General features: G+C 48.5%; 3 protein-coding genes across 6 annotated transcripts in view; 1 reads left to right on the top strand and 2 right to left on the bottom strand.

The window, feature by feature from the left end:
* The first annotated feature begins 25,742 nt into the window (after window positions 1-25,742).
* Window positions 25,743-138,359, top strand: arfgef3 (ARFGEF family member 3). 4 transcript variants are annotated; one of them, XR_013499612.1, is made up of 36 exons: window positions 25,743-26,183; window positions 40,655-40,706; window positions 46,121-46,202; window positions 65,293-65,424; window positions 66,690-66,758; window positions 67,671-67,793; window positions 70,712-70,754; window positions 72,107-72,191; window positions 75,498-75,602; window positions 79,387-79,711; window positions 81,027-81,139; window positions 83,264-84,195; window positions 88,109-88,275; window positions 89,199-89,364; window positions 92,996-93,103; window positions 97,687-97,902; window positions 99,388-99,498; window positions 106,661-106,811; window positions 108,918-109,220; window positions 109,440-109,573; window positions 110,627-110,772; window positions 111,207-111,386; window positions 112,741-112,882; window positions 114,789-114,911; window positions 117,626-117,729; window positions 119,854-119,998; window positions 120,677-120,805; window positions 122,149-122,325; window positions 124,047-124,161; window positions 125,429-125,531; window positions 126,732-126,863; window positions 127,914-128,044; window positions 132,009-133,221; window positions 135,145-136,443; window positions 136,581-136,625; window positions 136,767-138,359. XR_013499612.1 is itself a non-coding variant. In XM_078229437.1 (34 exons), exons 1-34 carry the CDS (start codon window positions 26,099-26,101, stop codon window positions 135,334-135,336), a joined length of 6,534 nt encoding a protein of 2,177 aa, XP_078085563.1. In that variant the 5' UTR covers window positions 25,743-26,098; the 3' UTR covers window positions 135,337-136,564. The 4 variants fall into 4 exon arrangements, 1 of the variants encoding a protein (XP_078085563.1); XR_013499613.1 differs by having other exon boundaries at window positions 117,665-117,729; window positions 136,581-138,359; XR_013499611.1 differs by having other exon boundaries at window positions 136,581-138,359.
* Window positions 51,319-61,315, bottom strand: LOC144504865 (endonuclease domain-containing 1 protein-like). The gene is made up of 2 exons (XM_078230622.1): window positions 60,961-61,315; window positions 51,319-51,954 (listed from the first exon to the last, which is right to left on the bottom strand). The coding sequence occupies exons 1-2, from the start codon at window positions 61,258-61,260 to the stop codon at window positions 51,319-51,321; spliced, it is 936 nt and encodes a 311-aa protein (XP_078086748.1). The 5' UTR covers window positions 61,261-61,315.
* A 4,398-nt stretch (window positions 138,360-142,757) lies between the features above and the next one.
* Window positions 142,758-144,179, bottom strand: part of LOC144504890 (NHS-like protein 1) — a 259,032-nt gene continuing 257,610 nt past the window's right edge. Inside the window, exon 12 of the mRNA XM_078230638.1 lies at window positions 142,758-144,179. This exon is cut by the window's right edge and continues 356 nt beyond it. Within this exon, the coding sequence (XP_078086764.1) occupies window positions 143,761-144,179 (419 nt within the window). The 3' untranslated portion in view covers window positions 142,758-143,760.

Genomic DNA, 144,179 nt, shown 5'->3' with positions numbered 1-144,179 from the left:
CGGAGTCCGTATCCTTCCATTCCCGTCCTATTCATGTATTCGTCCAGATGCCCCTTAAATGCCGCTATTGTACCTGCTCCAACCACCTCCCCGGGCAGTGCATTCCCTCTGTGTAAAACACTTGCCTCGCACATCTCCTCTAAACTTTTCCCCACGCACCTTAAACCGATGTCCCCGAGTAATTGACTATTCTACCCTAGGAAAGAGCAAGTGACGATCCACTCTGTCCATGCCACTCATAATCTTGTAAACCTCTATCAGGTCGCCCCTCAACCTCCGTCGTTCCAGTGAGAACAAACCGAGTTTATCCAACCTTCCCTCGTAGCTAATTCCCTCCAGACCAAGCAACATCCTGGCAAACCTCTTCTGTGCCCTCTCCAAAGCATCTTTTGGATTTTATATTATTTTGCTTTTATATTAGGCCAAATCTTTCCTTTTATTTCAGAGCAGTGTCTGACCGGTACCTGCTGACAGCCAAGAATTCATAAACACACAGGAGGAGCCCAGGCTGGCAGCATTGAAGTGGGAGTTAAAGAATCGGGGCCTCTGGAAGATTTGATAGAGGTGTTCAGCAACACGAGGGGTCGGGACAGCGTCGATACGGAGAAACTGTTCCCGCTGTGTTGAGAACCAGGGAACTCCAAGTTAAGGTGATTGGTAAAAGGGCCAAAGGAGGAAAATCCTTTCATAGAAACATAGAAGATAGGAGCAGGAGGGCGTCTGGTCGAACAGCCAACAACTCCCTCACCTTCAGCTGAAGCCACATTACTCTTAAACTAGCATAACGCAAACTTTAACATGAAAGAGATCTGGCGCTCAACGAAAGAAAAATGACAGTTTTCAGGTACAAGACATCTGACCTGACCAGCCAGTCTGCGTGTTGTAAGACATCCGCCTAATGTGTCGTAAGGGAGTTTGAGGGAAGGTTTTGAAAGTTTACTGAAACAGGGTTGCACATCAAGTTAACTAGAAAGCTCATGAAAACCTCACTGGAGGTCAGCTTGAGTGTACATTAGTTTTCACAGACAAAGTTCTCCATCAAATGTGTCCTGTCACCTTCCTTAGAGAGCCATTTCTATTAATATTAGGAAAGGATGGGAGAGAGGGTTTGTATCCCCAGCTGTGTATAGCGGGGGAGCAGGCATGTGGCACAGTGGTTAGCACTGCTGCCTCACAGCTCCAGGGACCTGGATTCGAGTCCCGGCTTGGGTCACTGTCTGTGCGGAGTCTGCAGGTTCTCCCCGTGTCTGCGTGGGTTTCCTCCGGGTGCTCCGGTTTCCTCCCACAGTCCAAAGATATGTGGGTCAGGTTGATAGGCCATGCTAAATTGTCCCTTAGTGATCTAGGATGTGTAAGTTAAAGGGATTAGCGGGGTAAACTTGTGGGGAAAGGGCCTGGGGTGGGATTGTTGTCGGTGCAGGCCCAATGGACCGAATGGCCTCCTTCTGCACTGTAGGGTTGCTACGGTTTCTATGATGTGATACATCAAGATAACAACATTATCCAACTATACTTTTGATGTAATGTTAAAAGGGTCACGTGTGACAGTTAAATATTTAACTAGATATTTAACGATGTGTGCATGTTTGATCCAGGTGGTTCACTCACACACACCACCCAACCCCCCACCCCAACACCCCCCAGCCAGAAAACCTTTTGATGTGGTCAAGCAACCCCGTTTATTAAACTATTCCCAAAACCCTTTTCCATCGGCAATTAATTGCGTCTCCCTTCTCTTTCTTTCCTTCCTTCCCCCCCTCTCCCTCTTCCTTCCCTCTCTATCTCACTCTTTATTTTTTGATGCGTTTCCTGTTTGATCTTTGCCTTGTCACTGGCAGAGTTCAGCATATGTTTGGTAACAGCTGTGACCGTGATATTTCAAGCTTCATTACTGGCTCTTTGAGGATGCTGGGATTAAAAATTGGCACCTACGTAACCATTTATTTTATCAGCGCTCACAGTGCAAACAGTGTTCACTCAGTGTGGGCTGTGATTGGAGACTGTTTAAAACCAGTCAAAGATGGATGAACAACATCCAAAGTGATTTTTATTCCTGTGTGTCACTCTATTTCTCAGGGGAGTTTTATTCAGTGGATATTTTAACCATTTGCAAAAGTGATAAAGAATCTAATGACCTAATTGGGAAATGCTTAATTCATATGAAAAAAATTAAACTCTATAACTCATCTACATATCCTAACAGAGTTAGACAGACTCGATTCACAAAGAATGTTCCCAATGGTGGGGGAATCCAGAACTGGGGGTCTGATGCGCGTTATCACACACGAGGCTTGAGAAGCTCAGGAAATAAAGGCTTTTATTTGCTGTAACAAGGCAGCTACTAATTATATACTCGATCCCAGACTGAGGGGTCCCAGACAGAGCAGAGACCTTTATACCTCTCCCAGGAGGCGGAGCCCGACTGGGATGTACCACAATAACTATAATACAAGGTGTAACAGCCCAACCCTAACCCCAACAGCAACAAGTAGAACAACCCATCCCTAACCCCAACAGCAACATATATACATACTTGTAGTACTGGCCAGACCCTGGCTCAGTACTATCTAGTGGGAACCAACGATGGTTCACCACAGGGTCATAGTTTGAGGATAAGGGCTAAACCTTTTAGAACTGAGGTGAGGAGAAATTTCTTCACCCAGAGAGTGGTGAATCTGCGGAATTCACACCCACAGAATGTAGTTGAGGCCAAAATATTATGATTTCAAGAAGAAACTGGATATAGATCTTGGGGTTAAAGGGATCAAGGGATATAACAGGAAGGTGGGATCAGGATATTGAATTTGATGATCAGCCATGATCAAAATGATTGGTGACGCAGGCTTGAAGGGCCGAATGGCCTCCTGTTTCTGGTTTCTATGTTCCTATGTGGCCACTTGTGGGTCAGCCATGGTTCAGTAGTTATCACTCAATAAAAACAGAATACCCTCCACTTGCCCAGATTAGTGTAGCTGCCATCATGTACCATCCAGGGGAAAGCAGTTTGCCAGATTGGCACCCCATCCACCACCTTTAACATTCATTTTCACCACCACTGAATCACAGGGGCAGCAGTGTGTGCCATTTATAAGATGCACTGCAGCAACTTGCCAAGGCTCCTTCGACAGCATCTTCCAAACCTGCCACCTCTACCATCTAGAAGGACAAGGGCAGCAGATACCTGGGAACCCCAGCACCTGCAAGTTCCCCTCTAAGCCACTCCCCATCCTGACTTGGAAAGATATCGGCCGTTCCTTCGCAGTCACTGGGTCAAAATCCTGGAACTCCCTCCCTAACAGCAATGTGGGTGCACCTACACTACATGGACTGCAGTGGTTCAAGAAAGCAGCTTACCACCACCTTCTCAAGGGGCAATTAGGGATAGACAATGTGGTCTTGCCTATCCATCTCCTGAGCAATGAATTAATAAAATGTTTTTATTAGAGAAATTTATTCATGAGATTAGCCGGCATCCTAATTGTGCAGCTGAGGTGGGGCATGAAGATTGATGAGCAGTTGTCCATACTATGGGTATCCTCTCCATCACATTGAAATGTACTAGAAGACATCTTGCTGCCCTCTTCATTGGGATGACGGGTATAGGTGGAGAGAGGCAGAGCGGGTGTACTGGTATCTGAAGCAATGGGCTGGGCGCTGCTTCAATGAGCAAAGCAAATACATGGACTGGGTGAAAGGATTAAGCTTCAAAGATACCTGGTATCACCGCCCGAGTTCTGAACTTTCACAGACTTTCCCATACATCATTGATGGGTGAGCGAGAGTTTTGGGCAAACGCTACTGACCAAACACTTTGTACACACCCAGAAAGGCTTTGAAGTTAAAGGGACATAGTGAGATGCTGGAAGGCTAAATTCCCTCGCCATTCTTCTGCTAACATCTTTTTGATTTGATTTGATTTATTATTGTCACATGTATTAGTATGCAGTGAAAAGTATTGTTTCTTGCGTGCTGTACAGACAAAGCATACCGTTCATAGAGAAGGGAAGGAGAGAGGGCAGAATGTAGTGTTACAGTTATAACTAGCTAAAGTTAAAGATATCGTTCACGGTGAGAAACTTCAACCACGGACATTAGGTTAATTTATTCGATTCTGCTCATTCCCAGAGGGGGGAGTTGCGTTTGAAGCAAGTTTGGAAAAAGAAAGACTTGTATTTCATACAATGCTTGGAATGTCACAAAGCGTTTTACAATTGATGAAATACTTTTCCAGGAAACACAGCAGTCAGTTAGTGCACAGCAAGATCCCTCAAACAGCCCTGTGATTTTTAAAAATTCCTTCATGGGACGTGGGTGTCGCTGGCTGGTCAACATTTATTGCCCATCCCTAGTTGCCCTTGAGAAGGTGGTGATGAGCTGCCTTCTTGAATCGCTGCAGTCCGTGTGCTGTGGGTTGACCCCAACAATGACATTCGGGAGGGAATTCCAGGATTTTGACCCAGCGACTGCAAAGGAACGACGATATATTTCCAAGTCAGGATGGTGAGTGGCTTGGAGGGGAACTTGCAGGTGGCGGTGTTCCCCATGTATCTGCTGCCCTTGTCCTTCTAGATGGAAGTGGTCGTGGGTTTGGAAGGTGCTGTCAATATTAATGACAATATCAGCTATTTTAATGATGCCGGTTGAGGGGATAAACATTGACCAGAATGGCAGGGAGAATTTCCCCCTACTCTTCTTCAAGATGCTGCCATGGGATCTTTTCTATCCATCTGTGAGGGTGGATGGAGCTTGGTCATCTCATCTAAAGATGGTCCCTTCCTCCCCTCAGGGGTACACTGATGCATAAGCCTATTTGCAAAAACCCAGGTAGACAGACAGTGAAGAATAGAACTGGATAGTCTCTACAAGCTTTTATTTATAGGGACACACATTGGATATCATGCACCTCCAACCCAATGACCAGGGGTTCAGTCTGTTGCTGTATATAGGATGGAATAAACTCCAGATACTCCTCCCCCCCTCCCCCTTTGGGGTTGAAATAGGAGCCGGAACAGACCATAAAGCCTGCCGAGGCTGCTCAACTATTCAGTAAGACCGAGGCGGCACGGTGGCACAGTGGTTAGCACTGCTGCCTCACAGCTCCAGGGAGCCGGGTTCGATTCCTGACTTGGGTCACATTTTGTACGGAGTCTGCACGTTCTCCGTGTGTCTGTGTGGGCTCCCTCCGGGTGCTCCGGATTCCTTCCACAACCCAGTGATGTGCTGGTTAGGTGCATTGGCCATGCTAAATTCTCCCTCCGTGCATCTGAACAGGCACCGGAGTGTGGCTACTAGGCGATTTTCACAGTAACTTCATTGCGGTGTTAATGTAAGCCTACTTGTGACACTAATAAATAAACTCTAAACTTCATTTTAAATCAAAGTCGGCGACTGGCAATGCAGAGTTTGGAAACTACAGTTCCCAGCAGGCTTTGGGCCTTCTGCACATGCACCGACTGGGAAATGGCTGCACTGTTGCAGTTAGTCTTTCTTTTAAGTTCTTTAGGTTGGACATTGGCTTTGCTTACTGTGCAGAAGAAAAGTGAAACAGTGTGAAGCTTCAGGTCAGGTGGCCTGAAGAGGATCATCAATGCAGAGAAGGAATGACAGAGAGCAGGACACAGGGCGAGGGGAGATGGGGCAGACAGGGGGAAGGGGAGGGGGACAGGGGGAGGTCTTGAAGCGAGAAGGAGGTACCAAACAAAGGAGTGGGACAGAAAGAGGTCCCAGAAGACAGCCCCATGTAAGGGACAAAGGCATATATCAGAAACAGATCCTGTTAAAATTGAGAGAAAGAAACAGAGGAAAAGGCTCCAGCTCCACAACCCTGAAGATCAAAGATGTCAGCTAAAGGGTGGGCCGTATGGGCAATGGTAACCTTTTGGAGCAGTGGTGTTCTGCTCCGCAAGGCTGAAGATCTATAAGTGTACTTGGAAGGTGAAGCATGAGTGTATCTGGATATCTGGGGAAAGGAATCTCAGAAGGCAAGATTAAGCCCCTGGAAGTGGATCCTTGTTGAAGCCGTTCAAGTGGGGGCATCTTTTGGTGAGAATTCCAAAGCGAGTTCTTTGAATGTGGAAACTGGAAACCTTGTGAGAAAGATGGAGTTTCAGTGAGACCAATTGGCTCACAGTTTGGGTGGGTTCTTGAGAAATCCATGGAATCTGCTTTGGCCACACCTGTCATTTACTTTGAAGTGTGTGGTGTGTCTGTCCACGGTTCACCAGTTGGTTTACATGTGCACATGCATACCCTGAATAGAGTATAAGATAGATATAATAAATTGTTTTATCTTTTCAAATTTGTATGTGTCTGTAAAGATATAGCTGGAGTGAAGGAAGAGTGAATATCTGAAACATTTTCTTCTGTTTGTATTGAGGTCCTTCCAATCTTTTTGACTGGTGTAATATAATTCATTTTGTTGTTTAATAAATGTTTTATTCATTTTGATAAAAGTTTATCAGCAGACTCCTGTGAATTTGTTCAGTTACTTCCCTCCACAGTTTCTAAAAATAAAGTTAGGATCGATAAAACCAGGTTTCACTCTGGGATCTGATTTGTTCCGGACTAATGTCAGCTGGGATGGAAACAAGGAGCACTGATCCTACCAGCTGGACACAATTTAATGGCAGTCCTTCCGAGTGGAGAATGATTTGCTTCCATTCTGGTTCAATGGGTTCTGTGATGGTTGGTAAGTCCAATGTGTGAACTACAGACTCTGCCACATGTGGGACAGGTATGGGGTTGGGTAGGATGGAGGTTTGTGAGGTCCCTCATCTTCACCTCTGCACACTCCCGACAAAGTCTCACAATGGTGTTTGGCGCCTTCCCAAATAAGCCTTCCCCATTTTGGTTGGTCACAAGCCAACACCTCCCATAAGTTGGCCGGGATGTTTGACCCCTTTAGGGATATTTTGAAGACATCCCCAAAGCCTTTTCGATGTCCTCCTCGGAGTTTCCTACAGCAACTTTCTCAGGAGACTAAGGAAATTTGGCATGTCCGCTACGACACTCACCAATTTTTACAGATGCACCATAGAAAGCATTCTTTCTGGTTGTATCACAGCTTGGTATGGCTCCTGCTCTGCCCAAGGTCGCAAGAAACTACAAAGGGTCGTGAATGAAGCCCAGTCCATCACGCAAACCAGTCTCCCATCCATTGACTTTGTCTATACTTCCCGCTGCCTCGGAAAAGCAGTCAGCATAATTAAGGACCCCATGCACCCTGGACATTCCCTCTTCCACCTTCTTCCATCGGGAAAAAGATACAAAAGTCTGAGGTCACGTATCAATTGACTCAAGAACAGATTCTCCCCTGCTGCCATCAGACTTTTGAATGGACTTACCTCACACTAAGTTGATCTTTCTCTACACCCTAGCTATTACTGTAACACTACATTCTGCACTCTCTCCTTTCCTTCTCTATGAACGGTATGTTTTGTCTGTATAGCGCGCAAGAAACAATACTTTTCACTGTATGTTAATACATGTGACAATAATAAATCAAATCAAATCAAATAAACTGAGCTCTGGATGGAACAGTTGCTTTGGGATTCTGGTGTCAAGCATACGAATAACCTGTATCGCCCAGCGGAGTGGGTTCTGAGTGGTTAGCTCCTCGGTGCTGGTCGATATATATTTTATTCAGCTCCCCCTGCCATAGGAAGATTGACCATCGATCATGGTGGGATTCGAGCTTTGAACCCAGAGCATTGCCCCCGGATTGTGGTTTAACAGTTCAGGGACCTATACCGCGAGGTTACAAGAGGAAGCCCAACTTGGCTTGGGAGAGGATACTGCTGGGGTGTCACAGTGGGTTAGCACTGCTGCCTCACAGCACCAGGGACCCAGGTTCGATTCCCAGCTTGGGTCACTGTCTGTATGGAGTTTGCACATTCTCCCCGTGTCTGCGTGGGTTTCTCCGGGTGCTCCGGTTTCCTCCCACAGTCTGAAAGACGTGCTGGTTAGGGGCATTGACCTGAAGAGGCGCCGGAGTGTGGTGACTCGGGGAATTTCAGAGTAACTTAATTGCAGTGTTAATGTAAGCCTTACTTGTGACAAATAAATAAACTTTAACTTTCCTTTAACTGAACAGATTTAGTGCTCAGACTCCATTGTTGGACCTGAACACATTGACCTTTGACACACAGGTGAGATTGCTGCTGACACCTGGAAAGCCGGCTAAGACACAGAGTTACAATACAGCAACACTCCCTCTCCAACTCACTCCGGCCTTGACTATTGCCCCCCAGGAGAGTGTGGAATTCATTCCTTTACTGACTGGTATCGCCAGTCTGTACAGGATGGAGAGTGGACACTGAGTGGGGAGAAGTGGGAAGGAAGGGAGTTAGGGAGATTGTGGATGGGGCTGGGGGCGGGGGGGGGGGGGTGGGGGGAGGGGGGAGGATGTGGGTGGGGGTGTGAAAGAGGCGTAGGAGGGCTGGAGATGGCAATGTGAAAATCTTAAGCTGCGGTGGGGAGGGTGTGGGTTGGGGGTTGTGCCTGGGAGAGGGGGTGAGGGTTCTGTGGGTGGGGGTTGGGTGGGTTTGGGTAGGGGATGTGGGTGGGGGTTGGGTGGGTTTGGGTAGGGGATGTGGGTGGGGTTTGGGTGGGTTTGGGTAGGGGATGTGTGTGGGGGTTGGGTGGGTTTGGGTTGGGGATGTGAGTGCGTTTTGGTGAGTGGGGTTGAGGGGTCTGTAATCTCAGAAACATGGGAACTAAATTACACACAGCAGGTCTCAAAGGATCCCAGAGAAAGATAAGTCTGGGGCCTTGGGTGGCAAGGGGTGAAGGATTAGTGGGAGTTGGTTGGTTTTAGAGAGCAGGATAATAGGAAGAAAGGTGGGGTATTATCTTGGGGGGTCTTTGCTTAATGCACAAAGGGCACCTTCTGAAGATAGCCCCTCCCATTCCTTCTCACCTTTTGGATGTGTTCGGGGGTGAGCAGGAAGGTAGTGGGGTTGTCCTCTGTCCTGTTTTACAATGCCCACCCCCCCTCCCCCCCCCCCCCCCCCCCCCACACACACACCAGCCAAAAACATACCTGGCAGAGGCACATAAAATTCAGCCCCAAATGTCATGGTAACAAGCTCCTGCCCACGTCTGGTGCCGCCATTTTGCATTGATTGTCCGCTAGAGTTTCCTAATTGTCATGATTGACGTTGAGGGCTTGAATGTTTTTTTTTCAACGGAATCCTGAATTGTATTTTGGGTGCCCTACTGATCTCCTAGAATGGGCTACCTCCCTGCATTACATTTCCTCAGGAATGTGGCCATCTTCACCCTGTACGCATTTTTTGTTTTGCATTTTTTATTCCAATTCAATCAAATCAAGTCCAATTCAGAGTCTCAACAAGTTGAGACATTCACGATCCAAGCTGACAAGACAGGACTCTCACCTCCTGTCTTGGGCTTGATCTACATGATCCAAGCTGATTGGATAAAACACGGGTGATTGAGAGCACCCCGGTGGAAGTGCCCCTACTTGACGCTTCTCAGCCTTTTGGCTAAGATCAAGTGTAGTATGGATCGCCTGCGCTTGGTTGAGGTCATTGGGTTGCGCTGGGGCTTCATATGTTTCATATGAAGCAATTTTTTAAAAGCGGCATCTCGGCCTTTTGGCTAAGATGCAAATGAGCTCAAGTCTTGGAGGAGGATCCTCCCCCTTCTCCAATCAGCTTGACTCATGTAGATCAGGCCCAGGACAGGGTGGTTTTGGTCTCCCGTCCTATCTTGTCAGCCTGGATCTGAAATGTCTCAACTTGTTGAGACTCTGAATTGGATTTGATTTGATTGAATTGGAAAAGTATATAAAAAAAAACAAGTACTCCTGTCTGACTACTGTTGGGGGGGACAGCCCATCTGGGGGAAGCAGCAGTGGCCGTGTCTCCGGGGTGGAGTCCGGCCCTGTAACTCAGAGGGCTAAGGAAAGGAGGAGGAAGGCGGTATTAATCGGGGACTAGACAGTCAGGGGGACGGACAGGCGTTTCTGCGGAGGCAGGCGGGAGTCTCGCATGGTGGTCTGCCTCCCTGGGGCTTGGATCCAGGATGTTGCTGGGCGAGTCCCAGAAATCCTGAGGTGGGAGGGAGAGGAGCCGGAGGTAGCGGTACATATTGGTACCGCTGATGTGGGTAAGAAGGGGGAAGGGAACATGAAAAAAGAGTATAGGGAATTAGGGAGACAGCTGAGAAGGAGGAAAGCAAAGGTAGTAATCTCGGGATTGCTGCCTGTGCCACAGGAAGGTGAGGAAAGGAATGGAGTGAGGTGGAGGATGAATGTGTGGCTGAGGGAATGGTGCAGGGGGCAGGGATTCAGGTTCCTGGACCATTGGGACCTCTTTAGGGGCAGGTGTGACCTGTATACTAAAAACGGGTGGCACTTGAATCCCAGGGGGACCAATATCCTGGCAGGAAGGTTGGCTAAGGCTACTGGGGAGAGTTTAAACTAGATAGGTTGGGGCGAGGGGATCAAAGCGACGTGACTGAGAGTGAGGAAGGTAGCTCGCAAACAGAGAAGGGTTATAGGCAGTGCAAGAGGGCAGGTGGACTGGGAACAGAGAAGGGGAGAGGTCAGACCATCGGATTGAGAGGTGTCTACTCTAATGCCAGGAGTATAGTGAATAAACAACTAGCTAAAGGAGGAGAGGGCTTGGGAGATGTTAGTAGCGCTTCAACAAACCGGGTCCAGATAAAGGCTGGCATAAAGACACTTTGCCTGAATGCACGAAGCATTCGAAACAAAGTAAATGAGTTGATGGCACAAATCCATACAAATGAATATGATCTAGTGTCCATCACAGAAACGTGGTTGCAGGGTGACCGGGACTGGGAACTGAATATACAGGGTTATCAGGCATTTAGGAAGGATAGACAGGTAGAAAAAGGAGGTGGGGTAGCTTTGTTAATAAAGGATAATATCAGGACGGTAGTGAGAGACGACATAGGCTCTAAGGAGCAAAACGTGGAATCGTTGTGGGTGGAGATAAGGAATAGTAGGGGGAGAAAGACACTGGTAGGCGTGGTCTATAGGCCCCCAAATAATAACTTAGAGGTGGGGAGGGCTATAAACAAGCAAATAATGGATGCGTGCAAAAGTGGAACGGCAATAATCATGGGGGATTTTAACCTACATATTGATTGGTCGACTCAAATTGGACGTGGCGGGCTTGAGGAAGAGTTCTTGGAATGCTGTCGGGATTGTTTCATTGAACAGTATGTTACAGAACCTACGAGAGAGCGAGCTATCTTGGATCTGGTTCTGTGCAATGAGACAGGTAGGATTAAGGATCTTCTTGTGAAGGATCCTCTTGGGATGAGTGATCATAATATGGTGGAATTTCTGATACAGATGGAGGGTGAGAAAGTAGGGTCCCAAACCAGTGTCCTCTGCTTGAACAGAGGGGAGTACGATAGGATGAGGGTGGAATTGGCTAATGTAGACTGGGCGAGCAGACTGGTAGGTAGGACAGCTGAGGAACAGTGGAGGATTTTTAAGGAGATTTTTTTAAGTACTCAGCAAAAATATATTCCGGTGATAAAGAAGGACTGTAAGAAAAAGGATAACCGGACGTGGATAACGAAGGAAATAAAAGAGAGTATTAAAATAAAATCAGATGCGTACAGAGTGGCCAAAAATAGTGGAGAATTAGTGGATTGGGAAAGCTTTAAAGAAAAACAAAGAACGACTAAGAAAGCGATTAAGAAAGGAAAGATAGATTATGAAACTAAACTAGCTCAAAATATAAAAAATGATAGTAAAAGTTTTTACAAGTATATAAAAAGGAATAGAGTGGCTAGAGTGAATGTTGGACCCTTGGAAGATGAGAGGGGGGATTTAATAGTGGAAAACGAGGAAATGGCTAAGACTTTAAATAAGTTCTTTGCGTCGGTCTTCACGGTGGAAGACACAAATAGTTTGCCGAATATTAGAGATCGAGAGTTGGTGGGAGGGGAGGTCCTTAATACAATTACTGTCACTAAGGAGGTGGTGCTTGGTAGACTAATAGGACTGAAGGTAGACAAGTCCCCGGGCCCGGATGGAATGCATCCTAGGGTACTGAAAGAAATGGCTGAGGTAATAGCAGATGCGTTAGTAGTAATTTATCAAAATTCGCTGGACTCTGGGGTAGTGCTGGCTGACTGGAAAACAGCTACTGTTACGCCGCTGTTTAAAAAAGGAAGTAGACAAAAGGCGGGTAACTACAGGCCGGTTAGCTTAACGTCCGTAGTTGGGAAGATGCTAGAGTCCATTATTAAAGAGGAAATAACAGAGCACCTGAATAAGAATGGTTCGATCAAGCAGACGCAGCATGGATTCATGAAGGGAATGTCATGTTCGACGAATCTACTGGACTTTTATGAAGATGTCACTAGTGCGGTTGACAGAGGGGAACCGGTGGATGTGGTGTTTTTAGATTTCCAGAAGGCGTTCGATAAGGTGCCTCACAAAAGGTTGCTGCAGACGATTGGGGTACACAGAGTTAGGGGTAAGGTGTGGGCGTGGATTGGGGATTGGCTATCTAACAGGAAGCAGAGAGTTGGGATAAATGGGTGCTTTTCTGGTTGGCAGTTGGTGACCAGTGGCGTGCCGCAGGGATCGGTGCTGGGGCCTCAATTGTTTACCATTTACATAGATGATCTGGAGGAGGGGACTGAATGTAGGGTATTCAAGTTTGCTGATGACACGAAGGTGAGTGGGAAAGCGAATTGCGTGGAGGACGCGGAAAGTCTGCAGAGAGATTTGGATAGGCTGAGCGAGTGGGCGAGGATCTGGCAGATGGAATATAACGTTAGCAAATGTGAGGTTATCCACTTTGGAAGAAATAATAGTAAATTGGAATATTATTTAAATGGAGAAAAATTACATCGTGCGACTGTGCAGAGGGACCTGGGGGTCCTTGTGCACAAATCGCAAAAACTCAGTCTGCAGATGCAGCAGGTGATCAAGAAGGCGAATGGAATGTTGGCCTTTATCGCGAGGGGGATAGAATATAAAAGCAGGGAGGTCTTGCTGCAACTGTACAAGGCACTGGTGAGGCCGCAACTGGAGTACTGTGTGCAGTTTTGGTCCCCTTATTTGCGAAAGGATATATTGGCCTTGGAGGGAGTGCAGAGAAGGTTCACCAGGTTGATACCGGAGATGAGGGGTGTAGCTTATGAGGAGAGATTAAACAGATTGGGTCTGTACTCGTTGGAGTTTAGAAAGATGAGGGGTGATTTTATAGAGACATATAAGATAATGAAGGGGCTGGATAGGGTAGAGGTGGAGAGATTCTTTCCACTTAGAAGGGAAACCAGAACTAGAGGGTACAGCCTCAAAATAAGGGGGGGCCGGTTCAGAACAGAGTTGAGGGGGAACTTCTTCTCTCAGAGGGTAGTGAATCTCTGGAATTCTCTGCCCATTGAAGTGGTGGAGGCTTCCTCGTTGAATATGTTTAAATCACGGGTAGATAGTTTTCTGATCGATAAGGGAATTAGGGGATATGGGGAGCAGGCGGGTAAGTGGAACTGATTCGCTTCAGATCAGCCATGATCTTGTTGAATGGCGGGGCAGGCTCGAAGGACCAGATGGCCTACTCCTGCTCCTATTTCTTATGTTCTTATGTTCTTATTGGAGTAGGCATAGCTCCTCTTCCAAGGCTTGATCTCATTTGCATCTTAGCCAAAAGGCCGAGATGCCGCTTTTAAAAATTGCTTCAAATGAAGCTAAAATGTAACCTAATGACTTCAACCAAGCACAGCATGTCAATACTACACTTGATCTTAGCCAAAAGGCCTGTACACATGCCCAAGCCAATGAAACGTCCCTTGCTTAATCAGCACAAGAATGGTTGACTGGAAAAGGAGTGCTTCACTGGTGACGTTGTCTTTCTAGGTGATACCAAGTTGCGTTGTAGAGATGGAGGCTAATGAACCTTTTTTTTTGGTGTGTGTAAATTGTTCACACATGATCAGATGGGAAACTCCTCAACCTGTCAGAATGAAAGCCCAGGTGTAAGTGTGGCATGTCCAGATCAGAGAACTTTATGGTGATGAGTTGCCCAGACAGAAGACCAGCTTTAAAGGTTCATAGGTCGTCTGTTCCATGCCTGTGTTTTGTTCCCCCTCATCAGTAGGATGGAGAAAATTGTAATTATGGGACATTATTAGGGTTGTCTCTCTCTCTGTGATCAGACGCAGCAACCCATGTTACGACATGGAGGTGATGTTTCCCTCTGCGTAATTTTGAAACCACCCAAAGGGATATACTTCGCCTCATAATCTTAAGTAAGTGTGCGTGAGGAAGTAGGAGTTATTAGTTTAGGTAAATTAAAGCAAATTAAAGTAAATTAAAGGTCTGAAAATTGATAAATCTCCGGGCCCAGATGGGCTACATCCTAGAGTTCTAAAGGAGATAGCTGAAGAAATAGTGGAGGCGTTAGTTATGATCTTTCAAAAGTCACTGGAGTCAGGGAAAGTCCCAGAGGATTGGAAAATCGCTGTTGTAACCCCACTGTTCAAGAAGGGAACAAGAAAAAAGATGGAAAATTATAGGCCAATTAGCCTAACCTCAGTTGTTGGCAAAATTCTAGAATCCATCGTTAAGGATGAGATTTCTAAATTCTTGGAAGTGCAGGGTCGGATTAAGACAAGTCAGCATGGATTTAGTAAGGGGAGGTCGTGCCTGACAAACCTGTTAGAGTTCTTTGAAGAGATAACAAATAGGTTAGACCAAGGAGAGCCAATGGATGTTATCTATCTTGACTTCCAAAAGGCCTTTGACAAGGTGCCTCACGGGAGACTGCTGAGTAAAATAAGGGCCCATGGTATTCGAGGCAAGGTACTAACATGGATTGACGATTGGCTGTCAGACAGAAGGCAGAGAGTTGGGATAAAAGGTTCTTTCTCAGAATGGCAACCGGTGACAAGTGGTGTCCCGCAGGGTTCAGTGTTGGGGCCACAGCTGTTCTCTTTATATATTAACGATCTAGATGACGGGACTGGGAGCATTCTGGCCAAGTTTGCCGATGATACAAAGATAGGTGGAGGGGCAGGTAGTATTGAGGAGGTGGGGAGGCTGCAGAAAGATTTAGACAGTTTAGGAGAGTGGTCCAAGAAGTGGCTGATGAAATTCAACGTGGGCAAGTGCGAGGTCGTACACTTTGGAAAAAAGAATAGAGGCATGGACTATTTTCTAAACGGTGACAAAATTCATAATGCTAAAGTGCAAAGGGACTTGGGAGTCCTAGTCCAGGATTCTCTAAAGGTAAACTTGCAGGTTGAGTCCGTAATTAAGAAAGCAAATGTAATGTTGTCATTTATCTCAAGAGGCTTGGAATACAAAAGCAGGGATGTACTTCTGAGGCTTTATAAAGCACTGGTTAGGCCCCATTTGGAGTACTGTGAGCAATTTTGGGCCCCACACCTCAGGAAGGACATACTGGCACTGGAGCGGGTCCAGCGGAGATTCACACGGATGATCCCAGGAATGGTAGGCCTGACATACGATGAACGTCTGAGGATCGTGGGATTATATTCATTGGAGTTTAGGAGGTTGAGGGGAGATCTGATAGAAACTTACAAGATAATGAACGGCTTAGATAGGATGGACGTAGGGAAGTTGTTTCCATTAACAGGGGAGACTAGGACGCGGGGGCACAGCCTTAGAATAAAAGGGAGTCACTTTAGAACAGAGATGAGGAGAAATTTCTTCAGCCAGAGAGTGGTGGGTCTGTGGAATTCATTGCCACAGAGGGCTGTGGAGGCCGAGACGTTGAGCGTCTTCAAGACAGAAATTGATAAATTCTTGATTTCTCGAGGAATTAAGGGCTATGGGGAGAGAGCGGGTAAATGGAGTTGAAATCAACCATGATTGAATGGTGGAGTGGACTCGATGGGCCGAATGGCCTTACTTCCGCTCCTATGTCTTATGGTCTTATGGTCTAAAGCAGGATCGGACACTCTCTAACATGACCAATTAACTTGTCTTTATTTGAAAACTGGTTCTTATCTGCTTCATGAAGACAACCATCATCCCGGTATCTAAAAAAAGCCAAGCAGCGTGCCTTAATGACTACTGGCCGGTGGCTCTGACATCCATCATTATGAAGTGCTTTGAAAGGCTAGTCATGGCATTAATCAATTCCAGCCTCCCAGACTACCTGGATCCACTACAGTTTACCTATCGCCGCAACAGGTCCACAGCAGATGCCATTTCCCTAGCCCTGCACTCAACCCTGGAACACCTAGATAACAAAGACACCTATGACAGACTCCTATTTATTGACTACAGCTCAGCCATCAACACCATTATTCCCACGAAGCTCATCTCCAAACTCCATGACCTGGGGCTCAGCTCCTCCCTCTGCAACTGGATCCTAAACTTTGTAACCCACAGACCACAATCAGTAAGGAAAGGCAACAACACCTCCTCCACGATCATCCTCAATACCGGTGCCCCACAAGGCTGTGTTCTCAGCCGCCTACTATACTCCTTATATACTTCTGACTGTGTGGCCAAATTCACCTCCAACTTAATGTTCAGGTTTGCTGACGACACCACCGTAGTGGGTCAGATCTCAAACAATGATGAAACAGAGTACAGGAATGAGATAGAGAATCTGGTGAACTGGTGCGGCAACAATAATCTCTCCCTCAATGTCAACAAAATGAAGGAGATTGTCATCGACTTCAAGAAGCATAGAGGAGAACATGCCCCTGTCTACATCAACTGAGATGAAGTAGAAAGGGTCGGAGAGCTTCAAGCTTTTCAGTGCCCAGATCACCAACAACCTGTTCTGGTCCCCCCAAGCTGACACTAGAGTTAAGAAAACCCACCAACGCCTCTACGTTTTCAGAAGACTAAGGAAATTTGGCATGTCAGCTACGACTCTCACCAACTTTTACAGATGCACCAAAGAAAGCATTCTTTTTGGTTGTATCACAGCTTGGTATGGCTCCTGCTCTGCCCAAGACCACAAGAAACTACAAAAAGTTGTGAATGTAGCCCAATCCATCATGCAAACCAGCTTCCCATCTATTGACTCTGTCTACATTTCCCACTGCCTCGACAAAGCAGCCAGCATGATTAAGGACCCCACGCACCCTGGACATTCTCTTTTCCACCTTCTTCCTTTGGGAAAAAGATACAAAAGTCTGAGGTCACGTACCAACCGACTCAAGAACAGCTTCTTCCCTGCTGCCGTCAGACTTTTGAATGGACCTACATTGCATTAAGTTGATCTTTCTCTACACCCTAGCTATGACTGTAACACTACATTCTGCAGTCTCTCATTTCTTGCTCTATGAACGGTATGCTCTGTCTGTATAGCGCACAAGAAACAATACTTTTCACTGTATACTAATACATGTGACAATAATAAATCAAATCAAATCGAGTCAAATGGTGACAACCTTATTAAAACAATTAGCAAACTGAATAAACTCCCCAATAGAATGCTGTCTGAATAATACAAGACCCATGAATGAAACAAAAGCCTATAAATTCCAGTCATTCACTAAAGGATATATATACAACCAGGCACTTGTTAGAAGTCTGAAGGTCTTTGCTGTTCAGGTCTGACACATTTTCCGAGTTGATCCATTTTTCGACCGTAGATGGTAAGTTTTATGAAGACATGTATTAAACTGCAGGATTTTATATGAGAGACTCGCCTCTCCCTCCTTCTAACTAAAGAGGTGGCAAGATTACTCTAACTGTTATATCCCCTTGTCCAAGTTTAAATACCTCGAATTGCCTCAGAGTATTCCTGAAATTTGAGTGGCTTGAGGCTGTCAACAACACTCAAATTTGAATTCAATTGGTTCTGTGTCTTTGAGTGCTTGCTTTAAACTCATTGGTCCAATTCAAAAGCCTGTTTTGCAATGTTGGAACTCTGGCTGAGAGGCTTTTGACACAATGTTGCTAGATTGGCTTCTGCATCCTGCTTTCTTCAATTTAAAAATCCAGGCACTAAAACACATGCTTTTTAAAGAGACAATGCGATATGATCTCTTCTTTTGGTTTCAGCATTTCTTTTCAATATTTATATTTGTCAAACACCACATTTTTAAGCTTACATTTCATAACACCCTCAACTGGAAGCACTCAGCATATGTTGCTAACTTGGATTTATGTTAATGGATGATGGGGAGACAGTGGAGGTTGTGGTAATCTCACTGGACTAGTAATTCAAAGGACCAAGATAACGCTCTGGGGATATGAGTTCACATCTTACTAGCTTGCAGTTTTAATGCAATTATATATCTGGAATATAAACTAATAATATCAAACCACTGTCATAACAGGTATCATCGATTGTTGTAAAAACCCATCTGGTTCGCTAATGTCTTTAGCCTCCATGTAACTCCAGATCCGCAACAATATGGTTGACTCTAAACAGCCTTCTGCAATGGCCTAGCAAGCCATTCCATTCAAGGGTAATAAATGTTGGCCTTGCCAGTGACCCCCACATCCCATGAAAGAATTTAAAAAAAGGCAACCTCTCTCTTGACAAGAGCTGAGCACACACATCGGAAAAGCAGCCACCAACATGAGCTGACTAACGGAAAGGGGAAAGAGAGAAAAAGAAATGACAAGTTGATTGCAGGACAAAAGTGCGGATCTCTGAGACTTGTTTTCCTGATTGAGATGTACAAAATTATGAGAGACATAGATAGGGCAGATAGGAAGAAACTTTTGCCATTGGCAGAGAGGTCAATAACCAGGGGGCATAGATTTAAGGTAAGGGGCAGGAGATTTAGAGAGGATTTGAGGATAAGCTTTTTCACCCAGAGGATGGTGTGAATTTGGAACTCACTGCCTGAGAGGGTGGTAGAGGCGGGAACCCTCACAACACTTAAGAAGCATTTAGATGAGCACTTGGAATGTCAGAGCACACAAGGTGATGGACCCAGAGCTGGAAAATGGGCTTAGAAGAGATACATGCTTGATGCCGGCACAGACTCAATGTGTCGACGGGTCTCTTGCTGTGCTGTAAAACTCTATGACTATGACCTCCAGGAGTGTGAACCAAGTGCTGGAAAATAGGGTTAGGTGCAGACACATTGGGCAGAGTGGCCTCATTTGTGCCATAAATTTTCTAAATATCTGAAAAAAGTGTACAGGGCAATGGGGAGAGGACGGGGGAGTGACTGGGGGAGTGACAGTACGTGAATTGCTCCTTAGAAGAGCTAGCAAGGACACAACAGGCCGAATGGCCTTCTTCTGCACTGTAACGCTTCCATGCTTTATTATTTCAGGGATGAGCAAGGGCATTTTCCTTGCTGTCCTGGTCCAGTTACCCCTCAACCAACATCACCAATTACTGGCATCACTGGGCCAGTGGGCTGACGAATGGCAGATGGAGTTTAATTTAGACAAATACGAGGTGATGCATTTTGGTAGATTGAACCAGGGCAGGACTTACTCAGTTAATGGTAGGGCGTTGGGGAGAGTTACAGAATGAAGAGATCTAGGGGTACATGTTCATAGCTCCCTGAAAGTGGAGCCACAGGTGGACAGAGTGGTGAAGAAGGCATTCGGCATGCTTGGTTTCATCAGTCAGAACATTGAATACAGGAGTTGGAATGTCTTGTTGAAGTTGTATAAGACATTGGTAAGGCCACACTTGGAATACTGTGTGCAGTTCTGGTCACCCTATTATAGAAAGGATATTATTAAACTAGAAAGAGTGCAGAATAGATTTACTAGGATGCTACCGGGACTTGATGGGTTGAGTTATAAGGAGAGACTGGATAGACTGGGACTTTTTTCTCTGGAGCGTAGGGGGCTGAGGGGTGATCTTATAGAGGTCTATAAAATAATGAGGGGCACAGATCAGCTAGATAGTCAATATCTTTTCCCAAAGGTAGGGGAGTCTAAAACTAGAGGGCATAGGTTTAAGGTGGGGGGGTAGAGATACAAAAGGGTCCAGAGGGGCAATTCTTTCACACAAAGGGTGGTGAGTGTCCGGAACAAGCTGCCAGAGGCAGTAGCAGAGGCGGGTACAATTTTGTCTTTTAAAAAGCATTTAGATAGTTACATGGACAAGATGGGTATAGAGGGATATGGGCTAAATGCGGGCAATTGGGATTAGTTTAGGAGTTTGAAAAAAAGGGCGGCATGGACAAGTTGGGCCGAAGGGCCTGTTTCCATGCTGTAAACTTCTATGACTCTATGACTAGGCACGGGGCACAGTGGCAAGCACTGCTGCCTCACAGCGTCAGGGACCTGGGTTCGATTCCAGCCCCAGGTGACAGTGTGGAGTTTGCACATTCTTCCCGTGTCTACGTGGGTTTCCTCCGGGTGCTCCAGTTTCCTCCCACAGTCCAAAGATGTGCAGGTTAGGTGGATTGGCCGTGCTAAATAGCACCTTAGTGTCGGGGGAGTTAGCAGGGTAAGTACGTGGGGTAACGGTGATAGGGCTTGGGTGGGATTGTTGTCGGTGCCGGCTCAATGGGCCAAATGGCCTCCTTCTGCACTGTAGGGATTCTATGAAAACAAATGATCCGGCCATTGTAACATCACGGTTGGTGGGAGGGCGCCATGGATAAATTGGCTGCTGGTGTTTCCTATATTAAACAGTGACTGCATTTCAAAAATACCTCATTGGCTGTAGGTTTGGTTCTGAGCAACTCGATATAAATGCAAATGATTTACTCTTTAAACGGTAAGCATTTTCCACCATGAACTATTGCTAAAAGGTCCATGGGTTTGCAAATGTATTCGGACTGAATGCAATCCTCTGAGTGGAAGGGGCTCCGCTGCTCAGGCGCTGTTTAATTCATCGAGACAAGTGTAACCCTGGGCACCCTGTCAGTTCACTAAGATTGTGCAGTTTCCCAGTTTACACACACAGGGCTGACGTTTCTGATTCCTGACGACCAGCAAATGACGGTGCAAAAAACCAGGAAGCATTGACTGCCTTTGCAAAGTGAGACCAAAAACCAGACTGGGATCACAGGGACCGGATTCCACCCATAGCCAGGCAAGAGAGCCAGGGGGTGGGAACTTCGCATCAACTGAGTTACCCTTGATGCTGTCAGTCAAATGACCTCCTGCAAAAATCTGATCATGTAATTGTCACGCTAACTTTAGTTAGCACCAAGTCTACAGCATTACATGTATATTTTTAAAAAAAATGAACTTTAATTCTCACTGTAAGAAAGGTTTTGTAGGTTTAATTTAGCAATCGTTATCTACCCATTTTAGACTTAGAGACATAGAATCCCTACAGTGCAGAAGTAGGCCATTCGGCCCATCAAGTCTGCACCGACTCATCTTACCCAGACCCTATCTCCGTAACCCCATGTATTTACCCCACTGATCCCCCTAACCTACACATCTTGGAACACTAAAGAGCAATTTAGCATGGCCAAGCCACCTAATCTGCACATCTTTGGACTGTGGGAGGAAACCGGAGCACCAAGTTTTTTTACACAGAGGGTGGGGTGGGTGCCTGGAACTCGCTGCCGGGGGAGGTAGCGGAAGCAGATACGGCAGTGACGTTTAAGGGGTGTCTGGACAAATACATGAATAGGATGGGAATAGAGGGATACGGTCCCCGGAAGGGGCTTTTAGTTGAGATGGACAGCATGGTCAGTGCAGGCTTGGAGGGCCGAAGGGCCTGTTCCTGTGCTGTAATTTCCTTTGTTCTTTGTTCAATATTAAATGCTCAGAACTACATGAACTAGGTGATAGCACTGTACCACTAACCCACAGCAAAATGCATACACGCGAATAGCTGTAACTCCCCAAAAAAGCAAAATATTGCAGATGCTGGAAATCTGAAATAAAAACAGAAAGTGCTGGAAAAACTCAACAGGTCTGGCAGCATCTGTGGAGAGAGAAACACAGTTAACATTTCAAATCTGTCTGATTCTTCATATCGAATTCGAGGTGTTAATTCTGTTTCTGACTCCCAAAAAGGCGTAACTTTTTTATTTCAATTGACATTGATTAAATAGAGACATTTATGCAAATTTATTAAACATTTGTCTGTTGATGTCAGAACACAAGAAGACAAAAGTAGAAGCAAGAGTAGTCACCAGGCCCTTCAAGCCTGCCCCACCATTCAATACGATCATGGCTGATCTGTGTCGGCCTCAGCTCCTTTTCTGTGCCATTTCCCCATAGCCCTCTATTCCTCGATCTATCAAATATTTATCTACCGCCCCTTTAAATACTTCTAATGATCCAGCCTCCACCACCCATTGGGGCAGAGAATTCCAGAGATTCGCCACTCTCTGCGAGAAGAGATTTCTACGCACCTCAGTTATAAATGACCGGCCCTCTTTCTTGTAGCTATGTCCCCTTGTTCGAGACTCTCCCACGAGTGAAAACATCTCACCGACTAAAGAAAGCCTGAGTTGTTAAGTTGAAGGCCCCGCCTGGCCCTCAGAGGTAGATGTGAAGAGTCCCAGGGCACTGTTTTCGAAGAGGAGCAAGGGAATTATCCCATGTCCTGGCCAATATTTATCCCTGAAGCAAAATTGTTCATTTTTAATTATCTGGCCATGTTATTGTTGGTGGGATCTTGCTGTGCAAGGATTGGCTGCTGCGTTTCCTGCATTACGCCAATGACAACACTTCACAAAGTACTTATTGGCTGTAAAGAGTTTTAGGGAGTTCCTTGAGGTTGTGAAAGGTACCAACTGCAATCTGAAATAAAAACAGAAAGTGTCGGCAGGTCTGGCAGCATCTGTGGTGAGAGAAACATAAAGAAGTCTCACAACACCAGGTTAAAGTCCGACAGGTTTATTTGGAAACACGAGCTTTCGGGGTGCTGCTCCTTCATCACCTGACTTTAACCTGGTGTTGTGAGAATTCTTACTGTGCCCACCCCAGTCCAACGCCGGCATCTCCACATCAGAGAGAAACAGAGTCAATATTTCGAATCTGTCTGATTTGTCACACTGAATTCAAGGTGTTTACTCTGTTTCTCTTGTTGAAAAAATATCTTTTTCGTTCTCGTGGTTTGGGGAGGGCAAGCTTTGAGTCATTTCCATCGTGGTTCTAGTCACCAGGAGGCATAGTGGGTTACGACAGAACTTATGACATCACAGCGTCGACTTGTAAACAATATTTTTCATACTAAAGACATTGTCCATTTAATAACATTGGGAGTCAAAAGACCAGATGTGACTGTTATTTAAAGGAGATGTTCAAATTATTTCACCCTCTGTTAAGGGTATTCCTTGCAATACTGACTTTGATTGTCAATCCCTATTTATCTGGAGATAGTTTGTCCTACTCCTGCTAATCATTTGATACACTGACTATCTGGCTAAGCCTTTCAGAGAGCAGTTAGGAGCTAACACCTTGGTGTCGGAGTGGAATAACATACAGACACAGATCAGGTGGGGGTGTCCCTCCCCAAGTAATGTCAGTGAACCATGTTGGGGGTCCTAAGAATAATCTGACAGCTTTTTATGGTCACTTTTATTTCCAATTTTTAAAAAGAAACTGAATTCAGATTTCCACACAAGGATTTGAACACATGTTTTCTGGACCATGATGTGTTAGAGCTTTATTCCGAGAATCAGGGAATTGACATCCTCCCAACTGATGGATGTCCAGAGATGTGGAGGAGAAACAACATTCACATGAGCTCCCTGGGGTGGAGGCTGGGTATTTTCCTTTTAGTTAATTGGGAAAGGTGTAAGTGAATTCGGAAAAGACACAAGAATATTTAAGTTGAAGTTTATTCATCAGTGTCACAAGTAGGCTTACATTAAGTACAAGTAGGCTTACATTACATGGGTGGCATGGTGGCACAGTTAGCACTGCTGCCTCACAGCGCCAGGGACCTGGGTTCGATTCCCGGCTCGAGTCACTGTCTGTGCGGAGTCTGCACGTTCTCCCTGTGTCTGCGTGGGTTTCCTCCGGGTGCTCCGGTTTCCTCCCAGAGTCTGAAAGACGTGCTGGTTAGGGGCATCGACCCGAACAGGCACCAGAGTGTGGCGACTAGGGGAATTTCACAGTAACTTCATTGCAATGTTAATGTAAGCCTTACTTGTAACTTTAACACTGCAATGAAGTTACTGTGAAAATCCCCTAATCGCCACACTCCGACGCCTGCTTGGGTACACTGAGGGAGAATTGTTAGAATGGCCAATCCACCCAACCAGCACAGAGGATTCGGGGTCAGGTGTCTCTAGAGAGGGAGCAGGTGGTGTCTACCGACACTGTCAAGGCTTTCCATGCTGGGTATGCACGACAGGGATTGGGTGCCTTATTGGACCTCTTAATCACATTTTGGTTCAATATTTTAAGTTTCACAGTTGTGATTCGCTTGTTTTTGAGGCAGTATCCCTTTAAGGGGCTGTCCCTTTAATTTGTCCCTCCGTGTATTTGATTTAATTTATTTGTTTTATTCAATATGGAGGAGGGAAGATTCTGTTAGGAGCTGGGCATGGGAAAGGTGTGCAGATAAGTTACATTTTGTTCGTAGAATTAAATCAAAGTTGGGGTTTGAAAATAGGAAGTTAATAGGGTGGCGGTCGGGGGCGTAACTGTTGCTCTTTGAGTGGTTGAAGCAGAAACATTACATCACTGACTGGAAAAAATGGATCAAAAGTGGAAGCAGATGGAAGTCCAGATCTATGGGGAGGGGCTGGAGAATGGGTCAAATTAGTTAGCTCTTTCAAAGAGCCAACACTGTGTGATGGGCTGAATGGTCTCTTCCTATGCTATAAACTCTGTTAAAGTACCAAGATAAACTTCCACTTTGAGAAACCCCATTTAAAAAAAATTAAGTGTATCGTAGTCATTGCTGTAATAAACACCCACTCATTGTCCACATTGTCCACAGATGTCTTGCTCTTGCTGCAGCTGCTTTGACTCTCCCTGCTCCAGATGTTTGAATTCCCCTCTGATGCAGATGATTTATTCTTGACTCTTTCTCCAGATGCTTCGCCTCTGACCCTACAGCGAGTCATATTATCCTTGACTCACTGCTCCAGATGTTTGAACTCTGTCACCACCATAGACGTTTTATCCTTGATACTCTGCTCCAGCTGTTCACGCTTGACTCTCTGCTCCAGATGTTTGAACTTTGGCAGGACTGTCAATGTTTTATTCTTGACTCTTTCTCCAGCTGTTTGAACTCCAACCCTACTGCAGATGTTCTATCCTTGACTTGGTGCTCCAGATGTTTACTCTTGACTCTCTGCTCCAGCCGTTTGAACTTTGGCACGACCTTCAATGCTTTATTCTTGACTCTTTCTCCAGGTGTTTGAACTCTGGCTCTACTTGCAGATGTTTTATCCTTGACTCGCTGTTCCAGGTGTTTTATCTTTGATACTCTGCTCCAGATGTTGTAACTTTGCTGCTACAGTTTTTTTTAACCCTTGACTCTGCTCAAGTTGTTTACCCTTGACTCTGCTCCAGATGTTTGAACTCTGGCACTTCTGCAGTTGTTTTACCCTTGACTCTACTCCAGATGTTTTATGTCCAGACTCTATGTGTCTCTGTATGCCTTGTTTGAGAGCATTCCATCTGATGAAGGAGCAGCGCTCCAAAAGCTAATGGCATTTGCTACCAAATAAACCTGTTGGACTTTAACCTGGTGTTGTTAAAACTCTTACTTTCTTTTCTGCGGCAGAGATGATATTATTTTTTTGCTCTGACTCTGACTGCAAACCACCCCCCACCCCCACCCGCCCTCCACACACACACACACACACACCTTGCTATTTAGCGCCTGCTTGTGCTCCGGTTCCAGGCTTTCCAGCAGGCGGATGTCAGGGATGAGAATGCTGTGAGCTTCCCACTCGCCCCTGGAATGATAGGGAGCCGGGCAGCCGCTGCTGCGCTGGGTTAGCAGCCGGGCACTGGGAGGATGAGTTACCCAGCGCTTGAGGACAGCGCAGCAGTGCAGTAACATCTCTGCAGGAACTGTGTTCCAGACATCGCCTTCACCCGCCTCTCCTCCTCCTATTTATTTAATACAGAGATCATTTTCCCTTCCCCAAACAGGGAGACGTGTCTGTGGCCTGTTTATACACTTCTCAATGACTGTCCATTTCCAGGTAACGCCGTACCCTGATTTATCACCGCTTTGCAAATAAATCTATTCATTCAGCCCGGCCTCCCTCCCTCTCCGGGCTCGGTGGCTCAATAATGGATGAAATTTTGAAGAGGATTTCGAAGGAAGCTTCGGGGAATAAGTACAAGGCTATAAGGGATGCCTGCACCTTGGCATGTGGTAAGAACCAGTCTCTCCACCTCTCAGACATATTTGTTATAACTTAGAGTGTGTGCTTGTATATTCGCAAGGTGTCTTCAGATAAAAGAGAGGGATATAAAGATGGTTTGGTATTTGCAGAATGAAGTGTCTTGGCAGCCACTTTGTCTGTACACAGGGGAGCCCAGAGGTGATGCGACTGCCTGTCTAGTTTTATTTCTGAGTGGGGTTTAGTCACAGAATCAGACAGCACAGAAGGAGGCCACTCAGCCCCTCATCGCCTGTGCCAGCTCCTTAAAAGATGTCATCCAGTTAATCTCTTTCTCTGATTTAATTCTGAAAATTTTCCCATATGTTTTCGGAAGTTAGTATTGAAACTCCCTACATCCTTCTTTTCCAGCAGTATTTCCCAGGTCAGGCCTAGGTGGCACAGTGGTTAGCACTGTTGCCTCACAGCGCCAGGGACCCGGGTTCAATTCCGGCCTTAGGTGACTGTCTGTGTGGAGTCTGCACATTCTTCTTGTGTCTGCGTGGGTTTCCTCCGGGTGCTCCAGTTTCCTCCCACAGTAAAAAGATGTGCGGGTTACGTGGATTGACCATGCTAAATTGCTCCTTAGTGCCCCAGGATGTGTGGGTTAGATGGATTAGCCATGCTAAACATGTGGGGTTACTGGGATAGGGCCTGGATAAGAAGCTGTCAGAGAGTCCTTGCAGACCCGATGGGCTGAATGGCCTCTTCTGTGCTGTAGGGATTCTACGATTAAGAAATGTGTTAGAAACAGTTCAGCTCCCGGGAAGGTACACTTGACTGATTCCTGGGATGAGGGAGTTATGGTATGAGGAAATGTTGGACAGTTTGGGCCTGTATCCATTGGAGTTTAGAAGAATGAGAGGTGATCTTACTGAACCATATTAGATTCTCAGGGGAGGTGATAGAGTAGAGGCTGAGAGGATGTTGTGGAACTTGGGGGCACAGTTTTAGAATAAGGGGGTCTCCCATTTCAGATGGATTTGAGGAGAATTTATTTTTCGCTCAGTGAGACTCTGGAACTCTCTTCCCCAGGGAGCGGTGGAGGCTGGGTCATTGAATATTTTTAAGGCAGAGGTAGATAGATTCTTGACCAATTAAGAAGTTGAAGGTTATTCAGGGTAGGCGGAGTGTGGAATTGTGGCCACAATCAGATCTGCCATGATCTTATTGAATGGTGGAGCAGGCTCAAGGGGCTGAATGGCCTACTCCTGCTCCTATTTTGTATGCTTATATAACTTACTGGGCAAAAAAATTGCCCTCATTCCCACTCCTCCCACGTTCTTTACTAATTATCTGAAATCTGTGTGTTCCACTTACTGACAGTAGAAACTAGTCAAGATCCTTCATAATTTTGAGCATTAAATCTCACCTTAACCTTCCGTGCTGTAAGAAGAACAAACAAGGTTTCTCGTCTCTCTACATAGTCTGGGTACCAATTCTTTCTGCATCCTGCCCAAGGCCTTCACACCCTTCCCGAAACTTCCCCGGTGCTCAGGATTGGACACAACACCCCAGTCGAGGCCTCTTTTGGAAAGGTTTAGCAATAACTTCCTTTTGTACTCGATGCCTCTGAATCCCATTTTGTTTTTTTTTTCATTGTGAAGTTTGGATTGAAAGTTAGCAATGGTTGTAGCGGTGTTTTGTGGTTCGGTGGGTAAATGCGGGGCATGACTTGGTGCTGAGCTGGAGGGTGTGTAAGAGCCCAGGTTCGAGCCGGTGGAAGGTCTGGGCTGCAGGGAGGAATGTGCCAATCTGGTCCCATTGCTCTGGATGCAGGGGGCTGTCGAAGCCAGAGTCGGAATGCAAAGTCCCTTGTGGCCAACACTCATTGTCAGATGTAAAGGCATAGAATCCCTACGGTGCCGAAGGAGGCCGTTTGGCCCATCTAGTCTGCGCCGCCAACAATCCCACCTAGGAGCTATCCCTGCCACCCCACATATTTACCCCGCTAATCCCTCTAGCCTACGCATCCCGGGACACTAAAGGGCAATTTAGCATGGCCAGTGCATCTAACCTGTACATCTTTGGACTGTGGGAGGAAACCAGAGCACCTGGAGGAAACCCGCGTAGACACGGGGAGAGCGTGCAGACAGTGACCCAAGCCGGGAATCGAGCCCGGGTCCCTGTGAGGCACCAGTGCTAACCACTGTGCCATTGTGAAGGTTAGTCACTTGGGTGAGGAACTAACGAGGTGGACTGCACCGCTGAGGGGATTGACCCCAGCGCGAGGCAAGAGAGGAGGAAAGGAATGAAATGGGTGAAATTCACTGTAAGATATCAATAAATCTGACCAGTAAAATTGTGTCCCAGTGAATATCACAGCTCCTGTACCGTTGGTGCAGTGTCTGGTCTGTAGCGGAGGTTTGTTGGAAACAGGATGTTCCTTGATGTGAAAGTCCTCAAAGAGAATGATTGTTCTTTCATTAATGAGACTGATTTGAATGAGTCAACCTTTTGGTTTTAGCATTGCAGAGACCCATTGCTACCACCCCACCCATCCTGAGGCCTCTCTCTCCATTATTATTTATCTTTCTAATAAGCCAGACCAAGCGGCTTTGCTGCAAACATGAACATTTTATTGCAAAGTGGTTTTAATATTGACTCGTATATTACAATAGAACGGGAGGGGAGTCCCTGCCGTATACTCTGTGACTCTATGGTTCTCCTGCCCCACTCCCTTGTCAGGTTCTGTTTTAATAGGTTAGGTGAACTGGCTGTGCTAAATTGCCCCTTAGTGTTGAGGGACTAGCTGGGGTAAATGCATGGGGTTGTGGGAGTAGGGCCCGGATGGGATTGTGGTCGCTGCAGACTACAATTCTGCACTGGAAGGTTCTATGGTGAAGAATTCTATTCTGTTCTATTCCAATAGAACGCTGCCAGTCTCCATGCCATGCTGTTACCACAGAGGAACAGACAGGATCATGGATTCCGAATCCCAGTAAAGACCCCTTAATCCTAGGCAATATCAGTTTGATTTATTCCGTCACTGTAAATGAGATTACAATTAGGAGCAGTGTGTTTTACCATCTGTAAGTCCATTAGCTTTTGTGGAAAAATGGAACGTGGCCTGAGCTCTTCGACCAAGCACTTGGTCCCGTTCCTTAGTCACCTTTACTAATAGTTCCTTCTCTTGCCCGGTAACAATTTATTGTTTGATAATGCACCTGAACAGAAGAACATGAGGAATAAGAGCAGGAGTAGGCCACTCGGCCCATCCAATCTGCTCCATCATTCAATATGATCATGGCTGATCTTGGGTTTCAACTCCATTTTTCCACCCCTCCCCATATCCCGTGATTCCCTGAGAGACCTAACGTCTGTCAATCCCAGCCTTAAACATATTCAACGATGGAGTATCCGCAACCCCTGGGATAGAGAATTCCAAAGTTTCACAACCCTTTGGGGAAAGTCATTTCTCTTCCTCTCAGTCCGAAATGATCGGCCCCTTATCCTAATATTGAGGCCCTCGTGTTTTCGATTTGCTCCAAAACACCTTGGACGGTTTTGTCACTCTATATATGCTCCAGAAATGTTGTAGTCTTGAATCTGAGGCCCCCAGGAACTTGCCGTCATGGATGACCCAGCGCTAATGTGACTTTCCTTAGTGGCGAATGATGCCCAGGCCTTGAACCTTGACCTGCCTGAGCTTGACATCCATGCTGTGAAGGGGAAGCAGCTGGCTTCTCAGAGTCCAGTTCCACCTGTCAGGAGCTGCTGGGATCCAGCTGTGACCCTACCCTCTGATTTAAATGTCCAATCTCTATCGGCCAATGAGCAATGAACTTCACCAACTTTGAAGCATACAAGAAAAGCGGGGAAGGGGAAAATGTCGTTAGGTTCATTGGACACTGTCCAATGATTCTCTGAGCCCAGTTATCTGGATAGATTGAGGAAGCTGGGGTTGTTCTCTTTTGGGACAAGAAGGTTGCAAAGAGATTTGAAAGAGGTGGTAAAGATCGCGATGGGTCTACACAGAGCAGCTAGGGAGAAAGGTTGCAAAGCAGAGGACACTGACTTAAGGTTATTGGCAAAAGAACCAAAGCCGACGGCTGGAACTCCACCACCTTGCCTGCCACGGAATCGGAGCGGGCGAGGATCCAAATCTCCATTGGCCTCAGGTGGGAATTTCCAGTTTCAGCCGAGCAAGGCAGTAAAATCCTGCCCAACATGACAAAAGCCTTGTTTTACGCAGCGAGTGGTTATGATGTTGAATGCACTGCCTAAGAGTGTGGTGGCAGCAGGGGCAATGCAGGGGCAATTAGGGCTTTCAAATAGGAATTGGATAATTACCTGAAGGGAAGGAAATTGCAGGTCTACAGGGAAAGGGCAGGGGATTGGTACCAGCTGAATAGCGCTTGCAGAGAGCTGGCACAGACACGATGGGCCAAACAGTCTCCTTCTGTTCTGTAACCATTCTGTGATTCTATGATCTAACCTGGATCGGAATTCTCTGGCCTCACGTGTCCTGCTCAGTCAATCACCATTCACTGCAGCGGGACTGGAGAATCCCAGCCATGGGCAAGGTTGGAGAATCCCAGCCGCGGGTGAGGTTGGAGAATCCCGGCCCTGGTGACTGAATGCCTTCTGAATGCCTGAGTCTCCACTATCTTTCCCTGGGAGAATAATCTGTACATTTCTCACTCTTTTCATTAAGCGGTGTCACTTTGTGGGGAACTTTCCAACCAATGAACAGTGTCTGCATGGATTTCCTCCGGGTGTTCAAGTTTCCTCTCACAGCCCAAAACTGTGCGGATTAGTTGAAATGTCCCTCAGTGTCCCAAGATGTGTAGGCTAGGGAGATTAGAGGGGTAAATATGTGAGGGATGGGCCTGGGTAAGATGCCCTGTCAGAGAGTCGGCGCAGATGCAATGGGCCGAATGGCCTCCTTCTGTGCTGACGGGATTCTATGATTCTATGAATGTGTCTATCTGAGACTGCAGTAGCTTGATGAATGTGACCACTCTCCCTTCAAGGCAACTGCAACTGGGGAGGAGATACCAGCCATGTCACTGCTGCCTATTAAATGAGAATGAATTTTAGAAACAAAAGATGCTGCAGAGAAAGATTGTGTTCCTGACACCAAAGTGTAAACACCTCCCCACATCGCTTCGAGGTTGATGGGTCACAGGGTTGCACGCTTTCCCACCTCTAATCTGTTTCCGTTTGTCAAGAACATATGTGTCTGTCGCAGAGGTTGGCTAGGTGGCAGGAGGATTGGCCCAGGGGGCATTTACACCATCTGCCCCGCTACCCATCGATCGTCAGGGCATGTCAATCTGTGGACAACTGCTGTACCCGTCTCAGAAAGAGAGACTTGCATTGATATAGCGCCTTGCATGACCTTGCGAAGCCCCCAAAATGTTTTACAATCAATGAAGTTGATATTATGGGGCAGGCAGTGGTGTAATGATAACACCAGCGGCCTAGTAGTTTGAGGCCCAGGTTTCTGCCCTGGGTTCAAATCCCACCATGGCAGTTGTTAGAATTTGAATTCAATCATTTAAAAAAAATCTGGAATTAAAAGCTAGTTTCAGTAATTATGATCGTGATGCGATTAGTGATTGTTGTAAAAACCTATCTGGGTCACCAATGTTCTTTTGGGGAAGAAAATCTGCCATCCTTATTCAGTTTGACCCACCGTGGGCACGATGGCACAGTGGTTGGCACTGCTGCCTCATAGTGACAGGGACCCAGATTCGATTCCCGGCTTTGAGTCCCTGTCTGTGCGAAGTCTGCACGTTCTCCCCGTGTCTGCATGGGTTTTGTCCGGGTGCTCTGGTTTCCTCCTCAGTCCCAAAGACGTGCTGGTTAAGTGCATTGGCAATACTAAATTGGCCATTGGCCATGCTACATGTGACTCCAGACCCTTTGTGCTTGAAACCGAACTGAACTTCTGAAATGGCCGAATTAGTCATTCAGTTCATAGGCAGTTAATGATGGGTGACAAATACTGGCCTTGCCAGCGACGCCCATATCCCACTAATGAATAAATACAAAAAGGCACTATTGATGTGTTGTCGTGTAGGAGAAAGCAACAACTCAGTGATACACAGCAAGATCCCAGAAAAAGCAATGTGACGATGACTGATTCTTGGTGATGTTGGCTGAGGGAGAAGTGTTAGCTGAGGCATCTGGGACATCTCGCCTGCTCTTATTCGAAATACTGCCGTGAGATCTTTGAAGGGAGGGGGGCTTCAGTTCAGCATCTCGTCTGTCTCTGAGACAGCAGGAGGGGCCAGCTGGTTGATTGGTGACCAATCACTTTGGTGAAGAGGAAGAGGGAGGTGGCTTTGGAAGTGGATGGGAGAGAGGGGGTGGGGGAGAGTGGGGTGGGAGGGGGTGGGGGAGAGAGTGGGGCGGGGGAGAGAGTGGGGTGGGAGAGAGGGGGTGGGAGAGAGAGGGGGTGGGAGAGAGAGGGGCGGGGGAGAGAGTGGGGCGGGGGAGAGAGTGGGGCGGGGGAGAGAGTGGGGCGGGGGAGAGAGTGGGGCGGGGGAGAGAGTGGGGCGGGGGAGAGAGTGGGGCGGGGGAGAGAGTGGGGCGGGGGAGAGAGTGGGGCGGGGGAGAGAGTGGGGCGGGGGAGAGAGTGGGGCGGGGGAGAGAGTGGGGCGGGGGAGAGAGTGGGGCGGGGGAGAGAGTGGGGCGGGGGAGAGAGTGGGGCGGGGAGAGAGTGGGACGGGGGAGAGAGTGGGACGGGGGAGAGAGTGGGACGGGGGAGAGAGTGGGACGGGGGAGAGAGTGGGGCGGGGGAGAGAGTGGGGCGGGGGAGAGAGTGGGGCGGGGGAGAGAGTGGGGCGGGGGAGAGAGTGGGGCGGGGGAGAGAGTGGGGCGGGGGAGAGAGTGGGGCGGGGGAGAGAGTGGGGCGGGGGAGAGAGTGGGGCGGGGGAGAGAGTGGGGCGGGGGGGAGAGTGGGGCGGGGGGGAGAGTGGGGCGGGGGGGAGAGTGGGGCGGGTGGGAGAGTGGGGCGGGTGGGAGAGTGGGGCGGGTGGGAGAGTGGGGCGGGTGGGAGAGCGGGGCGGGGGAGAGAGCGGGGGGGGGAGAGAGCGGGATGGGGGAGAGAGCGGGGTGGGGGAGAGAGCGGGGTGGGGGAGAGAGCGGGGTGGGGGAGAGCGCGGGGTGGGGGAGAGCGCGGGGTGGGGGAGAGCGCGGGGTGGGGGAGAGCGCGGGGTGGGGGAGAGCGCGGGGTGGGGGAGAGCGCGGGGTGGGGGAGAGAATGGTGTGGGGGAGAGAATGGTGTGGGGGAGAGTGGGGTGGGGGAGAGTGGGCTGGGGGAGAGAGTGGGCTGGGGGAGAGAGTGGGCTGGGGGAGAGAGTGGGGTGGGGGAGAGTGGGGTGGGGAGGAGTTAAGGCGGTAAAAGAGTTTACCGTGGGGGGAGTGGAGGGTAAATGGAACTTACGAAATGGAGTAAGCGAACTAGCAGTAAAATCAAAGTGCCGTGTGAAGGTGAACTAAAATAAAGGGCCTCCTGGGGGTGATGCAGACATCAGTGAGTCATCCCTGGTGCTGAACAAGCGTCAGCACAGACATTCATCCAACTGCAACCCTTGTGTTCCCAGCAACTGGCTCCAGCTCCTGCTCCGTAACCATAGAAACCAGGTATTATCAACGCCACACTTGTAGAATCATAGGCCGATAGGTCCGCCCCTGTTTTACTCGTGAAAGATGTTGTTCCGTGGATAGGTGAGCGTGGCACAAAAACATGAAACTGATGTCTCCGTTACAAATGCGGTTTTTTACATTTACGTCTCAATATTTCTCCCAAAAGCAACTCGTATTTATGTAACACCTTCAACATCATAAAATGCCCCAAGATGCTTCACTGAAACATTATCAAATAATATTTGACACTGAGCCGTATGAAGGGAAGGAAATCTGCCATCCTGATTTTTTTAATTGAATTCAAATTCTGCCATCTGCCATGGCGGGATTCAAACCTGGAGTTCAAACCTGGGATTCAAACCTCACCAAAACATTAGGTGAGTTTCTGGATTGATAGTCTAGCGACAACACCACTAGGCCATTGCCTCCGCTAATCTCAGGTGGTTAAATCACCACCAGTCAGATTACCCCCGCTCAAAGGGCCTACGGTCATCTGGGACAATGCCAAATTTATCTTGCCTCCACGTGACTCCAGGCCCATGTGGGCTGACTCTTAATTGCCCTCTGAATTGGCCGAGCAAGCCACTTGGTTCAAGGGCAATTAGGGTTGGGCGCAACAAATGCTGGCCTTGCCAGCGACCCCCACATCCCACAAAAAAATAAAATTGAATGCAAAAACATCGACGCAGATCCAGCTCAGACATCATCATTGATTGGTTGATTAGATTTCACTCAGTCCCACGGCTCTGGGGAGCTAGTACTCTGCTGACTGCTGCACAGAATGACATCAGGTAGTAAATTGCTGCCTGGAGAATTAAGTCCCTGAGTTACTTGCTGAGACACGCACGTACGGCGATGTGGGGGCGGGGGTGCTCTTGTCTCTTTGTTCATTTGCTGTTCATCGATTCTGCGGCGTACCTCATCTCCCCCTGCCTACCCCCCATTTCCATGATTGGCTTAGAAATTTGGAATCGAGCAAGAGAGCCAGGAGGAATGGTGGCAGAGTGGTTAGCATTGCTGTCTCACAGCGCCAGGGACACAGGTTCGATTCCTGGCTTGGGTCTGTGTGGCGTTTGCACGTTCTCAGCGTGGGATTCCCCGGGTGCTCCGGTTTCCTCCCACACTCCAAAGATGCGTGGGTTAGGTTGATGGGCCATGCTAAATTGCACCTCAGTGTTAAGGGGATGTCGGGGGGACTAGTAGGATAAATATGTGGGGTTATGGGGGGATAGGACCTGGGTGGGATTGTTGTCGGTGCAGACTCAATGGGCCGAATGGTCTCCTGTCAAGAGGGCTAGAATACAAGAGCAGGGATGTACTTCTGAGGCTGTGTAAAGCTCTGGTCAGACCCCATCTGGAGTATTGTGAGCAGTTTTGGGCCCCGTATCTAAGGAAGGATGTGCTGGCCTTGGAAAGAGTCCAGAGGAGGTTCCCTGGAATGAAGAGTTTGCCAGTTGAGGATTCTAGGATGAGGGGGGATCTTATTGAAACTTACAGGATACTGCGAGGCCTGGATAGAGTGGACGTGGAGAGGATGTTTCCACTAGTTGGAAAAACTAGAACCAGAGGGCACAACCTCAGGCTAAAGGGACGATCCTTTAAAACAGAGATGAGGAGGAATTTCTTCAACCAGAAAGTGGTGAATCTGTGGAACTCTTTGCCGCAGAAAGCTGTGGAGGCCGGGTCATTGAGTGTCTTTAAGACAGAGATAGATAGGTTCTTGATTGATAAGGGGATCAGGAGTTATGGGGAAAAGGCAGGAGAATGGGGATGAGAGAAATATCAGCCACGATTGAATGGCGGAGCAGACTCAATGGGTTGAGTGGCCAATTCTGCTCCTATGTCTTATGGTCTTCTGCACTGTAGGGATTCCAGAAAGATGAGGGGATTTTGTTTAAGGCAGTGAGTTACTGTGATCTGGAATGCAGTGGCCTGAAAAGTCGGTGGAAGGCGTTTTGATGACGGTTTCCGAAAGGGGGATTGGGTAAATACTAGAAAAGGGGGAACAATAGAAAGGCTATGGAGGGAAAGAGTAGAGGGGATTGGCAAATACTGGATTGTTCTTACAGGGAGATGACAGGGACGTGACGGGCTGAATGGCCTCCTGTGCTGTATGATTTTACAACCCTACAGCAGATAATACACAGAGGGCGGGAATTTCCTACCCCTCTGTGGCATGGGAGGCAACGTGCCACTCGCTGGCGGCGGGACCTTACGGTCCTGCCATTGTTAACGGGGTTTCCCGTTGAATGCACCCCCTGCCGGCGGGAAACCCATGGCGGGGGTGCGCTGTCGGTGGGACAATGAGATCCCGCTGGTGTAAACGGCAGCAAGATTTCGGCAAGAGCCTGTGATTGAGAGATAGAGGACTTCATTAGCCGTAAAGCACTGTAGGATGTCTCGAGGTTGTGCAAGGCGCTATATAAATGCAAGTTCATTCATCTCTTTTCAAGTATACTCTATTCATGAAATACAGCATGGAACTGGTCAAATTTGACATTACACAAAATGTATCATCGTTCAATCTCTTCACATCCGGTAAATGGCACTGGGAGGTAACTCGCTACATTTACAATTCCAGGTTATATTTCCAACACAATTCCGTGTTAATTCCGTGTTAAACATACAGCCTGAAGGGTTTAGCACAAATCCCAGCCTCTCAGTGTGCTGTGGCAGGTGGGACTTTAATTCAGTTTGACATTCTGTGCTGCATCGGGAGGGAGCAGACCTGACCCCTGTGAAGGGCAGCGCGCATCAACAACACAATGGTCACTCTTCTTGACGCCCGCTTCGTACACACACACAGCACCAGAGTAACATTCATACAGTCTTACAACACAGAGGGTGACCATACGGCCCATCATGCCCATGCTAGCTCTTTGGAACAGTTATCTGATTAATCCCATTCCTTGAGCCCCCTCACCCCTCCACCACACTTTCTCCAATAACCCTGCTGAGGTTACATTTTTAAAGCACATATTAAATTCCCTCTGAAAGTTACTGAATGCGCTTGCACTACAAACAGTACATTCCAGATATAACAACGTCCTATATCGTAGCATTTTCAAAGAGGCTAGCACAGGCATGATGGGCTGAATGGTCTCCTGATTTGATTTGATTTGAATTGATTTATTATTGTCACATGTATTATCATACAGTGAAAGGTATTGTTTCTTGCGTGCTATGCAGACAAAGCATACCGTTCATAGAGAAGGAAAGGAGAGAGTGCAGAATGTAGTGTTACAGTCATAGCTAGGGTGCAGAGAAAGACCAACTTAATGCAAGGTAGGTCCATTCAAAAGTCTGACGGCAGCAGGGAAGAAGCTGTTCTTGAGTCGGTTGGTACGTGACCTTAGACTTTTGTATCTTTTTCCTGACGGAAGATGGTGGAAGAGATGGAGTATAACGTTGACAAGTTTGAGGTTATCCACTTTGGAAGGAATAATAGTAAAATGGACTATTATTTAAATGGTGAAAAATTACAACATGCTACTGTGCAGAGGGACCTGGGGGTCCTTGTGCATGAATCGCAAAAACTCAGTTTGCAGGTGCAGCAGGTGATCAAGAAGGCAAATGGAATGTTGGCCTTTATCGCGGAGGGGATGCAGTATAAAAGCAGGGAGGTCTTGCTGCAATTGTACAAGGTACTGGTGAGGCCGCAGCTGGAATACTGTGTGCGATTTTGGTCCCCTTATTTGCGAAAGGATATATTGGCCTTGGAGGGAGTGCAGAGAAGGTTCACCAGGTTGATACCAGAGATGAGGGGTGTTGATTATGAGGAGAGACTGAGCAGATTGGGTTTGTACTCGTTGGAATTTAGAAGGCTGAGGGGGGATCTTATAGAGACCTATAAGATAATGAAGGGGCTGGATAGGGTAGAGGTGGAGAGATTCTTTCCACTTAGAAAGGAAGCTAGAACAAGAGGGCACAGCCTCAAAATAAAGGGGGGTCAGTTTAGGACAGAGTTGAGGAGGAACTTCTTCTCTCAGAGGGTGGTGAATCTCTGGAATTCTCTGCCCACTGAAGTGGTGGAGGCTACCTCGTTGAATATGTTTAAATCACGGATAGATGGATTCCTGATCGGTAAGGGAATTAGGGGTTATAGGGATCAGGCGGGTAAGTGGAACTGATCCACTTCAGATTAGCCATGATCTTATTGAATGGCGGGGCAGGCTCAAGGGGCTAGATGGCCTACTGCTGCTCCTATTTCTTATGTTCTTATGTTCTTATGAATGAATTGTTACAGCCATAGCCAGGGTGTAGAGAAAGATCAACTTAATGCAAGGTAAGTCCATTCAAAAGGCTGATGGCAGCAGGGAAGAAGCTGTTCTTGAGTCGGTTGGTACGTGACCTCAGACTCTTGTATCTTTTTCCTTACGGAAGAAGGTGGAAGAGAGAATGCCCGGGGTGTGTGGGGTCCTTAATTATGCTGGCTGCTTTTCCGAGGCAGTGGGAAGTGTAGACAGAGTCAATGGATGGGAGGCTGGTTTGCATGATGGATTGGTCTACATTCACGACCTTTTGTAGTTTCTTGCGGTCTTGGGCAGAGCAGGAGCCATACCAAGCTGTGATACAACCAGAAAGAATGCTTTCTATGGTGCATCTGTAAAAGTTGGTGAGAGTCGTAGCTGACATGCCAAATTTCCTTAGTCTTCTGAGAAAGTAGAGGCGTTGGTGGGTTTTCTTAACTATAGTGTCGGCATGGGGGGCTGCTATATCATTCAATGTTTCTAAGGGTGGAATTTCATGGCTCCTCATGCTGGTGAGATCTTCCGTTCCCGCCAAAGTAAGTGGGAGTTTTGAGCGACTCGTCACATTTCACTGTCCCTCTCCCGCTGTAAAATTCCGCCCTAAATTCTATCTGGCCACAGGCACAACTGTGTCTTCACACCGTCTGTCACCAGGAGTAACAGGTAAATCCCACTCCTTTCAAACCTATCTTTAAGTTCCATTCTCTGCTCTAACCAAGACCGCAAACAACAACAAAGGGTCATGAAGGAAGCTCAGGCCATCAAGCAAACAGGAAGCGTAAAGGAGGACAGGGCCCTGTCTATATCAATGGGGATGAAGTAGAAAGGGTCGAGAGCTTCAAGTTTTTAGCTGTCCAGATCTGTCCTGGTCCCCCCCATGCTGACACGATAGTTAAGAAAGCCCACCAACACCATAAGACCATAAGACATAGGAGCGGAAGTAAGGCCATTCGGCCCATCGAGTCCACTCCACCATTCAATCATGGTTGATTTCAACTCCATTTACCCGCTCTCTCCCCATAGCCCTTAATTCCTCGAGAAATCAAGAATTTATCAATTTCTGTCTTGAAGACGCTCAACGTCTCGGCCTCCACAGCCCTCTGTGGCAATGAATTCCACAGACCCACCACTCTGGCTGAAGAAATTTCTCCTCATCTCTGTTCTAAAGTGACTCCCTTTTATTCTAAGGCTGTGCCCCCGCGTCCTAGTCTCCCCTGTTAATGGAAACAACTTCCCTACGTCCATCCTATCTAAGCCGTTCATTATCTTGTAAGTTTCTATCAGATCTCCCCTCAACCTCCTAAACTCCAATGAATACCAGTACTCCAAATGGGGCCTAACCTCGACTTTCTCAGAAGACTAAGGAATGGGGCCTAACCTCGACTTTCTCAGAAGACTAAGGAAATTTGGCACGTCAGCTACGACTCTCACCAACTTTTAGAGATGCACCATAGGAAGCATTCTTTCTGGTTGTATCACAGCTTGGTATGGCTCCTGCTCTGCCCAAGACTGCAAGAAACTACAAAGGGTTGTGAATGTAGCCCAATCCATCACGCAAATCAGCCTCTTTTCCATTGACTCTGTTTACACTTCCCGCTGCCTCGGAAAAGCAGCCAGCATAATTAAGGACCCCACACAATCCGGACACTCTCTCTTCTACCTTCTTCCGTCAGGAAAAAGATACAAATGTCTGAGGTCACATACCAATCCACTCAAGAACAACTTTTTGATTAAAAGTGAATTTAAATTGGAGATACTCATCCTGAAAGCTTCCATTAAGTCATCTGTTGGCCTTCTCTCTTCCGAGGAGAACCATCCTAACTTGTCCAATACTTCCCCATGGAGTAATCCTTCACCTCAGGTGACCAACCTTCATGACTGACAGAGAGCAATGAATTGGTTTGATTGGATTTATTGTGACATGGATTGGGATACAGTGAAAAGTAGATGGGAATGTAGAACTCAAAACATAAACAAATCAACCATGATCTTATTGAATGGCAGAACAGGCTTGAGGGGCCGAATGGCCCCTTTGTATGTTCAGAGGTATCAACAGGAAAAAAAGGTACAATTAAAATAGACCTAACTCAGAATTATTATGTTTTTTGACCTTTTTACTGTAATTTTAGAAACATAGAATCCGACAGTGCAGAAGGAGGCCATTCGGCCCATCGAGTCTGCACCGACCACAATCCCACCCAGGCCCTATTCCCATAACCCCATGCATTTACCCTAGCTAGTCCCCCTGACACTTAGGGGCAATTTATTAGCATGGCCAATCCACCTAACTCTCACATCTTTAGAATGTGGGAGGAAACCGGAGCACCTGGAGGAAACGCACGCAGATGCGGGGAGAACGTGCAAACTCCACACGGACAGTGACCCGAGCCAGGAATTGAACCTGGGTCCCTGGTGCTGTGAGGCAGCAGTGCTAACCACTGTGCCACCGTGCCGCCTAATTCCTCAGCTCTCTCGCAATTTTACTGGCTCACCCTGCCCATTGGCCAGAGGGGCGAAATGGTAAGATCGCCTTCAGAGTCTACCCTGGAGCCTGATGCAAGGGATGTATTCCAAACTGTAAATAAATAATTGAATTAATCTTACTTATTTTTCAGAGACATTGGAATCTGAAAATGGTGCTGCCAAACTACCCACTTATCAACTGAGGTAAGCCTTTCAGTTTTATCAAAACAGTAAGCATATGTTTTTGAATGCAGTCTGCTTTTGATGTATTAAGAATAATTCTGAGAATCCATTTTCTAAAGGGATGTTCTTCAAATTGCCGCCGAGCCTTCATGTAAATATTGCAACGACAAAAGAATCAAAATTCCACTGGTTACAGCTTGGGTTTGTTCCCAATATTTTTAACCTGTTATTGCCACAAAAGCAACCTCCACAGGTGAACCTCTGACCTGAGACTTGACCCTGTGAATATGGGAGGGATTGGCCGTGACTTCCATCTTTGACCGATTGCTTTGTTCTGGATGGTGTCGAGCTTCTTGAGTGTTGTTGGAGCTGCGCCCATCCAGGCAAGTGGAGAGCGTTCCATCACACTCTTGACTTGTGCCTTGTAGATGGACTTTGGGAAGTCAGGAAGTGAGTTACTCACCACGGAATACCTAAGCCTCTGAGCTGCTCTTGTAGCCACAGTATTGGGGTTAGTCCGGTTCAGTTTCAGGTCAGTGGTGACCCCCCAGGATGTTGATAGTGGGGGATTCACTGATGGGAATGCCATTAAATGTCAAGGGGAGATGATTGGCTTCTCTCTTGTTGAAGATGGTTATTCTTTCCTCTGAATTCAGTGGATACAGCACTTGGACAGAGTAACCTTTTAACGTCTGTTTTATGCTCCATCAAAGTTGAAAGGTTCAATGTATGGGTCCAGGGCGTATAACCGTCCACTATAATTCTGCGATGCTGACTGATAGTGCACGGGATTCCACAGCAATATCAGTTTTTTATTCATTTATAGCATGTAGGTTGCTGGCTAAGCCAGCATTTATCCCTAATTGTCCTTGTGAAGGTGGTGTTGGACCTCCTCTTTGAACCAGTGTAGGACATGTTGTGTAGGTACAGCCACAGTGCTGTTAGGGAGGGAATTCCAGGATATGGAGGGAGTTCCAGGATATGTACCCAGTGACAGTGAAGGAACGGCGATATATTTCCAGGTCTGAATGCTGTGTGATGTGGAAGGGATGTTGCAGGTGGTGGTGTTTCCATGTTTCTACTGCAGATTTGCGAGGTGCTGTTGAAGGAGGCTTGGCAAGTTGCCTGGTCCCTCCCCAACTGGACTTAGAAATCTATCGCTGTTCCTTCGCTGTCGCTGTCAAAACCCTGGTGTTCCCTCCCCTTACAGCATTGTGGGTGTACCTATACAACATGGACTGCAGCAAAGAACAAAGAACAAAGAACAGTACAGCACAGGAAACAGGCCCTTCGGCCCTCCAAGCCTGTGCCACTCCTTGGTCCAACTAGACCATTCGTTTGTATCCCTCCATTCCCAGGCTGCTCATGTGACTATCCAGGTAAGTCTTAAACGATGTCAGCGTGCCTGCCTCCACCACCCTACTTGGCAGCGCATTCCAGGCCCCCACCACCCTCTGTGTCAAAAACGTCCCTCTGATGTCTGAGTTATACTTCGCCCCTCTCAGCTTGAGCCCGTGACCCCTCGTGATCGTCACCTCCGACCTGGGAAAAAGCTTCCCACTGTTCACCCTATCTATCCCCTTCATAATCTTGTATACCTCTATTAGATCTCCCCTCATTCTCCGTCTTTCCAAGGAGAACAACCCCAGTCTACCCAATCTCTCCTCATAGCAGTTCAAGAAGGCAGCTCACCACCACCTTCTGAAGGGCAATTAGGGATGGGCAATAAATGCTGGTCTAGCCAGCAATGCCCATATCCCATGAATTGCAAAACTGCGTAGCCAGACGTACTGATCTGCCACGGCCTCTCCTGTTGTAGTCATGGTGATGAATAAACAGTTGCTTGTAAGGCTAGTTTTTTTCATCATTCACTCTCAGTGTGTGAGGTTTTTTCAAAGGCTGACATTCATTACCTGCTTTAATTGCTTGGTAGGGAGTCACATGTACACCAGACACAAAATGGACGACAGGTCTCCTTCCATTAAAAGGAGGTTTGTGAAGTATTTGGGTTCTATCAGATAAAGGTGATTGGCTGAACAATATTAACAATGTTCAGAATCCGCAGACTCAGGAGGGTATAGGTATCAGATCCGTGGATAATAATGTCAGAGTTTGGCAATTGGAACCCACACCAACCGCGAGGCACAATCCATCGACGTGGCTCTGAAGTGCATTTGAACTTCATTGATTTTTCTGGTTTCGAGGAAGCAGCTTTCTTCCTCTGACCCTTCCTAATGAGCACTTGTGAATATTACACTCCAGTATCTTTTAGAAAACCACACACAACAAATCACCACCAGGGAAATGCTCCAAGCTAATGCTGACAGCCAATTTTAAGACCACAAGATCATAGGACCGTAAGATATAGGAGCAGAATTAGGCCATTCTCCTCCATTCAATCATGGCTGATATGATTCTCATCCCCATTCTCCTGCCTTCTCCCATAACCCTTGATCCCCTTATTGATCAAGAACCTATCTATCTCTGTCTAAAAGACACTCAATGACCTGGCCTCCACAGCCCTCTGTGGCAATGAGTTCCACAGATTCACCACCCTCTGGCTGAAGAAATTCTCGGCACAGTGGCATGGTGGTTAGCACTGCTGCCTCACAGCACCAGGGACCCGGGTTCGATTCCCACCTTAGGTCACTGTCTGTGTGGAGTCTGAACATTCTCCCCGTGTCTGCGTGGGTTTCCTCCGGGTGCTCCGGTTTCCTCCCACAGTCCAAAAGATGTGCGAGTTAGGTGCATTGGCCGTGCTAAATTCTCCCTCAGTGTACCCGAACAGGCAGCGGAGTGTGGCGACTAGGGGATTTTCACAGTAACTTCATTGCAGTGTTAATGTAAGCCTACTTGTGACACAAAAAAATAAACTAAACTTTAAATCTCAATTTCTTAAATACCCAGTCACCAATCCAGTTTCCCTGCCCCGTCCTGTCCACACTTGTTGTTGCGAGGTGGATTTCCTGTAATTGAGTAATTGGGGACTATGATGAACCATTGTGGCTGAGCTTAGTATGCTTTTGAACATTAGTTGATCCCTCACTTGTCCTGTATTCTGGACGATCAGTGTTGGGATTGGCTGATAAAGTCAAGGACCTCACTAAGGAGAGGCGGAACTTGTTAAAATTGGGTTTTATATCTCCAGCCTGACCGCACTCTGCGCTGTTGCAGTTCGGGCGGCACGGTAGCACAGTGGTTAGCACTGCTGCTTCACAGCTCCAGGGTCTTGGGTTCGATTCCCGGCTTGGGTCACTGTCTGTGTGGAGTTTGCACATTCTCTTCGTGTCTGCGTGGGTTTCCTCCGGGTGCTCCGGTTTCCTCCCACAGTCCAAAGATGTGCGGGTTGGGTTGATTGGCCAGGTTAAAAATTGCCCCTTAGTGTCCTGGGATGCGTAGGTTAGAGGGATTAGCGGGTAAAATATGTGGGGGTAGGGCCTGGGTGGGATTGTGGTCGGTGCAGACTCGATGGGCCGAATGGCCTCCTTCTGCACTGTAGGGTTTCTATGTTCTATGTTTCTATGTTCAGCTGTGCTGCCATGTGGAGGGAAGGTCGGAATGGCTTTTCCAAGCCTTGGTGGAGCTGGTTACAACCACAATCTCGCCACAGGACCCGGAATTGGCTTAGTTTTAAAAGAAATTCTTGGGACGTGGGCATCGCTGGCTAGGCCAGCATTTATTGCCCATCCCTAATTGTCCTTGAGAAGGTGTTGGGTGAGTCGTCTTCTTGAACCGCTGCAGTTTATGAGGTGTAGGTCCTCCCACAGGAGGGAGTTCCAGGATTTGGACCCAGTGACGGTGAAGGAACGGTGATATATTTCCAAGTCAGGATGGTTTGTGACTTAGAGGGAACTTGCAATTGGTGGAGGAAACATGTGTCTCGTGCCTTTGTCCTTAATGATGGGAGAGGCTGTGGATTTGGAAGGTGCTGTTGAAGGAGCTCTGGTGAGTTGCTGCAGTGCATCTTGTAGGTGGTACACACTGCTGCCGCTATGCGTCGGTGATGAAGGGAGTGAATGTTGAAGGTGGTGGATGAGATGTCAAACAAGTAGGCTGCTTTGTCCTGGATGGTGTTGAGCTTCTTGAGTGTTGTTGGAGCTGCACTCATCCAGGTAAGTGGAGAATATTCCAGCACACTCCTGACCTGTGTCTTGTAGATGGTGAACAGGCTTTAGGGAGTCAGGAGGCCCAGGCCAATGCTTTGGGACACAGGTTCAAATCCCACCACAGCAGCTGGTGGAATATAAAATTCAGTTCTTAAATGTGGAATAGAAAGCTAGCTAATGGTGACCCTGACAGCTGTCTGATTATCTGGTTCGCTAATGTCCTTTAGGGAAGGAAACCTGCCATCCTTACCCGGTCTGGCCTACATGTGACTCCAGAGCCACAGCAATGTGGTTGACTCTCAACAGCCCTCTGAAATGGCTGAGCAGGACACTCAGTTTGCGGGCAATTAAGAATGGGCAACAAATGCTGCCCTTGCCAGCGATGCCCACATCCCATGAGAGAGTAAAGAAAAAAGAGGTTCTGAATTTATTTCTGATAGTGTAATTTTGAAATTGTGCGCACAAAGTAACGACCGGTAGCACTGCTGCCTCAGAGTGTCAGTTCCCAGCTTGGGTCACTGCCTGTGCAGAGTCTGCACATTCTCCCCGTGTCTGCGTGGGTTTCCTCCGGGGGCTCCAATTCCCTCCCACAGTCCGAAAGACGTGCTGGTTAGGTGCATTGGCCGTGCTAAATTCTCCCTCGGTGTACCCAAACAGGTGCCGGAGTGTGGCAACTAGGGGATTTTCACAGTAACTTCATTGCAGTGTTAATGTAAGCCTACTTGTGACTCTAATAAACAAACTTAAAGCAATCATTGCATCTCTTTGCTAACCAATCAGCAATTCCTCAATGAGCAGTGCCCTCTGATGGGCAACACATGCTATTACACATTATTTCCATCCTTTGGACCACACTCGATGCCAAAGGGCAAACTCGCACCGGCTGTGGCTTAGTCAGTGGCGCCCATTCCTCTCAACGCCACTGCAGGGACTTGAGCAGAGCATCTGTGCCGAAACCCCAGTGCCACACCAAGGTAGTGCCTCACTGCTAGAGATGCCGTCTTTCAGATGAGGTGCCGCTGGATGTGAAAGAGTGGGTGGCAGTGTTTGAGAGAAGATCAGGGATGACCTCCCTGGAGTGATGTCCAATATCTGCCACTCAACCACTAAGTCATTAAAACCAATGCTGGTCAACATGTTAGTGGGAGCTTGCTGTGCACAACATGGCTGCCACATTTCCTACATTGCAGCAGCAACCACACTTCAGAAGTAAAGTTTGAAGGTCCTGAGGTAGAACTCAGTGCTGTACAAATACGCATGTTGTTTTATAGTAGGAGAGACTGGATTATTGAAAGGATTTGACTTATTTCCCTTGTATCTTCCTGTTAGGGAGCGATGCCTGCTTCCACTGAAGCTTTCTCTGGAGTCGAAGAATGTCAAACTAGCCCAGCATGCATTAGCTGGGATGCAGGTTGGTACCTGACCTTTCACCTCAATGGCGAGTTACATCTTTGGGTTGCAAAGGGAGTTTTAAAACCGCATTGGAAAAAGTACAACCGCAAAATACTGAGAGGGTGCAGGGAAGATTCACCAGGATGGTGCCTGGGCTGGAGTGCTTCAGCTATAAAGATAGGCTGGGGTTGTTTTGCCTTAGAGCAGAGAAGGCTGAGGGGGGACCTGATTGAGGTGTACAAAATTGTGGGTAGCACGGTGGCACAGTGGTTAGCACTGCTGCCTCACAGCGCCAGGGACCCGGGTTCGATTCTCGGCTTGGGTCACTGTCTATGTGGAGTTTGCACGTTCTCCCCGTGTCTGCGTGGGTTTCCTCCGAGTGCTCTTTACGCAGAGAGTGGTTGGGGTATGGAATGGACTGCCTGCAGTGATAGTGGAGTCAGACACTTTAGGAACATTTAAGCGGTTATTGGATAGGCACATGGAGCACACCAGGATGATAGGGAGTGGGATAGCTTGATCTTGGTTTCAGATAAAGCTCGGCACAACATTGTGGGCCGAAGAGCCTGTTCTATGCTGTACTGTTCTATGTTCTATGCTCTGGTTTGCTCCCACACTCCAAAGATGGAGTTTAGGTTGATTGACCATAGTGAATTGCCCCTTAGGTTAGCAGAGTTACAGGGTAAGCCTGGGTAATAGTTGGTGCAGACCCAATGGGTCAAATGTCCTCCTTCTGCATTGTAGGGATTCTATGAAAATTACGAGGGACTCAGGATAAATAGGAAGAAACTTTTCCCCTTAGCAGTGGGGTCAATAACCAGAGGACATAGATTTAAGGTAAGGGGCAGGAGATTTAGAGGGGATTTGAGGAGAAACTTCTTCCCCCAGAGGGTGGTGGGAATCTGGAACTCACTGCCTGAAGGGGTGGTAGAGACGGGAACCCTCCCAACATTGAAGAAGCATTTCGATGAACCCTTGAAATGCCATCGCATACAAGGCTATGGACCAAGTGCTGGAAAATGGGATTAGAATAGATAAGGGCCTGATGGCTGGTGCAAACATGATGGGCCGAAGGGCCTTTATGTGCTGTAAAACTCTCTGACTATAACTGATACTGCAAAATCTGAAATAACAACTGAAATTGCTGAAAATAGTCAGCATGTCAAATAGCATCTTTGGAGAGAAGGAGAGAGGGAGGTAGAGAGGCTGTGACCTTGCATCAAACCTGGGAGAAGATAGGAATGTGATAGGGTTGGAGAGGTGTGGGGGGGGGTTGGTGGGGGGGTGCTGGTGGGGGGTGGTTGTAGGGGTGCAAAGGAACCAAAGGGAATGGGGTACAGGATAGAGTGGAGGACTGGAGAGATGAAGTGACATCTCCAGGTGGTGAAAGGCCAAAAGGGTAAAGGGATACATAAAGAAACGAAAGATGATTCTGGAGGAGATGTGAATGGCAGAATGATGAACAGCTGCCGTCCAAGAGCAAAATCAAAGAGAAAGCCCAGAGGAAAGCCGACATCAGACAATGGCGTGATGTTCAGTGGTGGAGTCATGGTGCAGGGGTAGTGGAAGGAACTGACAGAGAGTTGGGTCTCAGTTTCTGCAAGGTGCAAGTCCGTGCGCCTCGCGCTCACAGCACCATTGCTTGTTGGCAGGTTGAATAACAATGCTGGGGTTGGAGCTAAGAGAACGCAGCAGGTTCCGGGTTCTACAGGTTACAGCAAGCGAGGGGAGCAGAGAAATTGAAACAGCCAATGTCATGCTGGAAGTTCTTTGTGAAAGGTTTAGTGAGAGGAAGAGGCTAGCTACGGTATTGGCGATTTTACACTCGGGAACACACATTACTGAGACAGGAGAGTCAGAAGGAGAGGTTTCCAGACTATCTGGGCCATGGTGTTTTCGAGTCCACACATATGAGCTGGTGGGAGCATTACCCAGTGTTCTGTGTATCAGGAAACTATGGGTGTGCTCAAAGCCACTCACTGAAATCAGTGGATAGATACTCTCCAATAGTAGCCCCAGTGTTCAGCTTATTGACTAGTTCTTCACCATGTCCTGATGCTTGCTTCCTATGGAAGGCTCTCCCACTATGAGTGCGTAGCCCTGGACTAATCCATTACTCTCACTCCCGATGTAACCCATTGCTGTCACTCCCGATGTAACCCATTGCTGTCACTCCCGATGTAACCCATTGCTGTCACTCCCAGAGTAACCCATTACTGTCACTCACTCCCAGAGTAACCCATTGCTCTCACTCACTCCCAGAGTAACCTGTGACTGTCCAAATAACTTTATCCTGGTTAGGTTCTGCCTCTTCCTGTTGCTCTCTCTAACAGTCAGCTTGTTAATATTCACTTTGGCCTCTCGGGAAGGGAGATTTGATTTGAAAAGTGAGGGGTTTGGGCCATTTGATCACAGAGGCAGGCCACACTTTATTTCTGTAACAGGTTTTGCAGCAAAAAGTTAAAATTACTCAGCGACATCCTTTCTTTCACAATGCAACCTCAATGTTTGTAGCTGTCACTCTGGAGTTTCTGCAGCTGTTTCCCTTGGTTACAGCGGTTAAACAGGTGTTGCTGAATCACTGCTCATGCAGTCCATATTAGTGAAATTCATCAGACACGCAAAATAATAACTCCATTGTTTATTAAGCAAACACACAAATCTTCTCCGTACAAATCTATAACTAGAAGTTAGATACAAATTTGGTTAATAAAGCAAATCTGAGCGGTCCAAAGGTTTGGTATAAAAACGTAGGTTACACAAAAGGTTAAGTAACGACATCTGTGAATAACATTTAAACCAATTAATCAAATCACATCAGTCCTGCAATCAGAATAAAAATGATAAGGTGACTAATGTATATCCTAATGTGTCTAATGGATCCACTTGCATCATCTTTAATTCATTAATCAAAACATTTAAAATCACACAGAGAAACTTGAGGGATCATATTGGACTCTGCCCTTTGATTAATTCCAACTCGATAACCTCCCAGAATAATCCTTGTTGCTTTCTATCTCCACCCCATATAGGGACTGTTATATGGAGCCTCCAACGATTAGTCCCATATGGATGGAGGGAGGATAGGAACATAGCACAATATTAGGGCAGCACGGTGGCACAGTGGTTAGCACTGCTGCCTCACAGCACCAAGGATCCAGGTTTGATTCCCGACTTGGGTCACTATCTATGTGGAGTCTGCACGTTCTCCCCGTGTCTGCGTGGGTTTCCTCCGGGTGCTCCGGTTTCCTCCCACAGTCCAAAGATGTGTGGGTTAGGTGGATTGGCCGTGCTAAATTGCCCCTTAGTGTCAGGGGGACCAGGAGGGTAAATATGTGAGGTTATGAGGATAGGGCCTTGGTGGGAGTGTGGTCTGTGCAGATTTGATGGGCCATATGGCCTCCTTCTGCCCTGTTGGGATTCCATGTTTCTGTCTCCCCAGGTCACTGAGTTGAAATCAGCACCTGAGGGATAGCGAGTACTAACGTTCATCCCCCTCTGTCCAATTCTTTCAACAGCCAAGATCATCATGGGGGGCTGGCTCACTGAATATGTTTGAGGCTGAGTTAGACAGATTTTTGATCTACAAGATTATTGGTGGGGGTGGGGCGGGGGGGGGGGGGGGCGGTGGGCGGGGGGGGGGCGGGGGGAGAGGGGGAATTGGCGGGAAAGTGGCCACAATCATATCAGCCGTCATCTGACTGAGCGGGGAACATAAAAACTGACTGGAAAAGTTTTTATAGGCATGTAAAGAGAAAAAGATTGACAAAAACAAATGTAGGCCCCTTACAGTCAGAAATGGGAGAATTCATAACGGAGAATAAAGAAATGGCCGAGGAATTAAATTCATACTTTGCTTCAATCTTCACAAAGGAAGACATGAATAATGTACCAGAAGTTCTGAGAAACACAAATTTTAGTGAGGAGCTGAAGGAAATCAGCGTTAGTAGAGAAATTAATGGGATTGAAGGTGGATAAATCTCCAGGTCCTGATAATCTTGATCCCAGAGTATTTAAGGAAATGGCCCTCAAAATAGTAGATCCATTGGTGGTTATTTTCCAAAATTCTTTGGACTCCAAACTGGTTCCAACAGATTGGAGGGTAGCTAATGTAAGCCCACTATTCAAAAAGGGAGGTAGAGAGAAAACAGGGAATTATAGACCAGTGAGCCTAACGTCGGTACTGGGGAAGTTGCTAGAGTCCATTATCAAGGATTTCATAACTCAGCATTTGGAAGGCAGTGGTATAATCAGACAAAGTTAGCATGGATTTACAAAAGGGAAATATTACAAAAGGAAAAAGTTGACCAGGGAGAACCAGTGGGTATGGTTTATTTAGACTTTCAGAAGGCTTTCAACAAGGTCTCACATAACTGAGTACTATGTAAAGTTAAAGCACATTTGATTGCAGGCATTGTCTTGAGATGGATAGAAAGCTAGTTAGCAGATAGGAAGCAAAGAGTTGGCATAAATGGGTCTTTTTCTGGTTGACAGTCAGTAACTAGTGGGGTTCCGCAGGAATCTGTGCCAGGACCCCAACTGTTCATCTTATATATTAATGATTTGGAAGAGGGAACTGAATGTATTATCTCCAAATTTGCAGATGATACAAAGTTGGGTGATTTCAAGAAGAAATTAGTAATAACTCTTGGGGCAAAAGGGATCAAGGGATATAGGGCGCAAGAAGGTGGGATGGGGATTTTGAATTTGATGATCAGTCGTGATCATAATGAATGGCAGAACAGGCTCGAAGGGCAGAATGGCCTATTCCTGCTTCTGTTTTCTATGTTTCTATGTCACCGACAATGTGACCATGGGTGGGATCTTCTGGCCCCGATACTGGCGAGCATCACCGTGGGTGGGATAGGAATTAGCTGTCCGAATTTTCCCATCAAATGTCCGCCGGTGTCAGGGCTGGAAAATCCCGCCCATGGTCACATTAGTACTGTCACATTGTGCCCTATAATTCCAGAGTAATCAATAGTGAGACTATTGGATGGAAATATCATTATTGTGGGAACACTCATCAAGTTAGCAAACCTCAACCACTTAAATCAATTCAGCCCCCATCTCCAAAAGGAGACAACTCATGACTGCAAAGAGCCATGGCCATCTCCTAACGGGATCCCCTCTTTTTATTCGGGAATTTCCCCCTTGATCAGCAGAGTCACCTCTTTGAAGGTCTCTGCTTCGTCATCAGCACTTGTTCCTCTGCAACTCGCAAACATCTTGCCCACTCCCAGTCGCTGCTGCAGGTTTCCCACCGTCAGTCGGAGCGCCGGTTCTTCTGGCTGCATCCGTTTCAGGAACGCAGCAGAAAAGTCTTTATCGTACACCATCGGCGCGTTCCGCTCCGCTGACACCACGTTGCTATTGAGACAGGGGTCATTATTCTGGGCGGGAGGAGAGGAACAGCAAAGGGCAGTCCAGGCCAGCTCAGGCACCATGATCTTGTTCTTCAGTTTGATGTTGGTGGAATTGGCCGAACCTGTCACCACGTACATGGAGCGGCCGGAATTGCGGCATATCTTTGTCAAGTTAAAAACTATGGATTCTGCCTCTTTTGCCCAGTTCACGTTGGCTTTGTGCTTCTGCGGGACTGCATTGGTGAGGGTACAGGTGGCTGTGGCACTGTCTTTCCTATTGAAGGAGTAGGGATAAAGGTGACCTCGATCGTATCCTGAATCCTCGTAATCTGCATCCACCGCCTGATAAACACTGGCAGTGTCTTTGCTGCTCATCATTTCAGCCGAGGCACGTGGATCATCGATCTAAAACCAGCAGAAAATAACACATCAGGAAATATTCACAACTTACAGAACGAGCGAGAGAGAAAGCTCATAAACCCCAACAAACATTTCCCCCTTTTCACAGATCGAGCTGCTGTCCTCAGTCTAACGATTATTCATGGCCACAAAATAAATTGTTGGTTAATGGGAGTGACTTTTGTCTCAGTTTTCTCTATCTTGGTCTTGCAAACAAGGAATCTCCCTCAGCATTTAAATGAGTAACTGATTGGAAGCCACTGGCAATGATAGCTGGCAATTCTCAGCTGCTCAGTCGCTGCTGGGGGGTGCGGGGTGTGGGGGTGTGGTGAGGGGGGGGGCGGGGGTAGGGGGTGCGGGGTGTGGGGGTGTGGTGAGGGGGGGGCGGGGTGTGGGGGTGTGGTGAGGGGGGGGGGGGTGGAATCAGATAACATCAGGTTCTATTTATATCGCATCTAGAATGGAATAAAAAAGGCCAAAGTAGGAGCGCTCTCAGACAAAGCCTTAAACCAGAGAGATTAAGACAGACAACCAAAAGCTTGGACGATCAGGTAGTTTTTAAGGAGTGTATTAAAGGACAGGATGAAACAGGAGAGGCCGGGAGGGGAATTCCTTCGAAATCTTTGATTTTTAAAAATTTGATTTGATTTATTATTGTCGCACGTATTAGTATACAGTGAAAATAACTGTTTCTCCCGCGCTATACAGACAAAGCATACCGTTCATAGAGAAGGAAAAGAGACAGTGCAGAATGTAGTGTTACAGTCATAGCTAGGGATCAACTTAATGCGAGGTAAGTCCATTCAAAAGTCTGCTGGCAGCAGGGAAGAAGCTGTTCTTGAGTCGGTTGGTACGTGACCTCAGACTTTTGTATTTTTTTCCCGATGGAAGAAGGTGGAAGAGGGAATGTCTGGGGTGTGTGGGGTCCTTAATTATGCTGGCTGCTTTTCCGAGGCAGCAGGAAGTGTAGACGGAGTCAATGGATGGGAGGCTGGAAATCTGGTTAAACTGTTGTTCGTTATTTGGTTTTTCTATGATTTAAAGTCATTTGCAAGCTTGGTCACTTCCTTTACCGTCCCCCCCTCACCCCCACTTCCACCCCCGTTCTGAAAAAGCAGGAGAAACTAATCCAGTCAATTACCTCCCCATTCTCGATCATCAGTAAAGTGATGGAAAGTCCCGTCGACAGCGCTATCAAGTGGCATTTACTCGGCAATAACCAGCTCAGTGACGCTCAGTTTGGGTTCCGCCAGGGTCACTCAGCTCCTGACCTCATTACAGCCTTGGTTCAACATCGACACAAAAGCTGGATTGCAGAGGGGAGATGAAAGTGACCGCCCTTGACATCAAGGCAGCATTTGATTGAGGAATCCTCCCAAAACTGGAGTCAATGGGAATCTGGGGGGAAACTCTCTGCTGGTTGGAGTCATACCTGGCACAAAGGAAGAAGATTGTGGTGGTGGAGGGTCAGTTATCTCTGATCCAGGACATCAGGGTAGTGTCCTCGGCCCAACCATCTTCAACAGTTTCATCAATGACCTTCCCTTCTTCATAAGGTCAGAAGTGTGGATGTTTGCCAATGTTCAGCACCATTTGCAACTCCTCAGATACTGAAGCCATGTCCATATGCAGCAAGACCTGGACAATATCCAAGCTTGAGCTGACATGTGGCAAGTAACATCCACGTCACACAAGTGCCAGACAATGGCGGCACGGTAGCACAGTGGTTAGCACTGCTGCTTCACAGCTCCAGGGACCTGGGTTCGATTCCCGGCTTGGGTCACTGTCTGTGTGGAGTTTGCACATTCTCCTCGTGTCTGCGTGGGTTTCCTCCGGGTGCTCCGGTTTCCTCCCACAGTCCAAAGATGTGCGGGTTAGGTTGATTGGCCATGCTAAACTTGCCCCTTAGAGTCATGAGATGTGTAGGTTAGAGGGATTAGTGGGTAAAATATGTAGGGATATGGGGATAGGGCCTGGGTGGGATTGTGGTTGGTGCAGACTCGATGGGCCGAAGGGCCTCTTTCTGCACTGTAGGGTTTCTATCTATCTATCTAACAAAAGAGAATCTAACCATCGCCCCTTTGATATTCAATGGCATTACCATCGCTGAATCCCCCACATCAACATCCTGGGGCTGGGTTGCTGAAGTGACTGGACATATTCTATGCGACCTTGGCAGATGTGATGTCAAAGAAAGCTGGCGATGTGGCATGAAGTGCGTCTGGGAACGCTTGCAAATACTGACACATTCCCTGTCTTAAATAATAGGTTCAATGTCAACAGGTACCGAAAGATAAACAAACCTGACGGACAGGGAACCCCTCTGAATTTTCACAGTTTCAAAAGTTAATCTGAGGAGACTGACAATGACACATAATGGCTGGAATTTTACCCCACCCACCACGAGAATCGGGCGAGGGGCGGACAATGGGAAGGTCCGTTGATTTTGGGTGTGATTTTACGGTTTCAGGACGTAAAATCCCGCCCAATAACTCAGCTGCACTGAATGTAGTTAATGAGGCCTTTTTCAGGTTACTGTAACACTCAGTGCACAAACACCTTCCCCATTGGATGTAAAACCTAACTGAATCAGCAGATTATTGTTTGAGAAGCTTCATTCACGCAGGGTGTGTGTGCATGAAATGGAGCCGGCAACCCCCGCTGGAAAAGCAGCATGACCTGGAGGGAAAGCACAATGCCATGTTAGCGAAGGAGACTCCAAGCGAAACCTTCCTTTACTAAAATTAAACCAACTGCTTTGTTCTTGCGGCATTGGTTTCAGAGTTGAAGTTGAGGTCAGACCACGGGTCAGTTGGGTAGATGAAACTCACCAACCGTCACTTGTGTACAGCTGCTTGCAATCTCCACACTCCCCACATACGGCACCAAAAATATCTCCCTGCATAAAGACGTCAACTCTCGAAGCATAGAACCCCTACAGTGCAGAAGGAAGCTATTCGGCCCATTGAGCCTGCACCGGCAACAACCCCACCCAGGCTCTATCCCCATAATCGCATGTATTTACCCTGCTAATCCCCCTTACACTAAGGGGCAATTTAACATGGCCAATCCCACCCAGACCCTATCCCCGTAACCCCACATATTTATCCTACTAATCTCCCCCAACATCCCCCTAACACTAAGGGCAATTTAGCATGGCCAATCACCCTAACCCGCACATTTTTGGAGTGTGGGAGGAAACCGGAGCACCCGGAGGAAACCCACGCAGACACGAGGAGAATGTGCAAACTCCACACAGACAGTGACCCGTGGCCGGAATTGAACCCGGATCCCTGGCGCTGTGAGGCAGCAAGGCTAACCACTGTGCCACCGTGCCGCCCTCATTACTCATTACCTTGCGGAGAAGCCCCCTCTTTTGGTCTTGGGCTGTTCTGGGTAAAGGAGGACCCTGTCCGTATCTGGAAAATCCCAACTCTGGCTCCAGCCGCCTCTGGATTATTTGAAAAGTGCCGGGCCAGAGCTGACCAATCAGAGCTTGAGTACTAGAATGTTGCACTTTCTGCTGGGAGGCTGCGTCCAATCATTGGTGAGCTGGAATGTCTGAACATTCCATCGGGCTGCAGTTGTTGACACCACAAACATTGAGGGTGTAGCCGTTACCCCCCACCCTCCCAACCACGTGTGCACATGCAATGTCTGCTACCCTTATAAGACCATAAGACATAGCAGCAGAAGTAGAAGTAGTATGCTGCAGATGTATAGAACGTTGGTTCGGCCGCATTTGGAATACTGCGTCCAGTTCTGGTCGCCACACTACTAGAAGGATGTGGAGGCTTTGGAGAGAGTACAGAGGAGGTTTACCAGGATGTTGCCTGGTATGGAGGGGCTTAGTTATGAGGAGAGATTGGGTAAACTGAGATTGTTCTCCCTGGAAAGACAGAGGATGAGGGGAGACTTAATAGAGGTGTATAAAATTATGAAAGACATAGATAGGGTGAACGGTGGGAAGCTTTTCCCCAGGTTGGTGGTGACGTTCACAAGGGGTCATAGGTTCAAGGTGAGGGGGGGAGGTTTAACACAGATATCAGAAGGACATATTTTACACAGAGGGTGGTGGGGGCCTGGAATGCACTGCCAGGCAAGGTGGTGGAGGCGGACACACTGGGAACGTTTAAGACTTATCTACACAGCCATATGAACGGAGTGGGAATGGAGGGATACAAAAGAATGGTCTAGTTTGGACCAGGAAGCGGCACGGGCTTGGAGGGCCGAAGGGCCTATTCCTGTGCTGTATTGTTCTTTGTTCTTTGTAGGCCATTCGGCCCATCAACTATGCTCCATCATTAAGTGAGATCATGACTGATCTGACATGATTATCTGATAATCCTCAACTCCACTTTCCCACCTTATCCCCATAACCCCTGATTCCCTTATTGATTAAAAATATAAGACCATAAGGTGCAGGGTCATTAAAGCTGGATCCAGCATGGAAGAGGGAAAATCACTGCCTTTGGAAAGTCCAGAATGTGCGCTTGCTTCATTCCCCGCTGATGTCGTGGTTTGATATCTCCCCACAATGCTTTCTTTGACCATCAGGAGATTGACGTCCACTCTGCTAGGCTCCAAATCATTCTGGGAGGGTTGGCATCCCTACCTGGGGGTTGCCATTGCCGAGACGTTGAACTGTCCCAGCAGTATAAATAGTGTGGCAATAAGGGCCATGTTACATGGACAGTTACATGGGTAAAATGGGTATAGAGGGATATGGGCCAAACGTGGGCAATTGGGACTAGCTTAGTGGTAAAAAAAAAGGCGGCATGGATAAGTTGGGCCGAATGGCCTGTTCCCATGCTGTAAACTTCTATAACTCTATGGCATGTCAGAGGCTGGGAATTCTGCAGAGAGTAACGCACCTCCTGACTCACTTTTTCCAGCACCAGTGCACCGTGGCAGCAGTGTGTACCATAAACAAGATGCTCTGCGGCATCTTAGAATCATAGAATCCATAGAGTGCAGAAGGAGGCCAATCAGCCCATCGAGCTTACACCGACAACAATCCCACTCAAGCGCTACCCGCTTAACCCCATGTATTTACCCTACTAATTGCCCTGAACAAAGGGGCAATTTAGCACGGCCAATCCACCTAACCAGCACATTGTTGGAGTGTGGGAGGAAACTGGGGCACCCGGAGGAAACCCACACAGACACAGGGAGAACGTGCAAACTCCATACAGTCAGTGACCTGAGGCTGGAATTGAACCCGGGTCCTTGGTGCTGTGAGGCAGCAGTGCTAACAACTGTGCTACCGTGCCACCCAAGGCTTCCTCGACAACACCTTCCAAACCCGTGACCTCTACCACCTAGAGCGACAAGGGCATCAGACACATGGGAATACCACCCCTGTAAGTTCCCCTCCAAGCGTACACCATCCTGACTTGGAAATATATCACCCGTTCCTTCACTGTTGCTGGGTCAAAATACTGGAACTCCCTCCCTAACAGCACTGTGGGTGCACCAACCTCACCCAGGGACTGCAGCGATTCAAGAAGGCAGCTCACCACCACCTTCTCCGGGGGAGTTATGATGGGCAATAAATGCTGGCCTAAGCAGTGCCCACATCCTGTGAATGGAAAGAATCCATCATGTTGAATAAGGAGTAGGAGTAAGCCATTCAGCCCCTCGAACCTGCTTCGTACTGTGCCAGGATTGCACTCGAAGTAGAAAGGGTCGAGAGCTTCAAGTTTTTAGGTGTCCAGATCACCAACAACCTGTCCCGGTCCCCCCCACGCCAACATTATAGTTACGAAAGCCCACCAATGCCTCTACTTTCTCAGAAGGAAATTTGGCATGTCAGCTACGACTCTCACCAACTTTTACAGATGCACCATAGAAAGCATTCTTTCTGGTTGTATCACAGCTTGGTATGGGCTCCTGCCCTGCCCAAGACCACAAGGAACTACAAAAGGTCGTGAATGTAGCCCAATCCATCACGCAAACCAGCCTCCCATCCATCGACTCTGTCTACACTTCCCGCTGCCTCGGAAAAGCAGCCAGCATAATTGAGGATCCCACGCACCCCGGACATTCTCTCTTCCACCTTCTTCCGTCGGGAAAAAGATACAAAAGTCTGAGGTCACGTACCAACCGACTCAAGAACAGCTTCTTCCCTGCTGCTGTCAGACTTTTGAATGGACCTACCTTGCACTAAGTTGATCTTTCTCTACACCCTAGCTATGACTGTAACACCACATTCTGCACTCTCTCCTTTCCTTCTCTATGAACGGTATGCTTTGTCTATATAGCGCGCAAGAAACAATACTTTTCATTGTACGTTAATACATGTGACAATAATAAATCAAATCAAATCAAATCAGTCACCCTTATGTTGGGCCTGATTTTCACTCTTCAACAACATAAGGTAGAATTAACACAGGGAGCATTGCTTCCCCCTGCTGGGAGAAAAGTGGGCTGCAAACCGACTGACTTAAAAAAAAGCCCTCCCTGCAGTGCTAATACACTGGGGTGGGGCGGGAAGGTTATCAAGTTGAGGGTTGGCTTTTCCCCCTCAGTGGAGGGAAGTCCTGCCCTCGAGAGCTGTTGGCCAAGCTCATTGGCCAGCAGCTCCCAATGTGCCAGCAGCGCCAGAAGAGAGTAGTGGCTGCGACGGGGACTGCAAGGAGGTCCATGGAGCAGGGCCACGGACACCGGTCAAAGTGAACCTATTAGGCAGGGAGGGATCGGGCATCCTGGGGAGGGGGTGGGGTGTGCCCATGCAGGTTTCGAAGGCCAGGTGAGGTGGCACAAAGTGGGGTGATACCATCTTAAGGGGCAATGTCCCCGATACACAATGGAAGTAGCCCCCTCCCCCACTTCTTTCTCGAGCAACTTTGGTGAAAAAATGGCCTCCCCACTCTTGCTGGCCTGCCACTGCCTCTTGTATAATGGCAGTGGAGGAGGATTGAGATCCTTAATTGCCACTTAACTGGATGGTTAAGGGCCTCAATCGGCCTAAGGGCTTTTGGCCTAGTGTGTGCGTCTTACCCAACCACTGTAATATGTGGGCACTGGTCCAGGGGTTGGCTGGAATGCACTGGGCTACCCACCCAGCTTATATAATGTACCAACCACCTGAAAACACACCAGGATGTGGAGGGGGTGGGGGCTGTCTTATTCCACCATAGTTTGATAGAGATATTTAAAATCATCAAGGCCTGGACAGAGGGAGAGACGGTTCCCATTGGCAGAGACTGTTCCCATTGGTGGAAGGATTGAGAGCCGGAAGACACTGACTTGGAGTTTGCACATTCTTCCTGTGTCTGCGTGGGTTTCCTCCGGGTGCTCCGGTTTCCTCCCACAGTCCAAAGATGTGCGGGTTAGGTTAATTGGCCATGCTAAATTGCCCCTTAGTGTCCCGGGATGCATAGATTAAAGGGGTTAGTGGGTAAATATGTAGGGATATGGGGATAGGGCCTGGGTGGGATTGTGGTCAGTGCAGACTCGATGGGCCGAATGGCCTCTTTCTGCACTGTAGGGTTTCTATGATTTCTATGATTTAAGGTGAATGGGAAAGGAAATGATGACCACATGAGAAGAACATGATGGGATGAGGGGAAAGGTAGGAAGTGGGACGAGGTGAATGACCTCCTGCTGTGCTTTAACTATTCTATGGGCTACATTTATGGGAGGGCAGATTGGTCAGCACTCCCCCCCCCCCCCCCCAACTCTCCCCCCCACCCCCCAAACCCACCTCATCTCTCCCCCAGAAGTAAAGAAGGCAGGAGCCAAGTCACTCCATGCCAGCCACCCAGCAGCCATTGTTAGCTGTGGGAGTTGGCGACATTGGTGGCGAGTGGGAATTCTCTCCCTCACTCAGGAGGACGTCCTGCCTCAAGGGGCCAGTTGGATTGGCCAGCATCTCCAACACTCCCAGTAGCGCCAGAACTGAGCGGTGGCCGCAGCTGGAACTGCAGGAGGAAGGCCAAGGAAGAACATGGCTGCCCTGAGATAGTGGGCATTGACCTTGGGTGGGACTTTCCGGTGTCGGGTCGAGCGAGGCCGTAAAAACCCGTCCAGTAAGACCCACACCACCTGCCCTTCCTTCCCACCTCTGTTCAATGTGCCATTTATATACATCCTGCCCACTCCCACCTGACTGCCCATGCCCTCTGTGTGTGGTGGCACGGGCAGCATTTTATTCAGGTCAATCAACTTGTTAACAAGTGACCCTTATTTATTATATGGTGATTTCGGCACCCACCCACCTAACATAGAATGGGTATGAATTTGGGAGAGGCAGGTGATGGGCTGGCTATCCGGCCTATTTTATTTGCCCCCAACAACCGCCCCCCCCTCCCCTCACCCCGCCAGAAACACACCTGCTGGACACAGGTATAATCCAGCCGTACGATTCTATTCTGTGAAAGTGAATGGACTTCAAGTGAGATTAAATCTCACCCTTTGGTGTCATGGTGTTTGTGGGATCTTGCTTTGCACTTTGAGATGTCCCGAAGGCACACTCTAAATGCAAGTTCTTACTCTCTGTCTCTGTCCATCCGGAAATTTTAAATACTTTTATGGTAAACTGCCAAATAAAATGGAGTGGAGTTTGCACGTTCTCCCCATGTCCGCGTGGGTTTCCTCCGGGTGCTCCGGTTTCCTCCCACAGTCCGAAAGATGTGCTGGTTAGGTGGATTGGCCATGCTGAATTGCCCCTTCGTGTCCAAGCTGTGTAGGTTGGGGAGATTGGCCACGGGGTTACAGGGATAGGGCTGGGGTTATGGGTCTGGGTAAGATGCTCTTTGGGAGAGTCAGTGCAGACTCAATGGGCCGAATGGCCTCCTTCTGCACTGTAGGAATTCTATGGGGCGGGAGAATATTTGCCTTGCTGACCAATGGGAGCAGAATTCCCCCTGAACCTGGGAGTTCTCATTTCCCAAGCAGCAAGGTGGAGAGATCTCCGAAAGCTCTGTGACAAATGTTGCTCACTGTGGTTCTCAAGCTGTGTTGGGCTGTCTCTGCTACAAGGTGAAGCGTTCAGTCCCAATCACTTACCTGCGGCTCATAAAACCACGGTCTGGGTCTCAGCTTCTTGTCCACGCCCAGGGTGCAGGGGTACCTGTAAGCGGAGTAGACCGGGATCCGCAGGTCTGTCCGGTACAGCGTTACAAAGTGATAGTGGTTCTTGTACCTCTGGCAGATCTTGACGCGGTTCTGAGTGTCGAAACCCTGCGGCGGCACCTCGCCCTGGAAGAACCAGCCACACTGGCTCAGATCCTGGATCACTTCTCCCTGCACTGGCCCGGGATTGAGGAGAGGGAAGAGGAGGAATAAAACCAGACTCGGTGTCCCCATGTTCAGATTCCTAGTTTTACGGCGAGCGATCTGTCTATTAAACTCTCTCTCTGCTGCACCAGTTTCTCTGTGTTAAGTTCCACAGACAGAGTGACCCTTGGACTCTCTGAAAGTCTCGAGGAGGATGTTCCCAGTGCAACATCCAATTTAAATGAGACCTCGCGCTCCCTCAGCCTGTGCTACTCCTTTCATTAATCGAGAGGTGACAGTTTCGGTTCCTGTAATTGCCCCTAATGTTTCTCTATAATAATCTGCAGCCGGTGTTAAGAATAGTTGAACCTTGTGCCTAAGTCTCTCTTCCTTATTTCTCTGAAGATCTTACACAAGAGCATAGTATCCCTGGCTCTCTCAGCACCAGGTATTTTTTAATTTATTCATGCGATATAGCAGTCACTGGCTAGACCGGCATTTAGAAACATAGAAACTAGAAGCAGGAGGAGGCCATTCGGCCCTTCGAGCCTGCTCCACCATTCATCTTGATCATGGCTGATCATCAAATTCAATATCCTGATCCCTCCCTTCCTCCCATATCCCTTGATCCCTTTAGCCCCAAGAGCTATACCTAATTTCTTCTTGAAATCAGACAACGTTTTGGCCTCAACTACATTCTGTGGTAGTGAATTCCACACATTCACCACCCTCTGGGTGAAGAAATTTCTCCTCACCTCAGTTCTAAAAGGTTTACCCCTTATCCTCAAACTATGACCCCTAGTTCTGGACTCCCCCACCATTGGGAACATTCTTTCTGAATCTACCCTGTCTAAGCCTGTTAGAATTTTATAAGTTTCTATGAGATCCCCTCTCATTCTTCTCAACTCCAGTGAATATAATCCTGACGGAATTAGCCTCTCCTCACATGACAGACCTGCCATCGCAGGAATTAGCCTGGTAAACCTTTGCTGTACTCCCTCTATAGCAAGGACATCCTTCCTCAGGTAAGGTCACCAAATCTGCACACAATACTCCAGGTGTGGCCTCACCAATGCCCTATACAATTGCAGCAAAACATCCCTATTCCTATATTCAAATCCTTATTACCCATCCCTAATTGCCCCCATGAAGGTAGCGGGTGAGTCGCCTTCTTGAACCGCTGCAGCTCATGTGGTTTACACCCACAGTGCTATTAGGGTTTGACTTCCTGCAGTTTAAACTCAGCATTAGTGAAGGAATGGCAATATAGTCCCAAGTCTGGATGAACATCTCGGGTATTCAATATTTAGGAAGGACAGATGAAAAGGAAAAAGTGATGGAGTTGTGTTGCTGGTTAAAGAGGAAGTTAGTAGTGAGGAAGGATATTAGTGGAATCTGTATGGGTGCAGCTGAGAAACACCAAGGGGCAAAAACAAAATAGTGGGGGTTGTATATAGACCCCAAAACTGTAGTGGTGATGTTGGAGATGGCATTAAACAGGAAATTAGAAACACATGCGACAGAGGAACATCTGTAATTATGGGTGACTTTAATTTGCATAGAAATTGGGCAAATTAAATTAGTAACAATACCATAGAGGAGGAATTTCTGGAGTGTGTACGGGATGGTTTTCTGGACCAATATGTTTAGGAACAAACTAGAAATCAGGCCAGGTTCAATGGTACAATTGTGATGGAACCAAATTAGAAATTGCTTCAATCCTCAGGATAGCTGGAATTTCCAATTTCTCTTCTCTTTTTGGTTCTCAGTTAACGAACCAATCCCACAGCCACATTCTCCCACCTGCCACCAAATGCTTGTTAACAGCCAGCCATGTGTGGCTTTGTCAATCTGCCAACTGTCTTAAAGTCTGTACCTTACACAAGTGTTAACATAAATAGGTTATTCCAAAGACGGGGAAATTTCCAATCAATCCTGCTGACTTCACGCATTAGAGGAACTCTGAGACTAACGCTAGCTAGACACTGGGGGCGATCTTGAGCCCATTGAAAATACTGCGGATGCTGGAATCTGAAACAAATACAGAAAGTGTAGAGAATTAGAGAACAGGACATCCTAGATTGGGTATTGTCTAATGAGAAAGGAATAATTGCCAGTCTAGCTGTGTGGGGCCCCTTGGGGAAATAGTGACCATAACATGATAGAATTCTTCATCAAGATAGAGAGTGACATAGCTGATTCTGAGACTAAGGTCCTGAATCTAAAAGGAAACTACGATGGGATGAGACGGGAGTTGGCTATGATGGATTGGGGAGCGTTACTTAAAGGGATGACGGTGGATAGGCAATGGCAAACATTCAAGGAACGTGTGGGTGATCTGCAACAATTGTTTATTCCTGTCTGGCCCCAAAATAAAAGGGAAAAGGCGGCTGAACCATGGCTTACTGGGAAATTAGAGATAGTATTAGATCCAAGGAAGAGGCGTACAAATTGGTCAGAAAAAACAACAGACCCGGGGATTGGAGCAGTTTATAATTCAGCAAAGGAGGACAAAGGGATTGATTAAGAAGGGGAAAGTAGAGTACGAGAGTAACCTTGCGGGGAACATAAAAACTGACTGTAAAAGTTTCTATAGCTACGTGAAGAGAAAACGATTGTCAGCCAGAAACAGGGGAATTTATGATGGGGAATAAAGAAATGACTGAACAACTAAATACACACTTTAGTTCCGTCTTCGCAAAGGAGGACACAAATAACGTATCAGAAATGTTGGGGAACACAAGGTTTAGTGAGAGGAAGGAACTGAAGGAAATCAGTATTAGTCGGGAAATGGTGTTGGGGAAATTGGTGGGATTGCCTGGGCATTGCCTGGTCATGTCTGTCGAGGGGAGTGTATAATTATATGTAAATGTATTAAAATATATTCAGGTGTGAACCTGATTTATGTCGTAGTGAAAATCGGAGGTCGCAATCTCACCGGTGAGATTCGTGACCTCTGGGCTTTTTCTTAAATTGACTCGTGGGATACGACTTGGCAGCCCAGCATTTATTGCCCATCCCTAGTTGCCCCTTGAGAAGGTGGTGGTGAGCTGCCTTCTTGAATCGCTGCAGTCCACGTGCTGTGGGTTGACCCACAATGCCGTTAGGGAGAGAGTTCCAGAATTTTGACCCAGCGACTGCGAAGGAACGGCCGATATATTTCCAAGTCAGGATGGTGAATGCTTGGAGGGGAACTTGCAGTTGGTGATGTTCCCATTTATCTGCTGCCCTTTAGCCTTCGAGATGGAAGTGGTCATGGGATGGAGAGCGTGGGCTTAAGATCATCTCCAGTGTCTAGCCTAGTGTTAGTCTCAGAGTTCCTCTAATCCGTGAAGTCAGCAGGGTTGATTGGAAATTTTCCAATCTTTGGAAAAACCTTTTTATCTTAACACTTGTGTAAAGTACAGACTTTAAGACAGTTGGCAGATTGACAAAGCCACACACGGCTGGCCGTTAACAAGCGTTTGGTGGCAGGTGGGGGATTGGTTAGTTAACTGAGAACAAAAAGGAGAAGAGAAATTGGAAATTCCAGCTATCCTGACGACTGAAGCAATTTCTAATTCGGTTCCATCACAATTGTAACAGTTCTCGGGAACCACTCTGCTACCGGGAACAGTACTCTGGAATTTTTCACTGGGAACAGTAATCTGGCATTTTCCACTGGATACAGTACACTAGCATTTTCCACTGGCATTTCTCACTGGGGACAGTACACTGGCATTTCTTACTGATGTGGGGATGCTGGCGTTGGACTGGGGTGGGCACAGTAAGAAGTCTCACAACACCAGCTTAAAGCCCAACAGATTTATTTGGATTCATGAGCTTTTGGAGCGCTGCCCCTTCATCAGGTGAGTGGGGATACAGTACACTGGCAATTTTCACTGGATACAGTACACTGGCATTTTCCCTGGGTACAGTACACTGGCAATTTTCACTGGGTACAGTACACTGGCATTTCTCACTGGGTACAGCACACTGGCATTTTCACTGGGTTCAGTACTCGTGGATGAGGGTTTCAGCAGCCGATGAGCTGGGACAGGGTGGAGATGGGCGATGTGACAGAGGTGTTAATGGGACAATATTGATGGTGTGGCAGTAACTCTCTGGCGTGTTTTTCATTAGAAGCTGCTGGTGGACGAGAGGCTGGTGTCTGCGGAGAAGGAGCTGGAGGAAAAACAGCTGCTAAACCAGATGTTGGACTCCATGAAGATTACCCCCTTCCTGAATGAGGACCTGCAAGTGGAAGTCATGAAGGTGGTCACTGCTTTATAAAATGCTGAGCTAGAGTTATTGATGATGGTGGGGTATCCCTCATCTCAGCAGGCGTAATGGTTCAAGGGTAATAAAAATACAATGCTGCGGGTGCTGGAACTCTGAAATAAAAACAGAAAGTGGTGGAAAATCCCATTCGGTCCGGCAGCATCTGGAGAGAGAGAAACAGAGGCCGGAATTGTAGCGGCATGCCCGCCCAGATTCCGGAGAACGGCATTCTCCGTTGGCCTCGGGCGGGATTGTACAAACCTGGGACGGACGTGCTGGTAAAATTCCGCCCAGTGTTAATGTTTCGAGTCCGTGTGACTCCCTGAGTCCTTACTCGGCGTTCCGAAGAGGAGTCTTACGGACCCGAAACATTAGCTCTGTTTCTCTCTCCACAGATGCTGCCAGACCCGCTGAGCTTTCCTAGAATTTTCTGTTCTGATTACAGTCAAAGGGATTGGCTTTGAAATTCCACAGAGGCCACGTCTGGAATTCTCTCACGCCCCGTGACCACTACTCATGGCAACGGAGTATTTGGCACTCAGCTAGCAGTTTATCACATTATCACATCGCTGTTTGTGGGATCTTGCTGAGCATAAATTGATACTTTGAATCACGTTGACGTGCATTGGCTGCAAGGCACTTTGGGATGTTAATGGTGATATATAAATGTCAGTCTTTTCTTTTGGGGCTTCTGGAAGGCCCAAGGTGGGATATATATCTGTTTTCAGTTGGCAACATCCCACTGGGCTTAGATAGAGAGGATGGGCCAAATCCCCAGGATAATTGCCGCAGAATCCCTGCTTCGAGCAGTTATAGAGTCATAGAGGTTTACAGCATGGGAACAGGCCGTTCGGCCCAACTAGTCCATGCCGCCCTTTTTTTTAAACCACTAAGCTAGTCCCAATTGCCCGCGTTTGGCCCGTATCCCTCTATACCCATCTTACCCATGTAACTGTCTAAATGCTTTTTAAAAGACAAAATTGTACCCGCCTCTACTACTACCTCTGGCAGCTCGTTCCAGACACTCACCACCCTCTGTGTGAAAATATTGCCCCTCTGGACCCTTTTGTATCTCTCCCCTCTCACCTTAAACCTATGCCCTCTAGTTTTATACTCCCCTACCTTTGGGTACCTGAGGGGGAACGTTGATGGAATGCGGTAAAATTCCCGGGAAACAGCTGCTTCTGTGTTTCTGCGAAGATTTGTGAGCTGGTTTGAGGTTTGCTGAGATGTTTTTGTTTTCTCTGCTTCTCCTAAAGGTGCTACTTTGTATCACATATTCATCAACATTTGAAATAAATGGCAGCGCCGTGCTGAAGATTGCTGAGGTAACACTGCCCATGTAGCACGTCACACCCTGTCCACTGGTTCAATAACCTATCTTCCTGTGTGTGTGTGAGAGTGTGTGTGAGAGTGTGTGTGAGAGTGTGTGTGAGAGTGTGTGTGTGAGTGTGTGAGTGTGTGTGTGAGTGTGTGAGTGTGTGAGTGTGTGAGTGTGTGTGTGAGTGTGTGTGTGTGTGAGTGTGTGTGTGTGTGTGTGAGTGTGTGTGTGAGTGTGTGTGTGAGTGTGTGTGTGTGTGAGAGTGTGTGTGAGAGTGAGTGTGATTTTGTGTGAGTGTGTGTGTGAGAGTGAGTGTGATTTTGTGTGAGTGTGTGAGTGGGAGAGATTGTGTGTGTGTTACACATGTTTTCTGTAAATGTTCTGGGATGTTTAATGTCCAGAGAGGTATTGATTCAAGATAAGCTTTTTCTCCGAGTCCCCATCATCAAGTGAACCTTTGCTGTTAGCTGGTGGTTCACGCTTCCCACTGAAATCTCAAAGTTCACTCCAACTACAAAGATCCGAGTGCAGAAATCATGGCTGACTCTCCCTCCCTCCCTTCCCCCCCCAAACACCCCCCCCCTCATCACCCAGCCTCCCCTACCCCCCACCACCCAGCCTCCCCTACCCCCCCCCCCCCCCCCCCCCCGGCACCGCCCAGCCTCCCCTACCCCCCCCCACCAGTCAGCCTCCCCCAGCCCCCCACCACCCAGCCTCCCCCCTCAGCCCTCTCACACCACCCAGCCCCCCCTTAACCCTGCACCACCCAGCCTCCCTTACCTCTGCCCCTGCCCCCCACCCTCTCCTACCTCACCAACAGCGAACTCCCCCCTCTGCCAGAACTCAATGCTGGGAGCACATTGCCTGGTGTTTTTTGCCGCCCATCTCACAACCTTTTCCCTTGTTCCTCTGAACCCAGGTTTGCATCGAGACTTACATCGCCAGCTGTCACCAGCGCAGCATCAACACAGCTGTCCGCGCTACCCTCAGCCAGATGTTGAGTGACTTGGCCCAGCAGCTGCGTCTCAAGCAGGAGAGTGAGGTGAGGCATCGCATCAACAAGCGTCCCTGCCGCCTGTCGCTCGCTGCTTTGCCTGTTTCTGGGCTGCTTTTTCCAGAGGGGTCGGAGCTCAACTGTGCAAAAGGATGGGAGCGAGGGAAAGGTGTGAAGACAGGATCTTCGCTGAGAAGGCAGCCACTGTGGAAGATGTGGGGATGTAGAGAGACAGTGGCGAAATGTTAAACGCTCTCAGAATGGGCCCTTCGCTGCTGGGGGAAAGAGGGGACAGATTTTCAGATTGGAACTCATTGGTGGCACTTTTGAAAGGAGCTGGAAGAGGTGTAGTGGGCTGAATGGCCTCCTGTGCTGTGCCATCTATGATTCTCTGGCTTGGGTGTGTGCAAGTTTAATTGGCTCAGGATGGGGATGGCTTGTTTTGTTATCATGAAATCTACAGTGCAGAAGGAGGCCATTCGGCCCATCGAGTCTGCACCGACAACAATCCCACCCAGGCCCTATCCCGTAATCCCATATATTTGCCCTCCTAATCCTCCTGACACTAAGGGTCAATTTAGCATGGCCAATCAACCTAACCCACATATCTTCAGAGTGTGGGAGGAAATTGGAGCACCCGGAGGAAACCCATGCAGACACGGGGAGAACGTGCAGACTCTGCGCAGACAGTGATGAGGCGGGATCTTATTGAAACTTACAGGATACTGCGAGGCCTGGATAGAGTGGACGTGGAGAGGATGTTTCCACTAGTAGGAAAAACTAAAACCAGAGGGCACAACCTCAGGCTAAAGGGACGATCCTTTAAAACAGAGATGAGGAGGAATTTCTTCAGCAGAGAGTGGAGCGCTTTGCCGCAGAAGGCTGTGGAGGTCAGATCATTGAGTGTCTTTAAGGCAGAGATAGATAGGTTCTTAGTTAATAAAGGGATCAGGGGTTTTGGGGAAAAGACAGGAGAATGGGGATGAGAAAAAAAATCAGCCATGATTGAATGGTGGAGCAGACTCGATGGGCCGAGTGGCCTAATTCTGCTCCTATGTCTTATGGTGGCTTGAGGCAGGAATTGAACCTGGGTTCCTGGCGATGTGAGGCAGCAGTGCTAACCATTGTGCCACCGTGCTGAATGTTGCAGCATTCACTGTCTTCATTGAGGGAAGATAGAGACATGGGAGGTGAATTTTAGCAAGGATACTTCCGGATTCTCCACTGGAACATGGATAGAAGGTGTACAGAAATCCCAGAGAAATGGAGTTCAGGCAGCGAAATCTCCCCTCACCCCATCGCTACCCTGAAATTTCACCCAGGGGACTCAGTCAGTGCTGTTCCTGCCCATCTCCAGTACCCTCGCTTACTCCCCGCTGTTCCCGATGAAGGAAGTAAGTGCTGGTACTTGGAGAGCATATGGAAAATGAAATATTCATTAGCTTCAGAGGAAGTAACGAGAAAGGATAAGGAACGTTCAAAGCTGAAGATGCGGAACTGGGCGAGGGCCAATATTTCAGCAAGTTGGAAAGGGATCAGGCTCACCTGCCATGGAAACAAAGAGATAAGAGTTAATTCCTATCCCACTGCACCAAATAATCCATGGAAAACTGCAAAGCTCTGGTTAGAATCCTGATGAAATGATGAAATGAAGGCAAAAAGCCACCATTCAGGTTTGGGATTTTCCTTAGAGAGTTGCCAGCCAATCAAATGGGGGGACGGGTGCACGAGGTGAGCGATTGGGGTCTCAGGAGAGAGGCCGGAGGGAGGTCCAGAGGTCACCAGGCCTTAAAGGGAGGGAGCCCCCCCCCAATTCAACCCCACCCCCCCCCCCCCCCACCCCCACCCATTCTGATGGAGGCCATCCTGTGATGTCCTAACGATGTCAGGGGTTGTGGATTTGACACAAAAAACAAACGACGTGCTTTGCACACGTGGATTCAAACTAACAACAACAGATTTATTGAGAGAGATGTCGCCTGTACAGAGGACAAGCCCAGTGGGAAGCCCGTCCCTGCGGATTTACGATTCCCCCTCCCCCCCACAGACACTCACGGTTGGGGTAAGAGTAAAATTCAGGCCTCAGGATGAACAGAACTTGAGATAGCGCAACCGCGTACTTTACAAAGCTCATAAATGATTGGGAATTTCAGGAACTCAACTTGACAACATCCGGGGCGTGACTTTCCTGCCCTGCTGGCGCTGATTGTGTAGCGTAACAGGGCAGGAAATTCCCACTAAGTTAAAAAATCGGATTTGTGCCCAGCGTTTGGCAGGCTGTGATTTTCCCGGGCCATTTTCCATAACGTGACCAGCCGTGGGATGATTTAAATATTATTACGTCAATTACATCTGTTTGGCGAGCTAAAGTTTAAAGTTTATTTATTAGTGTCACAAGTAGGCTTACATTAACACTGCAATGAAGTTACTGTGAAACTCCCCTAGTTGCCACACTCCAGCGCCTGTTCGGGTACACTGAGGGAGAATTTAGCATGGCCAATGCACCCTAACCAGCATGTCTTTCAGACTGTGTGAGGAAACCGGAGCACCCAAGGAAACCCACGCAGACACGGGGAGAATGTGCCAACTCCGCACAGGCAGTGACCCAAGCCGGGAATTGAACCCAGGTCCCTGGCGCTGTGGGGCAGCAGTGTGTGCCACTGTGCTATGTTCCGTGATGTCCCACAATCCCAAATGAAATCCCTTTGAACCCATGGATTGAGATACTTGTCCGAGTTTCACGTACTAAGCAAGAGTTTGGGCTTCTTATGCGTTTTTAAAAAAATTCCATTTGCTTCGATGGAAATGAAAACCGAGAGTGATGTTAAACGAGTTACCGACCATTTCACACACATCCTCTTCTACCTCACAGAGTTTAAACATTTGCATTCCTGCCCACACGGATTCTGTACGGAATGCTGTTGATCGCTGGTCGTACTAAACATGTCTCTTCTTTCCCTCGACAGGGTGAAGATGGCCGCCCAGTGCAGGAAGATCATCACAACAAAGGTAACAAACCTGCCAGCAAACAAAATGCCAGCACAGCTTGGTTGGTCAGTGCCCTGGAACTTGCTGCCTTCGAAGATGTTGGAAGTAGAAAGTCAGAGATTTGAAAGGAAATTGGCTGAACACTCGAGGGAAATGAACTTGCAGAGCTGCAGGAATAGAGCAGAGAATGAGATGGGCTGATTGGCCTCCTGTGCCATATTGATTCTATCAGTCCCACCCCACTGCGGCTGCTCCACCCTTTCCCGCTATCCCGACAAATATTTCCTACTCAAGTATTCATCCAATTTCAGAGTCGTAGAATTCCCACAGTGTTGAAGGAGGCCATTCAGCCCATCGAGTGCATCAAGTCCCTGACAGAGCTACCCACCTAGGCCCTCTCCCCCACCTATTCCCCATAACCCCACACATTTAGCATGGCTAATCCCCCTAACCTACACATCTTTGGACACTTAGGGGCAACTTAGCATGGCCAATCCACCTAACCCGCGCATCTTTGGACTGTGGGAGGAAACTGGAGCACCCGGAGGAAACCCACGCAGACACGGGGAGGAAACTCCACACAGACAATGACCCAAGCCAGGAATCGAACCCAAGTCCCTGGCACTGTGAGGCAGTAGTGCTAACCACTGTGCCACCGTGCCACCAAGACTCCCTTTGGAAGTTATTGTACCCGTCGTGTAAAACAAATTCTGCCAGTGATCCGCCCTTTCGATTGTTTTTCCAAATATGTGGCCGTCTACTTCACCAATCAACTTGTGCCCACCCGGTGCTTCCCTTAAACAGGGAATCTGTTTATTTATATATTGATTAGTGTCACAAATGGGCTTACATGAGGTTGCTGTGAAAATCTCCGAGTTGCCACATGCTTGTGCCTGTTCGGGTACACTGAGGGAGAATTTAGCATGGTCAATGCACCCTAACCAGCACGTCTTTTGGACTGTGGGAGAAAACTGGAGCACCCGGAGGAAACCCACGCAGACACGGGGAGAATGTGCAAACTCCACACAGACAGTGACCCAAGCCGGGAATCGAACCCCAGGTCCCTGGCGCTGTGAAGCAGTAGTGCTAACCCACTGTGCCACCGTTCCTTGTGATTGTCCTGTTGGGTGCCCACCACAGGGTCTTACTGACATCGCCATGACAACAGTGCTCCTTATTACAGCGTGCTCTTTTATTGACCAGTATTTCCACGTGTGGTTAGGTTTCAGACGCGTTGCTGCCATGTTGCTCCTGTTTAGGTTTCCCTCATTCCACGCTTTCTGCTGTTGTGGCTGAAGTCAGTGCCAGCTCCCCGATGCTTTATTCAGTGTAGTGTTTGACTGGTTTTGAATCTCTTGCCTTCCTTTGGCCAGGCCCTTCGGTCCCTGTCGAGTCTCTGTGTGAGGATGTGGTGTCCGTGCTTGCTGTACTCTACGAGAAGCTGCAGAGAGTTGTGAAGTAAGTGGACTCCAGTGGGACATTGCTCACAGTTTAAAGGGTTCCCCTGTGGAGTTTGCAAACCTCTCTAGCTCAGACCCGCGACCACCCGCGCACCGATAGATCTGCGGCTTTGGCTAAAACGACTCAAGGTGGCGTGGCTTTGGTTTTTATATTCCTTCACAGGACACGGGTGTCACTGGCTGGGCCAGCATTTGTTGCCCATTTTAAGAGTCACATCAAGGCCAGATTGGGTAAGAACGGTAGATTTCCTTCCATTAGTGAACCAGATGGGTTTTTACGGCAATGATTTCATTCTTTGGCCTTTTAATTCCTGAGTTTTTATTGAATTCAAATTTCACCGTGGTGGGATTTGAACTCAGGTCCCAGAACACTGCTCTGGGTTTCTGGATTACTAGCTCAATGGCAATACCACTGTGCCACTGACTGTATAGGGAAGGTACCCTACCCACCTGGACCATGTGGATTGTGGAGAGGGTTGGGTGGACAATGTAGCTATTTTTCTAATGACATGGGGGGGGGGCAGTGGGGCTAGCTGAGTTGCCCTTTCAGAGAGCCAGCATGGACACAATGGGCCAAATGGCCTCCTTCTGTGCTGTAACCATTCTTGGTTTCTATCACTGAACCAGGTTCTGCCCACACCGACAAATCACTGCTTTGCGATTCATGGATGTCACAGCTAACTAACCCAATAAATTAACTTGGTAAATAATACAACATCCCCTCAGTCATTTGAGGAAGAGACTTCCGGACACTCACCATCCTCTGAGAGAGAAAGATTCTCCTCGTCTCTGTCTTATTTTTAAACAGTGACCCCTAGTTCCAGATTCTCCCACAAGCGGAAACAGTTCCCACCATTGGAAAGGTCCACGTGTAAAGTGGACATTCACCACAAAGCGTTAACCATGTCCTTGTGGTGTAGGTATACCCTCAGTGCTGTTAGGGAGTGCCAGGATCTTGACCCAGCGACAGTGAAGGGATGGCGATGTATTTCCAGTCAGGACGGTGAGTGACGTGGAGGGGAACTTGCAGCTGGTGGTGTTCCCAGGTATCTACAGCCCCCCGTCCTTCTAGATGGCAGAAGGTGTGGGTTTGGAAGGTGATGTCTAAGAGTCCTTGGTGAGTTGCTGCAGAGCACCTTGTAGATAGTACACACGGCTGTCACTGTGTGTGGGTGGTGGAGGGAGTGAATGTTGGTGGAAATGTGCCAATCAAACGGGCTGCTTTGTCCTGTATGGTTTTGAGCTTCTTTAGTGTTGTTGGAGCTGCACCAATCTCGGTAAATGGAGAGTGTTTCTTCACACTCCTGACCTGTGCCTTGTAGATGGTAGACAGACTTTGGAGCGTCAGGAGCTGAGCTATGCACTGTGGAATTCCAAGCCTCTGACTTGCTCTTGTAGCCACAGTATTTATATGGCTGGTCCAGTTCAGTCTCTGCTCAATGATAACCCACAGGTAGCTGATGATGGGGGATTCAGCGATAATAATGCCATTGAATTTCAAGGGGAGAGAGTTAGATTCTTTCTGATTGGAGATGATCATTGCCTGGCATTTATATACTGCAACTGTTACTTTCCACTTATCGGTACAACCTGAACATTATTTTGATCTTGATTTGATTTATTATTGTCACATGTATTAGTATACAGTGAAAAGCATTGTTTCTTGCGCGCTATACAGACAAAGCATACCATTCATAGAGAAGGAAAGGAGAGAGTGCAGAATGTAGTGTTACAGTTATAGCTAGGGTGTAGAGAAAGATCAACTTAATGCCAGGTCTTCCTGCAGTTTGACATAAACTATTCTTACCTGAGGAATTGTGAACACTACTAAACGTAAGACCATAAGATATAGGAGCAGAATTAGACCATTCGGCCCGTCAAGTCTGCTCCGCCATTCAATCATGGCTGATATGATTCTCATCCCCATTCTCCTGCCTTCTTCCTTAAACCCTTGATGCCCTTATTGATTAAAGATCTATCCATCTCTGTCTTAAAGCCACTTGTTGACCTGGCCTCCACAGTCCTCTGTGTCAATGAGTTCCACAGCTTCACCACCCTCTGGCTGAAGAAATTCCTCCTCATCTCAATTTTAAAGGAGCGTCCCTTCACTCTGAGGCATTGTGCCATCACCAGGGAACATCCCCACTTCTGACCTTATGATGGTGGGAAAGTCATTGATGAAGCAGCTGAAGATGGTTGGGTCTAGGACACTACCCTGAGGAACTCCTGCAGTGATGTCCTGAGATTGAGATGATTAACCACCACAACCATCTATTTGTGCCCAGTATGACTCCAGCCATGGAGTTTTCTCCGGATTCACATTGACTGCAGTATAGTTCGGGCTGCTTGATGCCACACTTGCTGCCTTCAAAGTGAAGGGTAATCACTCTTACCTCCCCTCTGCAATTTAATTGCTTTGTCCTTGTCTGGACCGAGGCTGTAATGAGGTCAGGAGCTGAGTGACCCTGGCGGAACCCAAACTGAGCGTCACTGAGCAGGTTATTGCTGAGTGAGTGCTGGTTGATAGCGTTGGCGTCCCTTCTATCACTTTACTGAGTTGCTGTATTTTGAGTAAATGTGGTTATGCACCAGTTCATATTTTGCCCAGCTGCTCTGATTGCAGAGACACAAATCAGTGAGAAACATATTGTAACTTACTTGATTCCCATTTGTCTAATTAAACTGTTGTAATCCCCTCAGAATTGGTGGACCTGCAGTCTGTACTAAGCACTGATGCAGTTTTAATGCAAGTGGCATCGCAATCTTGTTCAGTTTACAGTAAGAAGTCTCACAATACCAGGTTAAAGTCCAACAGGGTTATTTGGTATCACGAGCTTTCGGAGCACTGCTCCTTCATCAGGTGAGTGGAGAGTTGGGTTCACAAACATGCCACCTTGTAATTGTCTATATATGCCGTGTTTGCGAACCCATCTCTCCACTCACCTGATGAAGGAGCTCCGAAAGCTCGTGATACCAAATAACCCTGTTGGACTTAAACCTGGCGTTGTGAGGCTTCTTACTGTGCCCACCCCAATCCAACACTGGCATCTCCACTTCTTGTTCAGTTTAATCAGTAATCGACTGTGACGTCCTGGTTGATGTGTGTAGTTGTCCCAACCCATGGGTGGAACACTCACAATAAAGCACTGGGGACTCAATTTACTGCTGCACATCGAACTTTTCCCTTTGACCCAGTGACAGGTTGCTCCTCTGTGACCCCGTTGCTACTTTGTCCATGGGATTAATGTGACTTTCTGGTCGGGTATGTGCAGGCTCCGATCTAACTCTGACGTCTTGCTTTCAGTAACAACCAACAGCTACAACTCCTGTATCTCGAGTGCATCCTCTCCATGCTGAATAGCTCCTCTCCCATCATGCATCGCCATAAAGGTTTCACAGACCTCCTGTGGTGAGTGACATTATTGGTCTATTAAGTTTATTTATTATTGTCACAAGTAGGCTTACGTTAACACTGCAATGAAGTTACTGTGAAAATCCCCTAGTCGCCACACTCCGGCGCCTGTTGGGGTACACTGAGGGAGAATTTATCATGGCCAATCCATCTAAACTACACATACTTGGAATGTGGGAGGAAGCCGGAGCACCCGGAGGAAACCCACGCAGACACAGGGAGAACATGCAGACTCCGCACAGACAGTGACCCAAGCTGGGAATCGAACCTGGGTCCCTGGCGTTGTGAGGCAGCAGTGCTGACCACTATGCTACCGTGCCATCCATATTATTCCTTTTATCTCCTTCATTTGAATCTGTGTTGTGTTGGGCACTGAGCCATCCCTTTCACCAATACCTTTGGCAACAGCTCTCTAATCTTCTGTGGCTGGTTCTGTTGCAAGCTGCAGACGCTAACTGAAATGGGATAGTGGGAAGGGCTGGAAGCTGTCAGTCAAAGAGGGCGTGCCAACCAATCACTTATATCGTGTTAGACAAACTATTCGGCCTTGAAGGGCGTCACAGTCCTCCCAATCCACCCTGACGAGACTTTCACACGCTTCCTGGTACATTCCTCACTGCACCACCTTCAGGAGACCATTTGGCCCATCGTGCCTGTGCCGGCCTTTTGTAAGATTGACCCAATTAGTCTCACTTCCCAAAAAAGAGACATGTTGCTGAAGCTTTTCATCTTGCACTCATCAGGACAAACCCAAGAATACCAAATTTCGCAGCAATTTATACTACAGGAGAAAAGGGTGAGGATTGGGTCTGATTGGCTGAGGAGTTGTCATTATGAAAACAATGGGAAAATCCTGGGTAATTCAAAAAAGGCTCAAGGCTTGAACGTATCCCTTTTGTTTGCAGGGAATGGGTCCTTGTGCATGAATGTGTACGTGAGCTATGTTATGAGCTCAACTGATTATCTTGAATTGGTTATCAGTGTAACTATTGGCACACTCAGGATTGTCAGCAAGTGCTGCCCATTCATAGAATCCCTACAGCGCAGAAGGAGGTCATTTGGCCCATTGAGTCTGCACCGACCACAGTCCCACCCAGAACCTATCCCCGTAACCCCACATATCTAACCTGCTAGTCCCTCTGACATTAAGGGCCAATTTTCCATGACCTATCAACCTAACTCACACACCTTTGGAGTATGGGAGGAAACCGGAGCACCCGGAGGAAACCCAGGCAGACACGGGAAGAATGTGCGAACTCCACACAGACAGTGACCCGAAGCTGAAATTGAACCCGGGTCCCTGGCGTGTGAGGCAGCAGTGTTAACCACTGTACCACTGTCCTGTCCCGTTGTGAATTCATGAATTCACATCCAATAGCAGACATTTTGATTTGAGTTTTGCAAGCACGGAGTGGATGAGTACTGTCCACTCTCTGCCAATTACAAACAAGCAAAGGGATTTTGTGATTGTTTGAAATTTGACATTCGTGCGTTTGTCCTGATGAGTGCAAGGTGACAAGCTTCGACAGCATGTCTCTTTGTTCAGCAGGATTGAAGCTTAATCTCCAGAACAAACAGTGCAGCTGCTGTGAACAGACTGGAGGTAAGGTCAAAGGCAGGAGGTCAAAGGATCAAAGCTCCAGGTCCAACCAGGGTTGGAAATCAGCCCTACCTGCACCCTGTTCAAACAGAAATCAATAGCAATGTGGCATTTATTACTGAGGAGTTGTAATAAGTCCTCGGAGGCAGAAGTCCCTTCACCAAAATCCCTTTATTTACAAGTCTGACAACAGCATCCAGAGTGTTTTCAGTTCGCAGCCTACACTCGGAGTTCCAGAGGAACTGACACGCCTGGTTATGTACAAAGCAAGAGGCTCCCTGATTGGCCCATCAATTTGGCCCTTAATTAGGGAGTTCATATTCTAACCGGCCCACCTCAATTGTCTGATTAAAGTTATTACAGGAGTTCAGAATTCTTTCACCAATAATCTTCTTCTCTCAGTCTGATATTGAATCCTAGAATTTTCCATTGGGAGAATGTGTCGGACTCGCTTCCAGGACACCGACTCTCATCCCACTTCCCACATCCCAGTTTTAAGCCATTCTTTCTGAGCGCTTCAGAAACCCTTTCTCTGTCCAGTCACGTTTTCCAGGCAACTATTTAAAAACAACGGGTTTTGTGGATCAGAGTCTATTAATCAGAGCCCCAGAAAGCTTTGAAATTTCCAATCAGCCATCATCGTGTTGAAAGATGGAGCAGGCTCGATGGGCTGAATGGCCTCCTCCTGTTCCTGTGTTCCTAATCTTCTTCTGGAACCTCATTCTCCATTGAACTGTCTACCTGCTGACTGGTACCAAGCACAGTTCCCCAGTGAGCTCTCTGACTACACAGTCACTCGGTTTTTAACTCCCCCCCGGGCCTTTGCCCCCTCCCTATCTGTGTGATCGCTTTCAGACCCTCCACTCCTCGCAGTCACCTGCCTTCCTCTAATTCTCGCCTCTTGAGCATCACCAGTTTAAATCGTGACCCTGCCTGCCGCTGCCTAGGCCCCAGGTTCTGGAATTCCCTCTCTGTCTCCGGGCTTCGCTTCCCTCCTGTAAAACTCTCCTTCAAATCCTTGGTTATCTGCTGTGATTCCTCTTTAATGGCTCAATGTGCTAAAGGTAAAGTTGCCACAGCCCCAGGTGACCATAGACTCCTGTCCCCTTTGAGGGGGAGAGCTGACTGGTGGTGATTTAACCTGAGGGTCACCACACCTCAGTCAAGGGGTAAGGTTAAGAAGGTGGGGTCTTCATGAATAACCTCAGCCAGTATGGGAATTGAACCCACGCTGTTGGTGTCACTCTGCATCATAGTATCATAGAATCCCTACAGTACAGGAGGACACTGTTCGGCCCATCGAGTCTGCGTGGACAACAATCCCACCTAGGCTCTATCCCCGTAACCCCACCTATTTACCCTGCTAATCCCCCTGACACTAAGGGACAATTAAGCATAGCCAATCAACCTAACCTGCTAGTTAGGGACTGTGGGAGGAAACCGGAGCATCCGGAGGAAACTCACGCAGACACGGGGAGAACGTGCAGACTCCGTACAGACAGTCACCCAAGGCTGGAATTGAACCTGGGCCCCTGGCGCTGTGAGGCAGCAGTGCTAACCACCATGCCGCCCACAAACCAGTTGCCCAGCCAACTAAGCTAACCAACCCCATTGATATTTTGTTTCTAATTGCCTCTAAAGCTCCTTGGGGCTTTTTCATAGAATCATAGAATGTACAGCACGGAGACAGGCCATTCGGCCCAAGTTGGTCCATGCCGACCATCTAAGCTAACCCCATTTGTCTGCATTGGGCCCATATCCCTCTAAACCTTTCCTATCCATGTATCTGTCTAAATGCCTTTTAAACGTTGTCAATGTCCCTGCCTCAACCACTTCCTCCGGCAGCTCCTTCCACACACGTACCACCCTCTGTGTAAAGAAAGTTGCACCTCAGGTTCCCATCAATTCTTTCTATGTTATAGGTGCTAACTAAATGCAAGTTGTTGTTGTTAGCCAGCTCCCAATTTCTCCCTGACCCTCTCGATCTCGCTCTCCTCCTTCAGGGGGTCACCCACACCCCACCTCTTTGACCAGCGGTTGGGTGGAATGTGACCCAGTGCCAGTTGTGATGTGATGATGTCTTTGCGCACCATGGTGGCAGCGTTACGCTGCTCGAGGTGTGTTATAGAGGGTTGTTTCTGCTCACTCCGCTCCCCTGATCCACTGTTCTTGTTGCTACAGGAAGCAGCTGTGCCCGGCTCTCATCGTCATCCTGGGCAACCCCATCCACGACAAGACCATCTCCTCGGGTCACGTGGCATTCTTGACGGAGAGCGAGGCCGCTCTGTCGGGGGTCTCCGATCACGGTCGCGGATCCGGCTGTTCGTCCACGGCGCCGGCACTAATCGGGCCGGTGGCACGCACCATTTATTACATCGCGGCGGAGCTGGTGCGGCTGGTCGGCTGTCTGGAGTCACTGCGGCCGGTCCTGCAGTCCCTGTACCATCGCCTCCTGTTGTATCCACCCCCCCAGCATCGGGTGGAGGCTATCAAGATCATGAAAGAGGTACGGTAATGTCCTCACGTTGACGGACAGAGAGCTGCTGCCCTTTGCCCCGTCTGCACCTGGATTTGTAGGGGGTGCGGCGGGGAGTGCGGCAGGGAGGACGGCAGGGAGGGTGACAGGGGAATGTGACAGGAAGTCTGATGGAGGAGTAAGAGGGAATGGGAGGGCTATATGAAAACTTTGTACCTTAGATAAAAATATAATTTCATGTTTTCTTCATAAAACCAATCTTTGGTCTGTAAACTGGTGCCCGGTAAATGAACAAGGCAAATTGACACGGCCTCACGTAAAGCAGAGATGGCCCCCACACGGTTACACATTGCTCATCACTCTCTCTGTATCGCCCGCCATCTTTATCTGCCCCCAACACAATACAGTGATCACTGTCACTCAAAGCTCATTCCTACATTCACATTCACTCTTTAAATAACTACGCCAGAGCAGACTGATGTTCCAGTGCAGCACTGGGACTGAGCAGACTGACACTCCAGTGCAGCACTGGGACAGAGCAGACTGACACTCCAGTGCAGCACTGGGACTGAGCAGACTGACACTCCAGTGCAGCACTGGGACTGAGCAGACTGACACTCCAGTGCAGCACTGCGACAGAGCAGGCTGACACTCCAGTGCAGCACTGCGACAGAGCAGACTGACACTCCAGTGCAGCACTGGGACAGAGCAGACTGACACTCCAGTGCAGCACTGGGACTGAGCAGACTGACACTCCAGTGCAGCACTGGGACAGAGCAGGCTGACACTCCAGTGCAGCACTGGGACAGAGCAGACTGACACTCCAGTGCAGCACTGGGACTGAGCAGACTGACACTCCAGTGCAGCATTGCGACAGAGCAGACTGATGCTCCAGTGCAGCATTGCGACAGAGCGGACTGACACTCCAGTGCAGCACTGGGACAGAGCGGACTGACACTCCAGTGCAGCACTGGGACAGAGCGGACTGACACTCCAGTGCAGCATTGCAACAGGGCAGACTGATGCTCCAGTATAATGCTGGAGTGGGGCAGGACGCCAGGGAGAATTCTACGACTGTTCTTCGGAATAGTGACCACGGGGCAGATCAGACCTCGGGTTTGACAGCTCACCTGGAATACGGCACCGCTGACAGTGCAGCACTCCCTTTGCGGAGGCACGGGGGGGGGGGGGGGGGGGGGGCGGGGGGGGTGTGCGGGGGGTGTATGCTTAGAATTCCTGGAACGGGGGGCTTGAACCCACAGATGCAGAGGTGAGACTGGGTAAACAGCGAGTTGGGACTGTACCTTTAACTGCACTAACACTTTCCCTGAATCTGTCTGCACAGATCCTCAGCAGCCCCCAGCGCCTGTACGACCTGGCGGGACCCACCGTCTACGAAGGAGAGACAAAGAGGAGGTCCAGTCAGAAAAGGAAATCTCACCTGGATCTTCACAAGATGTAAATCATGTCCTCAATGCACCTGCCGCGTGTGCTATCACCCGACAGTTTCCCCTCCTGTCTGGTAACTCCATCCACTTTGGACCTCTGAGCTTTTCCGCACTAAACTCGATCAATCTCAGTTTCCAAAGTGTCAATTAGCCCCCCAGAGACCCAGGTTACTGTGCCCGAGACAAGAGTTCAAATCCCACCTTGACAGCTAGCAGGATTTACATTCAATTTTTTTTTCTATATTTTTTTCATGGGATGTGGGCATCACTGGCTGGGCCAGCATTTATTGCCCATCTCTAATTGCCCCGTGGCACAGTGGCTAGCATCGCTGCCTCACAGCGCCGGGGTCCTGGGTTCAATTCCCGACTCGGGTCACTATCTGTGCGGAATCTGCACATTCTCCCCGTGTCTGCGTGGGTTTCCTCCGGGTGCTCCAGTTCCCTCCCACAGACTGAAAGACGTGGTGGTGAGGGTGCATTGGGCCGTGCTAGGTTCTCCCTCAGTGTACCCGAACAGGCGCCGGAGTGTGGCGACGAGGGGATTCTCACAGTAACTTCATTGCAGTGTTAATGTAAGCCTACTTGTGAAACTAATGAATAAGCTCTGAAATCTTGAACTGAGTGGCTTGATTGGCCATTTCAGAGGGCAGTTAAGAGTTAATCACATTGCTGTGGCTCTGGAGTCACATGTAGGCCAGACCGGGTAAGGACGGCAGATTTCCGTCCCTAAAGGGACATGAGTGAACCAAATGGGTTTTTATAACAATCACTCATGGTTGTCATGGTCCCAGGTCGTACCTCTCACTGTGTAAAACTGTTACTCCACAAATTCTAACCCCCCCCCAACCCCGTATCATTCACTCAAAACCTTACATTTGTGCCCCTAGTCTAGATTTCTTTGTTCTTTTAATCCGTCTTTCTCAAGCCTCAAATTGGATGAGTTATTTTTATCTCACAGTTCGTGTTTTATTCTGATGATCCCCACGTTGCCCCCACACCAAATGTTCCCCCTTCGAATAAGCAAGGAGGAGGATGTGGGAATTTTCAGGATGATGTGGGAATTTGGCTGGAAAGAACAAAGAAAATTGCAGCACAGGAACAGGCCCTTCGGCCCTCCAAGCCCGCACCGACCATGCTGCCCGACTGAACTAAAACCCCCGACCCTTCCGGGGACCACATCCCTCTATTCCCATCCTATTCATGTATTGATCAAGACGCCCCTTAAAAGTCACTACCGTATCCGCTTCCACTACCTCCCCCCGCAGCGAGATCTAGGCACCCACCACCCTCTGTGTAAAAAATCTGCCTCGTACATCTCCTTTAAACCTTGCCCCTCGCACCTTAAACCTGTGCCCCCTAGTAATTGACTCTTCCACCCTGGGAAAAAGCTTCTGACTATCCATTCTGTCCATGCCTCTCATGATCTCATAAAGAGAGCATTGCTGTCAGAGCTATGTGTCTTGCACGCATCAGGACAGATGCAGGAATGCTAAATTTCAAAGGGAGCAACAATTTATACTGCACGAAGAATGTGAGCAGGTTGGTAAATGGGTTCCAGCCAGTGGCTCACTGTGCAAACCTGACTCTGTAATAGGGCACATCAAAGCGATCCCATGGGATAATGATCCCGGATCACATCATTGCTCACATGTACTTCTCAGAACTTAACATCTAACATTAGATCTGATTCCATGATTGGACAGCACTGTGTGAACAATGCCGAATGCGTTATGAACTGTACAAACAACTAATTTCAGATGATCAAACAGGCTCCCAATGTTGGTCACTTACACGTGCTGGGAGCTACATATATTCATATGAAGAGACTTGTCCTCTGCAAGCAAAAGGACCATGTCCAGGCATTGTGCTTTATTTGAATTAAACAAAGCATGGGGAGTAATAGCTGCCTGGTGCATTCTCCATGGCAATGCCTGACCAACCAGAATCAACTAGCTAACCAATAAGCACCCATTTCCCATGTAGTCTAAATTGTTGCTGCCTTTAAAATTTGGCATTCTTACACCTGTCCTGTTGAGTGCAAGATGAAAAACTTCTACAGCAGGTCTCCTTTTTCAGTAATGCTCAATCTCTGTATGACCAAGGGACTATCTGTTGTCTTTTTCTGTCTCTGCAGCATAATGGATGGAATGACGGAGGCCTGCGTTAAAGGAGGGATTGAGGCCTGTTACGCCTCGGTGTCCTGCGTCTGTACCTTGCTCGGCGCCCTGGACGAGCTGAGCCAGGGGAAGGGGCTGAATGAGGATCAGGTGCGCCACCTGCTGAAGCACGCGGAGGAGCTGAAGGGCGGCACCGAGTCCACGCGGGAGTCCATGGAGATCAGCGAGGCCGACTTCAGGTGGCAGAGGCGCATCCTGTCGGCCGAGCAGGCTCACTGGGAGTCCAGCAACGATAAGAGCCCCGACATCAGCATCAGCGTCACCACGGACACGGGCCGCACCACTCTGGAGGAGGGCATGGGCCAAACCACCCCGGAGGAGAACCCCCCGCAGCTGAGGAACCACTTGGAATATTCCACGGGCCTGGATATTAATGAAGCTCTCAGCAAAATTCCAGGATTGGGATTGGAGCAGGGGGAACAGTTGGAAGCGATTCACCGAAACAACATCCACGCTTACCCGGATTTGGCAAACTTCTTATCGGTTGACCCCAGGACTAATAAGCCACCTGGGTCCAGGTACAGCGAGAGTAACTTCAGCATTGACGAGCAGGACATTTCCAGGACTGAGTTCGACTCCTGCGACCAGTATTCGATGGCAGCCGAGAAGGACTCGGGAAGGTCAGACGTCTCCGAGATCGGCTCCGATAACTGCTCCCTGGCGGACGAGGAGCAGACTCCCAGGGATTGCCTGGGTCATAGGTCACTCCACGGCGCCACCCTGACCCTGAAGGTCCTCAAGAACCAGGAGGCCGACCAGCACAGTGCCCGAATCTTCATCCAGTCACTTGTCACCCTCCTCCCTCGCCTCCTGTCCCTCCAGAACCCGGAGGAGGTCGATTCTTCCCTCCAGAGCTTTGCCTCCACGTTTTGCTCGGGCCTGCAGTCAGGTACAGTTTCTCTCCCCCCGTCTCTCCGCCCCCCCCACCCCCACCCCCCACCCCACTCCCATCCCCAAACACTTAAATGATTCAATGGTCGGGCAGGGATTTTATGGCCTCGCTCGTCCCGAAACTGTAAGATCCCGCCCGAGGTCAGCAGACCTTTTCATTGTCCGCCCCTCACCCACTCCGCTTCCCGTGGTGGGCGGGACGGTAAAACTCCGACCATTGTCCGAGGCACTGAATACCATTAGCTGTTTGGAGTAAACTCAACTCCCAAATTGTCTTTGGAAAAAGGTGCAGGGAAAAGGCAGGAATTGGAGTTGATCGCTCCAGTCTCCCACGCTGGTCTCTCACATGTGTCTCACTTGGTCGCGCTAATGTTTCTGAGGCAGAAGGTCAAGGTTCAAGTTTCAGTCCAGTCAGTGAATTATTTAGGATGACACTCCTGTACAGTACCGAGGGAGTGCTGCACTGTCAAGCGTGCCACCTTTCAGATAAGAGGTTCATCAAGGCTCCCTCTCTTTTGGGTTCAATCAAGCTCGTGGCAACTCTTCACTGGCTTATGCGTTTGTAAAGGTATTGCTGGGGTAAGGAAATAGTGGGAATTTGAGTCCCTCTAAGGTCCCCTTGGAGATATTTAAGAAGATCGGGGGCAGGGTGGGGTGGGGGAGGATCTTTTCCCAGTGTCCCTGGCTCATATCTACCCCTTAACCAATATCCCTTAAACAGGTTATTTGGTCATTTCTAACACTGTTTGATGGAGCTTTCTGCGCACAAATTAACAGCTGTGTCTCCTACAGCAGTGATTATACTTTGAAAGCACTTAATTGGCTAGAAATGATTTTGGGATTCTGAGGTTATAAAAGGCGCTATATAAATGCAAGTTCCTTTTCTTCATTGGTACAGACACAAAGGGCTGAATAGCCTCAGCTGTGCTTTAATATAGAAGCTTTAATAGAGTCAGGTTAGGGAGCAGTTGCAGAGATAAGTGACAAATTCATTATTTAGTCCTTAATGCATCTACGTACAGAGTCAAAGGACAATCTCCAACCTTCCCTGTTCAGTGTATAAACTATCCACACATCAGCAGCAAATTGCTTCAAACGATCACTACCACTTGGACAAGCTTTCGGTCGGTTAGTCAGTCGGTAACATTCCCATCTCTGAGTGAAGTGGTCATCAGTCCAAGTCTCACTCCAGAGCCTGGAATCGATCATTTACGTTAACATTCGATGTGGCAGCGCTGAGGGAGTGCTGCATAATGGGGGGTGCCGTCTTTTGGGCGCGATCTCAGCGGCCGTTCATGCCACGCTCCCCCTGCAGCACTCAGCGAATCTCCATTCACTGCGGCGGGGCGGGAAAATCCTGCCGGCGTGAAGATTCCGGCCGTTACATTGAGGCCCTGTCTGCCCTCTCGGGTAGGGATAGAAATCCCACCGCACAATTTCAGAGAAGAGCAGGGACGTTCTTCCAAGTGTCCTGGTCAATATTTATCTCCCAACCAACATTACTAAAGCGGTTTCTCAGGCCATCGTCACATGGCTGTTTGTGGGAGCTTGCTGTGCACAAATTGGTTGCCAAGTTTCCTACATTTGTTACAACCCCAGCTGATTTTAATTCTGGGCAAGTCAGATCCCAGAGTGAAACCTCAGTTGATGGAGCATAACTTTTGTTTTTAAGAAACTGTGGAGGAAAGTTACTGAACAAATTCACAGGAGCCTGTTGATGATCTTTTAATACAAAGAATAAAATATTTATTAAATAAGGACAACGAACTATACTATACCAGACAAAAAGATTGGAAAGGTCTCAATACAAACACAAGAAGATGGACTCAAATTCTTTATCCCAGCAATATCCTTACAGACACACAAACCAGTGAAGAGTTGCCTCTAGCTTAACACATCAGCTTCTTGTTTGGGATTGGTGCAGTTGCAAGCAGTTTTCTTCCACTGAATTCTTGGACATTCACTCGATGCTTTTCTCCCAACCCGTATCTCTTGTGAGAAATCCAAAAACCACACTTTAAATTCACTGGTACTTCAAATGCAGAGCAAACAAATGAGGTCCCTGAACTCAGTCTTCCAGTAGCAGCTCTGCTAAATGGGTCACCTTGCTGAGTCCTAAAACTGACTAATCAGCTCTTACTGTCCCAACACCCTTGTAATTTTACTCCTCAGTGAGGTTAAAATTCCTGTCCTCGCTCTGCGTCACACACTGAACTAACTCTCTTTTTCCTCTTTTCTCTGTATCTGTGCCACTTGACCACTGTTGTTGGGCAACAGTAAAGTTTTTCTACTGTGTGATTTTTCTTCCCCCTAAGAACCACTAAACTTTTAACCTCGTTAAACCTGGTGTCCTTAACTTCAAGAATTGTACAACCTTGTGAAAATGTATACATACAAACAAACTCAAAAACCTGATCTTTTTTTATTCATTTATGGGATATGGGCGTCACTGGATGGCCAGCATTTATTGCCCATCCCTAGTTGCCCTGGTTCAGAGGACAGTTCAGAGGTAACCACATTGCTGTGTGGCTCTGGGAGTCACATGTAGGCCAGACCGGGGTAAGGACAGCAGATTTCCTCCCCTAAAGGGGCATTAGTGAACCAGGGGATTTTTACAATTGATCATAGTTTTGTGGTCACCATTACTGAGACTGGCTTTTATATTCCAGATTTTAATCGACTGAATTGGAATTCCACCAGCTGCCATGGTGGGATTTTGAACCCCATGTACCCAGGCATTAGCCTTGGCCTCTGGATTAACAGCCCAGTTACAATACCACTATAACACCATCTCCCCTTGGCCCAGGAAGTGTTATATTGCTTCACACACACGGTTTAGTACAGTACATTCCCAGGTTAGGAATTCTGACCATTGGAGGGATGTTTGAACCTTGAGTAGCAACGTACCTGAACCTCTTCCTCAAAGGTGTCTGCTCCAGTATACCTGCTCTGACATTTCTACTGGAAAGCCAGAACCTGCATTTCTATAGCATCCTATTCCACCTCGAGATGCCCCACAGTGCTTTCCAGCCAATGAAGTACTTCTGAAGTGAGGGTCACGGTGTAATGTGTTACGAACAACGTCTCATTTTGAAGTTGAATATATATATTTGCGTGTTAATAAAGGTAGAAGGGTTTCACTTTTATTTAGGTTGTTTTAGGCTGTTTAGGTTGTTTGTAAAGCTTGGTGCCCAAGAGTCTGGATAGACTCCTGACCCATGGGGGAGGTGATGACCTGATGGTATTGTTGCTAGACTATTAATCCAGAAACTCAGCTAATGTTCTGGGTGTCAAGGTTCGAATCCCACCATGGCGGATGGTGGAATTTGAATTCAATAAAAATTATCTGGAATTAAGAATCTACTGATGACCCATTGTCGATTGTCAGAAAAACCCATCTGTTTCACTGATGTCCTTTCGGGAAGGAAATCTGCCGTCCTTACCTGGTCTGGCCTACATGTCACTCCAGAGCCACACAGCAATGTGGTTGACTCTTAAATGCCCCTCTGAAATGGCCGAGCAAGACACTCAGTCCCAGGGCAATTAAGGATGGACAATAAATACTTGTCAGTTTCAGCAGGTCTGAGAGCGGAGGAAGAATAGAGGCAACATTTCGAGTTTGGATGACTCTTTGGAAACATTGGCTCTAGTCTCTCTCCACAGATGCTGTCAGACCTGCTGAGATTTTCCAACATTTTCTGTTTTTGTTTCAGATTCCAGCATCCGCGGTATTTTTGCTTTTATTATAAATAGTGGGTCAGTGACTCCCAGTAAATCTCCAGTAATGTCCTTCCCCCGAAGCCATTTCAAAGAGGGGAATGTAACCAGTGCAGTTGGAATATTGATTGCAATTCTGCTGATGTTACTGAGTAATTGCTGTGGTGACCACCTCGTCTGCCTGTCTCTTCCAGAGCTTCTACGTTCCCCGGGTGTGGAATGCAGCGAGAACTCCTGCTGTCAGACGCTGATGAATGCAGACGGGTTGTACCTGGTGGCCTTCCACGCATTGTCGCTCAACCTCAAGCTGATCGCCTGTGATTATTACCGCAAAAAGCCAGCCCCTGTCCCTGCCTCACTGGTAAGCACTCGGCCACAGCTGAGATCTGACAACTTCCGGTCCCGGGAATGGGTGGCATTTTGGACAGGATTTATCCAGTAGGATTCAGGACTCTGATGTCAGAGTCTGATGGGGGAAACTGTGTGGGGGGAAACAGTTACCTGGCAATATTACATTAAAATATTTATTCAGAAAAGAAAAGTTAAACACACAAGATTACATTTGCAGTTAAAATTACTCCAAATTTTCCCCCAAATTTCCCCCAATTTCCCCCAAATTCCCCCAAAAGGAATCCGACTTGATTAGACTCACAAATAAAATTTGCTGGGGTGACGCGGTGGCACAGTGGTTAGCACTGCTGCCTCACAACACCAGCAACCCGGGTTCAATTCTGGCCTCGGGTCACTGTCTGTGTGGAGTCTGCACATTCTCCCCGTGTCTGCGTGGGTTTCCTCTGGGTGCTCCGGTTTCCTCCCACACTCCAAGGGTGTGCAGCTTAGGTGGATTGGCCATGCTGAACTGCTCCTTAGTGTCCCGAGACGTGTAGGTTAGAATAATTATCCATGATAAATGTATGGGGTTCCAGGGATAGGGCAGGGGAGAGGGCTTGGGTAAAATTCTCTGTTGCAGAGCCCGTACACACATTCACACTCACAACATTCACTCACACACATAAACACACATTCGCACACACTCACACACAGGCACACTCACTCACACACAAGCCCGCTTCACAGAATTACACAATAAACTCCAAAAATATCTTGATTACATTTTCTTCACATTATGATCCCTCCATCATTGGGAAGTACGGCCTATGTACCTGGTTTTGCACTGGCATTGAAATTGATACGTCGCGTTACTCATTAGCGTGGTAGGCAGGCCATCTTTAGGGCTTATTTAGCAATGTGGTAATTCGGGGATGTTTGCTTGTGTTTCCGCAGAAGGAGTTTGTGCGGCAGGTGCAAAGCAGTCGAGTTCTGATGGTGCTGTCACAGGCGTGGATTGAAGAACTTTACCATCAGGTGCTTGACAGGAACCTACTGGGGGAAGCCGGATACTGGGGAACGACGGAGGAACACCACCTGCCCTTCATCATCATGCTAACTGGTGAGCTGTCCCTCAGTCCATCCTGGTTATGGGGAGGGGGAGCGACGCATACAGGGATTGAATCTGTATTTCCAAATCTACACTCCTTCTAAAAGATGGAGAGCACGAGGGGAAACTCTGGCCTCTTGCGCATCCCCAATTTCCATCGCTCCCTCATTGGTGAATGTGCTTTCAGCTGCCGAAATTGGTCTCTGGGATCAGAGCGCTCTCCGATGACGAGAGGCTGAGTAAATCCATAGAATCATAGAATCCTACAGTGCAGAACGAGGCCATTCGGCCCAATGCGCCTGCACCAACCACAATCCCACCCAGGCCCTATCCCTGTAACCCCACATATTTACTAATCCCCCCAACACTAAGGGACAATTTAGCATGGCCAATCAAACTAACCCGCACATCTTTGGAGTGTGGGAGGAAACCGGAGCACCCGGAGGAAACCCACGCAGACAAGGGGAGAACGTGCAGACTCCGCATAGACAGTGACCCAAGTCGGGAATCGAACTCGGGTCCCTGGTGCAGTGAGGCAGCAGTGCTAACCACTGTGCCACCGTGTCACCAGCAATGGTGGATTGGCCATGGTAAATTGCCCCTTTGTGTCCAAAGATGTGTAGGTTAGATGGACTAGTTGTGGTAAATGCATGGGATTACAGGGATAGGGTGGGGGGAGGGGGAGGTGGGCTTGTATAAGATGCTGTTTTGGAGGGGATCAGGGGTTATGGGGAAAAGGCAGGAGAATGGGGATGAAAAAATATCTGCCATGATTAAATGTCGATGCAGAGTCGATGGGCTGAGTGGCCTAATTCTGCTCCTATGTCTTATGGTCTTATCGGCTGTACAGACGCAATGGTCCAACTGGCCTTCTTCTCCAGTATAGGGATTCTGTGGATTCCAGGAACAAATGTGATCAGTATTCTCTGGAGTTTCGTGATCTCATTAAAATCTACAATATTCTGAAGGGGTTTGATAGGATGAACACTGAGAGACTGTTTCTGCTGGTCGGGGAATCTAAAACCCGGGGGCACAGTCTCTGGGGGAGGGGCCAATCATTTAGGACTGAGATAAGGAGAAATTTCTTCACTCAGAGGGTTGTGAATCTTTGGAATTCCCTAACCCAGAGGGTTGTGGATGCTCCATCATTGAATATATTTGAGACTGGGATAAGTAGATGTTTGGTCTCTCAGGAAATTAGGGATATGGGGAATGGGCGGGAAAGTGGAGTTGAAGCCCAGGATCAGCCATGATCGTACTGGATGGCGGAGCAGACTCACTGGGCCGTGTGGTCTACTCCTGCTCCTATTCTTTGTGTTTTTCTACGTGCTCTGCTCTGAAATTCTTCCCTAAATCTCTGTCTCACCACCTCTCCGTCCCCTCCTTTAAGACGCTCCTTAAAGCCTACTTCTTGGATTAAACTTTTGGTCACCTGCCCTAATATTTCAGCCAAGTTTTGTTTGATAATCGTTGCTGTGAAGCACTTTGGGATGTATTGTTATGTTAAAAGTACTGTATAAGCGCAAGTTGTTGTTGTTTTATGTGGGCAGCTCTGGAAAGCAATTTGAAACCTCATTCTGCGTTATTAGAAATAGATTAGTAGACTTCCTGTGGCATTGCTCTGTTGCCTCACAGCGCCAGGGCCCCGGGTTCGATTCCCAGCTTGAGTCACTGTCTGTGTGGAGTTTGCACTTTCTCCCCATGTCTGTGTGGGTTTCCTCCGGGTGCTCTGGTTTCCTCCCACAGTCCGAAAGACGTGCTGGTTAGGTGCATTGGCCATGCTGAATTGCCCCTTAGTGTACCTGAACAGGCTCCGGAATGTGGCGACTAGGGGATTCTCACAGTAACTTCATTGCAGTGTTAATGTAAGCCTACTTGTGACACTGATAAATAAACTTTTAACTGTTTCAGAGGATGGAGTGGCACAGGATACAGCTATAGCTCCATCTAATGGCCATCTAATGCAATTACACCAGTTTCTGTTTACATAGGGAATTCCCATTATAGTTTTGGTCGCGTATGTACTTTCAAATATTGCCATGGAATGTGGGACCAAACATTGTGACTACAGGGAGTGAAGTTTGTGGACAGGAAGTGTGCAAGTTCACCAGCATTCTATACAAGTACATGAGCATATTGTGTGCAATCTGTGTAATCCCCTCGATATCAGCAATCCTTCATGGTCAGCAGCCAGGGCTGAAGACACATTTACACAATAACAACAGGCATGAAGCTGTAAAGTTGTATAATGGGGTTGTTTCTCAGCCTCTGGCCCGTTGTTCATATCCCACCCCCCTCCCCTGCCAGCCCCCTTTCTCTCCATCTTTGACCCTCAGGCCTTCAGCAAACTAGATTTCACAACCAGGAACTCTCTCCCCAATCCTCTCTCCATCCTTTTCCTCCTTGAAGGACTGTCTTTAGATCCACCTCTTTGACCAAGCTTTAGGTCACATGCCCCTTCCTTTCGCTCAGTGGCTGGTTATTTGGGCTTTGGGATGTTTTTCTACATTAAACAGGATAGAAGTCATAGAATAGAAGTCATAGAATCCCTACAGTGCAGAAGGAGGCCATTCGGCCCGTCGAGTCTGCACCGACCACAATCCCACCCAGGTCCTACCCCCACATATTTACCCACTAATCCCTCTAACCTATGCATCTCAGGACTCTAAGGGGCAATTTTTAACCTGGCCAATCAACCTAACCCGCACATCTTTGGACTGTGGGAGGAAACCGGAGCACCCGGAGGAAACCCACGCAGACACGAGGAGAATGTGCAAACTCCACACAGACAGTGACCCGAGCCGGGAATCGAACCCAGGACCCTGGAGCTGTGAAGCAGCAGTGCTAACCACTGCGCTACCGTGCCGCCCTGCATCAATTTTTCTGGGTGGCACAGTGGTTAGCACTGCTGCCTCTCAGCACCAGGGACCCAGGATGGCCTTTTCCAGCCAGAATGGAAATGATTGGTTAATTATCCCACCAGTCGCACCTCAAAGCCACATTGCTGTAAGTGCCTGGGATTGATTTTTAATTTATATAACTTATCTTCTAATCAATACATCTTGCTGTAGAGATTCCCCTGCTTTTAGTTTAAGTTTATTTATTGTTGTGACAAGTGGGCTTAGATTAACACTGCAATGAAGTTACTGTGAAAATCCCCTAGTCGCCACACTCAGGCGCCTGTTCGGGTAACACTGAGGGAGAATTTAGCACAGCCAGTGCACCTAACCAGCACATCTTTCAGACTGTGAGAGGAAACCGGAGCACCCGGAGGAAACCCACGCAGATACGGGGAGAACGTGCAGACTCTGCGCAGACAGTGACCCAAGCCGGGAATTGAACCCGGGTCCCCAGCGCTGTGAGGCAGCAGTGCTAACCACTGTGCCACCTTGCTGGGAAGCATTGCTGTAGCTTCAGCCATGAGTTCTGTTTAGCTATAGTTCATTATTCTTTTTAGATAGACTCTGTAGACTATTTGCTTTAAGGAATCGTTTAAATAGACTCTGTAGACTGTTTGCTGTAGTGCATTGTTTAAATAGACTCTGTTTGTCGAGTAGATAGACTTTAACACGGAGGTGTCAATAGAAATCTGCAGTAAACATGCCATAGAAATTCTGTATGTTTGATTGTGTTTGGTTTTTAGATATGGATGGACTGGGAAGCAGTGCGGTCGGAGGGCAGATGGTCAGCACCGCCTCGGAACAATCTCCTCTAGCCCAGGAGAAGAACATACCTGAATCTGTGATGGCAGGTAATGTCTCGATTTCACATTGCACTCAGGAACCCGCTCGCCTCCTGGCTCCTCGGGGGTTTGCCGGGTAACCGCTTTGCCGGGTATGCTTTGGAGCCATGCACACCGGGCAGGTGCCAGGTTTGAGTTACCATTTGGTGCCAGCTTCATAGAAGGAGAGACTGGAGAAGCTGTGGGGGTTCCCTTTAGAGCAGAGAAGGTTAACGGGAGATTGTTGGAGGTGTTTGAAGTCACGGTACAGTAAATAGGGAGAAGCTGTTTCCGGTGAGACACAGATCAGTAATCAGAGAACAAAGATTTACGGCAATTAGCAAGATAAATGGGGGGAGGGGGGGGAGAATTATTTTTGCACAATGAGTTGTGATCTGGAATGCGCTGCCTGGAAGCAGATTCATTGATAACTCCAAGCTGGCTGTCGGAGCGTGGCGACTTCTTGCAAACTGTGCCCAGCATCCCTTCTAATTCTATCTTTTCCTCTCGTTCTATACTTCTAAAACTTTATTCTAACTCTTTTAAACTCTCTAACAACGCTTTAATTCCATCAGACCTTCTTCGTATTAAGTTGATCTTTCTCGACACCCTAGCTATGACTGCAACACTATATTCTGCACCCTCTCCTTTCCTTCTCTATGAACGGTATGCTTTGTTTGTATCGTGTGCAAGAAACAATACTTTTCACTGTACGCTAATACATGTGACAATAATAAATCAAATCAAATCAAATCAATAGTAACTAGTACAGCGCTCCCCAAACTCTATCTGTGTGTGACCCCATTTCAATGCCCATGACTGAACCTGACCCCAAAATCAAAAATTTGGAGATTCCAAAGTTGTGAGGGAGTTTTCTTAGAACCATAGAAAATTACAGCTCAGAAACAGGCCTTTTGGCCCTTCTTGTCTGTGCCGAACCATTTTATGCCTAGTCCCACTGACCTGCACTTGGACCATATCCCTCCACACCCCTCTCATCCATGAACCCGTCCAAGTTTTTCTTAAATGTTAAAAATTCTTCTAAAGTTTATTTTAAAGTTTATTTATTAGTGTCATATGTAGGCGCACATTAACACTGCAATGAAGTTGCTGTGAAAATCCCCTAGTCGCCACAATCTGGCGCCTGTTCGGGTACACTGAGAAGGAATTTAGCATGGCCAATGCACCTAACCAGCACGTCTTTTAGACTATGGGAGGAAACTGGGGCACCCGGAGGAAACCCACGCAGACACGGGGAGAACGTGCAGACTCCACACAGACAGTGACCCAAGCCGGGAATCGAACTTGGGTCTCTGGCGCTGTGAGGCAGCAGTGCCACTTTGCTGCCCCACGGGGAGCTGGTAATGGTGGGGGTGAGATTGAGCATGGCAGGAAGTGTTTAAACCGCAAAAAACAATCGCTACATTTTGATTGGCTTTTTTAACAGCAGCAATCCGGTCTGAAAGCGCTATCCGTTAGGCCACACCCACCATTCGAAAAATCAAACACCAGGATTTAAAAGAACTGTAAGAATTCAATCTCAACCCCAACCCCATCACTACCCTGGGGCAAGCGAGCCCAAAACTCCGTCTCGTGACCCCACAGGAGTCATGACCTGCAGAACGGGAAGTCCTCAACTAATAAAATTCAAGGAGAGAGTGGGGGAATGAAAAGCTCTTTCAAAGGGCCAGCACGGGAATGATGAGCTGAATGGTCACCCTTAGCATTGTCTGATTCTGAGGGCGGTACGATTGGGCCTTGGTGTCACTGAGGAGCAAATGGAGGATCAGGGATCTCTGCTCCTGATCTTCTCCATTAGAAATGAGATGTTTGCAGTCACCAGTTGTGAGTACATTCAGATTTATTCTGACTGTTGAAGCCCTGTCAGTAATTGAGTTGTGATTTATATATCACAGCACTGAATTAATGAAATTGCATCTGTTCCAAGTGAGTCAGATCAGGGAGAGAAGATTGGCGCACAGACACCGCTTTGCATGTCTTCGTTCGCCAGTTGCTAAGCAGATCAGGAATGTACTGACACTGTTCAGTTTAATATCGTTCGTGGAGACAAACAGTCAGAAAGGCATGGAAAAGGCAGGGGACAAAAGAAATGGCCGGATAGTGGGAAAGCGAGCCCGCAGGAAGGAGAGAAACATCAGTCAAGCTCGCACTAATGCTATTCATCTGTGTCAGTTGCAGAAGGGAATGCCTCTGGTGAATCAGCCACCATAGACTGTGTTCAGTACAGAAGCGATTTACACCCTGGGCAGCGTCCGTTGTCCCCCTGGGACAGACCGGTGCCGATAAATACCGTACCCACTTGGGCTGGAGTGTCCAAACTCTGTCTCTGAGGGAGTGTGCACCGTGGGGCCACTGGGAATCACGTACAAGGGATCATTATAACCAGTGGAGGACTGACAGAATCAGATCGACCCCTTTTCATTCCACACCAGGTCTTAACTCTCAATTGAAATTAATTAAAAATAAAAAGAGGTGTGGTGTGCATCAGGCGAAATGTAAATCAGGAGGGTGTGAATTGGGCGGGAGTTTATCGGGGGGGTGTAAATTGGACAGGAGTTTATCGGGGGTGTAAATTGGGAGTTTATCGGGGAGGGTGTAAATTGGGCGGAAGTTTAAAATCGGGTGGGATGTAAAACAGGACAATCACAGTCACATGTGTGATATTTTGGTCCCATCAGGCCTTCTGGGATCGATTGCATTGAATTCAAATTTTTAACAATGGAGCAAATTTAAAATGAGCGAAATTGGATCCCAGACGGGGAGTTTATTTTGCTGCGAGTACTTTTTTTTGAGTGTTCTGGTGAATTTTCACTGTTGTGTAGCCAACTTGAAATCAGGCAGTAATGTCACAACCACTTAAAACATCCAGGCTGAAAAGGCCAGACACTTACTCTGCACTAAACGCAAGGATCATTAACCCTGTGCAACATCATCGATGTGAAAGCTGTGGGTTATAATGTATGAGGCACTCTGTGTCTATGAGCAGAAAGACTAGTCTGTGCTGCATTATGCTTCACTGGAGGCAAGAACAAGCAGAGGGAAGTAGGAATGTTGGACTTTGGAGCTGGAGGAGGCCATTCAGCCCCTCGAGCCTGCTCCGCCATTCAGTAAGATCATGGCTGATCTGAATATGATCCCAACTCCACCTCCTGTCTATCCCCCATAACCCTTCACTCTCTGAATAATCTCAAATCTAACTCAGCCTTAAATAAATTCAATAACTCGCTCCCCCACCGCCCGCTCTCTTGGGGAACAGAATCCCACAGATGAATGACCCTCTGAGAGAAAAGATTTCTCCTCATCTCCATCTTAAAAGGAAGACCTTTGATTCTTCAATTGTATCTCTTCGTCCTAGTCTCCCCGACAAGAGGAGACACAAGTATGCAACACCTCTTTAATAGTCAATGAGTTTTTGTGTAGTTAAGGCCTCTAACCACCTCTAGCCCTAGCTCGTTGTTTGTCTGTGTCCTAGCTGTAAGTGATGTTGTTGTCTTCTGTGAATCCTCTCATGACCAAAGAGCCAGATTAAGATGGACATGGGCGTCCTCTAGGTAGGCAGTCTATATCGCTGCTGTTGCTTCTTGACAGAGTTCCTGCAACAGCGCCACCTCTGGGCACGTCGAATGTTGCAAATTTGATGATCTTCCAAACACGCTGAACCAAATTTCAATGCTACAAATACAGCCCTCCCAGCGGTTGAGGGTTAGAGGCGGCACTGACTTTGGTTTAAGTTACCCTGCAGGTCAGAGTGGAGCCAGTCAAAAAGGAAGGAATGTTCTTGTCATGTAGAGTGCTGTGATTAGTACCTCTCTGTTATACCAGCTAGCAGGTTTAGCACACAGGTTACCACTTAGATGTTGCTGCATGTAAACGTTGTTCTGTTATATAGACACAGGTAAAAGTGAGGGACTGTTTGTTCCCCCTGGAACAGCAGAGACTGGGGTGGGGAAGAAACTTTTCCCCTTGCTGGAGGGATCAGTGAAGGGGGCATAGATTGAAGGTAAGAGGCAGGAGGTTTAGAGGGGATGTGAGGAAAAACTTTTTCACTCAGAGTGGTGGGAGTCTGGAACCCACTGCCTGAAAGGGTGGTGGAGGCAGAGATCCTCATAACATTGAAGAAGTATTTAGATGTGCAGTGGAAAGTGAGTCTACACTTCCCGCTGCCTCGGAAAAGCAGCCAGTATAATCAAGGACCCCACACACCCCGGACATTCTCTCTTCCACCTTCTTCCGTCGGGAAAAAGACATAAAAGTCTGAGGACACGTACCAAACCGACTCAAGAACAGCTTCTTCCCTGCTGCCAACAGACTTTTGAATGGACCTACCTTGCATTAAGTTGATCTTTCTCTACACCCTAGCTATGACTGTAACACTACATTCTGTACTCTCTCCTTTCCTTCTCTATGAACGGTATGCTCTCTCTGTATAGCAAGCAAGAAAAAATACTTTTCACTGTATGCTAATACATGCGACAATGATAAATCAAATCAAATCCTATCACAGGTGCTTTGCCTTTGCCTGGTGCAGGTGTGTTAGGACGTTTACTGAGCAGCGTGGAATAATCTTTTTCTTTCTCTTCCCTGTGAACCAGGAATATGTTTCGCTCGGTTCATTCTGATTGGCTGCTGGAAGAATCTGATTGACACACTCTCCACCCCGCTGACCGGCCGGGTGGCTGGCAGTTCCAAGGGCCTGGCATTCATACTGGGCACGGAGGGCATTAAGGAACAGAACCAGAAGGAGAGAGATGCCATCTGCATGAGCCTGGATGGCCTACGGAAAGCAGCTAGGCTCAGCTGCGCCCTGGGTGTGTAGACTTTGTTTGTTTCCTTCCTCCTCCCTGGGGTGGCAGTGCTGTGTGGTCATTAGCTAAATAATTCGTCATCCAATCCACTTCCTTCACAGCACTTCCTGAAATAATTGAATTGCTACCAACCTAAACAACTACCTGTGGTGAACCATAGATGGTTACCACTATGGGTACTTGTATATATGTTACTCTCGTTGCTGTTGGGGTTAGGGTTGTTGGGTGTTCCACCTGTTATTACTGTTTATGTGGTACACTCCGTTCGGCTCCGCCCAGGACTCCGCCTTCTTACAGGAGTATAAAGGTCACTGCTACTTCCTAGTAGTCTTTAGTCTGGGATAATATTGTTGAGTAGTGTGCTCCTATTTGTAATGAATAAAAGCCTTTATTCCCGGGTACGTTCTAGCCTCCCGTGTGAATCAATCACGCATCACTACCTTTAACACCTTCTTCCTTTAAGACGCATCTTCAAATCCACTCCTTTGACCAAGCACTTGGTCATAGATTAGTATCCCTACACTGGAGAAGGAGGCCATTTGGCCCATCGAACCTGCATCAACCTCTGGCAGAGCATCCCATCCAGACCCTATCCCTGGAACCCCATGTATTTACCCCGCTAATCCCCCTAACCCACACATCTTTGGACACTAAGGGGCAATTTAGCACGGCTAATTCGCCTAACCTGCACACTTTTGAGCTGTAAATTATCAATTCAGAAGAATGAGGAGAGATCTTATAGAAACATATAAGATTATGAAGGGAATAGATAAGATAGAAGCAGGGAAGTTGTTTCCATTGGCAGGCGAAACTAGAACCCAGGGGGCATAGCCTCAAAATAAGGGGAAGCAGATTTAGGACTGAGTTGAGGGGGAACTTCTTCACACAAAGGGTTGTGAATCTGTGGAATTCCCTGCCCAGTGAAGCAGTTGAGGCTACCTCATTGAATGTTTTTAAGGCAAGGATAGATACATTTTTGAACAGTAAAGGAATTAAGGGTTATGGTGAGCGGGCGGGTAAGTGGAGCTGAGTCCATAAAAAGATCAGCCATGATCTTATTGAATGGCGGAGCAGGCTCGAGGGGCCAGATGGCCTACTCCTGCTCCTGGTTCTGATGTTCTTATGTAAATAAATTAAAGATAAATCGATCAACAGCACATTATTGGCTTTGAAGGTGAGGAGAGATAATTGGGGGGAAATCGAATGGGTCTAAGTTAAGCAAACTGCTCCTTGTTCATTCGGTTCACCTGTCAGATAAGCATATGCAACATAATTAGTTTTTCAGTATCTAAAACAAAGTTAACATCCCAAGTCTGTGTGAGTGCTAAAGAAAGGGAGAAATATGATAGATTCTCTCTCCACAGATGCTGCCAGACCTGCTGAGTTTTTCCAGCATTTTCTGTTTTTATTTCAGATTTCCAGCACCCGCAGTATTTTGTTTTTATTCACGGTGAGTCACGTGACTAAAATTGGAACTTTCTTTCGCAGGTGTCGCAGCTAATTGCGCCTCAGCCCTTGCGCAGATGTCAGCAGCATCGTGTGTCCAGGATGAGAAGGAGGACAAAGAAATTCCTGAGACCACTGACCCCTTAGCACAAGGTACTGAAAACCCACAGGAACAGGAGGAGGCCATTCATCCCTTCCATCCTGTGCTGCCATTCAATGAGATCCTGGCTGATTTATAGAACATAGAACATAGAACATTACAGCGCAGAACAGGCCCTTCGGCCCACGATGTTGCACCGACCAGTTAAAAAAAAAACTGTGACCCTCCAACCTAAACCAATTTCTTTTCGTCCATGAACCTATCTACGGATCTCTTAAACGCCCCCAAACTAGGCGCATTTACTACTGATGCTGGCAGGGCATTCCAATCCCTCACCACCCTCTGGGTAAAGAACCTACCCCTGACATCGGTTCTATAACTACCCCCCCTCAATTTAAAGCCATGCCCCCTCGTGCTGGATTTCTCCATCAGAGGAAAAAGGCTATCACTATCCACCCTATCTAAACCTCTAATCATCTTATATGTTTCAATAAGATCCCCTCTTAGCCGCCGCCTTTCCAGCGAAAACAATCCCAAATCCCTCAGCCTCTCCTCATAGGATCTCCCCTCCATACCAGGCAACATCCTGGTAAACCTCCTCTGCACCCTCTCCAAAGCCTCCACATCCTTCCTGTAATGTGGGGACCAGAACTGCACACAGTACTCCAAGTGCGGCCGCACCAGAGTTGTGTACAGTTGCAACATAACGCTACGACTCCTAAATTCAATCCCCCTACCAATAAACGCCAAGACACCATATGCCTTCTTAACAACCTTATCTACTTGATTCCCAACTTTCAGGGATCTATGCACACATACACCTAGATCCCTCTGCTCCTCCACACTATTCAAAGTCCTCCCGTTAGCCCTATACTCAACACAACTGTTATTCCTACCAAAGTGAATTACCTCACACTTCTCCGCATTAAACTCCATCCGCCACCTCTCGGCCCAACTTTGCAACCTGTCTAAGTCTTCCTGCAGACTACGACACCCTTCCTCACTGTCTACCACACCACCGACTTTGGTGTCATCAGCAAATTTGCTAATCCACCCAACTATACCCTCATCCAGATCATTAATAAATATTACAAACAGCAGTGGCCCCAAAACAGATCCCTGAGGTACACCACTTGTAACCGCACTCCATGATGAATATTTACTATCAACCACCACCCTCTGTTTCCTATCCGCTAGCCAATTCCTGATCCAATTTCCTAGATCACCCCCAATCCCATACATCTGCATTTTCTGCAGAAGCCTACCATGGTGAACCTTATCAAACGCCTTACTAAAATCCATATATATCACGTCCACTGCCTTGCCCCCATCCACCTCCTTGGTCACTTTCTCAAAAAACTCAATAAGGTTAGTAAGGCACGACCTACCTGCCACAAAACCATGCTGACTATCACCTATCAATTCATTACTCTCCAAATAACTATAAATCCTATCCCTTATAATTTTTTCCAACATCTTGCCGACAACAGAAGTGAGACTCACCGGTCTATAATTCCCGGGGAAGTCTCTGTTCCCCTTCTTAAACAATGGGACAACATTCGCTAACCTCCAATCTTCTGGTACTATACCAGAGGCCAACGACGACCTGAAGATCAGAGCCAGAGGCGCTGCAATCACTTCTCTTGCCTCCCAGAGAATCCTTGGATAAATCCCATCCGGACCAGGGGATTTATCTATTTTCAGACCCTCCAGAATATCCTGCACATCCTCCTTATCAACTGTAATACTGTCTATTCTACTCCCTTGCAACCCAGTGTCCTCCTCAGCTATATTCATGTCCCCTTGCGTGAACACCGAAGAGAAATATTGGTTCAATGCTTCACCAATCTCCTCCGGTTCCACACATAACTTCCCTCTGCCATCTATAACTGGCCCTAAACTTGCCCTAACCAACCTTCTGTTCTTGACATACCTATAGAACGCCTTAGGATTCTCTTTAACCCTATCCGCCAAAGTCTTCTCATGTCCCCTTTTAGCCCTTCTAAGCTCGCTCTTCAACTCCCTCTTAGCCAATCTAAAGCTTTCTAGTGCACTACCCGAGTGCTCACGTCTCATCCGAACATAAGCCTCCTTTTTCTTTTTAACCAACAAAGAAACTTTTTTGGTGCACCACGGTTCCCTAGCCCTACCAATTCCTCCTTGCCTGACAGGGACATACCTATCACAGACTCGCAGTAGCTGCTCCTTGAAAAAACTCCACATGTCAGACGTTCCCAGTCCCTGTAATCTCCTAGTCCAACCTATGTTTCCTAATTCTCTCCTAATAGCCTCATAATTACCCTTCCCCCAGCTAAAACCACTGGCCCGAGGTTCATGCCTATCCCTTTCCATCACTAAGGTGAACGTAACCGAATTGTGGTCACTATCACCAAAATGCACACCAACTTCCAAGTCTAGCACCTGGTCTGGCTCATTTCCCAGCACCAGATCCAATATAGCCTCACCTCTAGTTGGCCTGTCTACATACTGAGTCAAAAAACCTTCCTGCACGCTTTGAACAAAAACTGACCCCTCTAACGAGCTAGAGCTATAACAATTCCAGTCAATATTAGTCAAGTTAAAATCCCCCATAACAATTGCCCTATTACTTTCACTCCTAAGCAGGATTGACTCCGCAATCCTTTCCTCAACCTCTCTAGAACTTTTAGGAGGTCTATAAAAGACTCCCAACAGGGTGACCTCTCCTCTCCTATTTCTAATCTCCGCCCATACTACCTCAACAGATAAGTCCTCATCAAACCTCCTCTCTGACACTGTGATACAATCTCTGACCAATAATGCTACCCCTCCCCCTCTTCTACCTCCTTCCCTACTTCGACTAAAACATTTGAACCCCGGGACCTGCAGCATCCATTCCTGCCCCTGCTCTATCCATGTCTCTGAAATAGCCACAACATCGAAGTCCCAGGTACTGATCCACGCTGCAAGTTCACCCACTTTATTGCGAATACTCCTGGCATTGAAGTATACACATTTCAAACCCTGCTCCACCCCACCTCTGCAATGCCGTGCATTGCAGTCCCCATCCATGCATCCCTCACTTTCAGCCCCACTACTCAGGATCCCTCCCCCCCCCCGAATCAGTTTAAACCTCCCTGCATGGCCTTAGCAAATTTACCCCCCAGGATATTGGTCCCCTTCTGATTAAGGTGTAGACCATCCTTCTCATAGAGGTCACACCTTCCCCAGTACGAGCCCCAATTGCTTAAGTACCTGAACCCCTCCCTCCTGCACCATCCCCTCAGCCATGAATTCAAACCTTCCCTCTCCCTATTCCTCTCTAAACTATCCCGTGGTACAGGCAAGAGTCCAGAGATAACCACTCTGTCAGTCTTGGCCTTTAGTTTCCACCCCAACTCCATAAATCCCTGCCTAATATCCCCTTCCCCTATCCTCCCTATGTCGTGTGTCCCCACATGTACAATAACTTGTGGTTTATCTCCCTCCCCCCTAAGAGTCCTGAATACCCTGTCAGACACATCCCGGACCCCAGCCCCTGGTAGGCAACACACCAACCCTGAGTCCCTACCTTTAGTTCCGACCCTCCTATCTGTCCCCTTAATTGTGGAGTCCCCAATCACAAGGCCCAGTCTTTTACAGCCCCTAACCACCTGAGCTTTCTCACTCGGCTCACCCCCAGAGATCTGCTCTCTATGCTCAGTTGATTCCTCCTCAACTGTAGCCTCCAGCACCGAAAACCTATTATGGAGGGGAACCGCCCCAGGGGATTGTCTTCCCGATTGCTTCTTACCCCTCCTCCTGGCATTGACCCAAGCCTCATTTCTAGGAGTTACTATTTCTCTATAACTCCTATCAACTTCCACCTCCGCCTCCCGAATTATGCGGAGTTCCTCTACCTCCCCCTCCAGCTCCTTTACACGCTCCTCCAGAAGCTGCAATCTAATGCACTTCTTACAACTAAAATCTCCTGAAACACTACTGGATTTCCTCACCACATACATCCCACAGGAGATGCAGCATACTGCCTGAACTGCCATCCCTGAAGCCATTACCAGCAAGAAAAAAAGAAAACAAAAAACTTCCCCACACTTATAATTAGGTTAGAGGAGGATGGAAGGGTGGGATCCTCTACCAGTGTAGAGGATCGGGTATCTCCTCTGCACCAATTTATAGGGCTAGGGGCCCGAGAGAAAAAAAAACTACTACTGAGGGGGAACCTCCCAGGTAACTGACTTTTAAAGTTAAAATAAAAACCCTTCCCAGACTCCTTTGCTGCCCACTTCTAGTTTTCACTTTACGATCCAATATCTGGAGTATTGTGCAAAGTTTTGGTCCCTGTGTTTGAGGAAAGATGCAGTGACATTGGAGGCAGTTCAGAGGAGGTTCACTAGATTGATTCCCGAGATGAGGGGTTTGTCGTATGGAGAGAGATTGAACAGTTGAGGCCGATACTCTCTGGAATTTAGAAGAATGAGGGGAGACCAAATTGAGGTATACAAGATGATAAAAGGTATGGATAAAGTAGACATGGAGCGGATGCTTCCTCTTGTGGGGCATTCTAGGACGAGAGGTCATAGTCTTAGGATAAGAGGTAGCAAATTTAAAACAGAGTTGAGGAGAAACTACTTCTCCCAAAGGGTTGTGAATCTGTGGAATTCGCTACCCCAAAGTGCGGTGGATGCTGGGACAGTGAGTAAATTTAAGGAGGCGTTAGACAGATTTTTAATTGGTGATGGGGTTGGAGGGTTATGGGGAGAAGGCAGGAAAATGGGGATGAGGAGCATATCAGCCATGATCGAATGGCGGAACAGATTCGATGGGCTGAATGGCCTAATTCTGCTCCCATATCTTATGAACATATGAACTAACTCCAAATACTTGCCTCTGCCACATATCCTAGAGTCATTTACGGCATAGACACCATTCAGCCCATTGAGTCCATGTTAGCCCTCCCTGGAGCAATCCAGTTAATCCCATTCCCCGTCCTATCCCTAAATGACCAGATTTACAAATGATTGGTAAAACTTGGAGCAGAGAAATGGGACATTTTTGTTTAACAAAATTCTATCGATCTCATTTTAAAATTAACAATTGACCCAGCATCAATTGCCGTTTGCAGAAAAGTGTTCCAAACTTCTCCCACCCTTTGTGCATAGAGATATTTCCAGTTACACTGATGACAGATTATTACTTGAATGGGTGTAAATTGAGAGAGGTGGATACTCAACGAGACCTAGGAGTCCTCGTGCATCAGTCGCTGTAAGTAAGCACGCAGGTACAGCAGGCAGTAAAGAAGGCAAATGGTATGTTGATCTTCATAGTGAGAGTATAGAGATAGGGATATTTTGCTGCAACTGTTCAGGGCATTGATGAGGCCACATCTCAAGTACTGTGGGCAGTTTTGGTGCCCTTATCTGAGGAAGGATGTCCTTGCTATAGAGGGAGCGCCGTGAAGTTTACCAGGCTGATTCCTGGGATGGCAGGTCTGTCGTATGAGGAGTGACTAAGTCGGTTAGGATTATATTCACTGGAGTGAAGAGTGAGAGGGGATCTTATAGAAACTTTTAAAATTTTGACAGGGTTAGACAGGGTAGATTCAGAAAGAATGTTCCCGATGGTGGAGGGGTCCAGAACTAGGGGTCATAGTTTGAGGATAAGGGGTAAACCTTTTAGAACTGAGGTGAGGAGAAATTTCTTCATCCAGAGAGTGGTGAATGTGTGGAATTCACTCCCACAGAAAGTAGTTGAAGCCAAAATGCTGTCTGATTTCAAGAAGAAATTAGATATAGCTCTTGGGGCGAAAGGGATCATGGAATATGTGAGGAAGGGGGATCAGGACATTGAATTTGGTGATCCGCCATGGTCAAAATGAATGGTGGATCAGGCCTGAAGGGCCGAATGGCCTCCTCCTGTTCCTAGTTTCGATGTTTCTATGAAAGGTCTGGCTCTGTTTTTTAGCTCTGGACTCTCCAACCCGGGGAAATACTGTTTCTCTATCTTGACCCCTCTTGAAAACTTTGATCAAATCACTCCTTCTAAGCTGCGAGGAATAATGTGATCTCTCCTCAGAATTGAAGCTTTGGTGTCCAGGTATCATACTGGTAAGTCAATGCTACTCTCTGTCCGAGGTCAATATATCTTTCCTAAGATGTGGTGCCTAGAACTGCTCACAGTGACTCCAGATCGGGTCTAACTGGGGCTTTGTGTAGCTTAGACATGACTTCAACCCTGTTGTGTTCCACAAAATCCCTTCAGTTCAGATGGTGGCCATTTGGTCCACACCCAACCACACACACACACACAACTCCCCACCCCCCCACACACACACACACACAATCCCTGTAACCCCCGTGCATTTACCATGGCTAACTGACCTAATTTGCATCTTTAGTCACTAAGGGGCAATTTAGCATGGCCAATCCACCCTAACCCACACATCTCTGGAGCGTGGGAGGAAACCGGAGCTCCCGGAGGAAACCCACACAGACACAGGGAGAACGTGCAAACTCCACACAGACGGTGACCCAAGCCGGGAATTGAACCCCTGTCCCTGGCGCTGTGAGGCAGCAGTGGCACTTTGCCACCCTCTATTGTAGGTATAAAAGCCAGCATTCCACTTGCTTTATTGATTATTTTTTGTGCTTGTTAATATTTTAGTGATCAGTGTACAGGGAGTTTAAGTCTCCTTGGACCTCCCCTGCTTCTATCTTTTCACCATTTAGAAAGCATTCTGTTCTGTACATTTTAGGTTAAAAGTGGATGACCCTGCATTTGCCCAGAAGAGAAATAGCGCAGGGTACAAGTGTTAATCACTTAGAATACAGAAAGAGGCCATTTGGCCCATCGAGTCTGTACCGACCACAATCCCACCCAGGCCCTATTCCCATAGCCCTCATTTACCCTGCTAATCCCCCTGACATTAGGGGCAATTTAGCATAGCCAATCAACCTAGCCCGCACATCTTTGGACTGTGGGGGGAAACAGGAGCACCCGGAGGAAACCCACGCAGACACGGGGAGAACGTGCAAACTCCACACAGACAGTGACCCAAGGCCGGAATTGAACCCTGGTCCCTGGCGCTGTGAGGCAGCAGTGCTAACCACCGTGCTGCCCCATAAAGTGCATTATTGCTTTGGCCCTCCAGTGTTGCTGCCATGAGTTCAGAGTAGGAGATGGTCATTTACTGATGTAGATGAAAGCTGGTTCTTTTGATGTGTGCGTGTGTCTCCGCAGTGAAACAGAAAGTGGAACAGAAACTGGAGCAGATTGGGAGGCCGCAGGGCGTTCAGCTGCACACGGCCCACGTCCTCTGCATGGACGCCATTCTCAGTGTAGGCCTGGAGATGGGCAGTCACAACGCAGACTGCTGGCAACACGTTTTCAGGTACGATCGGTGATGCCAACCCCAACGGTGCCATCCCACTTTCTTCTACTTGACCCAGGATTCTTGGGGATTTTTAAAAATTCATTTGTGGGACATAGATGTCACTGCCTGACCAGCATTTATTGCCCATCCCTAGTTGCCCTTGGAGGGCAGTTGAGAGTCAACCACATTGCTGTGGCCCTGGAGTCACATGTAGGCCAGACCAGGTAAGGACGACAGATTTCCTTCTCTAAAGGACATTAGTGAACCAGATGGGTTTTTCCGACAATCGACAATGGTTTCATGGTCATCGGTAGATTCCTAATTCCAAATTTTTTTTATTGAATTCAAATTCCACCATCTGCAATGGCGGGATTCGAACCCGGGTCCTCAAAACATTAGCTGAGTTTCCAGGTTAATAGTCTAACGATAATCGCACTAGCCTCCCCTGATCCATTGGGAAACCCTGGTGAACAGGCAGTGCCCAAGGTGTAGGATTATGATTCGCAAAAAGAGTCGTGGGGAAGATAAGCCAGATCAGAAAGTAACAATTAGATGAAGCTGGACTTTAGGGAGCAGGCGGAATTTCCTCTACATCCCAATGGGAGAGTGGGAGAAATGTTGTAAATTTGGAAAATGGGGCCCACAATCCATTAAGCACCAAACAGGGAATTCCCTCCAACAGAAACAGAAGATGCTGGAAAATCTCAGCAGGTCTGACAGGATCTGTGGGGAGAGAATAGAGCCAGAGAATAGAGACAAATATCTCTGTTCCCTCCCCACAGATGCTGTCAGACCCGCTGAGATTTTCCAGCATTTTCTGCTTGTGTTTCAGGTTCCAGCATCCGCAGTATTTTGCCTTTATCTTTGGGAATTCCCTCCCCCTGACCCCAATGGGGACTGCCATTGGCCACTCCTCCCTGCTCACTAAACGTAAACGGTACATGGGCCTTGGTGCCAGTGGGTTCCTCTCCCTTACGTACCAGCTACTGCCAGCCTCCTGGCGTCAGCCTGTGGAAGATGGTGATAGGACACGGAGATCCACAGCAACAACACAGAGGCAATCCCCTCCCCCCACCCCCACCAATGGAGGGGGAAAGTCTTCTCACCGTGCCCTCGCCCCCCCGTTTGGCCCCCAAGGAATGTAACATGTTGAAGGCTCCAGTTTGGGGCAAGGTCTTCGGCTGGAGCCTTCCTTCTGATCTTCGAGGTGAACTGAAATTCGGTAGATTAAAAAACCCGGGGACGGATTTTCCTGTTCCACCCGCCACGGGCGAGGGGCGGGACCATGGAAACGTCCGTTGACCTCGGGTGGGATTTTCCGGTTTCGGGGGTGAATGAGGCTGGAAAATCCCGTTCCTGTAATTGAAAGCTGGTCTCAGAAATGGCGGCATTGGAATTCTCACTGATTGTCATGGAAACCTTTCTGGATCACTAACGTCCTTCAGGAAAGCAAATCTGCCGCCCTTACTTGTGACTGCCCTCTGGAACGGCCGAGCCAATCACTCATTTCTCGGGAATTAGGGATTGCCTTCAAATAAAAAAAAACAATGATTTTTGATTTGATTTGATTTATTATTGTCACATGTATTAACATGCAGTGAAAAGTATTGTTTCTTCTGCGCTATACAGACAAAACATACCATTCATAGAGAAGGAAAGGAGAGAGTGCAGAATGTAGTGTTACAGTCATAGCTAGGGTGTAGAGAAAGATCAACTTAATGCGAGGTAGGTTCATTCAAAAGTCTGATGGCAGGAGGGAAGAAGCTGTTCTTGAGTCGGTCGGTACGTGACCTCAGACTTTTGTGTCTTTTTCCTGATGGAAGAAGGTGGAAGAGAGAATGTTCGGGGTGCGTGGGGTCCTTAATTATGCTGCTGCTTTTCCGAGGCAGCGGGAAGAGTAGACAGAGTCAATGGATGGGAACTGGTTTGCGTGATGGATTGGGCTACATTCACGACCCTTTGTAGTTTCATGCGTTCTTCGGCAGAGCAGGAACCATACCAAGCTGTGATACATCCAGAGAGATCGGTATCCAAATCTGATCCGAGGCAGCTGTAAAATAAGAAGTTTGGGTGGTGTGATTAAGTAACGGGGAATGGGTTAAAGTGGTTCCTGTCTCTCCACAGAGTGTGTGAATACATCAGCACCCTGGAACACAGCCACTTCAGCGACGGAGGCTCGCAGCCACCTATCACCATCACGCAGGCCTCAGGCTCGCTGCAGTCTGCGGGCCTTGCTCTCAACCCCACCAGGAACCTGAGCGCTGAGCTGGACACACACATCGGCAACCCCGTCATTCAGTCCGTCACCATACAGGAGCTGATCAAGGAGAACTGCAAGGGGAAGGCGTTCGACTTCCGAGGTGGAGGCGTGTTGGATGGGAGCAGCGCAGCGAGGGCTGTCTGTACCCTCTCCACAATGGCTGACAAGTAAGTAAGGAGCCTAAAACTGTAGGCCTTGTGTACCAGATAGAGTTGAGGTAAATATAATAAATGAGGTAAATATAACATAAATAAATAAATATCCTTCAGAAAATTTCTGTGAGGAAAGCTCATTTGTTCTCTTTCATCCTTTTCTTCTCCCTTGTTTCTTCCTCCCTCTCCTCCGTTCCCCCGTTCCTCCATTCCCCCGTTCCCCCTCTCCCGCAGGTTATTTGAAGATGCAGCAGTTAAGTTGAATCTGAACGCTCTGGTGGGATTTCTCAATCAGCTACGTAAAGCCTCTCAGGCCCAACTCTTTGACTCCATTACTGAGACGGTGGATTACTCGCTCGCGATGCCAGGTAACATGCACCAGCTCTGCTCACCCGCCTGATGTTCCCTACAGTCAGGCAGCTGGGTGACCCCGATGTTATTCGGGGGTCCAGCGCGGTTTTTGGGGAAAGTCTCAGCGCCGGCCCTCGTCAGCTCTGTGGGAATCGCTAAGTGTAAAAAAGGCCAAAGTTCAGAGGTCATCTTCTATCTGGGTCGTCACGCAATAATGGAGTTGTTGACCGATCACAGAGATTCGAACCCGATTGCTGAGTCTACAACAGAACCAGATGTAAGGGGTGGTATTTAATGGAGAGGGGGCAGAGGAGATTCACCAGGAAGTTGCCTGGGCTGGAGCGTTTCAGCTATGAAGAGAGAATGGTGAGGCTGGGATTGTTTGCCTTAGAGTAAAGAAGGCTGAGGGGGGGGGGGGGTGCTGATTGAGGTGTACAAAATTGTGAGGGACATAGGGTAGATAGGAAGAAACTTTTCCCCTTAGTAGAGGGGTCAATAACCAGGGGGCATAAGGTAATGCACAGGAGATTTAGAGGGGATGTGAGGGAGAACTTTTTCCGCCAGAGGGTGGTGGGAGTGTGGAACTCGCTGCCTGAAAGGGTGGGAGAGGCGGGAACCCTCACTACATTGAAGAAGCATTTAGATGAACACTTGAAACGCCATAGGCTTCAAGGCCATGAACCAAGTGCTGGAAGATAGGATTAGAATAGATAGGTGCTTGATGGCTGGCACAGGCATAATGGGCCGAAAGGCCTCTTCTTGTGCATGTAGATGGCCAATTAGAAGAGCCAAGGATTGATCCTTGAGGGTTGCCGGAGGTAATGGTGCGGGAGGAGGAAGAGAAGCCATTGTAAGTGATTCCCTGGCTACAGTCAGATAGATAAGAATGGAACTGGGTGAGAGCAGTCCCACCCAGCACTGGAGGATGACGGTGCGCGTCAAAGGTTACAGAGAGGTCGGGAAGGATAAGGAGGGAGAGTTTACCTTTGACCCGGTCACGCAGGATGATATCTGTGACGTCGATAACAACAGTTCGATGGGTTTTTAATCCTTCCTGCTTTGATTGGCAGGCGAGGCCCGATCCACGCACGATCGACGGAGCGCCCTGCACCTCTTCCGCCTCGGCGATGTCATGCTGCGAATTGTACGCAGCAGAGCTTGTCCCCTCTTGCACCTGATGAAGACCTGGAGTGTGGTGGGCCCTCACTTAGCGGAGGTAAGCGCTCAATCCCACTTGGTTATTGCCACCATCGCAAGTGGGCAACGCTGGCATGGCTGGCACTCATTGCCCACCCACTGAGGGAGTGCTGAACTGTTGGAGACGCCACCTCTCGGGTGAGATATTAAACCCTCTGCCCCTCAGGTGGACTTACTTCAAAGGCGAGCAGGAGAATTCTCCCCAGTGACTGTTTCCCTCATCTAATATCACCATGGAAACAGCCGATCGGGTCATTAACACAGCTAATTGGCTGCTGTGTTCCCTTTGTAACGACAGTAACTACACTGTAAACTACACTGCTGTGAGACAAGACGCATTGCTGCACTGCCTGATGTGGATATTTTTTAATAATGTGCTTTTCTCCCTGTTTGTTTTTCCTCGGTTATTGCTGCTCAATGGGTATTTTTATCTTTATTTTTATTTTTCCGCAGGCAGCCTGTCACAAGGAGCGGCACGTTTCCCAGAAAGCGGTTTCCTTCATCCATGACATTCTGACCGAGGTTCTGACAGACTGGAATGAGCTGCCGTATTTTCACTTCAACGAAGCCCTTTTCCGACCATTTGAGCACATCATGCAGTTGGAGCTGTGCGATGAGGATGTGCAAGATCAGGTAGATGTGGGCGGCACGGCGGCACAGTGGTTGGCACTGCTGCCTCACAGCGCCAGGGACCCGGGTTCGACTCCACACTCTCTGTGTGGAGCCTGCACATTCTCCCCGTGTCTGCGTGGGTTTCCTCCGGGGGTGCTCCGGTTTCCTCCCACAGTCCCAACGTTTGCAGGTTGGGTGGATTGGCCATGCTAAAATGCCCCTTAGTGTCCCAAAATGAGTAGGTTAGATATATTAGTCAGGGTGAATGTGCGGGGTTACGGGGATAGGGTGGGGAAGACAGCCTGGGTAAGATACTCTGTCAGAGAACCAGTGCAGATTTGATGGGCTGAATGGCCACCTTCTGGACTTGTAGGGATTCTATGACTCTAGTCAGTTCTAGTCACACAGCCTACTGGAGGCCGTAAATGGCCAATTAATGGGCACTTAGTCATAGAATCAGAGAATCCTACAGTGCAGAAGGTGGCCATTCAGCCCATCAAGTCTGCATCGACCATGACCTGTCCCTGTTGGTGTTTAACCTGTGATGGGGATCCCCACATCATGCGGGATAGGAGGCAGCTGTTTCCCTTAGTTGAAGGGTCAACTAAGGGTCAACGAGGGACATAATTTTAAAGTGAGGGGCAGGAAGTTTAAAGGGAATTTGAAATAAAAGCTTTTCATCCAGAGGGCGGTGGGAGTCCGGAACGCACTGCCTGGGAGGGTGGGAGAGGCGGGAAACCTCAGAACCGTTAAAAAGTACCTGGAAGAGCACTTGAAATGTCAAAACATTCAAGGCTATGGGCCAAGCGCTGGAAAATGGGATTGGTGTAGATTTGATGTTAGTGCAGACTCGATGGGCCAAAGGGCCTCTTCTGTACTGTCTGACTCTAAGCACATGGTGATTGCCTCTGGCAGGGTCACAGTGAGGTCAACTGCACATGTCCAAACTGAGATTGCTGGATTTCTATTGGCTAAGGCTGAGTGGAGGCGGGTAGATGGAGTGAAGATCTGTCTGAATGACAGAACGGGCTCGAGAGGCTGAATGGCCTCCTCCTGCTCCAATGGATTTTAATGTTTGGAGGGTGCAGAAAGTGGGGGGGGGGGGGGGGGGTTGGGGTGGGGAGGGTGAGGCGTGGGGGTGGGGGTGGGTGGGGGGGGAGGGTGGGGGTGGGTGGGTGGGTGGGGTTGGGGGGGTGGGGGTGGGTGGGGGGGGTGGGTGGGGGAGGGTGGTGGGGGTGGGGGGTGGTGAGGGGGGTGGGGGGGAGGGTGGTGGTGAGGGGGGTGGGGGGGAGGGTGGTGAGGTGAGTTGTGGAGAGGCTGCAGTAACGGACCGTGCGAGTGAATGTTGGAAGTTACTGTCCCGTGTCCCGTGTAGGTGATCACATCGATCGGAGAGTTGGTGGAAGCTTGTTCACCACAAATCCAGTCTGGTTGGCGACCACTCTTCAGTGCATTGAAGACCGTGCACAGTAACAAGGCTGACGTGAAGGACTATCTGATTGGTGACTATTCTATGGGTGAGTAAAGTAATGGAGCTTCTCTGCACCCGACACCAATTGTCCCTTACGATTGGTCATTTGCACAACACTCTCTCATTGTATCAGAGCTCACGCCAATGGTAAAAACTGTTCGTTTATATGAAAAACATTTAATAATCGCTGTTATGTATTTAAACGTCCTGTTGTGTGGCTCACTATTATCACTCAATTTCAGTTAGACCACTCACCCCGTTATTATAAACCCTTTAGTTGCTATTTTCCCGTTAAATAGCCCACATCTCAGACAGCAGCTCCTTGCTTCACAAACCCCCCAGTAATTATCACTGGTGTCAGAACAATGCTTACACCACAATGTTGTTATTCCACACCCATCAAGACTCTGGGCCCATCACAAACTCCGTTCCCTCATCACCGGCTATATTCCTCCCCCTGGTTACTGTCTGAGGCTGAACCCAGACCTTTTGCAACCTTAGAACCTTATTTAATCTCAAGATGAACTTCCAACCACGTATCTGTGTCTATTTCCACCTCCGTACCAATACCTCCCCGCTGCAGCCCTCATTGAGACTCCTGTTCCCTCTGGAATTGACGATTCCAGCGCTCTCCAGCCTGCCCCACATTCCACCCTCGGGAAAATTGAGGTGATTCTAAACGCTGCTGCCTGTGTCCTTCCTCACCTCCCATCCCAAACAACCCTCGCCCCTCGTCCCATTAACCCTCGTCCCATTCCATCCTCACCCCAGTCCCAAACAACCCACGCCCCTCGTCCCATTCCATCCTCACCCCAGTCCCAAACAACCCTCGCCCCTCGTCCCAAACAACCCTTGCCCCTCGTCCCAAACAACCCTCGCCCCTCGTCCCATTCACCCTCGTCCCATTCCATCCTCACCCCAGTCCCAAACAACCCTCGCCCCTCGTCCCAAACAACCCTCGCCCCTCGTCCCAAACAACCCTTGCCCCTCGTCCCATTCCATCCTCATCCCCAGTCCCAAACAACCCTTGCCCCTCGTCCCATTCAACCCTCACTTCCAGTCGATTCCACCCTCATCCCGGTGCCCACACTGGTTCCTGGTTGAGCAGTGGTTTAATTTGAAAATTATCATCCTGGTTTTCAGGTCCCCGTCCATGGTCTCACCCCCTCCCTATCTCTGTAACCTCCAGCAGCCCCACAACCCTCTGAGATCTCTGTAGATGTGCAAGATTAGGTAGGGGCAGATGAGGCCGGCACGGTGGCACAGTGGTTAGCACTGCTGCCTCACAGTGCCAGGAACCCGGGTTCGATTCCTGCCTTGGAGCACTGTCTGTGAGGAATCTGCACGTTCTCCCCGTGTCTGTGTGGGTTTCCTCCGGGTGCTCCAGTTTCCTCCCACAGTCCAAAGATTATGTAGATTGGCCATGCTAAATCATACCTTAGTGTCCCAAGATGTGTAGGTTAGGTGGATTAGTGGGGTATATACAAGGGGTTACAGGGAAAGGGCAGTGCGTGGGCCTGGGTAAGATGCTATGTTGAGAGTTGGTGCAGATTCGATGGGCCAAATGGCCTTCTACACTGCAGGGATTCTATGAATTAAATAAATTTAGAATGAAAACAATGTCAGTAATGGTGACGATGGCAACTATCTTTGATTATTGTAAAAGTCTAACTAGTTCACCAATGGGAGGAAATCTGCAATCCTTACCCGGTCTGGCCTACATGTGACTCCAGAGCCACAGCAATGTGGTTGACTCTGAAATGGCCGATCCAGCCACTCAGATCAAGGGCAATTAGAGATGGGCAACAAACGCTGGCCAACCAGCGATGCAATGAACCGGAAAAAGATTGTAAGGTGCCCCATGTTTGGTTATGATGGGGTTTGGTTGATTGATTGGTTGTAGACAGATGACATTTACTGTTATGTGATCAGTCACTTCATTCTGTCGGCAGGAAAATCCCAGGCTCCGGTCTTTGACGTCTTTGAGGCATTCCTCAACACGGATAACATCCAAGTGTTTGCCAATGCAGCCACTGACTACATAATGTGCCTTATGAAGTTTGTCAAGGGTTTGGGTAAGCTTGCTCTCACATCACATTGAAACCTTGTTCTATAATGATTTCAAAATCTAGAGGACAGGGAAAGGCCATTCAGCCCAACTGCTCTGTGCTAGTGCTTATGATCCTCCACCTCTATTGTACCTTATCCTACCCCTCTATCCCTCATTTCTCCCTCAATTGCCTATCTAAGCTAATCACCTCCATCATTCCCTGTGGCAACAAGTTCTATATTCCAGCTCTGCTCTAGTGAAGATATTTCTCCCTTATTCCTTGGATTTGTCACTGACAATCTTATAGTTATGGCCCCTGATTTTGATTTGATTTGATTTATTATTGTCACATGTATCAGTATACAGTGAAAAGTATTGTTTCTTGCACGCTATATAGACAAAGCATACCGTTCATAGAGAAGGAAAGGAGAGAGTGCAGAATGTAGTGTTACAGTCACAGCTAGGGTGTAGAGAAAGATCAACTTAATGCGAGGTAGGTCCATTCAAAAGTCGGACAGCAGCCAGGGAAGAAGCTGTTCTTGAGTCAGTTGGTACGTGACCTCAGACTTTTGTATCTTTTTCCCGACGGAAGAAGCTGGAAGAGAGAATGTCCGGGGTGCGTGGGGTTCTTAATTATGCTGGCTGCTTTTCCGAGGCAGCGGGAAGTGTAGACAGAGTCAATGGATGGGAGGCTGGTTTTGGTTTTGGGCTCCCTCCACAGGTAGAAACACCGTTGCTATGTCGACCCCCTCTAAGCTCTACCCAATTTAAAAACCACCATTAAAGCCTTGCTGTCTCCAAGCCTATTCCAAACATACTTGATAGTTAGAGCTTAAACATTCAACCTATCGCATATCAAAACAGCCCAGGGTCTTCACAAGAGAGAAAGGAGTGTTGCAGGTGGGGTGGGGAAGAGAAAGAGGCAGCTCATTGTCGAGGGGATACAGTACAATTCCTTGGAACCCCCTGTTAAGCCAATCCCAAGCCATCTGGTGAAGTATGAACCTGGACACGAATAGTTTGCCTGAGACTAGGTTTATTTACAGAATGCAGCATTACATACTGCATTCCTGCTTCCTCCCTGCTACCTTCCAGCGGTCTCTCTCTATAGGTACCCGAGGTAGTTAAACAAGGCCCGGCACCTGTGTATCTTAACTATATCATTAGCATATCATTTCGGAAATGGCTTTGTGTCCTGAGTGTGGGGTTAGCCGAGCCACACCGAGCGGTTTCTGTCACCGGGATGTGCTGAGTTCATTGCTGAGGCGGATGGGGATGAGGAGAACATGAGGACGCCCTCGCAGCATTTACGTAGCAGTTAGATGAACACTGAAACCCCATTGCATACACGGCCACGGATCAAGTTCTGAAAACTGGGATTAGAATAGGTTGGTGGTTGATGGCCGGCACGGGCCTGATGGGCCAAAGGGCCTCTTTCTTTGGTGTAAAATTCTATGGGTGTAACTTTCTCGTCCCACCCACCACGGGAATTGGGCGGAACACGGATCATGCAAAGGTCCATTGACCTGTTTCCGGTTTTGGGGCGAGCGTGGCGGGAAAATCCTGCCCTCTGACTCTATAATAGCGTTAGATGAGGAATGATGGGATGAGTCCCAAGTGGAACACAAAGACTGGCATGTGTTGGTCGGGCCGAATGGCCTGTTTCTCTGCTGTATGTTTTCTAAATTCATATTTTTGATTCATTCATTGTAAACCAATCCCAATAATCATCGGGATTTGAAATGTCCCAAATCTTGTTGAGGATGAGGCATTACCAGTTGGCTGACTTGTCGCTTCATTTGCGGGCCCGAGCTCTGGGGGGGGGGGGGGAGCAGGGGGGAGCGGTTAGGGGGAGGGTCAGCTGGGTATGTGTGGACCCGAGCTCTGGGGGAGGCCAGGGGGGTGGGGGTGTTTGGGGGAGGGTCAGCTAGACATGTGTGGACCGGAGCTCTGGGGAAGGCGGGGGGGGTGGGGAGGGGGGAGCGGTTGGGGGGAGGGTCAGCTGGACGTGTGTAGGCCCGAGCTCTGGGGAGACGGGGCGTGGAGGGGGGTGGCGGTGGTGGGAGTTTGGGGGGAGGGTCAGCTGGGTATGTGTGGACCCGAGCTCTGGGGGAGACTGGGGGGGTTGGGGGGCGGGGGGGGGGGTGGCTGGGGGAGAGTCAGCCAGACATGTGTGGACCGGAGCTCTGGGGGAGGTAGGGGCGGTGGGGGTTTGGGAGAGGGTCAGCTAGACATGTGTGAGCCTGAGCTGTGGGGGAGGCAGGGTTCGGAGAGGGTCAGCTGGACATGTGTGGGCCTGAGCTGTGGGGGAGGCCGGGCGTGGGGGGAGGGGGGGGCGCTTGGGGAGGGTCAGCTGACATGTGTGGACCCAAGCTCTGCTCTGGGGGAGGTGGGGGTTGGGGGCTGTGGGCCTGAGCTGTGGGATGGAAAATCCAATCAGCTGGACGTAGCTGCACTTTAACACGGCTGTTGCCTCTGTGAACCGCTGGATGTGCAACTTAAACCACCCCCATTCCCCACTCCCCTGCCCACTATGGCAGGTGGTGTGTTTGGGGGCAGGAGTTTTTGGATCCAGGCCTCCATAGAGGCCCCCACCTCTCTGAATGTTCAGCCTTGGGTGGCCCAGGAAGGGAGTTAACACCTTCAGGAAAACTGCGGGAGAGGAAAGAAGCTTAAAGTAAATGTGTTTCGAATGACCGTGCATTCCTGAAGTTAATGGTTTCTCTTTAACCTTTGAAGGTGATGAGGATTGTAAAGAAATAGGCGATTGCTTTCCAGGTTTGGGATCCAGTTCCACAGATTTGTGCCTTCCCGCCCTCGATTATCTCAGGAAGTGTTCACAGGTAAAGACTATTCCCAGACATCCCTAAACTGACGCTATGGGTTTGGGTCGGATTGAACTAACAACTCCCCAGATTCCATGATGATTTCACCGGGAATATCCAGGCTGTCTCACATGGAGCAAAACCTCTGACCGCTCTCTCACAGGGTAAAGGACAGCCGGGGAAAAGGATTCTTCAAACGGGAGATCCCACACTGGAGCCTCCAGAGGTGGCCAATAGAAACATAGAAGCATAGAAGCTAGGAGCAGGAGGAGGCCATTCAGCCCTTCGAGCCTGCTCCGCCATTCATTTTGACCATCGCTGATCATCAAATTCAATGCTGGGCTTCATGGACAATCATAGAATCCCTATAGTGCAGAAGGAGGCCATTCGACCCATCAAGTCTGCACTGACCAGAATCCCACCCAGGCCCTATTCCTGTCACCCCATATATTTACCCTATTAATCCCCTGACACTAAGGGTCAATTTAGCATGGCCAATCAACCCAACCCGCACACCTTTGGAGTGTGGGAGGAAACCGGAGCACCCAGAGGAAACCCATGCAGACACGGGGAGAATGTGCAAACTCCACACAGACAAGTTGGGCCGAAGGGCCAGTTTCCATGCTGTAAGCCTCTATGACTCTACGACCCTGATCCCACCATTTGTCCCCACCTCCCATATCCCTTGATCCCTTTTGCCCCAAGAGCTATATCTAATTTCTTCTAGAAATCACACAACGTTTTGGCCTCAGCTACATTCTGTGGTAGTGATTTTCACACATTCACCGCCTTCTGGGTGAAGAAATTTCTCCTCACCTCAGTTCCAAAAGGTTTAGTCCTTATCCTCAAACTATGACCCCTAGTTTCGGACTCCCCCACCATTGGGAACATTCTTTCTACTCTCGGGGTATCTCTCCCTCTCCCTCTCACAACTTCCCATCCCCAATGTCAACGCCGAACTTTAGTTTGTTCTGTTCACTTAGACCCTGACACTTTGGGCTGTTGCTACCCTCACTCTAACTCGATGACTGCTTCCCACTCAGATGTGAGGTTAAACACATGAATTTGTGCCTCTGTCTTGACGTGGACTAGCCAGTAATAGAAGGAGGAGTGTTGCATTCCCCTGGTGTCCTGACCAACATTTATCCCCTGACGCACACTGTGGAAAACAAACTGGTCATCTTTTTATTTGCTGTTTGTGGGATATTGCTGTGTACAGAATTGCCTAAATTGCAACAGCGAATGCACTTCAGACATTATTCATTGGTTGTGATCTGCCTTGACACACTCTGTGGATGAGACAGGCGCTGTTTAAATGCGAGTTGTTTCTTTCCCAGGACCCTGTCTCTGGGAGTTTAGAAGGAAGTCCCTCGTCATCGTAAATTGGGGGCGGGGGGGTGGATTTGTAGACAGTCTCACTAATGGCTGTCCTCGAACAGACCCCGCCCGGGAACTGAGATGTGAGTCCAGTCAGGCAGTAAGTGTGGACATCATTACCCTGGGGATTAAATTACCATGATATGGAGATGCCGGCGTTGGACTGGGGAAAACACAGTAAGAGTTTTAACAACACCAGGTTAAAGTCCAACAGGTTTATTTGGTAGCAAATACAATTAGCTTTCAGAGCACTGCTCCTTCGTCAGATGGAGTGGAAATGGAGCAGATTGCCACTCCATCTGACGAAGGAGCAGCGCTCCGAAAGCTAATGGTATTTGCTACCAAATAAACCTGTTGGACTTTAACCTGGTGTTGTTAAAACTCTTACTGGATTAAATTACCAATAGTTTAAGGACGGTGAGTGAGGTGTTGCGACTGGGGCATAGCAACAGCAAGACGCCATTCAGCCCCTCAAGCCCACTCTGTCGTCAGTCAGGGAGATCATGGCTGATCTGCCGTCACCCGCCATGGTTTCGCATCCTGAAATATCCTCGCCCCGATTTGTAAAAAGAATTTGTTGAGTTTGGTTCAGAAATGTTTCAATTGCCTCCCCCCCCCCCCCCCCCCCCCCCCCCCGCCGCCCCCGCCCACCGCAGCTGGTTAATGAGAGAGAGAAAGTTCCGGACTTGCCTTTGTGTCAGGACATTTCTTTACGATGTTTCCCCAAAGCCTCTGCTGATCTGTGTGTCTCGTTCCTCTCCTCAGTTACTTGCCAAAATCTACAAGATGCCTTCCAAGCCGATTTTCCACGGGGCACAGCTGTCCAGTTTGCCGTTTCGAGGCCCGAACCGCTCGATGAGCAGCGAGGACGGGATTGAATCCGTCCTCAACGAGTTCGATGACGACACGGGTAAACGCAACGGTCAACTACCTCTAGAAAACTTCAGCCACTTGTTATTCCAAATCAAGATGTTTTGTCCACCTCAAGACATCACTTCTAGGAAACTGCAACTTAATCATAGGATCATAGAATCCCTACAGTGCAGGAAGAGGCCACTCGGCCCATCGCGTCTGCACCGACCACAATCCCAGCCAGGCCCTATCCCCATAACCCCATGCATTTACCCTGCTAACCCCTCTGACACGAGGGTTCATTTAGCATGGCTAATCCACTAACCTACACATCTTTGGACTGTGGGAGGAAACCGGAGCACCCGGAGGAAAGCCAGGAGAACATGCAGCACCAGGGTCCCGGGTTCAATTCCCGGCTTGGTTGACAGTCTGTGTGAAGTTTGCACGTTCTCCCCGTGTCTGCATGGGTTTCCCCCGGGTGCTCCGATTTCCTCCCACAGTCCAAAGACATGCAGGTCTGGTGGATTGGCCGTGCTAAATTGCCCCTTAGTGTCAGTGGGGTTGGCAGGGTAAATGCATGGGGTTATGGGGTTAGGGCCTGGGTGGGATTGTGGTTGGTGCAGACTCAATGGGCCGAATGGCCTCCTCCTGCACTGTAGAACTCTATGTTGATTCTAGCTTTGATTCTCTGAGGTGTTTTCTCCAGGGGGATTATCTGCTGCTGCTTCTTTTCCAGGTTTGATTCAAGTCTGGATTCTTCTGCTGGAGCAGCTCACCACAGCCATCTCCAACTGTCCACGCCAGCACCAGCCCCCCACCTTGGACCTCTTGTTCGAACTGCTGCGGGAAGTCACTAAAGTACCAGGTAATGAGGATGAGATGGACGCATTCTACTGACTGCTGCACCTTCCCCACTCTTTTTCTCTGTACCTGTGCCCTCCTCCCTCTCCCTCCGACCTGTCCCCCCTCTCCCTCGGACCTGCCCCTCTCTCCCTCGAACCTGCCCCTCTCTCCCTCCACCTGCCCCCCTCCCTCCACCTGCCCCTCTCTCCCTTGGACCTGCCCCTGTCTCCCTCGAATCTGCCCCTCTCTCCCTCGAACCTGCCCCTCTCTCCCTCCACCTGCCCCCCTACCTCCACCTGCCCCTCTCTCCCTCCACCTGCCCCCCTCCCTCCACCTGCCCCTCTCTCCCTTGGACCTGCCCCTGTCTCCCTCGAATCTGCCCCTCTCTCCCTCGAACCTGCCCCTCTCTCCCTCCACCTGCCCCCTCCCTCCACCTGCCCCTCTCTCCCTCGCACCTGCCCCCCTCTCCCTCGCACCTGCCCCTCCATTCCTCCACCTGCCCCTCTCTCCCTCCACCTGCCCTCTCTCTCCTTCCACCTGCCCCTCTCTCCCTCCACCTGCCCCTCTCTCCCTCCACCTGCCTCTTTCTCCCCACACTCTCCAATTGCCATCTCTCTCTAAACCTGTAATGGAACATTCCCCACTTGCCTGGATGAGTGCAGCTCCAACAACACTCAAGAAGCTCAACACCATCCAGGACAAAGCATCCTGGTTGATTGCTATCCCTTCCCCAGATATCTACTCCCTCCAGCACTGATGAGCAGTGGCAGTCGTGTGAACCATCTAAAGATGTACTGCAGCAACTCACCAAGGTTCCTTAGGCAGTAACTTCCAGACTCATGATTGATACCATCCAGAAGGACAAGGACATGGGGACACCGCCACCTGCAAGGTCCCCGCCAAGCCACTCACCACCCTGACTTGGAAATATATTGGCTGTCACTGGGGCAAAATCATGGAATTCCCTCCCTAACAGCACTGTGGGTGTACCTATGCCTCATGAACTGCAGCGGTTCAAGAAGGTAGCTCACCACCACCTTCTCCAGGGCAACTAGGGATGGGCAACAAATGCTGGCCGACCCAACGATGCCAACATCCCATAAATGAATTTAAAAAGGATAAGAACAGGAGAAGTGGGATCAGGAATGGACCATTCGGCCCATCGAGCCTGCTTCACAATTCAATTTGATCATGGCTGATCCTGGGCTTCAACTCCACTTCCCACCCACTCCCTCTATCCCATAGTTCCCTGAGAGACCAAAAATGTTGACTGTCCCAGCCTAGGTCCAGGTGTGTCACAAAGATATTGATTAATTTTACCCTAATTTTAAAACACAGTGAAAGATCTTTCTTTATCTTTTGCAGGACCTGGATTTGGGATTTTTGCTGTTACCCATCTCCTCCTTCCAGTGATGTCCCTGTGGCTTCAACGTAACCACGGAGACCAATCGTACTGGGAGATGGCTGGTGCCAATTTCAAGCATGCGATTGGTCTGTCCTCGGAGCTGGTGATGGAGCACATTCACTGCTTCATCCAATCAGGTAGGAGCTTGTTTGCAGCTGGAACAGGCCTTATGCCAGTAGGTAAGTTTGTAAATAGATGCCAGCCAATCAGTATTGCTTACAAGTTGTTATGGTGATTCTGACAGTGATGTGCGCAGCAATAAACTTCCCCAGTGACTCTGCAGGTAGAGTCTGGTAGAGGGTGGAAAGTTCGGGGTTCAAGTTTCTGAACTGACCTCAAACTGTGGGTGCTACAACTGGTTAGGATACTCTTGGGAGGAGGCAAATGAGCTCATGTCCCTGTTCCTGAATGCTACCCAATAGGCGTCCTGTACATCTGCGGTGGACAGGACTGGACAAACCCTGGATATTTCTGTGCCTCAGTCATTGGCGCTCGTGCCTCGAGGTCAGAAAGTTGGAGTTTCGAGTCCCACTCTAGAGATAATACAAAATCTGGACAGACCCTCCAGGGAACTGAGAGGTTCAGTCTGGTCGAGGCGCCTTCTGATTGGGATGTTAAACCAAGACCCTGTCAGGTAGGTGTAAAAGATCCCAAGGCACTGTTCTGAAGAAGAACCAGTGAGGTTCTTCCGAGTGCCCTGGTCATAAATTATCCTTCATCCTGTCGAACAGGGACAGGTTATCTCGCTGCCACCTTATTGCTCTTTGTGGCACATTGCTGTGCACAGATTGGCTGGTGTGCGTCTTACGTTACAACACTGGCGGCTGAGGTTTTGTGACTCTGTGGATCACAGCCTCTGCCTCTAAGCCAAACGCACTGGGTTCAAATCCCATTCCAGCTTGTTATCCTTGGAAACACCATCCGTGACGTGGTTCAGGAGGAGAATAACCAGCCCGGGAATCCGATTGGCACCAGGACTGATCCCTGTGGTCTCCACTCAGTCATTTCCCAGCTACTGACTATTAGTCCCCCCTAACATTAATTAGTCCCCCTTCTGAGCGGCACGGTGGCACAGTGGTTAGCACTGTTGCCTCACAGATTCCCAGCTCGGGTCACTGTCTGTGTGGAGTTTGCACATTCTCCCCGTGTCTGCGTTGGGTTTCCTTCGGGTGCTCCTGTTTCTTCCCACAGTCCAAAGATGTGCAGTTAGGTGCATTGGCCATGTTAAATTGCCCCTTAGTGTCCCGGGATGCGTAGGTTAGAGGGATTAGCGGGGTAAATATGTGGGGTGATGGGGAAAAGGCCTGGGTGGGATTGTTGTCGGTGCAGACTCGATTGGCCGAATGGCCTCTTTCTGCACTGTAGGGATGGTTTGTAGCCAGTTCTCCAGCCCCTCACCTTAGTTAAGTTCAGTTTGGATGTAAATAAAAGCGTCATGTTTGATTGCTGGAACTTAGAAGAGTAAGAGGCAACTCGATTGAAATATGTAAGATCTGGGGAGGGCGGATTGACAGGGTGGATGTGGAGAGGATGTTTCCACTTGTGGGGGAATCTAGAATAAAGGGTCACCCATTTAAAACCGAGATGAGGAGAAATGTTTTCACTCAGAAGGGAGTGAGTCTCTGGAACTCAAAAGGCAGCGGAAGCGGAATCTGAATAATTTGAAGGTGGAGATGGATAGATTCTTGGTAAGCCAGGGGGTGAAAGGTTATTGGGGGTAGAGGCAGATTTGAGGTGACTATCGGATCACCCATGGTCTTACTGAATGTTGGAGCAGGCTCGATGGGCCGAATGGCCTCCTCCTGCCTTTTGTTGGTTTTGCCGCCACAGAATTGTCTTTTTCTTTTTTGACTTGTAGATATCGGCTACGAGAACAGCATCAACGCCATGCTGAAAGACCTTCTGAAGCTTCTGGTGTCCTGCATTGCAGAACCCATCGAAACCATCTCACGAGTGGGCTGCTCCTGTATCAGGTAGGAACAGCCGAGGTTTCACACAGCTCAGCGACTCCACTGAGATCAGGCAGTGGCGACAGAATGGTCCTTTGCAGCAGATACCACCAACCCACCTCTCTGTCCCCTTGCCATTGTTAATACTGAATGTACCGTTCCTTCCTCTCTCGTTCTACCCAAGCTCCGGGGGATAATTCTAGCCTAATCCACTGGGCAGGAGCAGACAGAGCAATGGGGAGATGGTGGTGCATTGGCAATGTCGCTGGTCTAGTAGGCTCTGGTGGCTGGGTTCAAATCCCACCATAGAATCCCTACTGTACAGAAGGAGGCCATTTGGCCCATCGAGTGTGCACCGACTCTCTGAAAGAGCATCCTACCCAGGCCATATACCCATAATCCCATGTATTTATCCCGCTAATTCCCCCCAAATTTTGGGACAATTTAGCATGGACAATCCACCTAACCTACACATCTTTGGATTGTGGGAGGTAACTGGAGCACCCGGAGGAAACCCACGCAGACATAGGGAGAATGTGCAAACTCCACACAGTCACCCAAGGCTGGAATTGAACCCGGGTCCCTAGTGCTGTGAGGCAGCAGTGCCAACCACTCTGCCACCATGGCAGCTGGCAGAATTAAAACTAGCAATGGTGACCATGAAATCATTGATTGTTGTAACAACCCATCTCGCTCACTAAGGACCATCCTTGCCTGGTCTGGCCTACAGGTGACTCCAGATCCACAACAATGACTCTTAACTGCCCTCTGAAATGGCCGAGCAAGCCACTCAGTTCAAGGGCAATTAGAGAAGGGCCTTGCCAGATGCTGACATCCCATGAAAGAATAAATAGGGAAAGGAAATGGATGGATATTCCTCCCAAGATTCCCTGCCAAGGTGGGTAAGATTGTGCATGAGGCAGACTTTCATCTGTTCCCATGGAAAAGTTTCTCCTGGAACAGGTCACTAGCCTGTCGCTTGAGGGGCGCCACTCCACATCAAACATGGCTGACCAGGAGTCTCTCCTGCTCTCACCGACAGCCATTGGTGTTTGTTGGAAGGATTTGCAGGTCGATATTTAGCCTGTTTGGCCGCGTTATAAACGCATCTTCCTTGGCCATCGAATCCTGGGGTGGGACTCGAACCCGGAGCTTCAGGTTCAGAGGCAGGGACACTACCCGAGCATGTGGAATCTATGTTGTATGGTGGATCCTGTGTGAGGCTTTAGGGTGCCTCGAGTTTGAATGATTGCTGTCCTGCCAGTTACCTTTGCTGACATTTTGGTTTCAGGTACGTCCTTGTTACAGCTGGACCCGTGTTCACTGATGAGATGTGGAGATTGGCTTGCTGCGCCCTTCAGGATGCTTTCACAGTTACACTGGAACCAGTGAAGGTACTGCCAATCCCTCGACCGAACATTTGTACTTTGCGTATTAAGTTGCTGAAGAAACTCAGCGATAGCTGTGTTACACAAACTAATCATGTTCCCTGGAATAGAGGAGGCTAATCGAATTAATCAAAATCTTCAATATATTAAGAGGGACAAGGAAAGTAGATCGGGAAAAAACTATTTCCCCTGTTTGGTGAGTCTAGGGCTGGGGGATTCATAGAAGTTATGATGTGGAGATGCTGGTGTTGGACTGGGGTGAACACAGTAAGAGTTTTAACAACACCAGGTTAAAGTCCAGGACTTTAACCTGGTGTTGTTAAAACTCTTACTGGAATCATAGAATCCATAGAATCCCTACAGTGCAGAAGGAGGACATTGGGCCCATCGAGTCTGCACCGACCACAATTCTACCCAGGCCCTATCGCCATCACCCCTTGCATTTACCCAGCTAGTCCCCCCTGTTTGGCCGCGTTATAAACATATCTTCCTTGGCCATCGAATGCTGGGGTGGGACTTGAACCCGGAGCTTCTGGTTCAGAGGCAGGTTCACTACTCGAGCATGTGGAATCTGTGTTGGATGGTGGATCCTGTGTGAGGTTTTAGGGTCCCACTAAGGGGCAATTTAGCATGACCACCCACCTAACCCGCACATCTTTGGACTGTGGGAGGAAACCGGAGCACCCGGAGGAAACCCACGCAGACACGGGGGTGAACGTGCAAACTCCACACAGACAGCGACCCAAGCCGGGAATCGAACCCGGGTCCCTGGCGCTGTGAGGCGTGAATGATAGGCCCAGATTTGGTTGAATGGCAGAGCATGGCTCAAGGGGCTGAATGGCCCAATCCTGTTCCTCTGCTGCTATGTTGCTATGAATTCCAGAGCTTAGGCAGGGCCACCAGTGATGGAACGATTAAAGTTTGGGATGTGCCGGAGGCCCCAATGTAAAGATATTCAGAATGGTGCAAAAGATTTGAGAAGAAAGAAAGAATCCTTCCTCAGAGAACACCAATCGCAGCTAATAGTCGGGAAGCTTCACGTGAGTGCTCCCCCTCGCTGGTCCTCAGAGTCTGATTAACCTCCATCAGCACACTCAGTCAGCATTAGCTTTCAAGATGTGATAGAGTCTGTGTGGAAACACGAGTGTCTCCCTCTGTCACTCTGAGCAGCTCTTTGGGGTTATATTTTTGCTCTTGCCTTTTCAGAACCTCCTGGCCTGTTTCCAGAGCGGCTCGGACAGTTTCAGCGGAGATGCGTGTGAGGTGAAGGTGGCGGCTCCGTCACACTCTGCCAGTGCTGAGGCTGAGTACTGGCGAATCCGCGCGATGGCACAGCAGGTAACATGCCAACACATGCCTTTGTGGCCAACCCTGCAATGACGGGGCGAGGCAGCGCGGGGTAAACTGAACATTCCCTGATTAGAGTCATGGAGGTTTACAGCATGGAAACAGGCCCTTCGGCCCAACCTGTCCATGCTGCCCTTTTTTATAACCACTAAGCTAGTCCCAATTGCCCGCGTTTGGCCCATATCCCTCTATACCCATCGTACCCATGTAATTGTCTAAATGCTTTTTAAAAGACAAAATTGTACCCACCTCTACTACTACCTCTGGCAGCTTGTTCCAGACACTCACCACCCTCTATGTGAAAAAGATTGCCCCTCTGGACCCTTTTGTATCTCTCCCCTCTCACCTTAAACCTATGCCCTCTAGTTTTGGACTCCCCTACCTTTGGGAAAAGATATTGACTATCGAGCTGATCTTATGCTGCTCGTTATTTTATAGACCTCTATAAGAGCCCCCCTAAGTCTCTTACGCTGCAAGGAAAATAGTCCCAGTCTATCCAGCCTCTTCTTATAACTCAAACCATCAAGTTTGGGCCAAAGAATTCCCAATTCCACCTTGTTGATGTGATCAAGAACATAGCTGGAGCCCCACAGGCCAGTTCTGTCACTCCGTGAGACCATGGCTGATCTGCATCTCATCACCATCTATTCCTCCCACACCTTATCCTTTTCTACCCTTGATTAGCAAATATCTCGTAATCTCAGATTTAAAAATTATTGATTCAACTCCCATCTACCGTGGGTGAGTTCCACATTTCTACCACCCTTTGTAGAAAGAGATATTTCCTTAGTCGCCTCCGGAATGCCTGGCTCGGAATTTATTGTCATGTCCCCTTGTCCTAGACCCCTACCCTCCTTACCCCCGGAGCAGAAAGACTTCCTCTATCCACCCAATCAAAGTTCTAAAAGCCTTGATCAAACCATCCTTCAAACTGTTGTATCTCAGGGTAAATGGGTCTGGTGTTGTTCAGGAACGAGAACATTTTGTTTCTAAGGCAGCGTTGGGGAGATGTAACGTGAGTGCTTTCATCTCCTGCTCCAGGTTTTCCTATTGGACACCCAATGTTCTCCCAAGACCCCCAACAACAGGGAGGGGTTTGAGCATGCTCAGTCCTGCGTGCTGATCATTGAACTCCCACCGGACGAGAAACCCAATGGGCACACCCACAAAAGGTAAACGGGCACGAGGGGGGTGGCGGGGGCGGGGGTGCTGGAGCGGTGGGGGCACTGGGGGGGGGGGGCAGCTGACACTTCCATTCAGTGAAGCTTCTCCCTCGTACTCCTGATCATTCAAATCGGAACATTTCCCTTTCTCCGAGAGGTAAACATTCCAGAATTCGGGAAGTTCAATGATCGGAAAGCTTATAAACTTTGGAAACAACCTTCATGGGAAAGTCTGAAAGACGTGCTGGTTAGGGTGCATTGGCCGTGCTAAATTCTCCCTCAGTGTACCCGAGCAGGCACCGGAGTGTGGCAACTAGGGGATCTTCACAGTAACTTCATTGCAGTGTTAATGTAAGCCTTCTTGTGACACTAATAATTAAACTTTAAAAAAAACTTTTAAATGTAGGAGTCATTTGAAAATCTTCCTTTGGGTTTACACACAGCAGATGATATTTTCATAGAATCCCTACAGTACCTCAACCAAGTCTTCCCATTTCTCTTACATTTAACACATTAACCTCCAACCTGGAAGATATATTCCTACAAGTAAAATTTATACCCCTCGGGTATTAGTCTGAGCCATGAGCTAGATGTTTATGATGGTGGCACGGTGGCACTGCTGCCTCACAGCGCCAGGGACCCGGGTTTGATTCCCGGTCTTGGGTCGCTGTCTGTGTGGAGTCTACACGTTCTCCCCGTGTCTGCGTGGGTTTCCTCCGGGTGCTCTGGTTTCCTCCCACACTCCAAAGATGTGCGGGTTAGGTGGATTGGCCGTGCTAAGTTGTCGCTAGTGTCAGGGGGATTAGCAAGGTAAATGAGTGTTATGGGGATAGGGCCTGGGTGGGATTGTGGTCGGTGCAGACTCGATGGGCCCAATGGCCTCCTGTATTGTAGGGATTCTATGCTTCTATAATCTCCATAATACCTTAGGATAATTCACACTCCGCTAACTTCCCTCATCTCTCGGAATGGGAATTCTCAATGTCTGTAATTATAATTATTGTTCCAATATGTCCTGCCTTAAGGGTGGAATTTTCCCGTCCCGCCTGCCAGGGGAATCATAGCGAGGGGGGGCGGGCGGACCACGCAAAGGTCCATTGACCTCGGACGCAATTTTCCGGTCTTGGGGCGAGCGTGGCTGGAAAATCCCGTCCTAAGTCTTTACTCTGAGCGATCTCCTTCGATTACAGCATGGCTGTTCTGTATTCTTAGAATCTTAGAAACCCTACAGCACAGAGAAAGGCCATTCGGCCCATCGAGTCTGCACCAACCACAATCCCACCCAGACCCTACCCCCATATCCCTACATATTTACCCACTAATCCCTCTAACCTACGCATCCCAGGTCACTAAGGGCAATTTTAGCATGGCCAATCAACCTAACCCGCACATCTTTGGACTGTGGGAGGAAACCGGAGCACCCGGAGGAAACCCACGCAGACACGGGGAGAACGTGCAAACTCCACACAGACAGTGACCCGAGCCGGGAATCGAACCCAGGTCGCTGGAGCTGTGAAGCAGCAGTGCTAACCACTTGTGCTATCGTGCCGCCCTCTGGTTGTTGAGACTATCAGTCGATAGCACTGCAGCATCTATTGAAACAAGAAAATATGCAAAATAGGAATTTAAAATGAAGGGGGGATGATGGTTTTACCTTCGGTACACTCTGCATTTACAATGGTAATGAACAGCGTCTGATCGACTTTTGGTGTCAAATGTTAAGCGTTTGTTCAATTTATGTATTTTTCTCCAACTTGTAGTGTTTGACCTTCCTCCTGGTGTCCTGGTTTTGAATCCTCCTCCTCCCCCAGTGTTTAATCTTTGCTCCTGTCAGTTAATGTTTAACCTTTTCTCCGCATCTGCCGTTAAGTATTCCTCCTGGTTGCACTGTACTAACTTTCCTCTTGTTGCTTCTTTCTCCCCACGCTTGGCTATCGAACAGGAAAATAGGGTAAGCTGTGAGCTTTCAGTGTACGGGGTCCTGCAGCTTTGGGGTTATGTAATAAGTTCTCAGAGGCAGAAGTCCCTTCACCAAAATCCCTTTATTTACAAGTCTGACAACAGCATCCAGAGAGCTTTCAGTTCGCAGCCCACACTCGGAGTGTCCCAGAGGAACTGACACGCCTGGTTAAGTACAAAGCAAGAGGCTCCCTGAATGGCCCTTAATCAGGGAGTTCAGATTCTAACAGGCCCACCTCAGTTGCCTGATTAAAAGTCGTTACAGGTTCCATCCCAGCTTTATTTTGGAACACAAGCTGCAAAGATTTCATAGAATCATAGAAACCCTACAGTGCAGAAGGAGGCCATTCGGCCCATCGAGTCTGCACCGACCACAATCCCACCCAGGCCCACATATTTTACCCGCTAATCCCGCTAACCTACGCATCTCAGGACTCTAAGGGGCAATTTTTAACCTGGCCAATCAACCGAACCCGCACATCTTTGGACTGTGGGAGGAAACCGGAGCACCCGGAGGAAACCCACGCAGACACGAGGAGAATGTGCAGACTCCACACAGACAGTGACCCGAGCCGGGAATCGAACCCAGGACCCTGGAGCTGTGAAGCAGCAGTGCTAACCACTGTGCTACCGTGCCGCCCCTTTTCAGAAGGAGAACCACACGCTTAGATCTATTTTATTTTGATTTGATGCGCGGCCAAGTTCTGACCTGTTGAAAAGTTGATAGTTTGAGTGGTCTTCGCAAATTAACTTACACATTCCTAACTGCCCTGAAAACGAGTGTCTCCGTCGGCCATTTCTGAGGGCAGTTCGGAGTCATCCACATTGCTGTGGCTCTGGAGTCACATGTCAACCAGACCGGGTGAGGACGGCAGATTTCCTTCCCTAAAGGACATTAGTGAACCAGATGGGTTTTTTCAACAATCGACAATGCTCATCATTAAACTTATAATTCCAAATTTTTATTGAATTCAAATTTCACCATCTGCCGTGGTGGGATTCGAACCCGGGGTCCCCAGAGCGTCACTCTGATCCTCTGGATTACTAGTCCAATGACAATACCGTCGCCCCCTCCTAGTGGTGGATGTCTGGTTGAAACGTGTCACTAATCATTTTTCCTGGAGTGGTGGAACACATCGGAATCGATCCAAGCGTGTGACTTTTTTTCTGAAATCTTTGCAATGATGTTTCCGAGTGTCAGCTGTGGTTCAGTGGGTAAGTCGCTCGCCTCTGGGCCTCGAGACTCAAAGTCCCACTCAAGATTTGAGCAGAAAAGTCAAGCTGACACACTGACAATAATAATAGCATCGCCCTCAAATAGTCTGCATTTTATTATCTAAACATAGAAACATGTTGCTTTGTTCCTTTCCACCTTCACTGCCAGGCTCCCTTGCTGGCTTCTCATATACTGCCTACCTCCCTTTCAAAACTGGCATCATTAACTTCTCAAAAATCCACCCTCAACCCTCTGTCCTTTCAAATTATCACATGCACACTCACTCATATACACGTACATGCACTCATATACGCACACAGAAATACTCACATACACACACGAAACATACGCATGTACACAAACATACACTCATATCACACACAGAAACACTCACTCATATACACACACATGCACTCATATACACACATATCATACACAGGAAACATATATAGTGACATGTACACGCACACTCATTCACACACAAACATAAACTCTCTCAAACACAAACTCACACGCATGTACATATACACATACGTGCACACACATGCACACATGTACACACAAACATGCACACATGCACTTATGTACACACACACTCACATGCACTCATGTATACACACACATGTACTCATGTACACATACTCACTTGCACTCATGTACACGCACAAACAACCATGTACTCACACATACATTCACGTACATACTCACAAGTGCACTTCATGCACACACACAATTACACAGTCATGTACACACGCTCTATGTGCATTTCTGGTTAAATCTCTGTCTTTTGATCCACAGAATTCCATTCCGGACGATAGTGGTGAGTTTGTTATCCCACCAGGTGTTACTGCAGAATCTCTATGACGTTCTGCTCGAAGAATTTGTCAAAGGTCCAACACCGAGCGAGGCTTCAGATCGAACGGTTGCTTTTGGAGAGAGCAGGCCAGCCAGCTTCCTGAGGTATATCTCCATGCAGAACCTGGCTGTCATCTTCGACCTGCTGCTGGACTCTTACAGAACAGCCAGGGAGTTTGACACCAGGCCTGGCCTGAAGTACCTGCTGATGAAAGTGTCGGGCGTGGGGGGAGCTGCCAACCTTTACCGCCAGTCAGCCATGAGCTTCAACATTTACTTCCAGGCTTTGGTTTATGCCATTCTGACCAACCAGGAGAACATCACTGCTGAGCAAGTGAAGAAGATTCTGTATGAGGAGGAAGAGCTGAGCTCGGATTCTTCCCAGCAGTGCTCCTCGGAGGATGAGGATATCTTCGAGGAGACGGCCCAAGTAAGCCCTCCGAGGGGGAAGGAGAAGAGGCAATGGCGGGCCCGAGTGCCATCTCTCAGTATCCAGCCTGTCAGCAATGCCGACTGGGTCTGGCTGGTGAAGAGGCTCCACAAACTGTGCCTGGAGCTCTGTAACAACTATATCCAGCTGCATCTTGACCTGGAGAGCTTGGCGGAGGGACCCCTGGCAATGAGGGGCGACCCCCTCTTCTTCCTGCCCTCCTGCTATTCCGAAGGCTCCACCCCGTCCACCGGGGGCATGTCGGGCAAGGACACGCCCTCGGAAGAGAGTGCCAAGTGTCACGCGAAAGAGCCGGCGGCGGAAGACGGGAAGGCCAAAGGGCCGGGCAGCGCCCCCTTGAGCCCCAACGGGGAGAAGAAGGAGCCAGGCAGGAGGAAGGAATGGTGGGAAAGCGCCGGCAACAAGATCTACACCATCGCCACCGACAAGACCATTAACAAGCTGGTGTTCGAGTACAAGAAACGCAAACAGCAACACAACCTGACCGCCTTCGTCAAGGACGGGAAGTCGGAGAAGGGGGAGGCGGCAGCCGGGAGGTGTCCAGATTCCCCTCTGCAAAGGCCTCAGCAGCTGCTGGACCAGGGCCAAATGCGGCACTCGCTCAGCGCGGGGCCTGAGCTGCTCAGGCAGGAGAAACGGCCACGCTCTGGCTCCACCGTGAGCTCGCACAGTGTCTCTGTCCGGGACACTGAGGCCCAGATGCAGGTACAGTACTGCTCTCAAACCTCAGAGAAGCAAGCTGATCTTTCTCTACGCCCGAGCTATGACTGTAACACTACATTCTGCACTCTCTCCTTTCCTTCTCTATGAACAGTATGCTTTGTCAGTATAGCGCGCAAGAAACAATACTTTTCACTGTATCCCAATACATGTTTCTATAGGTTATGGGGAGAAAGCAGGATTAGGTTTTGAGTTGGACAATCAGCCATGATCGTGATGAATGGAGGAGCAGGCTCGAAGGGCCGAATGGCCTCTTCCATCTCCTATCTTCTATGTGACAATAATAAATTAAATTAAATCCAGTTAGTCCTACCCTCCTCCCCCCCCCAACATCAGCGTAATTCTTTCTCCCTCATGCGTTCCCCAATTCCCTTTTGAAAGTGACTATCGAATCGCTCCCTCCTCATGCTTTCCAATTCCTAACCACTCGTTGTGTTAACTCGCGTTCTCTCTGGTGTTTGTGCCAATTGCCTTTCGCTCAGTATTTTTATGGACCCTCCCTCCCCACCAGTTGTTCCCTCCATTTTGTTCTTTAATTCCCAGCAATCCCCTGAGCAGCTCGTGCTCACGTGTACGCCTGGGCAGGAAGGACCCGACTTCCCAATTTCACCCGAGACTCTCCTCTCGCATGTTTTAAGGGACCGCAAATCAAACCTGGGCATCATCAAGCTCCTCAGTGAACCCACGCCGATTGGGCCGTGAGTCAGTCGTAGCGGAGAGAGACGATTGTCCACAGCACGTCCCTGGGCTGGAAAAACAATTGCTCAGAGACAATGTCAACCGCCCTATTTGGACTAACAGGAGTGGACAATAAATCCAGTGTCAAAATCCTCCAGGGATTCCACTGATTTCGCCCCCCCCTCACCCGCCCGCCTCCCCCCCCTCACCCGCCCGCCTCCACCCCCTCACCCGTCCGCCTCCCCCCCCCCCACCCCCTTCTCCAGAGAAGGGTGGCACGGTGGCACAGTGGTTAACACTGCTGCCTCACAGCGCCAGGGACCCAGGTTCAATTCCCGGTTTGGGTCACTGTCTGCGGAGACTGCACGTTCTCCCCATGTCTGCGTGGGTTTCCTCCGGGTGCTCCGGTTTCTTCCCACACTTCGAAAGATGCGCTGGTTAGGGTGCATTGGGCGTGCTAAATTCTCCCTCAGTGTACCCGAACAGGTGCCGGCGTGTGGAAACTCGGGGATTTTCACAGTAACTTCATTGCAGTGTTAATGTCAGCCTACTTGTGACACTAATAAATAAACTTAAACATAAACTTATACTTAAGAAATTACTGGCTGACGACTTCAGGGGACCAAAGGCATTTTTGTTCTGGAGTTGCTTGTGTTCAAACCCCTCCCGGGCCCCATCCCTCCCTATCTGTGTAACCTCCTCTCGCCCTCCGACCCTCCGAGATCTCTGCGCTCCTGCAATCCCGGCATCCTGATTTTAATCGCTGCATTATCGGTGGCCGTGTCTTCAACTCTCTGGGTCCTGAAGTATGGAGTTTTCTCCCTGAGTCTTTCCCTCTCTCCTATATGAAAGCAAATTACTGCGGATGCTGGCATCTGGAACCAAAAGGTAAAATGCTGGAAAATCTCAGCAGGTCTGGCAGCATCTGTAAGGAGAGAAAAGAGCTGACGTTTCGAGTCCAGATGACCCTTTGGACTCGAAACGTCAGCTCTTTTCTCTCCTTACAGATGCTGCCAGACCTGCTGAGATTTTCCAGCATTTTCCCTCTCTTGCCTCCCTAAAGCCTGGCACTTTGACCAAATCATCTGACCTGCCCGAATATCTCCTCGCGTGTCTCAGTGTTTTATTGATGTTCTTCTGATGCGGCTTGAGAGGGTCTTGCCGTGTACTATACAAATGTAAGTTGTTGTTGTCGGGTCACCTGACTAAAATGGCTTTTCCGTTGTGTAGGCCTGGACCAACATGATCCTGACTGTCCTGAACCAAATCCAGCTGCTGCCGGACCAGACCTTCACCGCGCTGCAGCCGTCAGTGTTCCCGAGCATCAGCCAGCTCACCTGCCACGTCACCGATGTCCGTGTTCGCCAAGCTGTCAGGGAATGGCTCGGAAGAGTGGGAAGGGTTTATGATATAATTATGTAAAAAAAAAGAGGAATGCCGCAAAGGCAACGGGAGGGGGGAAATAAAGAAGGAATCTATATTTATGAAGCACACTAGTTCACTTTTAACCTTCAAGTAAATGACCTACTTTACCCGTCCCGACTGGGAGATATTTTTATCGTTACGCTCCAGTGCCCCAAACCGTTCATTTTTGCTGCATTTCCATCAAGGCCCAGTGGCCTAGTCCCTGGGAAAATCTTCAACCTAAGCTGGGGATCTGTCCTCTATCCTTTCAATGCAATTCCTCGGGATCAAGAGTAACGTCTTTCCACTCCCGGTCGATGGGTCCCGAGGTGGAATTTCGAGTGGAAGCGACCTTGCCTGAGTGTGATTTTGTTTCTGCTTGAATGTGGGGTGGCTGTTACAGGCAGATTACCGTCCCACCTCAGCAGAGAGGGGCCTTGTTCCGATGGCTAGGATGTTCCGGAGATGTCTGGAGGCCAGGTTCTCCTGTGAGCACAGTCGTATTTACTTGTGGTCAAGGACAGAAGCTGAAAAACCAGCCACCAGATAGGGGCTGAAGGGTGTGGAATGGTGGCAGTATTATGATCAGAAAGTCCATGTGGTTTATCTGAGTGAGGGGGGAGTATTAAACCTCATCAGCTGACCAGTGACCAGTGGTAGAGTGCAGGGTAAGCGATCAAAGGCAGGTCAACAAGGTGAGAGCGGAGTGGCATTTCAGAGTGGCCATTTTGACCCACCTTAGTTTTCCCATCTAAACAAAAACAAACTCTCAGTCACGTTTGGGTGGGACCTACAATGTTACCAGCTGGACTATTGCGTCTGATTCTGGGCGCCGTACTTTAGGGAAAGATATGACTGCGCTGGAGAGAATGCATAAAAGAATGGTTCCAGAGATTGGTGGCTTCAGTTCCATGGACAGATTGGAGAAGTTGGGACTTGTTTCCTTGGGAAAAGGAAGGTTGAGGGGAGATGTGATCAAAGTGTTCAAAAACATGGCGGGACCTGGACAGAGTAGATAGAGAGAAACTGTTCCCAATAATTAGGATCGAGATTTAAAATCATTGGGAAAAGAAGCAAAAGTGGTTCGAGTCTGGAATACACTGTCCGAGAATGCGGTGGAGGCAGGTTCAGTCGAGTCTGGAATACACTGTCTGAGAGTGCGGTGGAGGCAGGTTCAGTCGAGTCTGGAATACACTGTCTGAGAGTGCAGTGGAGGCAGGTTCAGTCAAGTCTGCAATACACTGAGAGTGTGGTGGAGGCAGGTTCAGTCAAGTCTGGAATACACTGTCCGAGTGCGGTGGAGGCAGGTTCAGTCGAGTCTGGAATACACTGTCCGAGAGTGCGGTGGAGACAGATTCAGTCGAGTCTGGAATACACTGTCCGAGAGTGCGGTGGAGACAGGTTCAGTCGAGTCTGGAATACACTGTCTGAGAGTGTGGTGGAGGCAGGTTCAGTCGAGTCTGGAATACACTGTCTGAGAGTGTGGTGGAGGCAGGTTCAGTGAAAAGGGAATTAGACTGCTATCTGGAAAGGATGAATGTCCAGGGTTAGGACCTAGTGCAGACACAATGGACCAAATGGCCTTCTGTAAGAATTCCATGAATGTGTAAAATGGGAAGAGGTGGATTGTTATCCCATTATTCACGCCGCCCAATTTATCTTTCCATTGAAGTTGGTATTAGATACACATAGCAAGGAATATGGGCCTGCAAACCTTTCGAAAACCTAAGAATAATGCAATTGAGGCATGCAGTAGGAGTCTGAGGTTTGTTTCTGCTTCTGGTTGATGTAGAGAGACCCTTCCCCATGTTCAGTAAAACATTCCGCTTAATCAGAGAAGCTGCCAGCACAGAAGGAAGCCATTCGGCCCATTGTCCCTCTGCTAGTTTGAAGAAACAGTTCTCCAATGAATCCCATTATTTCTGATATAATCAGTCATGAACAGATCTTGCTTTTAGCCCCAGATCTAAACCCATCACCGGGGCAGAGTTTATCACACGAGGAGAATAAGGTTGCTAGGATCTCTCTTCCTAACGGCACTGCTGATGTACTGAGGGGGTGCTGCGCTGTCAGAGGTACCTTTCAGATAAGACATTAAACCGAGGCCCCGCGTGGGAGGACGGAAATGATTTCCTGGCACTATTTGGCAGAAAAGCAGGGAATTCTCCCCAGTGTCCGGGTTAATATTTCTCCCTCGACCCTCATAACTAAAAGCGAAACAGATCATCTAGTCAATGTCACATTTCTGTTAGTGGGATCTTGCTGTGCATAAATTGCCCGCTGCATTTCCTACACCACGATGGAGGCTACACTTCAAAAATAATTCATTGGCTGCAAAGCACCTCTGGAAGCCTCACCATAGAGTCAAAGAGGTTTACAGCATGGAAACAGGCCCTTCAACCCAACTTGTCCATGCCGCCCTTTGTTTTTACCACTAAGCTAGTCCCAATTGCCTGCGTTTGGCCCATATCCCTTTACACCCATCGTACCCATGTAACTGTCTAAATGCTTTTTAAAAGACAGAATTGTATCCGCCTCTACTACTACCTCTGGCAACTCGTTCCAGACACTCGCCACCCTCTGAGTGAAAAAATTGCCTCTCTGAACTCTTTTGTATCTCTCACCTTAAACCTATGCCCTCTAATTTTAGACTCCCCTACCTTTGGGAAAAGATATTGACTATCGAGCTGATCTGTGCCCCTCATTATTTTATAGACCTCTATAAGGTCACCCCTCAGCCTCCTACGCTCCAGAGAAAAAAGTCCCAGTCTATCCAGCCTCTCCTTATAACTCAAACCTTCAAGTCCCGGTAGCATCCGAGTAAATCTTTTCTGCACTCTTTCTAGTTTAATAATATCCTTTCTATAATAGGGTGACCAGAACTGCACACAGTATTCCATTCTGAAACGCACGGCGTAATTGCAAGTCCCTGTTCTTTGGTGGAATGGCGTATTGCGCAGACAGAAAGAGGGTCGCTGACCTTGCCTTTCGAGCTGATCACCCAGACACAACCTGATGCTGATGGGACAGAATCTGTTATGTTCCCCTGAGGTTGGGGGTGGGGGGTGGGGGGGTGCGGGGCAGTAGGGGGGGTGGGTTGTTAACAGTTCAAATGGACGTAACTTGAAGCTTTACACTTTATACCTGAAATCCCAGTGACAACCCAATGAACCTGTTAGCCTCTGAGCTGCTGACGACAGTATTTCACACTGGGTCGAATCCAACCTTGCCACGTGTAACTGTGTACAACATTGTCCGTTCAATTACTGTGCTCATCCTGTCCGGCTTTTGTAGTTGCTGCAAAAGAATTCTCCTTTTCCTCACCTTTTATTTATAGCGTATTTGTGTTTCTCGGGTGTCCGATGTTTTAAGTTGCCGTTTGGCTGGTCAGAATGTCACTGCAGTTTATGCATAAGTTATGTTGAGAAAGAAAAACGTCATTTGTGTATATTTTCCTGCTGTCGAGAGTGGTCCAAATGGGCCACCGTGAATTCAGAATTCCAGTTTAATAAGCAGCTGTGGGATGATCTGTATTTCTGTTGCTTGTATTGTAGAATAAACATGCGGGTGCATATCGTAACCCCGGCTACGCCGTCTTATTATTTTTCTGTCAGGTTGACGTGTGTTGGTTCAGATGGCACCTTGGGGAGTGGAAGGTTGTGGGTTCTAGTCCCCCTCTCTAGGCCCTCACCCAGACCAGTTACCGGGACGGCGTGGTGTTGCCTCAGGGTGGGCCTTAGGCAGCTTCCAGCCTGCAAACCTTTGCTGACTGAGCGATGGGAGCTGGAGGCCGGATTAGGGGAGCTGGAGGCCGGATTTGGGGAGCTGGTGGGCGGATTAGGGGAGCTGGAGGCCGGATTAGGGGAATTGGTGGCCGGATTAGGGGAACTGGTAGCCGGATTAGGGGAACTGGTAGCCGGATTTGGGGAACTGGTGGCTGGATTAGGGGAACTGTCTGGTGAACAGGTTAAGCAGCAACCTGCACAGAATCATATCGATCAGAACCAGCCGAGGCTCTTACAACATCCTAAAATACAAGGGGGTACTGACACTAAGGGTCAATTTAGCCTGGCCAATCCACCTATTCCGCACATCTTTGGAGTGTGGGAGGAAACCAGAGCACCCGGAGAAACCCATGTTGACACGGGGCGAATGGTGGCACAGTGGTTAGCACTGCTGCCTCACAGCGCCAGGGACCCGGGTTCGATTCTCAGCTTGGGTCACTGTGCAGAGTCTGCATGTTCTCCCCGTGTCTGTGTGGGTTTCCTCCAGGTGCTCCGGTTTCCACCCACAGTCCAAAAGATGTGCTGGTTAGGTGCATTGGCCATGCTAAATTCTCCCTCAGTGTACCCAAACAGGCACCAGAGCGTGACGACTAGGGAATTTTCACAGTAACTTCATTGCAGTGTTAATGTAAGCCTACTTGTGACACTAATAAATAAACTTTAAATGTGCAAACTCCACACAGTGACCCAAGCTGGGAATCGAACCTGGGTCCCTGATGCTCCTTCATCAGGTGAGTGAACATTGCTCCGAAAGCTCGTGATTCCAAATAAACCTGTTGGACTTTAACCTGATGTTGTGAGACTTCTTACTGTGTTTACCCCAGTCCAAAGCCTGCATCTCCACATCATGTAAATTAATGAACAATATTGACCATATGAACTGCTTGTGAATTTTGGAATGCACTGAAGTGACACTAAGAAGTTGAACAAGGTGGGGGACCCCTTGGTAATCTGTTATACGCAAGAACGGGTTCTGCAGATGAGCTGAAAATCTTGCTTTATTTGAAGTGTGAAAACACAGCAATCGTTAACATCCTTCCCTCTACAAATAAAAGGCATTCGGAAAGGCCTCAGTGTTTCCAGTAAAGTCCCAACCAGAACAGAAAAGGGCCCTGCACCCCTCCCTGCATCTCCAGTAAAAGCAGATCCCAGACACATGAAGGACAGCAAATGAAAGGGTAGAAGCCTCTCTCACACTCTCCGTACTAAAATAAATAATCTACAAACTTGCAATGTAAAAACAAGAAACACTAAAATGTACAAATTTCCAAAACTTACGTTTACAAAGGGAATCCAAAAAAAAAAGTAGAGGCCATTTTACAATCTCTGTACACATAAAAACAGTATATAAAGCTCAGAATTCAGGGAAGGAAACATCTCTTCCCTTTGACAAGTCCAGCTGGCTTTGGTGCCAATTGAGTGAGCGAGCTTTAGTTGAGTTTAATATGTAAGGCTTTAACTGTGCGGCAGGGTGTGAACACGAAGTAATTATTCTTTTTAAAACCTCTCTGAATGTTTCTTAAAAAATACTGTAGGCAGTTTTTCTTCTTAGGAAAGGTTCCGTCTCTTTGGTAACCGAATATCAGCAAGTATGACAGGATTTGGAATATTCTAGTCATATATATATATATATCTGTAATAGTGTCTCAATCAGCAATTCACTGTCAACCCCTGTCCTTCAGTCTCTTTCCTGGGCCTCCCTCTCTCATCTCCTACTCCTCACTGATACCATTTAGTGATTGTTCCACTCCCTTGCCTTCACTCTACCCAAGTAGTCAAAATGTTGAAGTGTACCAGTGAGTTGTTCGACTCAAGGGGCATCATCACTCAATCCTGCACCTCCCGCCCGCCTCAGCTCAGGTGCAGACATGTTCTGTGCTGGGCTAATAGCTCGGAATCCTGCCTTGCTCGCTCCACTTCCCAAATGCTGAGGGTGCCACTCAGGCCAACTACAGCCCAACTTGTAGCAGCCAGCTGTGTTTCTCATTGCAGACTCTGATCACTAAATCTATCCGATATCTACTCTTGGCAGAGAAGGGAGGAACGCTGAAATCTGCCAGGGATCTAAATACTGGACAAATATGGAATCTCTGGCCCAGACCTTGCTGCCAAAGGCTTGAGGAGTTCAATGCCACTTGAAAGCTGGCACAGAGGGAATGGGGGCGCTGGCAGAGAGGGAATGGGGATGCTGGCAGAGAGGAAATGAGGACGCTGGCAGAGAGGGAATGGAGATGCTGGCAGAGAGGGAATGGAGATGCTGGCAGAGAGGGAATGGAGATGCTGGCAGAGAGGGAATGGAGATGCTGGCAGAGAGGGAAAGAGGACACTGGCAGAGAGAGAATGGGAACGCTGGCAGAGAGGAAATGGGAACGCTGGCAGAGAGGGAATGAGGACGCTGGCAGAGAGGGAATGAGGACACTGGCAGAGAGGGAATGGAAACGCTGGCAGAGAGGGAATGGGGACGCTGGATTTGAGAAAGACTTTTAAGCAGACTTGATGGAAGTGGCACTGGACTGGATGTGTGCCACGAGGCAACTGCCCAACCGGGGCTCCTGCACAGAGCTCGGGGCGGGAGGAAGGTGGGCACAGAGATTGGGCACGACCTGGATTGGGGAATGTGGGAGGCAGTCGAGGGGTCAGCAGGAAAGACAAGGAATGGCTTCCATCCCATGTGTCACAACCTGAGCTTTAAATGGGAATGTTGGGAAGTCGTCGGAGTGCTTGCCAGCTGGAAAATACCTCAAGGGAAGGTGAAAACCGGGATGCATGGAGATTTGTATGGAATAGTTTAATCGAGGAATGATTGCGGCAGATACTTGGGGGAGGGAGGGAGTGCGGGTTGTGTCGACTCTATCCCCGTCTTATTTATCATGGCTGGCTGATTGTGATCCCGTGGCAGAATTGAACCAAAGTTAGTTACAATAGAAATGTGGCTTAGCTTCCACAGACTGTGCCAGCATCCAACTCTACCCGACATGACTGAACACCCTACACTGGGATCAACCAGAACTAAACATAGCAACTGGGGTCAGACTGGGTTCAGTGGCTCTGTTTAAGGATTCAGGAATGGGTATTAATGATGCACCCATACCAGTGACACCGAGTGCCTTTGATTCAGGCTGGCATCATACCACACTCAGCTGAAGTCAAGAGAGTGTTACAATTGGGTTAGCATTGGGTCAAACGGGCAAGTGGCTTTCTTCAATCCATTGCTTATCTAACTGGATAACTCTACTAACTTGATAACAACTGAGGAAAAGATAGGCAACTGAGAAGAAAAACATCAAAAATTATTTGTATTGAATTGAATGGTTTCTGGAACATCCAAATCCCAAAAAAGCCACTGTCGTGCAACCGCCATTTCCTTCCCCCTTTTGGGTTCCTCTCCTCTCCTGAAGTTAGTGAGCGATATAGTCTGTGGTTCAGTCTCAAAGGCGACTTATTGGCTACTGTGGGTGGCTCTGCCAAGCAAACAAAGTGAGGAGGCTCTCTGGGACAGGGAGCCCACTGTCCTGACCTCTGACCCCACTGCCCTGACCTCTGATCCCACCAGCCCACCTTCTGATCCCACAGCAAATGCAATCGAATGTTTTCTGACCTATCCTCCCGCACTCAGCACCTGCACCCCCCCCCCTCAGGAACAGGAATCAACTGTACCCGTTCTGACTACATTAACCAATCACAGACCAGGCATTGAACAGGAAGCCCCCGGTCTGAACAGTTTGCGGTCATGCTGATTGACACATCTAACTGTTAACGGCACAAAGGCTGGATCTCCGCCTGCACTCTGCTGCCTCCATGTGTTTGAAATTGACAATACACCCAGCGTAAAGACTACACGGATCTTCCAATGCCGACCCTTCCATTTACAGTACTTGCTATTTCCTTCCTTCACTATGGGATGGAGTGACCAACCCTACACTGTGGCTACAGCTTAGACCTCAATCCCCCACAAAACAGCTCCTCTCTCCCAGAACCTGTCCAGGTACCAACGATGCCAATCTCTCTAACTCAGCTCGACTGAGAAATTCAACTCCAGGGAAATAAACCTTTGCCCACAAATAAAGCTTTCAAAAACCTCTCACCCTCCTTGTCCTCTCTCTCTAGCCTTTCTTTTTTGCTCTCTCTCTCTCTTCCATCAACTCCAGATTCATAAACTACCTTCCTCCTGCCATCTCTTCGCTTCTCCCCACGGCCGTTAGTCCACCCAGTGGCCTGGAGGCCACCTTCAATCTCAGAAAGACACAACAGTGGCGCTCGCACGCTACACAGCCAATATTCAAGAGCCGCTTTTGCTCAAATCCTCTGCGTCTCTCCCCATTGAATGCAAAGGAGCCCCTTTTCCCCCACTTTACAAGACGTCAGAGAAGGACTTTATGGACCGTAAAGCGCTTTTGAAACTTCTTGAGGTTGTGAATGGCGCTATTTAAATGCAAGTCTTTCTGTTTCAGTGCATGGCTGGACATCTCCCACGTTTGCACAGCTCAGCACGGGACAGGGTGGGTTGGGGGGTGTGGGGGGGGGGTAGGAGGCCAAAGCCTTCACTTTTTAGGCATTTCCTCGGTGGGTTTTTGCCCTTTGCATTGCCATTGACTTTGAAACAAAAATTAAAATGCAGGGGAATAAAATGAGTCTCTCTCGGTTTGGTTTCTATCTTTCACGAGACCCAATCCTGATTCGCACCTTCTTCACTCAAACTGGCGGAGCCGTTCTGGGCCAGATAAACGTCTGTTGTTCCGCACACTGAGTCCGGAAGATTCCGTGAGGCAGGGGCTGACATGCTGCCATCTTTGGGCTCCTGCTCCCCCCAGGTCTCACCCAGGCCATTGCTGCTGACAATGTCACCCTCGCTGTGCCGACGCCCCTCGTCACCCGGACTCTCGGCGGCCTCAGAGTTCTCCGCCTCCCCCTCACAGATAACGGTCATGGGGCTGCTGTGGAGCCGGTGGAGGTGCAGGTGCCGCGCGCTGTATCGGCTGCTGGCGGCTGAGGGGGGGGTCCGTGAGCGCCCGTGCCGGACACCTGCCAGCCCCGTGCCCCGGGGCATCGGCCCTTCCTGCGAGGCCCACTCCTCGC

Source organism: Mustelus asterias, chromosome 15, assembly GCF_964213995.1.
Source record: "Mustelus asterias chromosome 15, sMusAst1.hap1.1, whole genome shotgun sequence".
Taxonomy (NCBI): Eukaryota; Metazoa; Chordata; class Chondrichthyes; order Carcharhiniformes; family Triakidae; genus Mustelus; species Mustelus asterias.
The sequence above is the reverse complement of the archived record's forward strand: the minus strand, read 5'-3'. Positions and strand labels throughout refer to the sequence as shown.

Bases quoted from the DNA above. Each gene is read 5' to 3' on its own strand.
- arfgef3 (XM_078229437.1), top strand. From the start codon at position 26,099: ATGGATGAAATTTTGAAGAGGATTTCGAAGGAAGCTTCGGGGAATAAG. The intron at 84,196-88,108 runs GTACAGTTTCTC...TGTCTCTTCCAG, and splicing joins TTGCTCGGGCCTGCAGTCAG to AGCTTCTACGTTCCCCGGGT. The intron at 122,326-124,046 runs GTAGGAGCTTGT...TTTGACTTGTAG, and splicing joins TCACTGCTTCATCCAATCAG to ATATCGGCTACGAGAACAGC.
- LOC144504865 (XM_078230622.1), bottom strand. From the start codon at position 61,260: ATGGGGACACCGAGTCTGGTTTTATTCCTCCTCTTCCCTCTCCTCAAT. The intron at 51,955-60,960 runs GTAAGTGATTGG...TGCTGGTTTTAG, and splicing joins CGTGGTTTTATGAGCCGCAG to ATCGATGATCCACGTGCCTC.